General features: G+C 47.4%; 1 protein-coding gene across 2 annotated transcripts; it reads left to right on the top strand.

Moving 5' to 3' along the window:
* Positions 1-78,657: 78,657 nt before the first annotated feature.
* Positions 78,658-135,281, top strand: LOC144141208 (uncharacterized). 2 transcript variants are annotated; one of them, XM_077672770.1, is made up of 7 exons: positions 78,658-79,946; positions 84,144-84,260; positions 84,391-84,517; positions 86,344-86,581; positions 91,331-91,487; positions 129,188-129,341; positions 133,524-135,281. In XM_077672770.1, the coding sequence occupies exons 4-7, from the start codon at positions 86,549-86,551 to the stop codon at positions 133,927-133,929; spliced, it is 750 nt and encodes a 249-aa protein (XP_077528896.1). In that variant the 5' UTR covers positions 78,658-79,946; positions 84,144-84,260; positions 84,391-84,517; positions 86,344-86,548; the 3' UTR covers positions 133,930-135,281. The 2 variants fall into 2 exon arrangements, with proteins under 2 accessions (XP_077528896.1, XP_077528897.1); XM_077672771.1 differs by lacking the exons at positions 78,658-79,946; positions 84,144-84,260; positions 84,391-84,517 and having other exon boundaries at positions 86,298-86,581.
* The last annotated feature ends 8,898 nt before the right edge of the window (positions 135,282-144,179 follow it).

Genomic DNA, 144,179 nt, shown 5'->3' with positions numbered 1-144,179 from the left:
CGGAGCTCAACAGAGCTGCATCCCATGTGTAGCACAAACTGATTGGCGTTATTGTGTGCTGAGGGCAATAAGGGGTGTCAACCGCCCTTAGAGTGGTAAAGGATAGTTGACCTTCCAGATTTATTTCAGCTTTCTATGGTATTGTCGTGTATACATTGTGCCTAGCCGTGGCTTGCTATGAAATGTGTTTGTCAGAAAGTTCGAGATTCTATAGTCGTGAGGCTTTTGTCCGGGATGGGGTACTTGGTTCCGAGTCTTCAATCATCCTTCTCCGAAACCAGACGAATGGTTTCGAAAGGTGTCGGAATGCCCGGCTGCGCTGTTGGGCAGATCCGCCCGCTCATTACCCTCCAGTCCCTTATGTTCTGGAGGCCAGCTGATTCGGCAGGCTGGACTAGCGTCCATGGGCTCTGTTTGTTTATGACACTTTTGGATGGACCCTTTGATGATGTTTTCGATGGCTTTTCTAGAGCCGGTGATTATATCGACGCTTTGTGCACGGTATTCGCCTCACCTTATGGCTAGGAGCCCGCCGCCAGTCTGAGCCTCTTCTGGTCTGGTGTTCTTCAGTGCAAGACAATCTAAGATCTCCCGCCTGGTGGACGGCTGCTATCGTCGAAGCATTCGCCTACCCATGTCGTAGAAGGCGTCGTCCATGTAGACCATGTTAACAACCTCTTTTGCGAGTTTTTTTTTTTTTTTGAGCAAGACGACTCTGGCTTGTCGTCCCGCTTCGTGGAGGTTATGGGAGCAGCCGGCTGCGGTGATGAGGTGAGGGGCAACTCTCCTTGTCGCTCTTAAGTTGTACCCGTGTGCAGCTCGGTATTAAAATAAGACGAGTAGGGATCTACAAAAGAAACAGTGTAGTTGTAATTGCTATTTCAGCACGTGCTGTTGTGAACGTTCGGATATTGGGGCAGTGCCTGTTGAGTAAAATACATCGGCAGGATATTTTAGCGACTTCTCGGACATTTTTCTTTAAGCACTATGCTTAAAATTCAGAAACGAATGAACGCGGTGTCTCATTTGCAGAGAATAACTGACAGATGGCCTCTCAAACAGTTAAGAGATTTCAATTTTCAAATTTCTATTCGTGAAAGGTCTCAGCTGCACCTGAAGGTAATATACCTTAACAAAATATGGCGCCAGTAAAGCAAGTGGATGATGAAATTTTGTCCATTCAGATGTCTCACATTCGCCGATAACGAAGTACTGTATTGCGCTAGCACAGCAAGTACACCGACGTTAATTTAGCCGTTCCGGAATTAAATATGATCACAAGGTATGATATTTGTTCCCGGCCGAATGAGCACGGCGGGTGGCTTCCACAAATCCTGTCTCTAGGATGACCTTTGAGGAAGATGTCTATTGCACTGCAGCAACCTATGTTCCACACGTATCGTTTTTCTTTTTCCAAATGGCCAAGTAGCCACCACATTCGGCATTAGATATATTTACTCCTTAAAGCGGACGGCACCGAGTTCACTTTCGCCAGTATGTTACAAATTTGTAGATTAACGATCGCCCTCCGGAGTTTCCTGTGAAATCTTCCGGTCACTGGGAAATGTGGTTAGACGCATATTAAACACGTTCTGCAGTCAAACCCGTTTATAGCGAATTGCAATATGCACCGGGATTAGTTCGATATAGCCGAACCCGAATATAACGAACTGATTGTTGCACAAGTTCGCAATCCGCGGGAGCCCTCCCCAACTCCACCATCCCCGCATGCAGAAACAACCACATTAAAGTAACCAGTACCATACCCAAAATAATCCATTTATTGCAAGTAATAAAGCTACTTTCCGCCTGAACTGCCTACTATGCAAAGAAAAAAGGGGTGATTTTTGTTTTCACTTTCGTTTTGGCGCCTTCAACTAGCATAGCATTCTCTACACGAAACGTTGTTACCCAGTTCGAGTCCGCGTCCTCTAAAATCTAAGACGCATTGGCCGAGCACATCGACTCCCGAAAGCGCTTCATTATAAGCGTCGGGCGGCTTTCACTCGGGACATCATCGGCAACATGGGGGAGCTCTTCCCGCAGTTCACCGATGCTGCTTTCTTGGTCCGGACTCGCTGACTTCGAGGGTTCCGTCGTGAGTCCCGCGCGTCGGAAACAGTTACGGAAAGTGTCTGGCGTCATGTCGTCCGTGCGAGGCGTAATGCCTCAGTCGCAACTCCTGCTTTGCGGTCGCGGCCAATCCGCATCCCAATCGCCGCTCCGAGACCGTGAATTTCGGCGGCCGTGTTCGGCGCGCAGAGTTCGATATATCGGATGTGAACTTCGTTATAAGGAATATGTTTCCCATGTATTTTTGTAACTGAAATATTTTTGTTCGATATATAGCATAATTTGCTCTATCCGGGTTCGTTATAGCCGGGTTTGACTGTATTAGTCAGTTATCAGACTTGTGTCGTTGCACTCGGTGTCGACGGCGTTTAAGGAGAGGTGTGTCAGTTTCGTGTCAGCTCTCGGCGTCGCCATACGAAGGACGTTTCTCCGGTTGCTAAATCTTTCCAATGCTCAAGCTTCGACGATACAATGGGGCTCCTTCGCCACGCGCGCGGTTTCATTCCATTTACAACCTCTCTGTATCAACCATAAGGCAGGCGTCATCGGCGGCGCTAAGCGTGAGCATAATAGAGTTCCTCTATATAGCTTCCGCAGCTATATAGAGGAACTCTACAGTGAAAAATCCCGTAGCGCCACATGCGGCTCCTCCCGCCGAAGCTCTTGGGTTTCGGCGCTGTCTCAACAGGGGACGCGTGTCGGAAGCCAGCCTTGTCACACGGAGTGCACTCTAGCTCGCTTTTTTGTGTAATGCAGGAAACCGTAACTTGGTATAATTTGCGCATGCGTCGAAACAGTGCGGTACGTCGAACGTTACGGCGATGCGCGCGCTCGCTCCTGCTACGCGCGTGACGCATGCGCAGCCTGATATCTGTGCGGGCTGAATTAAAGGGTCTTACTCGTCTGCGAGTGCGGTGACGGTATCGCTTAAACGCAAATTTCAATTATAGATTGCCGAAAATTGCGGCACACCTCTTCACCAGAAACTCTATCTTTTGCCGCAGGCCACGTTGATGACGTCATCGCAGAACCTGAAAGCACTCCCACCATCCGAACTACCGGCCTTCCTGTGGTCTACGGCGCGCCGCCAGTCGAGCTTGCCACCGAGTCACCCTCCGAGCCCGCGGCCCCGCTCTGCGCCGAGCGGGAGAGCGGGTCCCCCGATGTCCGCCCTGGATGCGCCGCTCTGCCCTCTGTGGTCGGACGATCCCCCGCCCGCGTACCACGACGCTGTCCGCATGCCCAAGCCGGCACAGCCCGCGACAATTGTGCACCCCGCCACCGGAGTATTATTCGTCTACGAGGTTCTTCAATGGCTCAATTTTCATTTTATGTGGGGATCACGCGCAAAATGAGAGTTAATGACAGACGCTTCGATGAGGCCTTAACGCGAGGACACTCTCAGCCGCTAAATGCATGGAAAAAAAAGTATTTACTAGGCAAAATGATAAATAAGCGCGACCACTAGGTAATAAGCTACGAAAGTGTTGCTCTTGCATGCTTACCAATTTCCACAATGAAAAGAAGACATTCGCTTGGCAGTGGACATTCTAGGTAGTGGACTGTAAAGTCACTTGTCGTTTTCCCACGTAAGCGAGCTTTTCAGCAGCTGTCCTGGCAGAATGGCGTTTCAGGCGACCGTCGTTGCCTGGGACGCCTTTTTGTAGAGTCGTTTTTATCTCTGCTTAGCTGGGAGCAAAGAAACGGCCGCAGTGAAGTACAACTGAACGCCGTAAACCTCGCCTGCATCTAACCACAGGTTACTAAAGGCATCGTATAAGTTATCAAACGGTCATTCTCCCGAACCCCGATGCAATGAAAGACACATCTTTCTATCAATATGTAGCCGCGTTTCTCTTTTGTTTCAGTAGCTCAAGCAAATATTGACAAATTTTCGCCCTGTTCTCCTGAGTTCTCAATGGTAACCATGACAGCTCACTGAAATTTGGGCTTTGATATGATAACAAACGCCTTTCCGGGCTGCAAGCCGAATAAAGAAGTAACATTCAGCCTGCGTGGCGACGAAGGATGCCACACGAAGGAAATTGCTCCAAACCGTTCTGCACAAACGTGCGACTGACCAGCAGTAAAAATGGAAACAACAATTCCAATGCAATCGGTGGCTAACGGCGTTTCTTTTATGTTACAGCCACAGCCTATCACTCATGGAGTGCCTGTCATGCCCCAGCCGACGTGGACCACTCGTCAAGCAATGCCAGTTTCCGGACAGCCACTGATACCGCAACTCTGGTTCGAAGGAGCGCCGCCAGGCTGTCGCTGCTTTCAAGAACTAAGCGTATTCCACGCCCAGCACTAACGTGCTGTACAGAAAGAGCTTCAATAAAACACGCTGTTGGGTGAGTTGCTTCGTGACTAGGGAAGAATACATGCACGAAGAGAAAACGGGCGTCGGTCTCCGCTGCCCAGACATGCCAAGTAAGGTCTTGGCAGCGGCATCCAAAGTTGTAAGGAGCCGCAATGATGATTAACAGCGTATTTTCGTGTCTGCAGTTAGATACCACTTGAGCGCGGGCCTCGCTGCGGGCGCCCTGCAGTTAACAAAACTGAGAAAATGCCTAGCGCTCATGTGTGCGTGCTTTGGGATGACTACCCAGCATCCCCTGCGCACTTTTGTCAATCCAAGCATACACACGTAGGGAGACTGGCCAAGACTGGCCAAAAAATGGCTCCGGCTTAGTTCAGCTAACCTTGGATATGCACAGAAAAAGTTTGCTTAGTCTGGTTGAGTCTCGGTTTCGCTTGGTTAACCTTTGATGTAGCTGTATTGCTGACCATGGCTCGAAGCCGGTCGGTCCCGTGTAACGCTCACAGAAGGAAGCCCGGTCTCGCTTTCTTTCTCGGCGAACGCGGCGTACCTCTTTCAGGGCGAACGCGGCGCAACATGAGTCGCATAGGCCGAGACGACCCAGCGGCGCATGCGTCGTAGGATGCGGGTTTCGTCAGCTGCCGATCAGCTGAGCGGCCGGCCCGTCGCGGCCGCTGCCGCGATTCAGCGTTTAAAGGTCCAACGAAACGAAAAATTCAACGAGACGAAAGGTCCAACAGTGGATATTCCGTCTCGATGGACCTTTCATCTCGTTGGACATTCAGGCTCGATTGGACCTTCCGTCTCGGTGGATCTTTTGTCTCATTAGAAATTCAGGCTCTTACTATTAACGGAATGTCCGGAGCACTCTAAAGTTACCTTGAATGCCCTCTACCGCAATATTGTTATGTGGCGGCAGGACACAGATAAGACGAACGATGGGATGGGGTGAAACGATCTATTTACAGAATGGGCATAGCGGCCATGACACAGACCTCGCGCAAGATGCGCTCCGGGATCGTCGTCGTCGTCGTAATCGTTCTTCGGTCAAGGAGATGTGAGGCATTGCCCACCTTAGTCTCGTAACAATATAGTTGAGGGACTTTGTACATTTTCACATGCAATAAATTTTAATCCATAATTTGAGGTGAAATGTGCCCCTAGCGCCTCTGATTTCTGTCGTAAAATTTGAGTCTGCCTGCAACGCTATTGACGAAACCAAGTTTGGTCGCGAGTACGTTGCTGAAAGTGCCTATATAGGACTTTAGTTTTTTTTATTCGAACCTTATATGTCATTGGCGCAAACTGTAAGGGTTTTTCTGGATTTTTTTTGGTGTGCACTACTATTAGCGAAACAATATCGTTCCCAGCTTCATGCGCATAGCAGGCACGTGAGCGCTAAGCAAACAAGCTAACAAACACGTGCTATTCCACCCAAAAATGGAGGGCGCTAGGACGGTCGCCTTACACTCACCGCGTACGCCGCGCGTGAGTGCCCGTCAACTGCTCGCAGCCCGTAAGAAGCAGTCGATGTGGATGAGGGTTGTATATTCTCAGTTCGGTGTCATCAAGGCGTCAGTTTGATGTGTCATTTGTCATTCAGGATTTGACATATTAATCAGTTATTGGGATAAAACACCCAACTTGAATATCTTCCCTTCTGGTATTTCGTTTAAAGTTCGTTCCCACTTATACAAACGAGGTTGTTGGGCTTCAGGCTGTCACAACAGCAAGGCCAAATGCAAACTTCAAGCCTTGGAATGATCATAGTATTCAATTTTCAAATCTGGAAACTTTTCATAAACCGTCCTCTTTTTATCGATTCGCTTTGCCCGCAACACCAGAAATCTGGCGATGCCCTCAGCAGCATAGACTCAGCACCAGGACTTAGAGGATGTTATATCGATAAATGGAACACTTAAAATTTTCCTGGGCGTATCGCTGCTCCGTTCGCGCTCAAACTTCACACGGACATCGCATTTTGTGGTATATATTGTTTGGCACTGGGAACAACGACAGCAGATGCATGTTTATTCTGCAAATACATAACATCGATTTTCGACTATGGCAAAATGGCGGCCGTTATAGACGGGTAAGCTGATCTTGAATCGGTGGTGCCACCTGGGATATGCAAAACGAAACGAACGATGACGATTCACGGTAGGAAGGAGCCGAATGAGGTAGCAGATGATCAGAAAACTTCTGTCGTCGATAGCTTAGGATGGCCACAAATAATTACATACCAGCTCCAACAAATCATAATACTGTGTCCCTGCGGTTCATTGTTGTCGATATCAGTCATCTGGTTTCAGATCAGCTGTCGTCTGCTGTGCCAGGTTACCCCACTTTCCGAAATAACGCTTACGATTCTTTGTTCACGTTTGTTGCTTTGTTCTCGTTTTACTTCTATTATTCTGTGTGTGCGTGTCTGTGCTTGTGACATGGCGTCATAATATCCGCTGCCGGATATCGCTCTCAGATCGCTCTCGGAATGGAGTAACATACAACTATCCAGGGATGGACAACTATACTTGAAACGTAGGAGCGAACAAGAGAGAGCGCCAGCCACCGATGCTGCTCGAATGCAATTATTTATTCTCATAGCGGTTCAGATGATTTTGTGTGTACGTTGATTCTAATCAACCATTAAAGAGTGCCCCAGCTAACGCGAGAAGATAGCCCATACGTTGCTAAAAGAATCAATTGAGCAGAAGTTCGAAGCAGAAGCACAACTTCGACGCAGAAGTTCGAAGAAGAAGCAGAAATTTTTATTTCCGGGTCAGTCTTCACACGCTATTAATAATACGATGGCACTCTTTGCCGCAAACATAGAGTAGTCTTATAGATTTCTATACTCACAATCACACTTTCTTGTTTGCTTTGTGATACAACTATTTTGAGGAGGTTGACGAAAGCCATCCGGTAAGGCACGTTTATGTGCAACGCTTTATATTGATGCAAAAATGAGGCCCGTACACGACTACCTGCACTGTCACGAAGCTCATTTTATTGACGTAGTGTAACGTCTGGCACAACGCACTTGAATCTACTGCTATCGGCTTAATCAGAACAAATGCGTGTCTTGAATGAAACAGTGGTGCCTTAGCATTGTCGGACCCTTCGTCTCAGTGGACCTTTCATCTCGTTGGACATTTAGGCTCGATTTCACCTTCAGACTCGGCGGAGCTTTCGTCTCGTTGGATATTGAGGCTCGATTGGACCTTTCGTCTCGTTGGATCTTTCGTCTAGCTGAACATTCAGGCTCAATTTCACATTCAGACACGATGGATCTTTCGTCTCGTTGGACATTATGGCTCTGTTCGACCTTTCGTCTCGTTGGATATATTGTCTAGTTGGACATTCAGGCTCGATTGCACTTTCAGACTCGGCGAATCTTTCGTCTCGTTGGATATTCAGGCTTGATTGGACGTTTCGTCTCATTGGATCTTTCGTCTAGTTGGACATTCAGGCTCAATTGCACCTCCAGACTCGGTGGCTCTTTCGTCTCGTTGGACATTAAGGCTCGATTGGACTATCACGCAACCAACAAAAGTTGTTCATGATTTAGCGTTATCTATTAACAAATGCACGCAAACGGATATCATATTATTAGACTTTGCTAAAGCATTTGAATCCGTAAGTAACAACAAATTAATTGCAAAGCTTCGAAGTATTATTGGAGATGAAATATTAACAGATTGGGTTAAGGACTTCCTAACTAACCATTCGCAATATGTCCTGTATGACCAAGTACCATCAGAAACCTTGCTTGCTACGTGCGGAGTACCACAAGGCTCCGTTTTGGGGCTTTTGTTATTTCTTATTTTTATTACGATATCACAGACAGTATCGCTTGCAACATTGGGCTCTTCGCCGACGACTGCATTATTTACAAAGAAATTAACAGTCATTCAAATCACCTTGCACTAAGCAATTCTTTGCACCATCTTTCCATCTGGTGCGACATGTGGCAAATGTCGATTAACCCCAAAAAAACAGTGTGCATGACGATAACCCAAAAAAGAAGCTATCCAGTATAACTACGGCATTAGAGGCACCAGGCTTGAAAAAGTGAATGAACACAAATATTTAGCCATCACGCTTACTTCAAACCTCAGATGTGATGCGCACATCTCTAATATTACTTCGGTGTCTCTGCGCAAGCTCTTTTATTTTGGCAGATGCCTTCGGTTGGCCCCTCACTCAACCAAGCTTTTGGTCTATACTACTTACGTAAGACCGGTATTAGAATATGCTAACACAGTATGGTTTCCTTATACAGTGACTAACATTCAAAAGCTAGAAAATGTACAGAGGAAGGCATCAAGTTTCATCTGCAACAAATATAAACGCACTGATTCTCCCACAAATATGTTAGCAAGCTCTGACCTCCAAACACTTGCGATTAGAGCAAAACAAGCGCGCCTTAAATTTCTTTTTTAGCTACTTCACAACCATTATAAAATTGACCCATCATTGTACCTCCGTCCATCAGACTCCTGCGTTACCAGTCACAAACATTCCCACACACTGAAACAGTACACTGTAAACGCAAACTAGCCGGAAATTGAGTTTTAATCAAGTAATGTGCCCTGAAAAGTACCTACAGCAAAAAATGTACTCCCTAGGCATGATCTAAAGAAGTGGACGAACCTCCATGGTAGTACCGTTGCCCATCCGGGTAGCAAAAGGGAGGATTTAGAACGACTTAACACCATTTGTGAGATGGCGTTCCGTTCCTTGTATACTACCACGTCCACAATAAACGCCCTATCTGAGGTAATCATCTCAAGCGGCCGGTCGCCATGTTAGTCTTCTGTTGTCTCCGTGCACCGGCACTTCAACCGTGGCCTGATGCTAATTAGAACGAGTAAGCAGGACGCGACGGTTGCACGCAGCTACAAAACCAATACCGTACGTATACCCGTATAGATGCTTCAACCAGCGCGATCACAGGCAGAGAGCGCGGCCGTGTTGCCTCAATCTGTTTATTTTGGCGATAGGTGTTGTCAAACTCTGCTGCTAACGAAGGGGCAGTTCTCGCCGTTGCAAACAATTGCAATGTTCATCTGCTTCGCTTGCTTGCGCATACATAGACGATTTAAATTCTCGTGCCAGCGCGCCAACGCACCCGACTGCAGCGACTCAACTTGCCCTGGCGGCACGACTGGCTGCCCGGATGTAAACAACCTCTGTGCTATCAACGCAGCGCGGCCGGAGCTTCAAGCCTCGCCTTGGGCCGTCATTTTTTTCTTATTTGTGAAGGACTAGTAGTGCCATTTGGTGGAAAGATTTTCATGTGCCTCTGTCACACGAGGAACGGCCGCAAACAGCATTTGGATACGGCGACAGGTGTGGACAGCTCGCTGGTAAGTGGTCTTACATCAGTCGATGCGTTTGTCAAACGTTTGGATAGGGTTAACAGCGAAGTACCCGGGTACCCGTGCCGCTCACAGCTCGTACACGCACGGGCAAAGAAAAAAGCGCACACTCGTATTAATTTACTTGTTTGTGGGTTTTGGGGTATGCGTTCGCATTCTTTTGTAGGCCGGTTTGTAACAGGGCATTATAGATAAAATCGTTTGTCGCGCGCGGCGTCGTTTCAAAGCAACGTGACGGTTACTTCGTGCTGGCGAAAATCAGCGCAGTCAGACGGAAGCGGGAAGGAAGGTAGAGAGATCGGGAAAGAGGGCGTTAATATATAAAAGAAAGCGTAATGCAATACGAGAAATATAACGCAACCCGCCTGCATTTCTCCGAACTTCAGGACAGAGCCGCACACGGGTACGTTGTCACAAACTCGAGCGTACGACGTCTAAAAGTACCGTATATTTTTTTTTCATTTTTCAACGTGACCTGAGCCACTTATCTTCTCATTGCCGCGCATGCAGACCTGATTGTGTCCCTGTGTTTGAGCGCACAGCCATCCTTTTGCGACATAAGAACCAGCAAACGCGAGAAATTGTAGAAGCCAGCCACATCAGAAAAGCTGGTTCCGAATGTATCAGTCATCCCTCTATCGCCCTGCTTAATCGAGAAGTCGCATATTTAGACGCACATTGAGCGCTATTTCGGTGCTTCTTCTGGGAATGCGTGTTGGGGGTGGGAGGGGGGTCTTAATCCATGTATGATGCGGTTATCTTTGCTGATTTTTCGCCTTTCGTGCGCCTCAAAGTTCGTTTTGTGGTTTTGTTGTTACGGTTTTTTAGTATTTTCGGCTGAGTGCGCCGAGAACTGTGACGCATTGGGGGCGCGGCAATTGGGCGCTTGGACATATAAAGCTTTGAATTGTGCAATAATAAACTAGTTGCGAGTGTGCGCTTGTGCCGTCTTCATGTGTTCTTGTCCTCGCTAATTTGCGCGCAGTTTATTTTTCGCAATGCATAATTACCAACTCGCCCAACTCGCAACCCTTTTACAGATCCTTTACTCCGGAAAAATGAGTTTCCTGTCCTTTTAGGTACGGCAAAATCTCGCGCAGCGCATCATTCTGCCAGGGGGCCATATCCTAACGTCAATGCACACACTATGAAAGCAGCTTGCACTTAATGCGTCACATTGTCTGCTGATAAGCATTTTAGATTCGCCCCTCTCATCATCATTCACTTCGTGGAGATGGCGGGATTTTCTTTCATAGCTTGTTGTCACTGCAGTAATTAATAGCAGAATCAGTCCTACAAATCACAGAAACGGTTCGTTTCACGTTGAAAATACTCACAGTAACACACTTTGCACCACACGGAGGAACAATCGGTTGCAGTGATGAGGCATAAGGGTAACTTGTTGTTAAAGGGGCATTGAAGGCAACCAGCAAGTTGGTTTCAAACGGAAGTCGGACCTCCGCATAGCCATTTCAGCATTGATTTAGTGCCAAGATGCCTTAAGTGCTCAGAAATCGCTGTTCGAATGCTCATCAAACGTGACGCAAACACGACTGCAGTCGCTGTTTGCATCAGGATAAACAGGAAGCAAGTGAAGCAGCGGTGATTAATAGCAGTATACAAGCAACTGAATACAACATTACCACGTACCAAGCAGTTTGGTCAGTTCCGGTCAAATCGCTCATGCTTTCCCAAACTCCCCTGTCATTTGCCTCTCGAGACCACTAAGCAAAATGTTTCTCCATTGGACCTGTGATCAGTATTTACGCTTCACTGAAGAAAAACATTGGCCTTTTGAGGCCCCGCAAGTTTTGGCGTCGAACTATTTTCTCATGCGTAGCTCGCATGCTCCCTTGGAAAGCGGTACTGCCACCCCAAGTATGGACGAGTAGCACCATCCAGCGGCAGCCAAGAAAGAAGTTGTGCGCGTCAGGCCACTTAAGCCCTTCCGGTGAAAACGTGTTTTTGCTAGTTTCAACCTTATTTAAAAAAAAAATGCCAGGTGTAAGAGGGGTATAATAGTGTTCTCCGTGAGCTAATCTATCAAGCTAGAGAGACTTGCATTTTAACTTCACTGTCATTTAAAGTTGTGCTCGAGTATATTGTGCGGAAGTAATATCTTTTTTATTGCTGCAAAAGCCACGATGGTTAATGTACTGGCACTTGGTTTTATGAAGCCTTTGCATTCCTAATTTAAGTACTGAATCTTCGCAGGGAACCTGGCATAACAATTTTATTACTGTACCGAATTAATAAGTTCATTTACCCATAGTGTCTGTTTTGAATTTTACATGTGGGTCATTTTTTTTTTCTTTTTTGCTTTTTCAGGTAGATGTTCCTTTGACTCCCTGCCTGCATTCCGCGAACGGGGAAATTAGCCTCCGCATCGATGGCCAGAGTGTCTTGACTGCATCATCTTTACTGGTAGGACTGTGTAGTCTGTTTGCATCGTTCTGGGTTTTCAACATTCAATATCCCAAGAAGGCACACAGAGCTCTAACGTTTGTGGAACATGCCTTTTTAGACCTTGCCAGCACCAAACCACGTGTGAAGGATTTAGAACTAATTAACTTTTATCGCATCAATATTCCTCACCAATATTTTATTTGTTTCCAATCCTGTAATCATTGGATAGTAGTTATTTCGTATTATGTTTCTGACGTTTTCTTTTTTTTTACTGAACAGGGGATATTTGATGGGCCCTTCTGTATGCTGATAATACAGCTATCTTTTAGTGAAGCAATAATATTAACCAACTAATATAACTTGAAACAATTATCTAAATAATGTTGGCAACTGGTGCAAAATGAATCAACTTAAAATTATCGGAAAAACACGAATTACATGGCTTTTTCTTCTCACTCTGAAGAAGCTGTCGCGATACCACCCATTCTGTTCTATATCCTTGCAATTAACCCCTCAGACTGGGTCACTTTTCTTGGCGCATTTGTGTCTATCAAAACGCACTGGTATTTTCCGCAGCATATTTCTCGTTCATTATATTACTCATTTATCCATAGCCATCTCATTGCTGTCTGTCTCCTACATCATTTATCTCTTATGCCTTTACCATCTACAAAATGCTCGTTACCTTTCAATATCAAATCGTTACACAGCTCTCGCTCATTTCACCACCAATTGAAAAAAAATTTTGTTGTTGTAAACCACTGCAACCATTTTTTTCACTTTGTGTACTGAGTACTGATGCGTACTGATAAGTACTCACGCGTTCTCAATCCTCTAGTATTATATAATGATGTCACTTACCATGCCGTTGTGTTTGTGCCTATATGTTTTTCGCGTATTTCCAGTTCTTGTAGTAATATTGTTTCTACAGTTTGTTCAACTAGCACACAGATCGCTCATTTCACCACCAACTGAAATTTTTTTGTTGTTATAAACCACTGCAACCATTTTTTTCACTTTGTGTACTGAGTGCTGATGCGTTCTTATAAGTTCTGATAAGTACTGACGCGTTCTCGATCCGCTATTATTATATAATGATTTCACTAACCATGTGGTTGTGTTTGCGCCTATCTTTGTTTTTCGCGTATTTCCAGTTCTTGTGGTAATATTAATTCTACGGTTTGTTCAACTAGCATTCTATTGCTGTCTTCCATTCCTAACTGGCGTGTTTTTAGCAATTTACCATTTTTGCTTTCTTATAGGAGGTCGCCCTAAGTTTTTATTTCGGAGCCTCCTTGTGTACACCACGTACCATGTAAACTTGTATGCGGAAGTTCGTTTGAAATAAACCTGATACCGAGAAAAACCGTGTGAAATCAGTAGTCCCGCAGGGAACTAGAAACTCTCCCTTGTGGCCTTGAAAAAACTCCTTTCGGAAGGCCTACAAAACCGCCCCAACTTTGCAAAACTCCATTCAAAAGAAATATATGCTTCCCTTGAACCTCCTAAAAACTCCCCTCGCGAGGCCAACAAAACGTAAAACTCCATGCAAAAGAACTAAATGCTTCCCTTGAACCTCCTCAAAACGCCCCTAAAATAACATAAGTACTTCCCAAGGGAGCCATAATAGGCTCCTATTCAACCGCCTAAAAAGTCCATAAACATCACTTAAAAACGCCTTGAGGAAGTAAAGAATACTCCATTTTGATCTCCTTAAATTCTCCCTAACATTTCTTAACACTCCATAACAACCTCCTTTCTATCACCTAAAAACACCCTGTTTTGAGGAGGTAAACAAAACCTCCCTGTTCCATGTAGTAAAAAAACTCCTACAAGGAGGATCACTAGAGGACAGGCGAAAAAGAACCTCTAGGGAGTATATGGGTGGAAAAAAAGTTTAGAGTGTACTCCTACCGCAATAAAACGTTCAAGCACTCCTTTTTTCCACTTGCCATAAGGGAATGGGACTGTTTAGATTCCTCATTAACTAATGCGAAATCGTTATCTGAATTTGCACCAAAATTAGAAAATTAGTTCTGTTAATGCTGTTACACTCGTATCCCCAGAGGCATTGCGCCACCAGTGAAAGAGTATTGGGGGAGTATATAAGTGGTAACTGGAGTGTTTGCAAGTTTGCTCTTATTTGCCTCTGTACCACTACATTTCATGCACAATTTCTCTTCTTTTTGCTGTTGGTATGTTTATCCTGTCATAAGTTAAAAAGTGTGACTTGATTATGCTTTTTGTTATAAGTGTGTACATGTAAGTTTTTAAGTGAGTTGTTGAAAAATTTCAGCTCCGTATTCGTCGTATCTATATTTAAAAGTAAACTAATTTCTATATTTTTCGCTCTTATACTTTGTGATGCCTGTCATTTCGCTACATTCCTGTTTGTGTTTTCTGAGCTGATATTTATTTATGTACCACCTCCGTGTACAATCTGTTGCCCACCTGCTATGATCTCGGAATGAGACTGGCAGTATTGAAAATAAATAAATAAATAATAGGCAGGACTGAAGTTGACAAACCAAAGTGCGCAGTAATGTCTTATCCAGTATCCCCTTGAAGTGTGATCGGGTGCCTATTGGGCAAACAGGATGCTGCTTCAAAGAACGTGTGAGAGAGCACCGGTTAGCAGTGGGTAGTAACATGGGCGGGCACCCAGCAGATCACTGCAAGCGCTGTGGGTGTGACCTATTACTAGAAAAGACGACCTTTATAAAAGAGCAAGAAACGAAATGGAGAGGGAAGTAATCGAGGCGATCATTATGAAAAGAGCAGCAGACACGTGCATCAGCAGGCCGTCACTACCATTAAGTGGCTAAGAAATGTCCTTCATCAAATAAAGTGTACTTTGCAATGTGCAGTTGTCATTTCCCTGTTGCGGACCGTATTGCACCTGAAATATGAACGCGCACTTTCGTTTGCTCAGGCCTGCGCAATTATCTTGTTATGCTTTCACCAATGTTGCACTTGTGCATACCAGCGATTATCCCCCTTCAATCCCGGGTTACACTTCTTATTTGAGCTGTACCTTAATTTTGTTATTTGTTTTTTTCTTTACAAGTCGTGTATAAATAAGCACGGTTCTCTTCGAATAACCTACCAGATTTAGGGGAGATCCCCCATGTGGAGTAAGTTTCTATGAAGGAACGTTTGATATCCACCTCAATGCAGCCATACGGCTACAAAGGAAAGCTGTACAGGTTACGCAGAAACTTGTACAACTTACGCAGAAATTTCGTCATGGACCAGATCGAAACTTTCTTCAACTGCGAAGTTTCTGAGGAAGTTGTACAGCTTTTCTTTTTCTAGCCGTACCGCTGCATTCAGGTGGATGTCAAACTTTGCTTCATTCTCTTCGAATAGACAGTTGTAAGTTGGCGCATGTGTCTGTCGTATCTTATCCACGTCTGTTTAGCAGAAGATTTCCTTTTTATTTGTCATGCAACATTCTTGGTCTGTACTCGGGTACAGCTTAAGCACGACAACGGAAATTGTTGCTGTGCCTCGTCACCGCAGCCGGATGTTACTCTCTACGGCACAGGTAGTGCGTTACTGGGATTATTTTGAACACGGCACGAGCTTTCTCCATGAGTTTTTTTTACCTAATATGCTGATAAATTACTGCAGTGACGACAAAAGAAATACGTGTGGAAAGGCAGACGATATCATGCATTCATAGCAACCTCCTTTCAAAACGCGTGCGCCCGTTGATTTCCGGGTGCGTCACTTAGGCGGAGTGATAGCGCACATGAGCTATTGCCGTCGTTAAGTTGTTCCCGAGTATACGCCTCCATGTTCGCGATGGCTGCGCCGCCTGGCCCAGCTTCTCCTGGGCATCTACGGGAGGAGCGCTTCCCGGCTGATAGGGGCTCATGCGGTGTTTTGGCCCTCTCTCTCGCTTCTTTTTGCCTTTTCGCACCCTAACCAACTGGTTATCATCACGTCTGTAAGCAAATAGTACGTTTAGGGCACTTCAAAATATCTGCTGTGTCTTGGTATAGGGCTCGAACGCCAACAGAAGATATCCGGGAGTTCGATTGGGCACGCTTCGGGGCCGTTGTTACGGGCGTCAGCAACAGCAGCACCGTATCACCACTGTAACCAGGCCCGTAGCCAGAGGGGGGGGGAGGCTAGGCCCCCCCCCCCCCGAAAGTTTGGCGCGAAGGGGGGGTTCCAGCTCAATTCCCAAACTATTTTCCCGGCAGCGCGCGTAAGCGAGAGCTTCCCCTCTGTAACACTGTTCCCTTCTGCTTAAGCTTCCCCTCTCTGGTAAGGAACAAAAACACCGGATGCAGCTTTGGGGGCCGAGCCGTTCTCGAAGAAGGGTGCAATGCACAGTGTCGTTGACAGCGGCTCAGAATGCGCCAAATTTTTTTCTCTCGAATTCTCATCAACGTCGTGTACGGAAGGGCCACGTGTTTCCGTTTACGTATCCAGCGAGGCGATGGTTCGTCCTTAACCCTCGGGGCGAAGAACACTCCATGGAGCGGCGCAAGCGCCTGCACAGAATGGCGAAATGGCCCAACGGCGGCTACGCGCTCTTTCTTAAACTATATCCTTTTAGGAACCATACTCACGCATTGGGCCAGCGCGGTACCAGCTGCACCTTCTGCTTGTCTTGCATCGGCGGAAGCCCCGAGAAGGAAAAAAAAGGCGGTGGAAGAATTAGACAAACAATTTCCATGTGCCTCGATTTAAGTGGCCTTTCTTTTCCTTCCCACCCTTCTCTGTTTTTCAACCTGCTGAAAACCATCAGGTCCGCCCCCGCTTGTTAGCAGCCTCTCATACTGTACAAAAAGGCAAAGCGCTTTGCTACAGCAGTGCCTACGGGTCATAAAAAAGGACATATAGCAGAAAAGAGGCGTAACGCGTCGGCAAGATCCCAAATTCTGTCAGGATGTCCTGTTGTTCTCGCAGCACTGTCGCCCTCACCCATACGTGTGCTTCAAGCTGGTCACTTCTGTGCCGCCTTTAGTTGAAGCATTTTCGGAAAGGCCTCTGGTCCACTGGGTGCGCTACCATATGCAGAGAGCACCCTAGAATCACGTTGTGGAAATTCTAATCAAGCCTGTTTTGCGTGTTTCTTTCTGTAAAGTGCTCAAACTACTGAGTTCCGCGGAAAGGTTATAGTCAGCGGCGTTGTCAGACTTATTAGTGCACTAAAACGAAGTTCACTGGGACCGTCTCCAAGGCCTTCCATTACTTCAGCAGTAAGCAGAAGTGTGTTGATCGCGTGAGACACGACTGTTTTTTTTAGGGACTTTTAGGGACGAAGCACATAACCTCGCTTTGTCCGCGGCTTTTCCCTTGGCATCCGTGTACACAGTGTTGCGCATGCGCGAGGAGCATTGCATTGGATTAGATTGGATTGGATTGGGATTGGATTGAAAAAAATTGAATTGTATTGGATTGGATTGTAATTGTATACAGTCGAATCCACTTATAACGATACCGCTTATAACAATATATCGGATATAACGATGGACAACGATTGCACCGTCCAATTTTGTATGCTTTCTATGGTAAAATAACCCGCTTATTACGATGCTCCCGAGCCGCGATATCGGATATAGCGATTGAATCCGCTTACCGCGCGCGCCGAAAATGCGAAAATGCGTCACGAGGAGGAAGCAGGCGAGGTGAAGCGATCCCAGGGGAGGCCACGGAAGCACCCGACGATGAAGGGGTGCCACAGTTATGGTCGGCGCTTCACGAAGACGCGTCGGGTCTCGGCGATTTTCTCCATGCCGACGATGGTGTGGAAACGTCCGAGTACCTCAGTGACGAGGCGATCGTTGCGAGTGTGCGTGGTGCAGCGGACAGCGGTGAGAGCGACGACGACGACGACGCGGCTGAGCAGCCTACCCAGGTACCGTCATCTTACGAGGCCCAACGAATGATACAGTCCCTACGGGACTTCATTTTCGCGAAGGACCTCCCGCTCAGCTATGTGGAGCAATTAGATGCTCTCGAAAAAGATGTGCTTCAGCTTCGCGTGAAGCAGTCAAAGCTGACTGACTATGGCTTTTCTGCAAACGAGTAGTTGCACTACCTCACTTGCATGCTAATAAATTGTTTTGATCTCTCTTGTGGCTTTTTTTTTCTCGACCAGCTTATAACGATTATCGGTTATAACGATGGGATTTTCTTGGCACTTGGATATTGTTATAAGTGGACTAGACTGTATACTGTACGCACGCACTTTCCCTTATTTACATGCGCCGGTCGGCAATGCCACGGCTTATTAACGGTAAGAACGATCCCCACTGCTTCGCCCACTCGTCATGATTCACTTCGTGGAGATGCGTGAATTTTTTATCTCAAAGACTGGCGGGATCCGTGGAAATTGCTCGGACGTCGCTGAACTCCCGTTATAATTTTTAACACGGCGAAGCTGTTGGAATGAAGGCGCCTCAACTGTCTATCCTGCTTTTCCAGGCTTTCCTGTGTCATGCAACGAGCGTTGGACAAGCTTCACGCCCGTGTTTCGCCGTCCAGCGAGATGAAGATCGCTATTTGTGGCCGCCTACGTGGAGCGTTCCAATCTGCAGTGGTTCGGCGCATGCGCCCGGGACGAGCAACGCCCCACCAGCTACGGACCACATCGGCTATATAAGCCCAGTTGCCAGCGAGCCACTTCGTGGGCACGGCGAAGCTGTTGGAATGAAGGCGCCTCAACTGTCTATCCTGCTTTTCCAGGTTCGTAAAAACGAAAAGTGTTTCAGATGCGATGATAGGTTTGCCATTGTTCTGCCGTGCCCCGAAGTGTTCACTGTAAATGTCTTGCAGTGTGTTTCCATGTTGTTAATGCTCGCGGGAGATGTTGAGGCCAACCCGGGCCCTCAAATCAAGGAAATGCTTGAGGAACTCTTGAAGGGACAGCAGGCACTAAGGGAAGATATCCAGCAAATTAAAGATAGCCATGAATCGTTCTCTAAGCAGCTGGTCACTTTCCATCAGAAGATGGAGCAAATCGAAGAAACGTTAAAAAATGTACCACTGAACAAAGCGAAGATAGAGACTCTAGAAGTGGCCATTCAGAGTGTAGAAACTACTGTCCGTTCACAGACGCAAAAGCTAGTCGACCTGGAAGATAGGAGCCCTCGTAACAATTTGCTTGTCTTTGGTATACCGGAAGGCGAAAATGAAACAGATGAAGAACTTAGGCAGAAAGTTTTGCATGACGTATTTGACAAGCTTCTCGGTGTTAAAGTGAATACGGTCGAAAGAATTCACAGGTTGGGAAAAAAGCGCGACGATAACACCCACCCCGTGATCATGAGGTTGTTCGATTACAATGAAAAAACAGCAGTATTCAGCAACTGTAAGAAGCTGAAAGGCTCGGAAATTTCCGTGTCAAGTGACTACTCGCAGGAAACATTGCAAAAACGCCGAAACTTGTGGGAGAGTGCCAAAAAAGAAGAGTAGTGGTTCAAAGGTCAGACTTGCGCATGACAGAATTACCATTGATAACGAAGTGTTCTGCTGGGACGACGAAAATAACTGCAGAACTAAAATTGATAAGAGGAGGGTGAGCGCTGAGGGAAACCTGTGACAATGTGCACCCAAACCTGAGGATTTCACGTTGATAAACATGAACGCGAGAAGCCTAGTGAACAAAACCCTAGAACTTGAGCATTTGTTTATTGTGCACAACCCCGATATTGTCATAGTGAGTGAAACTTGGCTGCGTCCAGATATAAAAGATACCGAAATTATTCCGCCCGCTTACAAAATGATCCGCAACGACCGCGATGCTCGCGGTGGCGGGGTGGCAATTATCTATAAACAGGGAATGCAACCCGTACTCATGAAAGATTGTCCCGGCACAGAAAGTGTTTGGTGTAAAATAATGTCTGCTGGAATAACTTACGTTATTGGTGCTGTCTATAGACCCCTAAATGCTCCCGTTGCCTTTTTGGAAGCCATACAATAATACATTTTTAACAACGTCCCCTCAAACGCACGCGTAATCCTGGGAGGAGATTTTAACTTGCCGGGGATTTGTTGGGATACTCTCAAAACAAGTTCCGTAGATGTTAAGCACAGCGAGATGTTGTTGGATATTGCCTTTAATAATGACTTCATCAAGTTGTAAATGAAACTACCAGGATTGGTCCAACAAGAAACTCAATCTTAGATTTGGTATTTGTGCATAGGAAAATAGAGGAGTACACCGTAACGGTTCACGAAGGCCTCTCTGATCATAAAATGGTATTGCTTTGTATTAAGAAGTTCATTTTGCCCAGCCATGTTAAAAGAAAGGTAATCACGGTAAACGATTTTAGCCAAGCTGATGATGTTAGCATTTTGGACCATCTAGAAATATCTCTGGATTCGTTTCACGTGGGAATAAACGTCAATCAATTGTGGTCTACATTTAAAGGTATAGTTCATTACTGCTTGGATAAGTTTGTACCGCAAAGAAAGAAAACTGTGTGGAAACACAATCCTTGGATGACTCGGGAAATTATTCAGCTCAAACGCAAAATCAGGCGCAAGAAGCGGTATGCAGTAAAAAATCAAAGCGAGATATCGTCTCTTTCGTCAACATTAAAGCTCAAGCTGTCAGCTGCGAAGGAAAACTATTATTCAAACACGCTTTCCGAATTTATGAAAGTTTCACTCCTACGGTTTTGGCGTCACCTTGCCGAGACTAAAGAGAATGTGCAGTATCTTGATGCTGATGGAAACATTGTTACTGACAGTGCGCAGATTGCTAATATGTACAACGACTACTTTCATTCTGTGTTCTCGGCCCCAGAAGTTCCAAAAACGAATCTCGATACATGTAGCTTGTCTGCGTTATGCACCATGCCGGACGTTGTTATTTCAGAGGAAGGCATTCTCTCGATTCTTCTCGAGATGGATACAAAAAAATCTATTGGCCCCGATTGTATACCGAGTGAATTCCTGAAGCGTTACGCAGAGTGGGTTGCGAAGTACTTATCGGTTATTTTCAAAGCATCCCTAGAGCAAAATGCATTACCCAGTGACTGGTTAACTGCCAAGGTAGTTCCTGTTCAAAAGTCTGGAGCAAAATGCAGCGTCGACAATTACAGACCAATCTCAATTACATGCATATGCAGTAAAATACTGGAACATGTCGTTTCAAAATGCCTGTACAAGTACCTTGAGGATTCGAATATTCTGGTCCCTAGCCAACATGGTTTTCGGCGAAATTTAGCAACTATTACTCAGCTAGTAGAATCCACCCACGATTTTGCACAATCTCTAAATGAAAAGGATCAAATTGATGCAGTTTGCCTTGATATGTCAAAGGCTTTTGATCGGGTTCCCCACGCGCAGCTTATAGAGAAACTAGTACGCCTCGGTGTAAATAAGAAGTTGATAGAGTGGCTTAAATCGTACCTTTCTAACAGGACACAATTTGTTGAAATTAATGGTGTGAAATCCCGTATTTTAAGTGTGACTTCTGGTGTGCCCCAGGGCTCCGTGCTCGGCCCGGTGATCTTCTTGTGCTATATCAACGACATTGCAGAAACAGTTTCACCTAATATTAAGCTTCGCCTGTTCGCAGACGATTGCCTTATATATTCAAGAATAACTCATCGTAAAGATCAGCTCGCTTTAAACGCTGCACTGAGTAATCTGGGCGACTGGTGCAATAAATGGAAAATGAAAGTTAACTATTGCAAAACCTCGTACGTGACAGTCACAAAAAACGTAAAAAATGTGTTGGCGTTTTCCTACCGATTAGACGGGCATGAGCTAGAGCGAGTACGCATTTTAAATACTTGGGTGTCACCCTATCTCAAGACTTAAGTTGGAAAACTCACATTGATCATTTGTGCAGCGTTGCAGAAAAGAAGCTGTGGTTTTTAAGAAGATAATTAAAACTGGCATCAACCAAAGCAAAGCTTACGGCATATTTGACGCTTGTGCGGCCTACGCTAGAATATGCGAGTATTATATGGGATCCGTATAGGAAATACCAGATTGATAAGATAGAAAAAATACAAAGGCGAGCAGCTAGGTTTATTCTGTCGAGATTTAGAAGCACTGATTCGGTTAGTGACATGCTAAGCCATCTTAACCTACCTAGCCTTTCAGACCGACGGAGAATAGCTAGGTTGAAGTTTTTTTTTATGTTAAAAAACAATTCCCTAAACTTAGACACTAGTCCGTATTTAAAACCTAGGAACACTCGCACCGTCAGGGGTAGCCATGCGGGCCAGTTTCTCGCAATTAATGCTAGGGTTGACAGTTTTAAATATTCGTTCCTACCGAGAACAATAGAAGACTGGAATGCACTTCCACAGGCTGCAATTTCCGCAGTCACGGTTAATCAGTTTGAGTCGTACCTGCTTCGTCATTAGTCACTTATAACTGATTGACAGCTGCTGTAACGTTTTATTCGTGTGTTCTTGCATTTCCGTGTGCTTCTGTCTTGCGCACGCGCTGTACACATGTTTCTTGGTGTAGTTCCTGCGCATTCCATTGCAGAACACTTGCTGCGCCGCTTGTATGCGGGGATGTTGCTTGGCCGATGAGACCCCGTTGTTGAACACGTGTTGCTTGTTTTCATTGTCGCGATAGCTTGCCACTGCGTGCAAATGGTATCTGTGCTCAAATTTGGTCTTGGTTTTGTGTATAAAAATGCGTATTTGTATCGGGCTGAGAAGCTTTGTTAGTGTTGTTTGTTTTGTTGTCTACCACCCTGTAACGGCCCCACTGGGGCTAACAGTATCGTTAAATAAAATAAAAAAAACTTCCCAGCCACAACTGCACTGAACCTGCGGTTTAAACCCCATTTCATGGCAATATTTATCTGCGCCTTGGGTTTTCAGAGCACGTGACAAGGGCGGTATGAAAATATTTTGCGCTGTCCGCCCAAGACTGCGCTGACATAGGTGACTGTCAATGATTGGCTTCGTGATGGAAGACTTCTGAACTAACCAGAAGGTCAGAATACCTTTAAATATCATTGTTTTCGGAGTAATATCTTTAAGGTAAGCATTGCAGTTGGAGAGCTCTCTTAATTTAGGGCTTGTTCCAAGCAAACGTGCTAGAATCCAACTAGGGTCTCTCTAAAATCCCCATGCAACAAATAAAGCAGTTTTTTTGGCAGATGAAAAACTAGAACAGCTCTATGCTCGTAATTTTGTTTAAAGAACATCTAAAGTAGATAATATAGGTTCCTAGCCCGTTGCCGCAACCCGGCTCTATGAATTATTTAGCTTCGGAGCACAACACAAAACTTCAGACAATAAATGAGGAGCAAAATTCTCAGAACTGTGGATCATTCGCTTTAAATTGTGTGGCCTCGGTATTTCGGCTAAACTCGTGTGGCGCGATGAGAGTACAGATCCCACGCCAGGCACCAAGTTAAGCTCTTGGGTGTGCCGCAAGGAAACCAGTTTTTGCAATCTTCACCTTTTTATTTTTAACTCTTTTTACTTCATGGCTGTTTTTGACATCGCTCAAATATTCTGAGAACAACCACTCGTGCAAAATAGATCCTGTTATTGAAATAATATTGTACAAAACTGGCATAAAATAACTTCGCCCGAAGTGCCTACCGCGAATAGTTTGGCCTTCAACAAATGCCCCCCCCCCCTCCCCCTCCCCGAAAAAAATTTCCGGCTACGGGCCTGTCTGTCACGCCCGAATACGTCAGGCACAGGTGAATTCTATTGTCGCCTCATTCAGCCCTGATACTGGTACAGTAAGAGGTTGGTTTTGTCTTGCAGCGCGGGCAAGGATTCCGGCTTCGGTTCGAATATATAAGTTCGAGAAAAATATGTTTCGGGGATGTAATTACCCAACACCTGTCAAGCCCTTTTGTCTTTTATGGGAATATAAGCCACGCTCAATCGCTAAGTATAATGCAATGCTCTGCCTCCTAAAATAAGTGCACACTCACGCCTTATAGCAAGAAGCAAGAAAAATTAATGAAACCACGGAATAAAAAATGGTCTGGAAGCAGGGAGAAATGGTATAGCTCATGCGAGAACAAAAAACCCACTGTAGCGTCGGGAATGATAACGTTCATCTAAACGTAAGCCAGGTAGGACACACCAGATTCAACTAGATGCGAAACGCACTGCTTTTCCGCAGGAGATGGGAGGAGGGTTGAGAGGGGGACGTTGAACTATCGTTGCGTACGAATGTGGAATGAAAGTAACAAATGAACGTTTTAGTAATCATGCGCACAAATTACGCCTTCACTTCCCTTTTGTTTTTCGGCTTCACCAAACAGCTGATCACTTGGCGGGCGCATTTTTTTAAAGTACAGGGTAGGCAGATCACAAAGGATAAAAGGTGCCGGTGACAGCGTGCCGTGTATAAGGCCCTCTACTTTTAGTTTGCACTAGTTTTTGGCGGCTCCCTGCATCATATGACGATGGCTCGAAGAAGAGGTTAAACGCGGCTTACTTTTTAAACCCATCTTGGCGCTGCTCGCAGAGGATACATAGCCGATGATGAATCAATGCGGGCGCTCACCTCAGGACAAGGCTATCCAGCACTAATTTTTTTGGTCGCGTGCTTATTTCTAAGTATAATTTCGCGTTGTCAATCGTACTTCTGTCGTATAGTGTTTGCGAAATTTAAGCCACATTGGCTTGTCCAGGGTAGTGAACAATATCTGAGGTATGATGCTGGCAAGCGTAACAGGCGTTCTGTCAGAGTGCTGCACTGTATTATGTATTCACACACAAAAACTGATTTACATCGTAGTGAATAGCCGTACCAGGACAATTTGAGGGAATGGTCCTTACGGAGACACTGTTAGTAAATTTCAGGGCAGTGTAATTACAATCAGCTCCATACATATGCCGGTTTCACGACGCCGGCCTGTGACACAGACCTGGCGTTTAAACAGACCGAATATACCACACTAAGACCGCGCCAGAAACATTTTACTCTCGTAAAACACCACATTAGTAAACGAAGGGACTGCTTTACATAAATATGTATTTACAACACACAGAAATGGTGAATCTCAGTCATGAACGTGCCGCAAAAGAAGCGGCGACAGTCGGGAGCGGGCCGGAGCCTTCCGTAGCTGTTTTCAAAACGAGCCGCTAGGGGGATTTCAGTGGCGCCCCTACTAGGGAGCCTACATGCCGCCCGGCATGTAAGCTCCCTAGCCCCTACAGGCAGCGCTTGAGGTGTATAGCAACCTGGTCACTACACAGGATATTAGAACGCACTGCTCCTCTGTGGACTACTACACATGACTGGTCAGTGCAATGCTGTTGTCACCCAGCAGTGCTTCAGGGATGGGATGGTGTACCTGTGCATTACATATTCTTGGTTCCTTGAAATAGACTTTTTGGTCATGCCTAAACAGTTTTGAATGTTTCCTGTTGCATCACTTTAGCATGTTCATGTCAGGCGTGGAAAATACAGATGTCACATCTCCCTAAATGTAGCACCTTGTTCGTACTAGTTCTCTCTTTTTTACTGAGAACTGCACCTTTGCGCTTTTGTTTGAGCAGTCCAAGGCACAGTGGCAGCAAAGGTTCAGGTTAAACATACGTAAATACCTTCCAAACTGAGATAGCAATGAATTGCTCAAATGAAGCCGACTTGCATACACACAAAACCTTGTTATAACGAAGTTCAAGGGGAGCCGTAATATATCGTTAAATCAATTTTTCGCATTATACGGCAATGTATTCTCAGTTTGTGCACAACTATCAGCGTGCAAAGAAGGAAACCTCCTCGCAGCCCGCTGTAGCGCTAAGGGACCACACACGTGACGTAAACTGAATGTAACACAAATATATTGCTTGCTCAATGCGCACACTGCTTATGTTATTTTCCGCTAGACGTACCCAGAGAAACGACCGTGATGCTCCTTCGTTTGGGACATCACAAGTGGAAGAATTCTTTCATCGCTGTGGCCACCGCGTTGATGCCGTTTTCGCCGCCGCCATGGGCGCCGAGGAAGCAACATAGAAGGTCAACCGCATCAATTTTCCATGATGAGGTTGGAAAGTCTAACGCTTGGGCATGGTAGACCACGGCGTCTTCATCGTCGCTTGCGACGGTTTGTCGGGTGACATCTGTGAAAAAGCTGTGCTTCCCTATTTTAAAACTGCATCGTCGGTGAGCTCCTCCGTCGGAATCGGCGTTGAGAAAGCCAAATTCCTCGCTCCGCCAGGCTGGCTGAGCGAGGAGGCAAGCTCTCTCGGGTGTACATGGCGTGGCTGCGCATGGCCATGACCTCAACGCAGGAGTTTTAAAACAGCCCCGCCAAAAGAGTGTTGTGTAACTCCGCGGAATACTTCACGCAGTGAGGTAGTGTTTTTTGCCTTTTGGGAGACTAATATTTCTAATAATAATAATACTAAGACTGGTCAATATTACTTCATTGCAAAAAGGTTTCAAATGCATGGTTTTCAATGGAGATTCTAAGAATTTTATTCACTTCATTATACCCCGTTACGTTAAAACAAGGCTTGAGTGTATACATACAGTGCAATTGGAAGACCAAAACGCCTGTAAATACCCACTCCCAGTCAAATCACACAAGTTTTGATAACTGAATTTCACTGTGCACATCATAGCAAGACAATATACTTGCATAAAACTAGATGCTGACCCATTGTAACCAACCTGAAAAACATCTGGGGACATCTGATGAGAGGTCCACCTAGACCTTCAAAGTAGGACATGCCAGCTGATCTCCACTGCACGGTGAAGCATTCAGTAGCCTGCAAGACGGAAGGTATAAGCAAGCGACAAGCAAGTCGCATTAGCCTTAGCCCTTCTAAGTCCTAAAGCGATATTACGGTGTTCAACAAGGTGTTTTGCACACTCCAAGCTGGAATGTGAGAACCCCTAAAATACCACATCAACCTGGATGTAAGCATATCCTAAGTCACTATCACAGCATTGTGACAAGGCCACCAATAAAGTTTCTAACTGAACCATTCGCTTTTTGGAAGTACATGCCGTTCATTATGACCACTTTATGTATTCATAAAAAGCTGCCGAGATGAGCTCCCTCATATACTACTACAGCAACTTATCGCCTCGGCTTTTCTGTGACAAAGCAGACTTGAATGGCGGTAATGTTTCCTTAATGATAATGCTGAAGGAGGCTCGCAGGCTATGTGACCAACGTCTAAACAAAAATACAAGCGAAACAATGTTTGTTTCTGAAGTCTTCTTAGGTGATTGCAACTAAAGCAGGTTCAGTTCACCGTCGCGTTGAGTGCGTGAAGCCCACATGATGTGTCAGTGCACGTTTTCAAGTGGTACCAGCAATATTCCTTTAAAACATACATCTAATTAAGACTCAGTAATAGCTGTGATATGTGAGGGCAGCACTGGCGCCAAACGTAAGGTAGTACTCACATTCACATGTATCAAACCCCTTCAAATGATCTTCAAAAATTAGAGACACATTGTTAGTAGCCACAAAGGCTGAAACGTGGCAATAATTCAGGAGGATATAGCCAGTGCTTAAAAATTATTAAGAGAATGAGGCTCCCACGTTCTGAAAAAAAAACTTCCACTCGGTCATAACCATTGTCCATCTGGAAAAAGTTGTTCTCCCATCTATTTTCTAGCGGTTTATACTCTCGATTTGTTTACATCAAGTGGTGTGTCTTGACAAAGGGTGTTTTCTTTGTCGTACAATGCTGTCCGCAAGCTAGTAGAAAAGACACTTAGGTGGCTGCGCATCACGACAAGGAGAGAAGTTTAACTACTTGAACAGTGGCATTGTAACAAAAAGAGTAGCGGTGAGGAAGACGAAGACGAAGAGAGGGGACACACACGTGGCGCTATGCCAAAGGATGCGCGGGGCGCTAGTGCCCCGTGTGTCCCCCAGCAAGCCCCCTCTGTTCGTCCTTGTCTTCTTCAGCAGTGTTCTTCTGTACAATGTCGTATCAACAAGCCCAAAAAGCGACTCTTGTGGCGGTGCCATCCCCCTGCTGTGGTGCAGCCCGCAGCCATTTTTTTCCCTCGGGCACATGTTGGTCGGTCTAGGCTTGGCACCCCCTTCCAAGTGGCACCCCGAACATTTGTGCCCCTTGCTCCCCCTTAGTTACACCACTGACTTGTCTTGCGCAGTGTAACAAATAACAAAAAAGCTATAATAGTCATGATACCGAAGCCTGGGAAACTTGAAAACTTGAGGCCTATATTTTTAACTTCAGTTCAGTTCATTTCAGTTCGTTTATTCACCAAAATGGATCTAAATGAATATACATGGATTCCTGGGCTAAAAGTGTTGGGTAAGCTTCTCGAGCATGTGATGTTAAACAGAATAAATGTCTACATGGAGGAAAACGACCTGTACTCTCACACCATGATAGATTTCCGTGAAATTATCGACCCAGGACGTCATGTTACGCATCAAACATCAGATAATCGACGGCGAAGGCTGCTCCCCGCTCGACACCAGGGCCATTCTCGGTCTTGATCTCACCAAGGCAATCGACGACGTCCGTCACGTGGCGATTCTCGAGGGCCTCGAGAGACTGGTGACCAGAGAACGAGTTTACAATTACATTACAAATTTTCTTTCTGACAGAATGGCCTCCCTAGTGATTGGAAACATCGAATCGAGCCGATTTCAGATTAGAAGCCATGAGACGCCGCAAGGCTTGGTACTTTCACCTATTTAACGCCGCCGTGATGGGACTACCCGACAAACTAAATGAGATAGCCATTCTAAATCACAGCCTCTACGCCGACGACGTGACCCTCTGGGTCGGCGGCGGCAGCGACGGACATGTGCAAGGCATGTTACAGTGCGGACTAAACGCGGTAATCGATTATGTCCGCCCTCGAGGCCTCGCGTGCTCCCCCCAAAAATCCGAACTCTTAATATACAGACCCACTAGCAGAGGACGCAAACGGGACCCTGCTACACCTAACATCGAGCTCTCCGCGGGCAGCCAACTCATTCCTACAGTGGCCAGTATCCGAGTCCTTGGCCTTAAAATTCTAGATAATGGCGGAGAAAAACACGCAACTAACCATGCGATTGATTGCACGAGTAGGAAACAGGAAGAGAGCATGAAAGAAGAAAGTTAATGCGACTGATTCAGTCCTTCGTGCTAAGAAAAATTATGAGGCTCCATTTCTCAATTTCAAAGCGGACGAGAAACTAAAAATCAATGGTCTTATTAAAAGGGCGTTCAAACAAGCGATCGGCCATCCATTCAGAACTGCAAATGATCGTTTTGAAGTGTTGGGCGTTCACAACAGGCTCGACGAATTGGTAGAGGCACAGAGAACGGCCCATTACGAAAGACTATCCCCGAGCCGGACCGGAAGACACATTCTTCGTTCGCTAGGAATAGCATACGAAACACAGGCGGGCAAGAAAGAGGAGATTCCCTCTGAATGGCGAGCGCACCTCTACTTTCCCCCACTCACAAAAAACATGAATCATGCGCATAGTCGAGCGCAGACGGGAACGAGCATGCGCTGAATGATCTGCGAATGATCTGAAAGATCAGAGGACGTGGTCTACATTGATGCAGCCGGATATTGTGCCCGCGACGCCACGACGGTAGCGATAGTCAATCTTCAGGGACAATAGAGAGTTTTAGTATAGCGTTTTAGCTGTGGCGTTAACGTTTGCGCGCCGCAATCGCAAACGAATAGCACCTCGTTACGCGACAGTTAGCGTGCCCACTAACGCTATGGGCGCGCTAAAGTTGGGCTTTCCGCTATACTAAAACTATTTAATTACTCACTGCCGCTTCTCTCGCTATTGCGCGACCTATGGAGGGTGAGGAGACGGCCATTGCCGTGGTCATATCCAACGCCAGCGCAAAATAATTCTTAGCTATTCGAAATCGGCAGTTAGAAATTTTGCAAAAGGTAGGGTGTCGCCTCCAACCACGAGCATACTCGCGAAAGCAAAAAATATAAGAAAAATTCAAATAACGTGGACACCAGCGCACTTGAGTCTGGCAGGTAATGAGAGGGCCCAAGGCACCGCCCGAGGTTTAATCGACCAGGCAGACATCGACCCCACCTCGTCAGGTCGGAAAGAGATCGCATGGTGTCATACAGAGAAATCATAGATCATTACGGATTGTCAAGAAGAAAGTATCCTGACACGCACCGCAGCCTCACTAAATGGGACTCGGTATGGTGCGGTTACACGACGAACACGTTTCGAAACCCGGTTGCTCTCAGTCGCTGCTATCCTGAAATATACTCAGGAGATTGTAACATACGCGCGGGTCGGACAGACCTCTACCACATGTTGTGGTCGTGTCCCGCAAGGCAGAATCAAAATAGTGCAGCAAATTCTAGGTGCAACCTGTTCACGGTAGCGAACATGGAGCAATGGGAGACCGTTTTGCTCAGCCCCGATCCGGAAGTGCTGCTTCGGGGCGCGTCCGGAAGGCCGAGGCCGCCGCCAGAACCCAGGGGCTTCTGGCTGACGACTAAGGAAGAGGGGACGAAGACGAGTAGAAGACAAAAACACCACCTTCTCCTTCGTCCCTTTCATTTTTGACCACATCACGGGCACAATAAAAGTTTCTACTACTACTGTGTATCGCGCTCGCACAGTGTTTCAGTTGTTTTAAAGCAAAGCTTTTTACCACTACCCCCCAAGGGTTCTTTCGCGACCGTTGGTGTCACCAGAAAACTCCAGCGAACAAATAAAAGAATTTACTTGCACCGTCAGGAATCGAACCTGGAACTAATAGACTAACAAAGCGAGAGCCCGTTGTCTTACCGATTTAGCTACGAGCCCACGCGTAGACGGGAAGACAGGTGGTGTACTCACCAAGCAGATCTACGGGTTTACCCACTGCGTTCTCGCTGAATGCCACGTGAAAGCGTCACACGGCCACTCACGCCCGTCTAGCGGCCTTGTGCGGAACTTGCTCATGTGCTGAGTTACAAAAATTAAAGGAAGCTCACACCAATGCATGGTACCTCACTTCTAGTACGCCAATGTGCTAAAGCCTGTGGCCTCCAGTGTTCACGAAAACAATCACAGCTCCTTGTCGTCCGCCCTCACGCCAAACCATGGTATACATTCAAGTACTCGTTGATGGCCAGGCCATCAGACCAAGCCCCAGCATGAAGATCCTGGGCCTATATCTCCAAGAGTGACGTCTCCTTGCAGCCAAGAGTGACGTCTCCTTGCAGCGAGTAAAAAACAGCATTAATCAAATCACACACATGATCAGGCGTGTTGCCACCAAGAAGCGAGGCCTAAAGGAATCCGGTACCTTTCAATTGATTGAAGCTTTTGTCCTCTCGAGAGTCACTTACGTCAACCCCATGTCTTCTTCTCGACAGGGAAGACATACAGATGCTTCACATAATGATTAGAAGGTGGTCGAGCAGGCCATTGGTCTTCTCATGAGTGCGTCCACACAGAGGCTGCTTAGCACGGAGCTCCACAACAGGGTGCAAGAGCTGATAGAAGCCCGTCTTTCTATCCAGAAGGTCCGACTCAGAACTGCGGTGTGTAACCGCATGCTTCACGAGATTGGCTGGGCATCCTAGAATGCCACTCCGCTTGAAGGACTCCCTCACTCTTGGCGACTAAAACTAAAGATGCTCTCTTTGCTTAGAAATATGAACCCCTCACATGACGAGGGTCACCGAAAAGCACGGGCTCAAGCGCTAAACACCACCCTCGGTGGGGATCATGAAGTTATCTAAACAGACGCCTCCAAACTTCGTGGGCAGCAATACGCCATCATCGTGGCTACCTCCAGTACCAACCTCTTGCGTGTACCTCGGCTGGCACCCAAGAAATGATGGAAGCAGCAGAGGCAGCCATCACCTTGGCTCTCGCTCCATCAGGGGTTCGGAGGGTAGTCACCGATTCTCAGCAAGCCTACTGGAATTACCAGTCTGGTTAGGTGTCGTGACCTGCACCTCGCGTGCTAAAAAAGCACTCCCCAAACGGTTCCATTCAGCTCATCTGGACACCCCTCACGCTTCAATGGAGGGCAACAATTACGCCCACCCAACAAGCCTGCGCTTTTACCTCCCGTACTATGGGGCTGCACGAGGACAGTCACCCGCTTGTCACGTTCAGGGAGATAACCCAGCATTATCGCCTTCTGAGACAGACCGTACCTTCACCTAACCCTGACCTTTCCAGAGAACAACAAACTACCCTACGGCTCTTACAATCCGGGCTCCTTCCCACAGCCTACGCGTCTTCACTTAATGTATTCGAATCGCTACGACGCTGGATGTAAATTTTGCTCAGAAGAAGGAAAACTCCGCCCCGTAATCAGGGTGTGCGACTTTAGCAATGAGCACCCTCCTCTCTTTCCGTCAACTACCCAACTAAAGCAATGGAAGATGCTGCTGTCCAGGTTCTCTCTACCTACTCAGGTTCAGCGGGTGGACAGAACACAGGCCGCGCGGACTGCATATGAGCCCCACAGAAGAAGGAATCACTCCTCAGGGCTGCACTCTGGCCCCATTAGGAATATTAACAGAAGCAATTCTTCCAATTCCTCCTCCTTCTCTGCCGCAAATCTCGTCGCCTACGTCCGTGGCGCAGAGACGGAGAATTCAGATCGTCTAACACCAGGTTGGAGCTTACTTAAATATAAAAAAAAAAGTTTCCACTCTTGTGCTACACCAATACAACTCAACCAAAAACCGTTCATGCATCATGCATTGATTTAACCTTACAAAGAATATCTCTTTGAAGTAATAAATAGTGTGGTTAAGTGTATTTCACTTCTCTCTGGATTTGCTATTTGTAAAGCGAAGTTACCTCGCATGGGTAATCGTTATGGTTGCTGCTTAGAGCTTTGCTTTCCAACCACATTCACGGGGTGGATTGGCGCGATTTTTTTTCCCAAGGCAATGGGTTTGAATGTAGGAGCCCAGTTAGCTGGTTAGTCTTAGTGCGGGTTGCAAGCCATCGTGTATAGGCCGCAGGGAAACCTGCATTGAAGCGCCCGACGCGATCTCGCTTCGGGGACGCAATGGAAGATCAACCACCGGTCGCGCTCCGCCAAAGATCTCGTTGGTCACTTGCAGACGGCGCTAATGGTTCGAACGGAGATGTTCAACGAGAGATTCAATATCAAGAGCCGTTACTAGCTGGCAATCCCCAAGGTAGTCATCATCATGCAGAGGGGTACAATCCCCCGCGGGATCACGCTCACAGTGACAGTGTCCGTGCTTCCAGCCCTGTGGCGCGTCCGACGCACCCTTTTGAGGGATCGCCAGTCGAAAGAGAAGAAGATACCTCCCTCCTCTGCGACAAAGGGAAGCAGCTCCTAAATGTTCTCAGTGATGGAAGAAACAAAGTACTGCACCCAGTGCGCGAAAGGATTATGGACACCATCTTCGACTTGCAGACAATGTTCACGTCCCTACGTACGAAGTTATCCCGAGCCGAAGGCACGATCGACGAGCTACGATTGCAGTTAGCTAAGTGCCGCCATGAAGACGTCACCCTACATAATCCACCACCTGTGCCGCGGCAGTCCTTCGCGAATGCTCTACGTAACCCCAGGGACTCTGCGTGCAATGCACGCGTCCCCGAACCGTCACTCTATCCTCCTCTTCAGCCTGTGCAGAACCATCCAGATAAAGAAGTTAGGCCTCTTCCAACTGACCCAAACCACGTTCTGCACATTAGGCCTCTTCTTCCATCTGCTCATCCTGGCCCCGAAACGATTACCCTGCTCAAATCTACTTTTGGGAACGATCCATCAGGAATCGGAGTGAAACAAGTTAAACTCATTCCCAACCGCACCGGGCTGACGGTGGTGTCTGGGGACCGAGCTTTGATTGACAATCTCGAAAAATCCATCGAAGGAAACACTCAGCTTAGAACAGCCATCAAAGTCATCGTCCTCCACGCCGTTTGCCACAGTTTAAAATCGGTGTAGACCCCAGCATCGTTCCCGGTATGTTGCGCACGAACATCAATGCTCGCAATGGGTTGAATATCCGCGAAGAAGAGTTTAAACACAGGACCTACTTCAAAGACCGTACTGGTAACAACGTCCATATTGTGGAGGTTTCGCCGTCCATCTACCACATCCTGAAAGCGAAAGATCGCTTATTGATCGGCTGGATGTCCTGTTCCATTAAAGAAAATTTCTACGTGGCGGCGTGCAGTTGTTGTTGCACATACGGCCACGTCACTTTGCGATGCAACTCGAGGAGTGTCTGCTGCTTGTACTGTGCGGGTGATCACCTCGCCGAATACTGCACCCTTGCCGACAAAGAGAACGCTGCGTGCAGGTAGTGTCGCGCCGCAGGGCGCCGTTCCAACCACATCTTCAACGCACCGTGCTGTTTTACAATAGAGTAGAGGGTTGCCCGCATGCATCAAAAAACTATGACACCACTCCGACATCTACCTCGCCCTCTACCGTTTCCGCCTAGCACAACAGCTCCAAGCGACCGCTCAAAGTTCCACATGGATTCTTTAAAATGTCTTCAGACAAACCTAGACGACACTCACGCGGCCACTCCACATCTTGTTGATTTCGTCGAAGCAGAGCACATTGATGTGGCTGTTGTTTGTGACCCATATTCCAGCGGATCAACCGTGCTTGGAGTGCCACCCAATTGGCTTCGTTTTCTGCATCAAGACACTCCCCCATGCATGGTCTTCATACCCCGGCGTAAATTCGATGTCTTTCCCCTCACGGTGTCTCCTTATATTGTGGCTCTGCGACTTCAAAATCAGCAGTCCACCATGCTTCTCATCGCTACTTCTGTTGTGCCATCAGTACCGATGGACTTTATTTTGTCTCGAATTAATGGCGTCCTCGAACGATACTGTGCTATGAATGTGATATCGGCAGGAAATTTCAACGCCCGGAATCCTATTTGGGGAGGCGATGTTTTGAACTCCCGTGGCGTCCAGCTCGCCCACTTCATCCACACAACCCGACTCAAAATACTGAATGACCCAACTTCGGTAGCGACCTTTCAAAATGCCTACTCGGAGTCTTGGATCGACCTTACCCTTGTTTCCGGTCCCATTTGGGAAGGTGATTGTTTGTGGAATGTACATGACACACCAACTTTATCAGATCACAAGTACGTAGTATTCGGCCTGCAACTGTTTCCACTGCCCTTGAAAAGACGACTTACCAAGGCATCATTACAATATTTGGTTGAGAAATTGGCAGCAGATGATTGTATTCAAAATTTTAACTCGCAAGATGTCTCTACGAAGTCCGCCATCAACACAGTTCTTGACGTTTTCTATTCCAAATAAGCCAGTTTAAAAAATAAGTTTGAGTGACCGCTGAAGGAACACAGGGGAAACGCGTGGTGGAGCGACGCTCTGGCGAGGGAAAGATCGGCGGTGCGAGTATTGCGGAGGCGGTACTAGCATTGCCGGGATCCACTCTTGCGGGCAGATCATCGTATTGTTTACTACAGGAGTCTCGCCGCCTACAGAGAGCACATACAGATCGCCAAGAGCAAGGCCCTAAGACAGGCATGTGCAGATGCGTCCCGCAAGAGCTTGTTCGGGCAACCATTCAAAGCCGCGTTTCGGAAGCACCGAGTACCTTCTGTTTTATCCCCTCTGCACTTACCGGATGATACGTCGACAACAAGCACATTAGAGCCAGCTGGTCCCCTCCTGAAAACTCACTTCGCTTCTGATTGCCATAAAGACGACACTCTGGCCCACAAAGCAATGAGGGTCGTCACTGCCACAACTAGATACCACACGGAAGTTTACGACGAGCTCTTTACTCTTGATGAGTTGCGATTGGCCTCCACAAAACTGAATTCGGGTTCTGCTCCGGGACCTGATGGCATCACCACTCCCATGGTTCATCTTCTTGTTCACCACATTTCCTCATTCCTGCTTCACGTGTTCAACTCTTGCCTTCTTCTTGGCTATTTTCCTCCTCACTGGCAGCAAGCCCTCGTTAAATTTTTATTGAAACCTGGACGTCCGCCTACGGAGCCTTCGTCATACAGGACAATATGCATTACCTCGATGATTGGGAAGCTGCTAGAACGAATGGTAAATACACGATTTTACTATTTTCTACACCGTTCCGGACTCCTTCATCTACATCAATATGGCTTTACCTTGGGACACAACACAACAAACGCTTTGTTTGACTTGCGTAGCTGTCTGCAATACCATCGAGACCATGGTGTTCTGTCTCTTGTTATATCCCTTGATTTCGCTGGGGCATTTGACACTATTTGGCACCCCCGACTTTTGTACTTTTTTCGCTCACACAATTGCCCTCGAAACATCTATGAGCTGCTAAAATCGTTCCTTGAGGGGCGCACCGTTCGTTACGAGGCGTTCTCAGGAAATATTGATGATTGATTGTGGGATTTAACGCGCCGACGCAACGCAGGCGATGAGGCACGCCGTAGTGGAGGACTCCGGATTAATTTTGACCACCTGGGGATCTTTAACGTGCGCCGAAATCTCGAACACACGGGCGTTTTTGCTTTTCGCCTCCATCAGAAAAGCGGCCGCCGCGGCCGGAAATCGAACCCGCGACCTCGTGCTCTCAGGAAATATTACCCACGTCACAACAAAGGGGTCTCCTCAAGGTTCTCTCATTAACCCCCTTTTTTGGGATGCCTATATTTTTGACATGCTCTGCATTCCCATGCCGGAAGACACGTATTTACAGGCCTACGCAGATGACACGGTTATCGTCATTCACGCGCGCACGCGCCGACAACTAGAAGCCATTGCCCATGAAACGCTGGCCAAGATTACTACTTGGGCAGAGAAGGCGAAGCTAAGGCTAAACCCTTCCAAATGTTCTTGCCTCCTCGTTTCAAGAGGTGACCGGGGTGCGATACGGAAGCCTACCATCAGACTTCATGGTGTAACCCTCAAGCAAGTCACCGAAATGAAACAGCTAGGAGTTGTATTTGACAACCACTTGACCTTTGTGGCCCACACCAACCATTTAAAATCAATTGTTGAGAAAATGGCTGTTTCGCTCACTCATCAACCGTTCCCATCTGCGTCAATTGCATCATCTGGTCGTTCTTACTGCAATTTCCTACGCCGCTCCCGCTTGGTGGCACTTAAATCAACACCATAGTCTAAAAGCTCGAGTTCACTCATTGCTTAGGTCATCATTGTTCGCGATCACGGGAGCTTACACCACGACAAGGACAGCAGGCCTTGAGGTCATCGCCAATGCGCTCCCGTTACACATTCACCTTGACATCGCTGTGCGCATCTTTTTACTGTTTCATCATCGACAATCAATCACATTCCACTCGGTTTCCTTCAGACCTGCCGACGTAGACCTTCCCATCGGTCTCGCCACTCACCCTGCGCAACGTCTTCGTGTCCGAAGTGGCCGCCTGACGAGCGCGGAGGCGAACCAGCGACTTCATCTCTCCGCTCTCCACGCTTTCACAGACGGTCCCTCACACCCACTGCGGCTGGAGCAGCCTTTGTCATTCTGAATGGGCCCGACCGCGTGCACGCCGTAAGAAGGTTCTGTTTAGTTTCTCCCACTACATCCTTTGACGCTGAAGTGATAGCCCTGCAAAAACTGATCCAGTTCCTCCTGGACAATAGGCCTTCCTCTCCTGTCAATATATACTCTGACAGTCTTTCTGTACTTCTGGCACTCAACAATCCTTTCAATCAGTCCTCCACAATCCACCAATTGAAACATGACATTCTCTTTCTCTGGAGCTTGCTCTCTTTGGCCTTGTACCATGTGCCAGCGCACTCCAACGTGTGGGGGAACGAAATCGCCGACACAGTCGCGCGAAGTGCTGCTACGAGAGGACAGGATGTGTACGGGAAAATATCCAAACATATGGTCCACTTGTCGCTATTGAAAGCAGGTCCCCTATTGTGGCAGGAGGCGTGGTCATCAAACAACAGTGACACAGAATTGTTCCGCTGGACGCCGAGTGTTCTCAATCTGCCTGCTTCTTTTCAGCCACCTAAAAAACTTACCCACCTTATAAGTGGACATGGCCGATTCCCTCACTATTTCTTCCGTCTCGAACTTACGCCAGACTGCCTGTGTTTTTGCGGTGCGGCCGCCACTTCCGTCTCTCACTATCTGACGCAGTGTTCAAAAACGTCATCATACATTCAACGACTGCTTCGCATTGTGCGGCAACCGCTTGAACCACCAAACCTTCGACATCTATTGGATAATTCTGAAGCCATCCAGATCCTAATCGAGCTCGTAGACTTCATTTCCCGTTCCTTACCCGACGTGTAATACCGGCGTGTCTCCAATGGTCCTTCATCGGCATGGTACTATCTACAAGCCTGGGCATTCCTGCGGCCCAGCATGTCACTTGTGATCTTTGCGGCTCTCCAGTGCGCGTTTTTTTTCCTGTTTTTTTTTGTTTTGTTTTGTTTTTGTTTTATCAAGTCGTTTTGTGTGCACATGACAAGAAACACGTGTTCCCTCTGGAGTCCTGTTCCCTGGCACAATTCGTGCCTTTCTTCAGCGTGGTGTCGTTTTTTTTTATCGCGTGTACCATGTGACAGTGAGTGGCAGTGAGAGCTGCATTGTTTACGCTGGACCCAGTGACTTTCTATTTATTACCTTTAGAGTGCCTCGGCGGTGCTTCGTTTTGTATTTTGTGAATACTGTGCATAATGTGTGCGGTGTTTCAGCAGGGCCTCGCAGTTAGACATTCTCGTGAACGGAAATACCCAACTGGACTTTCATTTTAAAACAGCTACTTCTAGACGGACATTTGTGGCGAACTTTACAAGTGAAACACCATGTATATTTGTTGTTTTTTTCGTGTTTTTTTTCTCCCTCTGCTGCCTATCCGGGTTTTGTTTCACGCTGCTAACTGCATTTTTTCTACTGCACTTCGCAATTAGGACATTTTGCTACCTGTTTTCTCAGTTTACTTTCAATCACATCCTTGATTGCCGACTCTCTTCTCACGTTCTATGTACCTGCTGCCCGAGCATATGGAACGTGGAAAGTAGTTGTTTTTTTTTTATCTTGCGAATTGGCTTTTCTTCAATAAAAAAAATTGGCTTTTAGACCCGTTCGTTTATTTTATATTGGCTTTAAACCTGCCATCCTTGCTGGAGCGGGTATTGTTCCCCACTTTATTTTTTCTTTATTCTTGGGGGGAGAAGGGGAACACGGAATTTTAAAAGGAATTAAGAGGGTACGTAGTAATGAAGTACTAATAACTGCCACTCACAGGCTACTAACCAAAAAGCACACCAGACATACAGCCAACGTTATGGCGGATCGCCGAGTCACCCTTCCAGTAAGGTCCTGGGGGAGCGCGGATGGGCCGCGGTTGAATACTCCCTATAGATGGCTTATTAAAGTAGGGGGTAGCCTTGAAAGTTCTTTGTATGTTTTCCAGTCAGCTGCTTGAAATTTAAATGTGCAAAGGGGTTCTGTGTTTGAGAGTCATTGTTTGTAGCTATAGTTTTATGGTTAAAATGGTCGCTGCCATAGTGGTTGTAAATACTTTTAACTCAAGCATAGACAGTAATACTGTGGAGCCAGTTTCAAGGTATATTGCTGAATAAGTATGGTGTGGGGAGTTGTACTACGTGGGGTGTTTCCTATTACAGATGCAACAACCGGACGACGTGACAAACCTTTCAAAGAGCCGCCCTCGAGCATCGTCTTGCACAGATCCCCAGATGGGGTTGTGAGCATTCAAATCACCGGTTGTGATAAACGGTTCTGGTGGCTCATGGATGAGGTTTTCAAATTCGACGTTGGAGAATATAGTCAGGCGGAACGCAAAGCGAACACACTGCTAGCAGTCTGCCGAAAATTAGGGCTCTAACCGCTAAAGACTCGAGTAACGTCTGCAGCTGAACGTACTGACAAGCCACATATTTCTGTACTACACTGCCACGCCACCAGACAGGTGTATGCAGTTTTTCCTGTCTTTGTGTGTGATGGGTGTAGGTGTGTTTCTTGGATGCACAGGATTTTCGGTTTGTTATTGGAGGGGATATAATGAATATTGTCAAGATTGCGTAACAAAGCCCTGCAGTTCCACTGCATATTTTCAGCAGCCATGAAAACCCACAAAAGCGAAAAAAGGATCATGGAATGCTTACTATTTTTAAAGTGCTATCCCTTATTGTGCTGTGCTTTGGAAGTTCCTCTCAACAGGTTCGTTAGGTTGCAAAGTCAGTTCCGGGTAAGATGACCTTACTAGCCTTTGATCTGCTCGGTTTACCCCGACCAGTGCCACCGCGGCGCTCTTGTGATGTCTCAGGAGTAAACGTGCATTCATGGCCCCAAACACGGCTTCTGAAGGTGAGACAGTTTTGTGGGGACCAGAGTTTGGGCTAGAAGCCATCGCCTCAGCATTGGACACATCTGCAACAGCAGTCGCCACAGGGGTAGCCTTCTGCTGTTGCACAGGAGTTTGAGACAAAGCCAGGTCAACATCTCTGACCTGGACAGAAGTCATGCTGGCGGCCTTTGGCTCAGCACTAAGTCGAAGTGCAGCAGCCTTTGACTCAACACTATGTCGAAGTGCAGCAGCAGATGCCTCAGTAGCGACTCTCTGCTGCTGAGTAGGGGGCTGTGACGGTACCAGGTCAGCCTCGCTGCACTGGGTGCCCGCATCTACCAGACGACGCCCCACCGCCGGCGAGCTGCGCCTGCGTAATTTTTGCCTGACAGAAAAGCATGCTTCAGGCGTGCAAAGCATGCTTCAGGCGTGCTTGTGGGAACGTTAGGTTCTCTGTGACTTTCAGTTCAATGATTTATTTTTCTTACTTGAATGATGGGCATGCATGTGAGAAGGCAGGGTGTGGTCCACTGCGGTTTGGGCATTTCACTCGTTGCTTATTGCAATAGTCACAGGTATGTTTGCGCAGTGAGCACAGATTGGTTGGCCGACTGAGTACCAGGATCACACTTCTGGCACTTGAAGCACCTTCGTGGATTGGTTATATACGGACGCACTGGGCAGGCAATAAAGGCAGCATGGACAGATCAAGGAAGTGTTAGACGATTGAATGTCAAAACAGTGTGCTTTGTTCGGCTCCTCATTTGCGCGACGCATTGTTATCCTCCGCACATCTGCTACGCCTTGGTCTCTTAGTCCTTCAAGGAGGTCATCTTCACTTTCATGAAGTATTTCTCGTTCAGAGATAACGCCTTGGGTTGTATTTAGGCTGCTATGTGGTGTGACTGCCACTTTCAGTTCAGCCAGGGTGTCAGATGTTTCAGAAGGCTATCACTTTGGTTTTTTTCTTTGTAGTTTGGCCAGCACGTCACCTGAGGCAAGTTTGTTTGCATGGTAGTCTTTCCCAACAATGTTCTCGAGGCACTTTGTTATGAGGAACACAGACTTTTTCGTTAGATGTGCACTCTCTTCTTCCGAGTGTATTAACAGGTACTTGCTGAAGGTTTCAACTGGTAAAGCCTTGATATTAGTATTTACTTCGGGGCGGCCCCTTTTCAGGGACCGATCATTTTTCCTTGATGGGGTGAAAAAAGAAGCCACAAATGCATGGTGTACATTCAGTAGCAAGGCCTGCCGTTCACCACTGAACCCAACAAGGGAACGTGTACGTGACTTCACAAGCTAGCCGTAGCTTGCTACTATAATCTTATGCTCGGGATCGAGAGTGATATCTTTGCACAGGGTTAACCCTCACCGCCTGGAAAAGCATGCATAGAAAAAGGAAGAGGTTAGATGACCGGACAGGGTTAGGAAAGGAAACAAGAAAGCGAAAGAGTTGATTGGAGAACAGAGAAAGGAGACTGGCTGATTCCCCCCTGGGCGAGTCAAACCGGCGGCACCCTCTGCGGGAAGCGGGGGCTAAAGTGGGGCGTTGCCGCTGCCATGGAGGGCTGTGAAGGCTCAGAACAACCCTGGCTTTGGCTCAGCCACCTGGATGCCCTTTTCCCGGACACGGCTAAGCCACGTGCAGTAAGAACATGTGTGGGTCCGACCCAGATGGGCTCAGGTCCTTGGTGTTGCAAATACAAAGTGCCAAAGGGTGTAGGCACCCCTGCGGAGCTCGCGACCATGGTGACGCTACTCACCATACACCTTGATTACTCAAGGTGCCCCCTGCGGGGAATACAATGGGAATGACCAGAGTTAAGCCTCTGGACCATGTCATCTGAAAGCTACCTGCAAAATTTGGTGCACTAATTCTCAGTAATTGTTGTCCTCTGGAATCATTAATTGGTCTTTTTCATGCACCATTGCAATGCTTTTCAGGTATACAAAGAAACCCCAGGTATTAAAAACAAAATGAAGACATTGATCTCACAAAACCCAAGCAACCACCGGACGTCCGTCGGCTGGCCACCGTACTTCCATTCCGGCCCTAGCGGACGTCCGTATGACGTCAGTTTTAGTGCTGGTGGACGTGCCATGTACGTCTGTGGGACGTCCAGATTTACAACATCTGGTCGTCCAGTCGGACGTCTGAAATCGGACGTATTTTGGATGTTCAGTAGAAAGTTCTAGAATCGCATAACGACAAGTTCCTACAATGAATACTGCAGTGCACGAGACCAACAAACTACCGGGCAGACAGGCATACATGAACACAGTGAACTTGCTTCACATGATTCGTTAGTGGTTCTTCATTCTTATATATCCTTCTCCAAACAGATAACCGTTGAAGACGGTGAGCTGCTTCAAAAAAGTAAAAAAAAAATAGTCTTAATTTTAGAAATATACAGATGAAACTTGCAATATACAAGTTGGGGCCGGTCGACGTACAACATCTTTTTAATTGAAAAGCAAAGTAGCTTTTTAGTTTTTGCTTTTATATTCAATTTAAGCCGGTACTTGATGCTTCGTAGTAAATTCGTAAGTCCGTTGGTGGATGTCATTCAGACTTGTACATCCGTGCCTGGATGTCCGCTGCACGCCCGAAACTGTACATCCAAACATGGACGCACAGTGGCCGTCAAAGCTAGGCACTGGATGTTCGGCTGTATTTCGGACGTCCGACGGACGTCCGTGCCCTACTGAAAAGTTCCGTACATACGGAATTATGGGAATACGGAGTTCATACGGAGTGTTACGCCCCCAAGCGTAATGAATGTAGATATTAGTCCTACAAACACGGGAATTATATGAGTTCGCACAATGTGAACGTTTGGCACTGTTTTCGTGTTTTTATCTTTAATAATAAGTAAAATCACTCTCCGTATGATTTCCGTATACTCCGTATATACGGAATTCATACGGACCATGATTTCTCGGTTCTAATGATCATAGAGACTTAAAACCGGTGTCAAATGTTTCAATAGGCATGCACTGTTTCATTTTAATGTGCTTCTGAAAAATATTTCTCGATTTGTGGCAGCTTTGTGTCATACTAGGAATGTACTCCGCATTCCCATAATTCCGTATATACGGAACGTTTCAGGAGGGTGGTTGCTTGGGAACAGCTTAAAGAGCAATAGTGTGCCTTGCCACATAACTAGGGTTGCACGTTTTCGGGTTTTATATTTTTTATACTCGGGGGGGGGGGGAGTGGGGATAAAAATCGAGTGATACTTTTCCCACTGATAATCGGCGAGAAATCGGGATTTTTTGTAAAACCATTCCGAAATTCATGTACTTTCGGGTTAAATCTCCAGATATACTAAGAAACCATCTCAGTTTATTTTATCGTAATGTATTCTGAGCTTCTTTACTCCAACGCATTAAAATTATTGTTGGTTTCAAGTCGGTAATGAAGGGGATATCAGGGTTTTCTAGCAAATACACTCTAAAATTTTGCGTTTGGTTGGAAATGAAACATTTTATTCAAGAAAAACTCCCACCTCCCCTCGCGGGAACCCCTGTGTAGATGCGACGCATAGGCGGAGCGGCGAAGGGAACGCGTTTTATAGCGCTCATAACGTTGAGGGGACTGCGTAAGCTGGTCCCAGTCGATGACGACGTTGGCGTACTTGTAAAGCGGCGTGGACTCTAGGTGTTTGAGCCAAGCGTGGATGTTGCTTCGCCGGAGAACGGCACACCGGTTATATGCGCAGCGCGCCCGAAGGAGAGGAAACCGCAGAAGAGAGAGTACTGCACATGCCCCGGCCCCAGCGCGTCTGCCGCGGCTATGACGCAACGCAATCCAACACAATCCACTTTAATCCAATCCAATCCAAATCCAATCCAACCGAATCCAATCCAAGCCAAGCCAAGCCAAGCCAATCCAATCAAATCAAATCAAATCAAATCCAATCCAATGCCCCTCGCGAGAGAGTGTTCGTTATCGGAGAGGAGAGGGGGTGAGCGGCGGAGAGCGGCGGAGAGCGCAGCTCGCGCGGCGAGGAGAATGGCAGAGGGGTGGACAACGCCGACGACAAGAACGACGACGACGCCGGAGGGACAAGGCGAGTGAATCAGATGCTCTGCATCTAAAAGAAAGATGGTCATCGATGTTTTACACATCTTTGTTCACATTACATTATCATCTGCATGCGCAACATGTCGGTCTCCATTCCAGGCCTGTCCGATCGTTGAACGTGTCCCAGCTGGGAGAAAGTACTCTAGACTTTACGGCTTCCATTATCTAGGCTGAACAATTTCAGTGCTGCATTGCCAGCCCGAGGTAGCAAGCGGTAGTGCCATGGCAATGCTCAGTGAGTTCGAAAGCTGTGTTGTGGGGCTTTCTTTAGCAAGTACTAGTTGAAAACCGCGGACCATCAGCGCACGATTATGCAGTGGCTACTTTCAAAGGGTCCATTCGGGAAGATATCGGGTTGAACCTGATTCTCCTAATACATAGGCGGGGATGTAAAAATCGGGTAAAATGCGGTAAAATCAAGAACGAACAACCCTACATTATTGAACGTAATGGGCCCTAAAAGGCATATTTTTCATCCGTTTTTATTGTCTATATCAGCGACCTTCCCTTTAGTGTATCGCACACCCATGGAATGTAAAATCAATACATACCACTGCTTTTTTTCACCACAGTACCTTGCACGTGCCTGCTGTACTCACATGAATTATCAAGCGATCTATTTCTAGAAATGTGGATATTTCAATGGGCAACACTTAACCGATGTACACGATGGTTTTCCAAGAACTGCTCAACGGTCACATATGATAAAGCGCAGAGAAATTACAGGGGTAGAGCTGTTCCGGGTGGACAAATATCAGAATGCCTACAGGAATTACAAAAAAAAATAAACGGGGAAGTAAGTCAGCTTCAACAATGAACTTGCCGAAACACAATTCAAGCATTCAACCCAGAACAACTCGACGTGTGGCCCCGCGGATACAGCATGCTGGTTAACGTGTTTATCAAATTTATCGCTTAGACGGTGCCCCCAGTGTGACCCGACCGGGGGGGAATCAGCCAGTCGCCTTTTCCTGTCCTGTTCTCCTTTCCTATTTTCTTTCCTAACCCTGTCCTGTCATCTTCTCTCTTCATTTCTCCGTTTTTCTGCAGGTGGCGAGGGTTAACCTTGTGCGAAGGGTTCAACCTACATCCCCAGCATAGGGTTATAGCGGCCCCGTAGATTTAGCGTGCGCTGCAAAGCCACGTTCCCTTGTTGGGCTCGGTGGTGGGTGACGGGCCTTGCCGCCGAATATTTCCGATTTTTTTATGGCTTCGTTTTCCTCCCTCCCCCCCTCCCCCCAATGAACTGATCTGCCCTAAAAAAGGGGCCGCACCGAAGTACCGCAACAACCCAGATCAAACACTACTTTCTCAAAATTCCTTGTAGTGCACTTAACCGATGAGACTAAGCCCATGAACAAACAGTGTTTCTCGTTGCGAAAAGCATAGAGAACATTGTCGGCAAAGATTACAACGCCAAGAAGCTCGCATCCGTTGACCTCCTCGTTGAGGTTATGAGAAAGAATCAAAGCGAGAATCTGCTTAAGCAGGATAAAATCGCTGACCTGACAGTAACTGTAACACCACACCGCACGCCGAACACCTTTCAAGGTGTTCTATCCGAAAATGAGCTGTTGAATGAGACGGAAGCTGACCTTCTTAGGGGTCTGAAAGACCAAGGTGTAGTCGCGGTTCGAAGAATAACCATACGAAGAGACGGAAAAAAAATCCCAACCAAACACATCATCTTAACTTTTGCAAGTACCACCCTGCCTGAGACGGTGAAAGCCGCTTTCATCAGGTGCCAGGTGCGGCCGTACATCCCGAACCCGAGACGGTGCTTCAAGTGCCAAAAGTACGGCCATGGCACTCAAGCATGCCGGGGCAAGTTGACATGCGCCAAGTGTGCCGACACTGACCACTCTTCTGATAGTTGCCAGAGCCCCACAGCCAAGTGTCCGAACTGCAGCGGTGCACACGCTGCATACGTTATATCGTGTCCGACTTTTAAAAAAGAAAAGGAAATAATACAAATTAAGGTTACTGAGAACATCAGCTCCGTTGAAGCGCGCCGGAAACACAGGTTCTTTTCGTCAGCCTCCTATGCAGATGCCGCCCGCCGGGGGTTGGGGCGTCGTCTGGTTAGTACAGCGACGCAGTGTAGCCTTGCTACTGCGCCGCCGTCTTTTCCCCCTACTGAGCGGTTTCCGATCACTCCTGCAATGCCCGCAGAGGATCTGGCTGACGCTCCCCTTCCTGAGCTGCCTTTGGTAGCCCAAGCCGCCACAACGTCCGCGGCTCCCGCGGTTGTGGCAATCGCCAGCACAACCGAAAGCCATGCCGCGCCTCCAGTTCCATCACCCCCCTCTGATATTCCTGATTGTGAGGTGACCATGGATACTGGAGGGCCGGCTCTCTCGGCTACGTCTGACGTGCCGGAATCCACGCCCCCGGCGCGTGCGGCCGGTCGAGGCCCCAATCGTCTTGGTGCGCGCCCCAAATAGCCCGACCCATCAGGTACTCGAGGGGAAACGCTTGAAGCAATGTATGCTGTGCCGTCTCTTCTACCACCTGAGGTGCCCAGGGATAGGCGCCCATCCTTTGAGCGCCAGAAAAAAACCGCCTAGCATTACAGGCCCATCAACCAAGAAATAACTAAGCAAAGCACACATACACATGTACTCATTCCTCAAATGAACAGTATGACTCAGAGCATAATATGTACAATGGAATTGTAGGGGCCTGATAAAAAATCTTGATGACATTTATGAATGTCATCAAGTGTTTGTAGATTTCTCTAAGGCATTTGACTGTTTAAATCACCGCACACTTTTACTGAAGCTCAAACACTACGGAATACGTGGTCCGCCTCTTAATCTTCTGCAGTCGTATCTTACAGATCGAACTCAATCTGTAGAAATAAACGGTGAAGTTTCAGCTCCGCAACTTCTGACCGCAGGTGTCCCACAGGGCCCGTTACTGTTTAACATTTATATCAACGATATTGCCAACATTACAGATCAAGCTTCCTTCGTCATATACGCCGATGACACTAGCGTATTTGTTCAATCCGAAAGCCCTGATAAATTGTGCAACGTCGTAAATTTGACACTCCAAAAACTTAACGATTGGAGCTCCGCAAATTCATTAAGAATAAACAGCAAAAAGACTAAAGCAATTCTCTTCACCCCTTATCAGAAGCACTTAAATTTTGATTTAAACATTCACATCGGTGCGGAAATAGTTGAGGTGACCTCTGAAGCTAAAGTACTAGGAATAATATTCAACGAGCATTTACTGTGGAGCTCGCAAGTAGATTACGTTCTTACAAATATAGCGAAAGTGGCGGGAATTCTATGCCATTTCAGGTATATTTTACCCACTCGTGTTAAGTTACTCATCTACAACTCCCTTTTTTCAACCCAGATAAACTACTGCTCTCTGGTCTGGAGCACAACTTCTAAATCCAATATAAACAGAATTCTTGTGTATCAAAAAAAGGCGCTTCGCCATATCGCAAATGCTCAAAGGGATGCACCCACACACAACCTTTTCTTAAATTACAAGATACTGCCATTCCCGCAGTTATACAACTACAGGCTTACTGTGCTGTACAAAAACAGCGTTAAAAATAACAACCAGGCATTTCTGTCTCTGTGTAATCTGGAAGCAGCTTTGGCGGCGTCGTACAGTTTTCGCCATCAGGCAAAGTGGGTGCTACCTTTTGCTAGAACAAACCAAGGGTTAAACAGTGTTGAAAACCGGATGAGCAGGCTACTGAATGAATATACATCAAAAAATATAAATATCTTGACCATTAGCAATTCAGCCCTAAAATTAGAATTATAGATACGCCATCAATACGTTTGTGGCATTTGAAGTTATGAAGGCTATATGTAAGTATTAAAATACAGTATTCAAACCACGGGGACCCCTCATGATATGTGTGCATTCTTGATATTTATTAGTGTTCTTTCTTGTGAGTTGAATTGTTTGTGAAAGATTAAATTCTTGCTACTCTGTACTGCGGTGTGTGGCATCATTTAGACGTTTTTTTATGTTTTTGACTTCATCTGACACGCTATGAATTCCTTTAGTATTGACTGATGTACTTAGCAAAGTACATTTACATGTTTTATTTCGTTCTTTATTGCTGTCATAAATTTGTAATGATGACCAGATAAGCATCTCTATCGTTTTATACGCGTCGTTTTCATTCTGTAAATCACATGCATGGCTTTTTGTTACCTGGGAGATGAAACAGTTGTATGTTTTATGTTTTTTTTTCAGGTTTATTACTCAATCGGCTTTGTGTCTCAGGGAAAAAAAATTCTGTATGTTAGTTGAGTTGTTCTCCATGTGTACAGAAAATTTCTGCCATTGCTGTATGCCATGGGTACTGGGACCTCGTCAAGCTGTCGCATGACAAGCTTTTTGTTCCTGTTTCCCTGCATTTCTGTGTATTAGGAATGCTCAAATAAAAAAACTTCAAACTTCAAAGAAATTCTATCAGCATGCAATCCAGATATAATGTGTCTTCAAGAAACTCACCTAAACTCCAAACAAACAAACTTCCTTACGCAGCATACTGTTTTTCGTAAGGACAGAGATGGCTGCACCCACTCCTCTGGAGGTGTTGCTATAGTTGTGAAGAAGCAAATTGCATGCCATCAAGTAAGCGTACATACTAACCTTGAGGCCATTGCGGTGAGAGCAATTATTTTTGGTGGGTTGATGACACTCTGCTCTTTATATGTTCCTCCGGATTACCATCTCGGAGCTGCTGAGTTTGAAAGTTTAATAAATCACCTCCCCTCCCCTTTCATACTAGCAGGGTATTTTAATGCCCATCATGAGCTGTGGGGTTGTGCGCGTGCAGTTGCACGTGGAAGACTCTTAGAGAAATTCTTGCTGTCATCAGGCACCTGCCTTTTTAACAAAAAACACCCCACGTATTACAGCACAACACATACTCGGCTATCTATCTGGCAATGGGCTCGCCTACTCTCTTACCTTTGGTAAAATGGAGCGTAGATGCGAATCCCTATGGCAGCGACCATTTCCCTATAACGTTATCTGCAACAGAAAGCCCTTCAATTCCACAACACACAGAACGTTTCCGTGAAGATGGTGCGGATTGGAAAAAATTTAAAGAAATATTCCAGCTGTCGCATGCATCTGTAGAACATTTTGGTATCGACCAAGCAGGTGATATAATTACTGCACACATAATTGATGCTGTACAATCCTCCATTTCCCAAACGTCCTGCACAAACAAGACAAAATGAAGGCCTTGGTGGAAGGAGGAGTGCAAGATAGCCCGGAAAGAGCAAAACAAAGCGTGGGCGGCCCTTAGAAAGCACCCAACAACTGAAAATCTGGTTGCTTTTAAACGTGCAAAATCGAAGGGGAGGCAGAATATACGTGCGTCCAAAACTGACAGTTGGAAGGGATTTCTTACATCAATAAACTTGTACACTGACACACACAAAGTCTGGAAGAGGATTAGCGCAATATAGGGACGTAACACAAACACCCTTCCACTTGTGAGTACTGCTGGAGACACGCTTGCGGATCAAGCCGATGCTCTTGGTGAGCACTTTTAAGGCGTCTCCAGTTCCGCACACTACACCACACAATTTTTACAACACAAAAACATCATTGAACGGCAGCCACTACGAAAGAGGAAAGAAGAACGGAAGGGCTACAACTTACAACACAAAAACATCATTGAACGGCAGCCACTACGAAAGAGGGAAGAAGAACGGAAGGGCTACAACAGCCCATTCACTAAGCACGAGTTAGCTGTTGCGCTTGCTACCAGTGGTAAAAGTTTCCCAGGAGCTGACAAAATTGCATACGAAATGGTGGAACATGTTCATGAAGATACACAAGAAACAATACTCTTCTTATTCAATAAAATATGGCAAGCTGGACGACTTCCTAAATCCTGAAAAGAGGCCATTGTTGTCGCGATATTAAAAGAAGGAAAGGACTCTTATTTAGCGGGCAGCTATAGACCAATTTCATTAACGAGCGGTTTGTGTAAGCTTTTAGAAAAAATATAAACAGGTGCTTAATTTATTTTTTAAAATATAATGTAATTTTAGATAGTTGTCAGTCTGGCTTCCTTCCGGTCAGGTAGGTTCACAACCGACAGTGTTGTAGCGTTGGAAGCTTATATAAGATATGAGAGACGCATTTGTACATAAACAGCACTGTGTCTCTATCTTTTTTTTTTTGATCTAGAGAAACCCTATGGTACTGCGTGGCGTTATGACATTTTACTTGACCTTGCCGCGTTTGGTATCTGCGGCAACATGCTCAATATCCTCAATATACCTTACTCATAGAACATTTCGAGTGCGGCTTGGCACAGTATTATCAAGAGTGTTCACCCAAGAAAATGGTGTGCCGCAGGGAGGAGTAATGCGTTGCACACTTTTTATTGCTAAAATTAATAGTTTAAAGAACGTTGCCCCGCTCACTTTTTTATTCTGTCCGCCACCAGGGGGCTGACGCAGTCGCCCGCGCCTCGCTTCAGCTCCCGATTTATGCTGCCAAAACGCGGATCGACAACAGTATACGGCCTAAGCACTGTCACCAGCGTTTGTACAACGATGCACAGAACCACTCGACACCTGGGTGAGCCTCATTAGACCCCTGCTGCTCAAATTATCACCGACCGAGATTCGCAACCTCGCCGACTCCGCTAGGCCTACATTGTAGGCCTAGCTACATCGTTTCGAACCAGCGCCGGCGCCTCGGGCCCGAGATGAACGACGCGCTTCCTCCACACCCATCGCCAAACACCGACATGGATACTGACCCTGACAGCGGGCGAACCCTCCCGCCAGACAACCCATGGAGAACTGTTCTGAAGAAACGCGCCAAGAAGACCACTGCTACCGCCGCGACGGCAAGCCAAGCCACCGGCCAACCCCAGGTACATAAAGCGCCGACTCCCAATCCCTCACCCCGGAAGCCTCCACCACGTCTACCGCCTACTAACTACACGGTCATCTTCCGCCCACGAGCCGGCCTTAACGTTGTTACCCTGACTACCGCTGCACTGACCGAAGCTCTGTCAACCGAATGTGAGCTGCCGCTTCCGACTGTCTACCGAGCCGTCACTCTCTTGGTACAACCTACTCCCAATGTACTCGTCGCAAGCACCGCGGATCCCGAGCTGGCCGTAAGTCTGAGCGAGATACAGCAACTGCGAATTTCAACTTCGACCTACGAGTTTTCTACGTATATGAAGCTACCACCGGGAACTTGTCGTGGGGTCATTCATGGCCTTGACTGTTCGATAAATTGATTGATTGCAGGGTTTAACATGCCGACGCAACGCAGGCGATGAGGCGCGCCGTAGTGGAGGGCTCCGGATTAATTTTGACCACCTGGGGATCTTTATCGTGCGCCGAAATCTCGTGCACACGGGCGTTTTTGCTTTTCGCCTCCATCAGAAAAGCGGCCACCGCGACCGGGAATCGAACCCGCGACCTCGTGCTCAGCAGCGCAACGCCTTAGCCACTGAGCCACCGCGGCGGGTGACTGTTCGATAAACAAGGACAACCTAGGCGCGTATACCTTCAAGGCAACTACCCCACCCTCCTCCTCGCACGCATCATGGGCAACACCCGCTCCGCGCTTCTCACATTCCAAGGGACTCGCGTGCCGTTCTACGTGAAGGGGGCAGTATATGCTTCCCCGCTGCCGGCCTTTTCGCCGCTCCGTGCAAGTGTGCCGCGTCTGCAGTGAATTGGGGCACCGCATGGACATGTGCCCTAACCCTGACAGACCAAAATGCCTCCACTGCGGACAACTGACTCCGTCAGCAGACCATGTGTGTATCGTAAATGCCGATTGTGCTCCCAACCCCATACCACGGCGGGTAAAGACTGTCCAAGCCGCTTCATCCCCAACTCGCCGACCATTAAGACGTCCACGCAAGCCGCTGGCAAGGTAAGCTGGTCTGCTCTTGCCTCTCGCGCTCCCACTGCTGGATTCCCTCCCCAACAAGACACACAAAACTATCCCCCGCTATCCCCGCTCACGCCACTTCCCACCACCATTCCCCCGGCACTCCTCGACCTGATCAAAAACCTCCAACAACAAAATGCCGACCTCCTACGCCGGGTAGAAGCCCTTGAAGCAGAGCGACAACCCCAGTCCCAACCACCCGCGTCCGTCCCCGTGGTTACCCCTCACCTCACACGAGCCGACGTAGAGGAAATCATCGACGCACAATTTACGGCCCGCAGCATCCCAAAAGTTCAACAGCAGGTACAGCAGTCTACAAAATACCTAAGCAAAATGATAACCGACTCTGCCAAAAGTATCTTCGATCTGCTTTCAGAAAGCATTTCTTTGCTTGAAGGCGCCCTACTCCCGGACAACCCACCTCAAGCCACAAAGTCTGAACCTGATGAACAATACACCCGCAACGCAAGTGCCCCTTACAATCTACCAATGGAATTGCCGATCGTTTAAAAGCAAAAAAGCCGCCCTCGAACTATACGTTTCCCCAAACCCGCCGGATGTCATTGTATTGCAAGAAACTGACATCCCATGCCCCAGCCTTCGCGGTTATGATACTTACACCAATCCCCCTCACCAGCGCACGGCCATCGTTATCGCCCGGTCACTGACAGCCCAGGTAATACCGATCACGTCACCCATCGATCACGTCCTCGTTGAAATCCTTCCTCATAAGCCACAAGCACCAAGCCTCTACATACTGAACGTCTACAGCCCGCCCACACAACTCCTATCCGCAATCGAAGCCCTCCTCAGCGCGGCGGTGCGGCACACTCGCAACAACCCATGCTTACTCCTGGGCGATTTTAACGCACCTCACGTTACATGGGGCTATCCCCACGCCTCCAAAAAAGGTACGGCTCTGCTACAACCAACACAGCACCACCACTTCAACCTGCAGAACGATTTTACTCTGCCAACACGTCTAGGCACAAGCGTGACCCGAGACACCGTACCGGATTTGACATTAAGGTGCACCACCACCGACCTTGTATGGGATCTGCTGCCAGACACTTTAGGCAGTGACCACTATATCATTGCTCTCACTGTCCCACTCACGAGTATCCGTCGCAAGATGGGCACGCCGCAGCTCACTGACTGGCAAGCCTTCCGCGAAGCTCCACTTCCAAGCATACAGCCGACCGATAACCTAGAACAATGGACGCAACAACTCATTGATCTACAAAACTCTCACACCAAGAAAATCACGGTCACGCAGGATCTACCGGCAGTAGACAACCATCTCGACCATCTATGGACGGCACGACGTAGCCTACTCAACCGATGGCACCGAAATAAACACAATCGCAAGCTTAAACGTCGTTTTGCCCAGATTACAGAAGAGGCTCTTAAATGCGCCAAACAACTGCAAGGCCAAAACTGGCGCGGCTTCTGTGGCGAAATGGATGGCACTCTACAACCAAGAAAGCTTGGCACATCCTACGCCAACTCCTGGGAAACGCCCCTACCAAAACTGCCACTTCGCAAAACATAGCCCGACTTATACACAACCACTGTCAACCACCTGATCAACTCCTCTCTCAAATTCGCCACAAGTTTTTCGGACCTGCATCATCTAAGACAACTCCCTCGCACCCAGACTACCCAAGCACTCACCCGGCTGACCCGCACAACAACACCCGGACATGATTTAATAACGTAGAAGCTACTTCGTAACCTTAACGACGACCACTTAGAATCCCTCCTTGCCTGTTACAACCACCACTGGACTAACGGCACAGTACCGCCCCAGTGGCACCACGCAAATCTTTACTTCCCAAGCCTCATAAACCCATCACTTTTGACAACTTACGACCGATCTCCCTCACATCCTGTATGGGCAAACTTTTTGAACATCTGGTGACTCGCCGTCTAACGGACTTCCTTGAAGACACCAACCGGTTACCTTACACCATGTTCGGGTTCCCTACTCACCTCTCGGTGCAAGACGTCCACCTCCAACTCAAAGAATGGGTTCTCGACTGCCTCAGCAAAGTACATCCCATTTCCATCCCCGCTCTCGATATACAAGGCGCCTTCGATAACGTCACTCACACAGCCATTCTCCGCCAACTTCAAACCACGGGCTGCGGATCTGCCACATATAACTACGTGAGAGCCTTTTTGACAGATCTAAGTGCCACTCTCCACATTGGCCCTCACCAGACAGAGACCTTTCGCACACCGGCAAAGGGCACTCCCCAAGGCTCGGTTGTCTCACCCCTACTTTTCAAAATAGCGCTTATGGGACTCCCGACAGTACTTGAACAAGTCCCCCACGTGTCGCACGCCTTATATGCAGACGACCTCACCTTATGGTTCAACACAAGCTCTCCCGGACAACAGCAAGGCAGTCTTCAACAGGCAGTCGATACTACGCTCCAATATCTCCAAACATGTGGTCTATGCTGCGCCCCATCAAAATCTGCCTTACTCGTCCTCCGAGCACGAACCCGGGGCCGCCCACCAAACCTTATACCCCCGACCCCTCACTCCCTCTCAACGGGCAAGCAACCCCCACCGTCAAGACCCTCCGCATACTAGGAGTCCACTACCACCACGACGGCTCCGGGGCCGCGTACCTCCCCAAACTTATACAGGCAGTCTCCCAACTTACACACCTAATTCAACGAATATGCTCTCGCCGACACGGACTCAAGGAAACAGATAACTCCTGCAGCATTCAAGCAATGCTGATCAGCCGCATCACCTACCGGGCACCCTATCTTACCTTAAAACCACAAGAACATGCCAAGATTGATGTCTTAATACGCAAATCTTATAAGACAGCCCTCAGCCTGCCTACCTTTACTTCTACCGACCGCTAATTGAAATTTGGTATACATAACACCCTCTCGGAAATTATTGAGGCCCATCTCCAAAACCAACTACAGCGCCTACAACTCACACCCGCCGGTCGTGATCTGCTCAAAACGCTAGGCCGGAAGGTGGTACAAACTCCGTACTCGCCACAACGCATACCTCCATCAATGCGACGCAACATCCATGTCCTCTCCCTGTACCCCTCCCCCCTCTGCCCCCGCTGCGGTGAAAGGGTCACGGTCCAGCACCAAATGTGGGCTTGTGCAGAGGACCCATTCCCTTCCATTAATTCGCCTGACCAGTGGATGGAGGCGTTGGGCCGCTCGGACCCCCAGCTCCAGGAGGAGCTCGTGACTCGAGCTCCTTCGTCGTCGCAACCCTCAGGGTTGCGCCGACCACGCCCTTATCCACTATGTAAATAAAAGTTATTTCTCTCTCTCTCTCTCTCTCTCTCTCTCTGTATCTATCTATCTCTTTCTCTCTCTCTCTCTCCCCATTCCGCGTCATATGCACCGTACATACAACGCCGGCCGTCGTCAGCATCGTACACGCCTCCTCATCAGAAAATACGGCAGCGGCCCAGTGTTGCCATTTTAGTGATTTTGTCACTAAATTTAGCGAATTTTCCTCTATTTAGCGACACATTTTTCAAATTTAGCGGACAGCGACGTTTTTAGCGGAATCGCCAAAGGGTTCAGTGAAATTTTAGCGACTTCGCTATTCAACCGTAATCTTAGCATTTTGAATGGCTTTAGTGCCATCGTGAACAGACATATTAAGCTGATAAGAACAGATACTACACTTTGATCGTGTTTTTCGGCTGGTTTTTCACCTCCAGTGATCTATAGCGACGCTGGGACATCTCTGGCCCCTCCATGGTCCGACGGCAAGCAAAAGGATGACCCCTCGGGGTTTTCCTCTGCATCGGATCCCGCCCACCGGCCGCTAGGCCTAACCACTCTGTCCCTCAATCACGGGTGGGTTCTACGCCGCGCACCTATGTCACGCATGTCGGAAAAGCTCTGCGTAGCGCAATCCACTCAACCTGGGACGACGCTCGCCGCTTCTGACGTCGCTTCAAACCCGGCACTGGACGACCCACTGCCAATGGAGGTAACGCTACCGTTCCCGCTACCCCCAGCTGACCCCTCTACTTTATCGAAGCGGCCATCGGACCAAGGTGCGGCCCAAGTTACGACTGAGGTTTCACCCTCGCCTGCGGCCAAACGGGCGTGTACATCTGTCGCAAACACATCCCTGCAAGGGACCGATGAACGGAAGACAACAACGACAGCTACTTCATCCTGTACAGCCGCCGCCACTTCCCAGGGCCCTGCAACCAATGGGCAGAGTCCCTCGGTGTACAAAGTTGCCATCAAACCTCGAGAGCGATTCAACATCCTCTCTCTTCCGACAAAGACACTGAAGCAGGCGCTCGACGGATGCCTAGGAACATCCGGATTTGCTGGCTACGCATACCATAACCGAACCAACACAGTGTCTGTCTGGGTGTCGTCTCTTGAGGCTGTCCAGCGACTGTGCGCACTGGACCATATTCTTCTGTCGGCTGAAAAACAACTACATATACAAGCGTACCTGCTGTCCGGTACTGACATCCGACGCTCTGTTGTTTCGGGAGTAGACCCCGGAGAGAATCCTGTAGACCTGCAAGCCAGTATCCGGTGCTCCACGCACCAGGTTCTTCTTGTCCGCTACATGGGAGCTGGCCGCACGTGTCTCGTAACTCTTCGCGGCCCGTTAGAGCCACCGGATCGTCTTTTCTGCAATGGCTGCATTCTTCGCCCACGTCCATACAAGGCCGGAGTGGTTCATTGCTATCAATGCTTCCGTCAGGGACACATGAGCAAGTCGTGCCCATTCTCTGTCACAGAACCACCACTGACAACGGCCTCGAAACCACCGGCTTCTTCGGCATCAGAAGTACTGGTTGCGTCGTCGTCCGTCTCACCGCAAGTCAAGTTTCGATGCGGTCTGTGTCGCACGGATGACCATGACATCACGGACAAAAAGTGCCCTACTAAGTGCAAAGCTACTCGCGCTAAGCAACGCGCGTTCCGACGCCAGTCTAAGCCCAACGATATTCTTCTGTCCAACCGCTTCGGCTGTTTGGCGGAGGAAAGCGAGTAAGTAGTAGTAGAAGACGCTCTGGAGCCTTTGGATTACTACCAGCCGTCGTACCGGGATGTGCTCCGTGGCTCCCGCCACCGGAAGAAACAGCACAGTCAAACTGTGCAATTGTCTTCGGATACAGAAGAGCTCGAAGAGATAGACCAGCAGTTGGCGTTGCTGCAAACTGAGGTGACTAAGCTCACACAGCGCCGTGCCCGCTTAATTCATTGACCGTCCCGTCAGCCTCCACCGAAACAAAACCGGTCGAGTCAGCCCCGTTTCGCCCCATCAAGCATGACCCCACCAAAGCCTGTCCCTTCTGCTTTCACACACCATGAGCTTCTACAGTTCGTGGTGCAGCAGCTGCAGAACTTGGTGTCAGTGTTAGCAGCCCAACTAAGTTAAATCTCATTTCACTATGCCTGTGCCACAATATATAGTCCAATGGAACTGTCGCGGACTCACAGCAAAGATTGGGGAGCTTCGGGAACGTGTTCGCCTAGGCAAACTGCGAGCGTGGGCCTTCCTACTACAAGAGACAAACTCTCTACCTCGCCTCCCAAATTTTACGGCTTACGCTACGCCATCCATACATGATCGGCGTTGTGGCTCTAATGGATCTCCACCAGGCAAAACCGCCACCTATGTGCTCACGGCTTACCCGCAGACTCAGATCCCCCTAGACGAGTGGTGTACAGAATGGCAAGAAGTGGTTGCGGTGAAAGTACAACTGCCCAAGTCCGCAATAACCTTGGTGTCATGCTATGTACGTCCACATAGCGGGCGGGCGCCTCGTCTAAGATTGGGCTGGTTGACATCTCTACGGCATTCCCACGCTGCCTGTCCCATACTTGTGGCCCGGGACTTGAATGCCCCTCATTGCGACAGGGGTTATGCTACCACAAGCGCACGCGGACGGGTGCTACTTGACTACTTCAGCGATGCGCACTTCCCCCTCCTCAACGATATCTCGTGTCCTACGCGCCGATGTACTCACCCCCGGATGCCACCCTACTCGCCCGACTTAACCTGGTGGCTTGGTAACGACACGGTCTCCTGGCACCGAGAGGCCGACTGCTGAGGCAGTGATCACCATCCCATCAGGCTTGGCATTGTCCCAACGTCGACGCATCGCTTACGACGGCGCTGCACGGTAACAAACTGGGATATGTTCCGGGATAACATCAACACAATGCTCACGGAGCCAAGTCCCGACCCCATCACTGTCGTTAAGGAAGCCCTGCGAAGCGCCTGTGAGGACACATGGGTAGAGGAATCCCGGCCGAAGCCTGACCTTCGACTCTTACAGCTATGGGCCCAGCGCAAACAAGCTGAAGTGGCTGCCTCCCGAGATCCCTCGTCTGTGAAGGCCCGAACACGCTTGCAACGTCTGACTGCGGCTGCCAGACGTCATGAGAAGCGTCTTTCAAGGCAGCGATGGCTGAGCTGGTGTGAATCGCTCGGCCCATCGGCGACTACGTCATCCATCTGGCGCACCTTTCGTGCGATGGAAAGTGGAGGCCGCACTCCGGATGCGGCGGCCAGTGCATGTCTGGCATCGGACAAGGATCCTGCTCAATTTGCCGCCGACGCTGCCCGCGCCCTGTTCCCGGCCTTTGACATTCTTCCGGCCAGCAGCCCGTGTCCGTTCCCGCTGCCGAGTCACGTCGGTTCCTCCCCTCCTGATGACGCCGTGCGTGGAATCCAATCGCCGTTCACGATGGCCGAGTTCCTTGCAGCGATTGATCACGCGAAACATCGGACCGCTCCAGGGCCAGATGGCCTTACGTACGAGGTTTATAAGAATCTCGACGATCCACCCCTCAGCAATCTCCTTGACTCCATTAACGAGGTGTGGCTCTCTGGTCACATACCAGAATCTTGGCTCCTCGCCGAAATAGTCCCGATACCGAAGCCTGGCAAGCCACCCGATCAGCTCCCTAATTTGCGTCCAATTACCTTGACGTGCACCCTGTGCAAACTGTTGGAGCGCATGCTGGCAACCCGGCTTCAATGGTGGATCGACACTTTCCGGTGGTATCACCCGGCGCAGATCGGGTTTAGGCCCCGTCTGGGTACCGAGGATGGGCTTGACCACTTCTCGTCAATGGTGTTACTAGGCGGCCGGTCACACAAAGTGCTCACAGTGCTTGCCATGGACATACAAAAGGCATACGACAACGTTAGCCACGGAGCCATTTTGGAAATTCTCCAAGGCCTTCTGCTCCCGGACAAGGTTTCCTCTTTCCTCCGGAACTTTCTCACAAAAAGATCCTTTTCTGTTCGCATTGGTGGGACAAGTTACGGTCGCTTTACGCCTGTCCGCGGAGTGCCCCAGGGATCGGTAATCTCGCCCTTCCTTTTTAATATTATTATGTTGCCGCTTGCCTGGCATCTCGGCTCTATACCTGACATGCACTTTCTAATGTACGCGGACGACATCACAGTGTGGATTGCACACTCAGACCTGACTCGGCAAACCGCGCGCCTTCAACAAGCCTTGTGTGACACGCAGAAATGGTGTGAATATGCTGGCTTAACACTTTCCACCGAGAAGACAGCTATTCTGCCTGTGGCCAGTGCTTGGGGCCGTCGCCGACTGGAGGTGTCTCCAATATCATTAAAACTCTGCGGCCAACCTGTACGCACTGCCACTTCACTTCGCGTGCTGGGGTTAGAAAGTTATGCGTCTGGGTCAGCGTCTATGTGGTTACGTTCCGCTCGCCAAAAAGCGGGACAGATGCTTCACCTCATCCGACGCATTTCACAGAAGTCTGGAGGCTCCTGTTCCAAAATGGCCCGTCTATTGGTGCGGTCTGTACTCCAGCCTCGGCTTGTTTACCAGGCCCAATTCCAACACCTGAACCAGGCGGAATGGGCTCGACTTGAGACAATTAACCGAGCCGCAATGCGTGCAATTACCTGCCTCCGTAGGATAACACCGATCCCTGCTCTTCAGGCTGAAGCTCAAGTTAACACCTTGGATGAGCTTGTCCATCAGCGTTGGTCCGCCCGCATGCATCAACTCAATTTTGTTGCTGAGGAAGCGGCGTTAGGAAACTACATGGGTCGTTCGCTACCCACATCTTTAACCTGCGCCGTTACCAGGCCACCTTGGCTATACCACCAGGTGACCGACAACAGGCCACTAACGCGACTGCACAATCGGTCCAACGGACATTCTGACACGCTGTTCCCCGTCGCACAAGAACTGGCGGCTGATTCTCAACCCCAGGTGGTGCAGGCATTTGTGGACGCTGGGGCCAAGGGCGACGTGGTGACCACAACACTCCAATGTCCTTCCCAACCACAGTCCTGTCAAACGTGCTTCTACGAAACACGCCGCACCCTGCCGTCTATGCTGGCCGAGCTTACGGCCATCCGGGACAGCTTGCAAGCACTAACTGCTGCACTTCATCAAGCCCCTGGAGGTACCACTTTACAAATTTACACAGACTCCACGGCGGCCATACGTGATTTACGTCGAGTAAATAACAACTCAGCTGTTTCGAGGGACATTCACGACATACTGGACACGTACCCCTGCCCTTTGCGGCTCTCGTGGGTCCGGCGAAATACTCTCCCCGCTCACATTGCGGCGGATGGTGCCTGCCACGCTGCATTTATTCCACGACCATTGCCTTTACTGCCACTAGACACCCCAGAACAGTTTCTCCAAAGGAAAGATCTTCGTCGCGCCACACGAGCTCTTATTCCACCGTGTGGAACGGACCTCCCTAGCAGACTCGCTCGCTGGGAGGAGGTCTTGCTGCGAAGACTTCGTGTTGGTGTAGCCCGCTCTCCCGCCGTTACCCGGGAGTGGCCACCACGTTACCACGCCCCCTTCGCACAGAACTGCCCCTTTTGCACGGCTCCTGCCGAAGAGGCGGACACTGAACATTTGCTGTGGACTTGCCCTTCATTGGAAGCAGCGAGAACAAGACACCTCCGAGGCACAGGCCTCCACCCTGGCAGACCACCTGACCTTCATCGGTGGATTTGGGGACCCCATCATCGCTCCCTGCTTGAGTTTCTTCGCGAAACGGGGGTTAATCTATACCTGTGGCGCAGTATTTTATGCCAACGGGCATACTATCGCAATAAAAAAAAGTGAACAGACATATTAGATTGTGGTCGTGACTCGGTGACAACCAACCCAGGAGGACATTTTACACACAACTTTTAGTACTCACGAAAGTGTGGTGCACATTGGAGTAGTATAGCCGGGTCTATGACCCCGTATTGGTGAAATGAAGTAGCAGGGATGAGATCCGCTTCCAACCTCTCCACTCAATAAACCAGTTAAACCACTACCACCATTGTTTTAAACTTCTATAAGGCCCTCACGGTTGTGACGATCGCTTCACATTGGCGGGAAACACAAAGTGATGAATTTCATTTTAATTTTGAATGAGCATACTCTTGTTTATCCTGGATACCATTGGGTCACCCCCTTAGTAAAAAAGATTTGCCACAAACTTTACGCTTGCCAAGTTTGGACATACATGTAGTACAGGGTCACCTAAGGCGAGCTGTCTCAGGAGTCTCGACTTTCTCTGGAAACGTTGTATTAGCATCATCGTCTACAGCTGAACTTTGCATACACAAATAGTTACCTATTTCGCCTTGGAGCGACGCCAAATCTTCGAAGCAGCGCCAAGCTCTAGGGAGTCTGTTCTAAGATTTGGATGACATTGGCCTTATTTCTAAATTGCAAATTACGTGGCCCAAGATCAGACCAAAAATCAAAATTGTGAAAGTGCGTTATCGCGCTAAGTCCACGGCAGTTTCTTTTGCTTTCCTTCCCAGCTCTTTCTTGGGCATTTTCTTCCCCCATCCCCATACCTCAGCAGAGAAGCGTGTAGCGTCCGATTGGCACTGCCGACGCCTACAAAGCTGCCAACGAACCGCCAACGTTAGCAGATTCGGACTCGACCGCCCTTAACACCATTGAGGAAGCGCTTTTCTACTAGACTCTGCATCCGTAAGTGTGCAGCGTGTGTGTGCGGTTCCAGCGCACTGGTTCAAGCTTAAAGGCAAATAAGTCATTTGTTTTTTTTCATTGTAAAAGTATACCAGAGGCACCCGTTCTTTTTGTTTTGTTGTTGTTGTTGTTCTTACCTTTGCAGCTCAAAGACGCAAATAAATTTGTTTTCACTGTAAATTCAACTTCTGAACTATTTCAGTTAAGTTTAACTGGAAATACCTACTTTAAATTGGTTTATTAGGCTTTCGTAATTTAGCGATTAGTTCACCGACTTTTCTGTAAAATTTAATGACTATTTAGCGACTTATTTACCTGAACTTAGCGGCACGCTTCAAAAAAAGATGGCAACACTGCAGCGGCCCGACCACCTTCTATACGGACGCCTCTCCCTATCCTCAACGACCAGCTCACGTCGCTACTGTTGCCCGCTTCGACAATGCCTTCCTCACATTGGCAACTGTGTGCACAGCGTCTACTACCACGACCGAAGAAGCAGCCATTGCCCTCGCAACTACCAAAGCCATGAGTCCCAGCATAACAATACTGTATGACTCGCTGCCTTACCCTGGCCATCCTTTCTCAATGCCTCACCCTCCCTCATGCCCGCATAGTGTGGACACCCAGTCACACTTCCCTCCCTGGGAACGACGTGGCACACGCCACCGCCCGAGCTCCCCTTCACCGGGCATTCCCAGAAGAACTCAGCAATGCAGCCAGTATTACACTCCCTTACGCCCCTCTCCCAAACCTACACTGACATTCTCTACCACTACAGAGCAACCCGACGCACCTATACCCCTCCACACCCTTCCATTTCTATCGCTGACGCCCGCATTTGGCACCGACTTCAAACCGACACTTATTACAATCACCTCGCGGGTTCGATTCCCGGCCGCGGCGGCCTCTTTTCTGATGGAGGCGAAAAGCAAAAACGCCCGTGTGTACGAGATTTCGGCGCACGTTGAAGATCCCCAGGTGGTCAAAATTAATCCGGAGCCCGCCACTACGGCGCACCTCGCACCTCATCGCCTGCGTTGCGTCTGGGCGTTAAACCCTACAATCAATCAATATTACAATCACCTCCATCTTCACCACATATCCCCTACTAACTACCCATTTAACTGCCCCCAATGCGATGAGCCTAACACTACAGCTCATCTCGTCTGGACGTGCCCCACCAACCCTCCACCACCCAGATCCCCTAGCCTTGAGCTGTGGGAGTGCGCGTTGCAGAGCTGCCAGCTCCAAGACCAGGAGGCCCTGATCTCTCGGGCGAGGATGGCAGCCGCGGCACGCGGCCTACAGGAATAGGATGGCCGCCCACAGCTCCTAACTCTTTTTCTCCCCTACCCCGTCCCTGCTGTTTCAATAAACGTTTTCTCACTCACTCTACGTGGACGTCGTTCAGATAAGTTTCAAGTCTTCCAATATGGCCATTTGCGAGAGACAGATCCAACTGGGAATGAATAGTCTCTCGAGGTGGGCGGATCAAAACGGTTTTAATTTAAATGGAGACAAAACGTCCTGCGTCCTCTTCTTTAAACTACGAGGCATGCGACCGGATCCATTTGTCACCCTAGACAGAAAACAAATTCCAGTGAAAAAGGAGCAGAAGTTCTTGGGCATTCTGCTGGATGAGAAGTTAAGATTCATTCCCCACATCAAAAGACTAAGAATAAAATGCATTAAAGCACTTAACATTCTAAAGGTTTTCTCACGCCAGTCATACCTAACTGACAAGGCTTGCGTATACCTTGTCAGATCGAGGCTTGACTATGGTAGTGTTATTTATCAATCAGCCTCAAAGTCCGCTCTCAAACTCCTTGACCCGGTGTACCACCTGGGGTTTCGATTGGCGACTGGAGCTTTCCGAACAAGCCCGATAGAAAGCCTCCCAGTAAACGCAAAACGTCCTGAGGACGTCCTCAAATGGTCTAAACGTCCTGGATCCTTACTGGGCGTCCAGGGGACATCCACAGGGTTAGATATTGTAAATGATGCCTCAATGGTCCATCCTAGAGCTTATTTTGGACCACAATGGATTGCGAATGATCCCTAAAAGATCAGTTGTATTACTTCTTTTGGATCACAATCCGTATGGACGTCTGACACTGCCGTTACCATGGAGGAAAGGCTATTACACTCGTATCACTAGCAAAAATTCTCATAGAAACTTTTATTAGCCTTATACATTTTTGTATTGGGTGTATAAGACGTGTATTAGTCTTATACAAACTTGTATCAGTTTTCTAAGTTTCGCGTATAAGATGTATTAGTCAAATGAACCTATAAGGTTTACAAATACAAATAGATCTGATAGACCGCTATGAGTGTAATACGTAGAGACGTATTGGTTTAAATAAAAACTAATACAAATGGACCCACAAAGTGCGATTTCCTGAATTTTATTTTTTCCCGAAAATAACGCGACAAAAGGTTGAAATGAAGGCCCTTAAGCAATAAAACTTATTTGGTATGACATTATGAAGCGTATTGTTCAGTTTTAAATCTCCGTAAATCTCTAACCAAATTATTATGCAAAATAGGTCAACATTTTTTTTCGCTTTCGCTCCTAAAAAATGCGCTGCTATCAGACATGAAGAGTTTTGTCCCTTTTGCGTCCCTTTCAAAACTGTCCCTTTTGGCAAGCCCTGATTGGCTAAAAGAAAACAACCGGAAGTGACGTAACGCAAGCGCGGCAAGCCTACTGTTAACGCTCATTGCTTAACCGAAAGTACGTCATGAGGAAGGGGCGCAAAGGGGACGTTTTCAAAAGGGACAGTTACGAGAATACCGCCCCTGATGGGAGCTAAGAGCGCTAAAAGGCTGCGCCTGTGAGGCCTGTGAGGCGTGAGGCCGCAAGAAGAGCAAGAAATCTAACCCGGAAAGACTGCAACGAAGTCAAGCCATCCATGCCATGGTCTTCGTTGGGTAGCCAATATGGCGACAAACATCAAACTGCGGTTGGCGTGTGTAAACGTTCAGGAAGAAGACGGCTAGAAGCAAACAGCTTGTAGCATTATTTCACATCAGACGCGTGTGCATCGCGCCATCGAGAAGTGTTGGATATGTGTCTAACGCTGGCATAACTTTGGCAAGTATGAACCAGGCCGCCGCGCAACCCATCTCGGACGCGTCACTTCGCCGCTTCGAACATCTTTGCTCCTTCTGCTATGCTGTGTAACGAACGCCTGACATGGAAGAAAGCGTGCGCATCACGTCATCGAGAAGTGTTGGAGATGTGCCCGCCTAACATTTACAAGTACAATCCTGTCCGCCGCCCGACCAATCTTTCACCCATCACCTCGCCGCTGCGGACATTTTTGTTGATTCTCAAGGGAATGCCTCACGACGAAGAGATTCCATTCTAATCGCGTGTTGCGGAAGGGTGAATGCCGTTTTGAAGTTGCATCACAATGGGAATGGTGTTCAATCAGCCATTAATGCGCTCGATGTGTGCCTATGACTGGACCGTGCAGGTTTGACTTGAGCTTTTTTGATTACATGCTGGAGCTATTTTGTGGATTCGCATTGCAATTTATTCGTTCGTTCTTAATCAGGTTACGAAAGTATGCATCGTTAAATTATTCAGCCAGATTTCTGTCAGCCAGAGGAATTTGCCTGTGTACAGGGGGGATTAAAAGAAATGCGAACGGAGCACACAGCCTCCAACGCATGCCACACTGTCTGGCTGCGCTGGCAGTAAACGGCGCGCATGCGTAATTCTTTCGGAGTGTTCGAGAGTGTAGCCTGCTGTTAGTGGGAATGCTTGATAAAGAAGGGACGCCGGCCATTTATTTTGGGGCGTCTTCTTATGCTCTGTCGCCACTGAGCATATTGTTATCTACTACATTCGGGAGCCAAGCTCGCAGCAGGCTGATTGCAGCTAGCATGATGCCCTTGAACGATCACCCTACTCAGTGGCGACGCAGCGTGAAAAGACGCCTTTCAATAAACGATTGGGTTCGCGTCTTGGGGCCCTATTCTCGACTGCACAAATTGCCGGCAATTCAGGCAATTTTCCGGAAGTCTTTTCTGATTGGCTTTCAATTTTGGTCACGTGCTTCCGGTTGACAAAGCGGTTGTGTGTGCTGTCGTCATTTTGACGTTTCATGTCGTCTACGGACACCAGTTCTAAAGTTTGCCTTATTTCTCGTTACTAAAGGCGAATAATTCTTGGCCGGCAATGAAAAACCAGACAAAATGCGGCGGACATGACAACGTAAGCCTGTCTTTGCTATTCAACAACAATACTGCTTGTAATACACACCCCCTCTGTGATTGGCTGAGAAGGCGTGACGTAATTTAAATAGTTGGCGGGAACGATTACGTCATGCATTGGCAACTTCAGCCTGCGTAAAAGTGACGTAATGCTACGTAACAGCTTGAAAATGGCGGCTGTTTTTGTCGCAAAATACAAGCAAAATAGGGCACAATATTGCCCCGGCTTACGGCGCCGCGAAATGTGCGGCAATTTGCAGCAGGCGCAGTTTCGCATGCGCGCTGTTTAAAGCATGTTTCCTACCGAAACAAATTATAGTTTCAACTGCTTCCAAGTCAGCGATCATGGGACATACAAATAACATGCAGTATTTTGCTTTTATGTTTGGCAATGAAATAAAAATTATTTGTTTGGCGTAACCGCAACATAAGAGGACAGTACAAGCCTCTCCATGCCAAAGAGAACCCAATGCATGGCATTTGTCCATACTTGTCCTAGTAAGCTGTTGGGTCACATGATCGAACTCAAGAGAAAAATAACAATGAAAAGTGACTATTTAGTTCATTACAGCGCTGATTGCAGTCGAGCTTGACGAATGAGTGAATCGGCGACATCGGTGCGCTCCGCGGTTATCAGGCGTAGCGCTTCGCTGCTCTTATGTGTCATAGAAGCGATGGTCGCGGCCGTCTTTTTCTGTGATCACGCCATAAACTTGTAACATAGCAGCAGACGATAACGTGGCGGCGGTGGCGGCAGGGAAGGTGATAACGCAACAAAGCTTGCATTGAAGCAGAGAGGCCAGCTATGTTAAAAAAAACGATTGAAATAAATAAATAGATACGGTAAAAAAATTGTGTTATGTTCTTTAGCTCGACATCCGCCTTTCGCTCGCTTTTGGATCAACGTTACTCGATCGCCTTGTGGTGTTGGCGCCACGTTTGACCTCCAGAAATGTGTTTTTCTTGTCAGCCTCAGCTACCGTATTAATTTTTATACTACATGCCAAGTGTTTTTATATCTTTCTTGCACAATATTTGATACCTTGGTAGCGATCTTTATGAGTGACCCGTCAAATTACACTGCATGTCGTCATAGCTATAGGTGCAGCACGTCACTGATTGCTTACGTCGTGCTTACGCAAAAAAAAACATGGGCGAAATGCCGGCAATTTGTGCAGTCGAGAATATGGCCCTTGATCAAGCATTTCCCACTCTCAAACGCTCTCACAGAAATGCGCATGCGCGCAGTTTACTGACTTTGAAGCCAGACTGTGCAGCATGCATCGGAAGCTGTGTGCTCCGCTATTCGTATTTATTTTAAGGCAGCGTCTTCTGCCACGCGCGTGGCACTAGCCACGCCCCCCTGGCAACGGCTGCGGCCACGCGTGACGTCATAATGACGTCATAACCATATAAACGTTGGTCATAACATTAATAATTGTCATTATTTTGTGTAGTGTAGTCCGAAATACACATTTTTTTTTATTTGCAGTACAAAATAACGCACCATTGAACTGCTAAAACTTTTCTAAATAAACAATTTTTGTTCTTGCGGGAGCAGCCGGCGATGCTGCTGCTGCCGTATCGCGTACATGGAGTCGCGTATCCGAAAGCGTGACGAAGCTCCGATTTTCTCGGGCCGACAACGTAGATAAACCGGAGTTAATATTGTTAGAAGCACTATCTGAAAACGTGAGAAAGTTGCTTGTGATTATGTATTGCGTGGGGACCCAGCCAGCCTTTCCAGACCGCAGCAAAATAGCCGCTCTCGAGTAATGTTGACCTGTGACCGCTTGGTTATGCTTGGTGTACGCCGATGGTACCTGCGTACAGTTTCAGCGTACGTGAGACGACATCGCACAGCCGACTGGCCCCGTTTGAACAAGCTACGTTCCACGCAAGAAAAGACACCGTCCGAGCGTAATTCTGTGAACCTTCCGACGCATGTCGGCGCGGCATCTGCTATCAACAGTTTGCACCACGGCAAGTTCAGAATGCTTAAATGGGCGACCTGAAATCGCGGTGTGTGTTCTCGAAATGAAGGCAACTTAGCAGCGCCAAAAGTTAATCGGAATGTACAGTGCCGAGGACGAAGGGTAGTGGCGCCAACTGTTTTTTACTAGGCACATGTGCGCATTACAATTACAGACAATTGCGTCAAGAATAGGAAAGGTAATCTTTAGTGTCCCCACACATGTACTACGTACGTACCACTACAGTAGATCTCCTCTTCTGAAATATTAGCAAGGAAAACATCCGAAAATCGGGAAGTTCTTATTTTCTAGTGGGCGAAACTGTAGCTTAAAATTTGTTTTACACCCACGATATGTTTTATGAGCAGAAAAGTCTTGTGAGCATGCGCCACAAGGATCATAATTGCGTGATATTCAGCGCTTAAAAAGATTTCCTAGTAGAAACCAAAGATTTCGTAGTAGAATACATGATTCTACGACAGTTTTGGACCTGCGACCTTCAAAAGGTAGACTAGCTAGACGCTTCATCTCATAGCCACTGCACTGGTATAACTTTCACGTCTCACTGTACCGAGGTGTACGCTATGTTGGCCAGACTTGACTGAGTCCCTCATGCAAAGGAAGTTAATTCAGGACACACACCCAGACGATAGGGTCAGAGAAGAGGCTGTACAGACGGTAATAGGAAGGGTGTACGCTTGGCCGGGCATCATGTCTAATACACCTACATGCACTCCAGCATATGAAAACCTATGGGTTTTGCACAGGCTCAATAAGCAACGTCAAAAAGAATCTTAAGATGTGCCTGGAACGTGAAAGCATCTACGGATTGTTTGTGTAAACAGGTATAAGCAGCGAGCATGCTGCAAATGTAATTGATAGGCAAACGTCAAGGCTGTCATGGGGCGAATTTAACAAAAAGAAATGGTGAAAAAGATCCCAATTTCAAACTACATTGATGTTATATGTGCATGCACTATAAACACAGTCATTAGTATGTTAACTGTACGTAAACACTCAGGTGATATGATCAAACGGAACTAGAGTCCCCACTACAATCGCCCATTTATGTTTCTTTGCAGTGGAATAGGTCGGTATCTGTTAGTCACACAAACAAGATTCTCTGATGGCATGGAGAAATAGCTGGAAAGTGGCTATGGAGCTCCAGCTGCTTTACACATTTTCTGTAATACCAGTTATTTGTTTGAAGTTTGCAATAAAATTGATGTCATTTGTTAGTCTTTTTAATTAATGAACGAAACTTTTCGTGGCCACAAAACAGTGGTCGATAAACAAATGCTCACTTTCTTTGGTGGCTTGTAACGATTCACTAGAAATTCACATGAAAATAAATTCCTGTTCCCTTGTGTAATGAAAGCAAAATAAATGAAAATGGGAACAAAAACCTGCACCAGCAAAGCTATCACAGGTTAAAGCCAATTAGAGAAATAAATGAACTGGGAGGTATGCTCCAATGTGAATTTCAAGTAAAGCCAATTTGGTAGAAAAGCAAAGAAAAGCGAGGCTCTTGCAACTCGCGACAGAAGACAACACAACCCAGTCCCATCAGAAAGTGATTTCGAAATGCAGGGGTGGCGCCTCCTGAACTAATTCAGCTCCCACATAAATGTACCCTTTCCCCAATGAATCTCCCCTCCACTAACTCCCTGATCCATCATCGCTAACCACAGCCTCGGGAGGTACCCGGCAAACAGCGGCATTTATTGAAAGCCAATGTAAAAGGGGTGCACTAGCCCATCCGTGGGGGGTGAAAAACCTTGCCTCCTTCTCCTGGCTGGACTAAAAACACCCCCCATCGTGATGGGACTGGTCTCGTCCTCTCCTGACCAAGCAGTAAGGGGACCGCGAAAGGGATAAACTAGCCCATCCCTGGAGGGTGAAAAACACAACCCAGTCCCATCAGAAAGTGATTTCGAAATGCAGGGGTGGCGCCTCCTGAACTAATTCAGCTCAGTTCACGGGCGAAGTGCGGGCGATGACTTTGTAAGGGCCATGATATTCCGAGACGCCCTGGTGTTCTGTTCCGGGCTCCAGCGCGGGACCCGGGAGTTTGAGTTGGCTGCTCGGGCTCCTGCTTTTGGTTCCTGCGTGGACCCGGTCTGCCTGCGGCTCGTCATCACCGTCCCCTTAAATTTTGGTCGGATTGGTTGAGACCAGTCCCATCACCATGGAGGGTGTTTTTTAGTCCAGCCAGGAGAAGGAGGCATGGTTTTTCACCCTCCAGGGATGGGCTAGTTTATCCCTTTCGCGGTCCCCTTACTGTTTGGTCAGGAGAGGACGAGACCAGTCCCATCACGATGGGGGGTGTTTTTAGTCCAGCCAGGAGAAGGAGGCAAGGTTTTTCACCCCCCACGGATGGGCTAGTGCACCCCTTTTACATTGGCTTTCAATAAATGCCGCTGTTTGCCGGGTACCTCCCGAGGCTGTGGTTAGCGATGATGGATCAGGGAGTTAGTGGAGGGGAGATTCATTGGGGAAAGGGTACATTTATGTGGCCAACCCAAGGAATCCATGGCTCGTATACTGCAGGGTAGTGCTAGTCTCCAAAAACATTTGACAGGACGACTGGAAACTAGCGCGGCCCACAGGCTCCATAGGTGGAAACCAGTAGCCCACCCACACAGTGCCATAAAACAGCTAATGAATGGAGTGAGTCTCTGCTAAATATTAAGCAGGTTCAAAGGGTAGGTTCGCATTGATAGATTTTATGCCATCGCTCACTGTGCGTAGATTAACTATTTAATGGGCACAATAGTCATTTTTGTTATTTCGGACAGTTCTTGAAGGGTTGCCTAAATGTTCTTTAACAAAACAGAAAGTGAAAGCTCTCAGTTAGGGATTTTAAAAACATTGTTTTGCCTCTCCAGCAATTGTCCCAGCCTGAAGGAACTCGGCTGATAGTTGGTGCCGACCGTCGTCCTCGCTTGCTAGCTCCCTGACCAAGCACACGAATGCAGTGACTAAGAAAGATGGTGACCAAAGTGAGAAGAGAAGGTGGATCCCGTAAAACAGCCCTTGATCATCTAAACACCAGAAAAAAGCGCCGATGACTCACAGGTCACGACTAGGGCGTTAAAATACCTTTTGACATACATTTACAGGGCATTTACAACCTATGTTCGAAGTAAACTGTTATACCGTAAAATGTGATGTGCCGAGTGCATGCAGGTGTAACATTCTTCAATGGGACATGCAGAACATGAAGCTCAGTGCTGATAAACTTAAATCAGGGAAAATAAAGCTTCCCATGTTGCTTCTTTATTTTTGTAACTATTCTCTCTACCAAATACCTTGGCGGTATTTGGTAGAGAGAACTAAGCTCACCTTTACCCTAGGCCTTTAATTATTTTGCTCTGCAATTATACATTCTCAGCTGGAGCATGCCTGCTGAATACAGGCCCCAACCACGCTTTGCTATTTCACATTTGCAGCTGTATGAAATGTTGCTCTTTAGGTTTTGCCAAGAGAGAGAGACAACCTTTAATAGAAAAGGATGACCACTGGTCACGATTTCCAACAGGCCACTTAACTAGTGTCAAAACCATTTTATACCTTTAATTGCTATTTATAGCAAACAGTATTATATCATTTTTCATAACACATTTTGTTTTAACCTCATTCAATGATTTTGTTACCCCACCAGCCTGGTTCATAAATCTTTGCGTGAACATGCCCGTCTTGCAGCTAATCTGCAGTAACAGACACCACACATTTTGGCTTTCCAGCGTAGCTTTGGTGTCCGCAAAAAGGAATCTTTTTCTTGGCTCGTCTGCAACGCTTTGTAGAAAAAGATCACTTGCTGGTTTGGCTTTCCCGCAGGACTTTAGTGTAGTGCACGAGAGTATCACCTGCTTATTCCTTTTTGGTTGAGGTTTTATTGCTGTGCATCTTTCAGAAGAACCCTGGCATTTTGTTTAGAAGTGGAGCTTCACACCACAAACAGTGCACAGAAAGTAGAGATACTCACTTTTTGCATAGACACGGAAGTTTGGCAGATCACTTGTCATTGACAAGCAAGTGTTTGATTTCTGGCTTAAGGTGCAACGCTGGGATAGTTTACTAGTTGGGGGGAAAAACGCAGCGCTGATAAACGGTACTGAAGTACTAGGAAAGGTGCCGTGATCAACATGGTTTCCATGTGTTGGCAGCTTTTTGGTCCAGTGTTTTTCATGAATATTTGCCAGGGGGCCTTAACATGACCTGCTTTTGTGTAACAAAAATGTCAACAGTGAAGCACTTATCAATGCTCACATGCTGCTCATTGATACCAGAGCAAAAGTACGTTCAGCAGTCATTTTATTGTTAAAGCCACCCATGATCCATACACCTTCCAGCTGTACTGCAACTTTCACAACCACCGACAGGCATTCACATCCACGCACGTGGCCTTGGCTCCAGTTCTTGCACAAGGTATTAAGAAGTACTCTCGGTAGTGGGCAATGTCACGCTCGACACCAACCATTACCCAGTTGTACTTGATGAACTATTTTTTAAGCCTGTTGGCTTAAAGGATTGTTTAAGTGCCTGTTTTGTGGAAGAAAAAGAAACAGCTAATGGGCCCACAACACACAATCCGTGAATGTGCTTTCTAGCAGCTGGCTTCTGACGAGACTTGCATCATTGTGAACGAAATGTGGGACATTTTATAATGCCCCTTACCACTAAGTAAATTCACTTGAGCAATTTTCCAAAACAGTTTACACAGTGCGGAGTTAAAAAGCAATAGAACGTGAAACGTCCCCTCACAATTGGAAACTCTTCCTGTTCACTACCCCAAAGGCTTTGAAAGTAGACGCTTAAGCACGCTTCACCAGTTGTGAATACAAGGATTAGTGTCAAGTTGAACTCCGCAGAGTGCTTGGGATGGGCATATAGATGTCACAGCCACTTGGAATTTGTGCATAGACTGCAAGCCTCCGAGATAAGCTCTCATCATCATTAGCCCATCCTGCTGAGAGTGAATGAAAGTATTGTGGCTGGTTATGTTCAATTCCAACCAAGCCAAACAAAAGAGTAAAGAAGGAACGAGCCTATCAAAATACATACTCAAAGCAGATGCAGGAGGAAGTTCTGTTGCCTAACCAGGTTAGAGGAGGCGAAAGGTACTGGAGCTAAGGAAAGGGAAATAAAAGCCAAGCAGTAATTTTAAGCCTTGCCTATCATTTCATTAAGACTTCCTAAGTTGAAAGCACAATGGTACTCTAAGCATAGATGAACAATAACTGAATTGTCACTTGTTAACCTTATGCACACCAGACTTTTAAAGGACTATTAGCAGAAGTTCCAAACTTGGCTCACACGGCGATCTTATCGGCTGCACTTCTCCCATGCTTGCACAGTTGGAGCTTGAGCCTCCTTGCACAAGAAGCCAGCCAGTCAGCGAATGGTTTCAGTGGTATCTTGAATAGATATATCTTTGGACGGGCAGTTGGGCCCCACCCACGGAAGTGAAACTGCGCTCCCTGCACGGATTCTGCAGCGCCACGTGCACAGATCGTTTCTGCGGAATAGTCAGGATACATTTCTCGGCGACAGTACTACTGCCCCGGGGGAAAAATTGCAGAAGCTACATGCGAGATCGGATTGCGTTCGATGATGCCGTGCTCTACCTGACGACACTCGATTCGTGCACACGCTGACACTACGTCGCTCGCCACGGCGCGACGCGATGGAAAATACTGATCCCTACGTTTTATAATTGAGCCACCACTCTAGAATCAGAACACAAGGCTTGACATGGAAGAAGCGAGGCACAAGTAGACAACAAATGCAGGCGCGTAAAGCCGATAGCACGCGAACTGCAAAACAACGTGAAGCTTACAAAATATTAAACGACAACAGTACAGTTCTAGGAGCATGTAAAAAGCGGGGCGAAGCACCGTGCAGAAAACAATGCGTTAGGCTTACCAAGACGTGCAACAGCAAGTTCACAAAAAATACCCAATCTAAATAATTACAAGCACACCTCCCAACAAGAAAAAAGCGCCGCGAGGCAGCCGCTGTACAGGGAGATAAGGACATAACGATGCGTCAGGCCTGCCATTCGAACCACGGGCGGAGAACATCGGGACACAAGACGCGAACACCCGGCTGCCGTCGTCGTTTACACAAAAAAAGTTGCATGATCAAATGACGTAAATATGACGTTTGTTTTGTGACGTCACAGGAAGTCACGTGATTACTTTAGCTTAACGTCACTTCTGCGTGGCAGCAGCTGTTGCCAGGGGGGCGCAGCTCGTGCCACGCGCGTGGCAGGAGACTTAACCTTATTTTAATCCCCCCTGTACCCTGATAATAAAACGTGTTGCCATGTTTCATTGCTTTGTTTGAACTTGCATGGTTCTGATGAACTAGTACACTCTGGTAGACCTACCAGACTAATACACACTGATAGATCTAATAGACGAATACAGACTGATGGACCTAATAGACTAATACAGACTGATAGGTCTATTAGCTGCAATAAGTATGTACGTGTATTAGAATTTGTATCAGAATTTCGTCAATAAAAGAAAAACAGGTAAAAAGTTTACCAGAAGTTTTTTTTTTTTCAAAATTAGCCAAGTCCACTTTGTGTGGAATCGAGAAAAACGTCGTTTTTTGCTCCCAAAATAACGGTGGCAACTGCTGAAATAATTTTTTGCTATGGTGTAGAAGCAAGGAAAGGATGAAGTTGAACAGCGCAGGGACGGGACTAAAGGCAGAGGTGACAAACACGGGCGCCTCTGCTTAGTCCCGTCCCTGCGCTGTTCAACTTCATGCAATGAACCAAATAGCCCAGTTACAAACCCTCCTAAAGGAAAGTATCTTATTTGAGCACTGAAATAGAAATGTAGCTGCATTACTTCCCTCAATAGTAAGTACTTGTAAAGTTCGGATCTGGCAAACATTGATGTGACATGCAGGATTTGACCCATTTTGGATGTAAAGTTGTTAATTGCGCAGGTCTTTGCGAGTGAATAACGGCTGGAAACATATCACTTAAGGGCTTTTTAAAGTAACCTGCACAAAAGTAGTAATATGACTGTCATTTTTCAGCGGCAATGCCTTGCTGCTCTGGAACTGAGGTCACTGGGTGTCGAGAGCACGATTGATGCGGACAGAAGAAGTGTCTTCTTGGCAACATCCGCACTCTTCCTGTTCAACAGCTGCCTTTCCTTTATCTTGAAATATCTTTAAAAAGTCGGAAAAGTACTTCAACTCTTCATGCAGCTGCCATGATTCTCCAAAGCTAGAGAAGTCCCGTGATGCCTTTCACCTTCAGGGGGCTTACGTAGTGCTCGTACAAGTCACACCTATCTGGGGCACCTGAAAGATTCTTCCCTTTGCGTGAAGCTGAAACAAAATTTGACACCGGGAACTGGTACTGTGGTTCTGCTCGAACTTCCAGGCTTTGTCTGTTGGGGTTCATTCAGCTAGCATATTTAGTTTTCTTGAGTTATCCGTGCCGTCTTTTCGGATGCAGTGTTTTTGCCTCCCTGACAGGCACGGCTTCCCCTACTGTAATCATTTAAGACGTGCCCGATTTCTTTAGTGAGGCCTGTTGCATTAGCTTGTGAAAAAAAGACCGAGAAAAAAGAACGTTCGTTTGTATCCTGGAAGTGTACGAAAATTGTCCAGCGGCGTCATTTTGACGACGTTCTGAGGGTGTACGCTGGACGGACAAACGGACCCCGATTGGACTGGCTGAGGATAAGATATGGACAACCTGAGGATGCTGAAATGTCCAGAGCCGGACATCCTGAGGATTTACCCAGGTTTGTTTTGCGTTATCTGGGCTGTATGTAAAATCGGATATGTGGTCACTAGAAAGTCAGCGTGCCTACACAGCCTTACTATACGCAGTCAAAACAACTTCATTCCAAAAACACCCCTCAAACATCTTGATAAAAGATACATCCACTGAAGGTCTGTTCCTAAAGCGACCCTCTCTTGCGCAACCGTATGTAATGTCCGTAAACACTTTGGCATCCGACATGGAAATTTCATTTAAAGACACAAAACCACCTTTACTGATGTCCTTGCACCATGTAAACAGTTGCCGGTTGCATGTGACATGTCATTTGGTAACAGACAAGAACAAACCTCTCTGTGCCTTAATACAGCAACACTTTTTAAGCCGTCAACACAAATACCAATGCAGGGAATTTTACACAGACGCATCTAAAACCCACCCTGTCGTATCTTGTGCTGTTTGCGGACCCCATTACTCTGCCTCTAGGCTCTAAGACACTCAATCCTAACACCAGCTCATTCACAGGTGGAGCCCATGGTATTTTAATGGCTGTTGAACGCATAGTACAACACCAAATACATCGCTCAGTCATATATACACATTCGTTGAGTGTAGTGACAGCCCTGCACACTGGAAGCCTCACAAAAGTGCCGTGCTTAACTCTCTTTTTAACATCATAATGTCAACCTACGCTATGGGCATGGAAATCCCAATTTGCTGGGTACCTGGACATTGCGGAATAGCTGGAAATGAGGCTGCCGACAGGGAAGCAGCTGCCGTAGTTCTCCGGGATGATGTGGACATTACATCTGTACCGTACTTGGACCTCAAACCACTCATCAAAAGAAAACTCCGTAAAATCTGGCAAAATTGTTGGGATAAGCAAACAGAAAACAAGCTCCATTCAATCAAACCAACAATAGGCATTCTCCAGGTAAGCTACACAGACCCGTTGAGGTCGCACTTTGTCAACTTAGGATGGGGCACACGTATATGGCACACACGGACATCTTTTAACTGTTACAACACGTCCAAATTGTGATAGATGCGGAGAGGCTATTTCTGTACACCATGTACTAATTGAATGTAGAGAACTTGAACCAGAAAGACGCAGCCACTTCGCAGATTTATACACAAAACACATACCACAACACCTAGCACACTTTCTATCAGACGAAGCTATTGTCCAGCTCAAAAATGTGTTAGGTTACCTTGCGGATGTTGATTTTTTTAAAGAAGTCTCCTACTGTGTGTACCCTCAGCCTGCCCTCAATGAGGAGGACAGTGCTGAAGGCTTTTACTATGATGCTCAGGGGCCTCGAGCCTCGCCTTTTTTGCCTTGGCAAAATATCTCCCCGAGGCACCCTGTTTTTGAAGGCCTTACGTACTCGTGCTTCCTGAACTGTTTTATATTTACTTTTCATCACTAACCATTGGCCCTATACACCAATTTTAGACAAGCACCTCTAGCTGAAACACCAGCACTCCTCTTGGCGCTCTTTGGCCTAGTAGCCCTTGCGCCATTAAACCACACCATCATCATCATGATAAAATTTATCACTGCAACTAACAAATCACTGAGCTACTTACTACCAGAAATTAGCCAACAGCTATGCGGACAGCTTGACAAAGCTTGGGGTATGCCAGCAGAGAGCAGAGTGATTCGAAAGCGAAAGCGCAAGCCGCGCTGGTCGCTAAGCAGACGAAGCGAGCGAAGGCCCGAAGGCGTGCGAACAATTTTTAGTTTTCGTTGGCACACGTCGTGCGAACTAAAAACAAAAATGGTTTCTACGTGACGTGCGAATAGGGACATCCTTTCGATGCTTGTTTTCGATGTAGCACGGCGTCGACACCACCGCGCCCTGCCATTTGAATTTGGGGCCACGGTGTCTTGAAGCAGACGACGCGGGGAGAGATCAACTTCAAAAAGACATCTATAAACGTTGCCCAAGACGGCACTGCAAGCGGGCTCAAGGAGTGCGAACAATTTCGTGCTAAATGTGCGGATAGGGACCGCCGATTCTGGGGCCCATAGAGTGGGCCTATCCAATGTACACAACAGCAAACCTTGGTTTCCCCATCAAAGTTTGTTCATTTCTGTCAACTGCACTGAAGCTTGTAACATACGTTTCCTGTAATGCCATCTCCAGCTGCTGTCTTTAAAAACTAGAATTTCATATTATAGTATGAAACTTTGTTTACAGCAGTAGTATTAACTCTATGTTTACATTCATTCGTCTACCAACATTGATTGCAAATCGTTCAATGCTTATTCGTACTCGGTGTTCATGTACACTTCGTACGAATTTAAATCGCGAAAACTTGGAGGCCCGTTTACAATGGGGCAGTCGAATTCCTCCCATTCACTACGGCTGAGTTGTGCTATAGAACCTACGAGGCCTGTTACGCCAGTTACGCGTTCAAGTCATTTATCCATCATCGCAGTCAGCTGACATTCCATTTTACCGACGAAATGCATTTGTGTGGTGAGAACGGCATTCGGTTCGGCTGGGACCGATGGAGCGCCGACGGCAGCTTGACCAACTTCGGTTTTATTTCGTGCCAAGTTGCTGCTGTTGGCAGCGAACCCTGCGCGAGAGCGACGCTGTGACTTGGACGGCCTCATCCTACGATGCAATGCAGCTGCTGTGCTCCGTGGCCTGATGTTTTTTTCGGCTAAAGGCGGGCTTACGGAACATTGTGTTGCTGCGCGGCCTTTGTGCTTGGTTGAGCGGAGCAGTCTCGATCGAACTCGGCGAACTCGCATCGCCCGTGTCAGAGCGCTCACTGCCCGTACGATCTCGACAGCGCGGAGCATTGTCCGTCGGGGAGCTGCTGTTCTGTGTTGTTATGCAGCTTCGAGGGTAGTGTGGCAAATGGATTGAGGTATTGGCCGCTCTGCACTGCAGTCTGGCCTTTGTGCGAATGGCGTGTGAAGCCGTGGTTGATGCCGTAGTGAGCAAGTGATTCGTCGGTTATCTGCAGTTGCGATTTGGGAAAAGAACATTGCGTGCTGTCGTCAGATGCGCGGATGGGGCACATGCGAATGGCACAACGAAGGACCCATAAGCTGGGAGTTTGGCTGCGGACGTGTTTGCGTTCGCTCTCTCGCGGCCGCAGAGGCTAGCGATCTTCGGCGGCCCCACGTCGCTACAGTTGCTACAGTGGGGATATGTTTCTGGCGATGGGCGCTCTGCTGTGTAGGGCCGTCGAGCGCGAACTCGCGCCCGCCCGTGCCCACTCGGAACCGCCGTGGACATCACAGCCTCGCCTCTACACTCCACCGTTCCCGTCGACTTTCGTCTTCCGGATGCAGCATGACGCCAGGATTGTGTTTGCGTTGCGTTTAGTGCGCGGTCGTCCCGGTCATAGTGGCAACCCCTCACTTCTTTTCTACTCTTTCTTTACCTGTCTCTACTTTTCTCTGCCCTATCCTATTCTCCCCCACTATATTCCCACCTCTGGACTGGGTTGAATGCAAGTGAACGCCCAGATTGGTTCAGTGATATCCCTGGACCATTTCATTTCATCCTGCCTTTAAAACCAAACCACTAACCCCCCCTCCCATAAGCCGTGACGACCTGAGGAAAGGCAGCTTGTTCACGTGGAAAGGTAAGCTCTAGCTCTCGGCTGGGTGCAACACCTTCATTTGGCATTGTTGTGACGGGGTTCCGCGATTCAATCAGGCAGGAGAAGAAGCTGCAAAATGATTGCCATTAAAGTGAATTCAAAATGAAACTTCGGCCCTTGAGCACTGCTGCTGTCAGCCGTAAGAAAGGGTTTGTCGACCACAGGAACGCCTGCCAAAAGCCGTTGCTGTGGCACCGACTCTCCTGCCTATGAGCGCACTATAAGCGCAGAAAGTGAGGTGTTCGGGAAAGGAACAGGCCAAAATTGCTGGCCTGCTCTTGACAAATTTGCATTGGGAGAGATGAATGCCACCCAAACATCACTCGGTGTCGTCACCTCTTTTCTGCAAAAGCTCAGCTCACATAACTTGCTGCAAAGCTGCTTGCCAGTACTCAAAGGGGTCCTGAAGGGAGTTTCGAGGACACTAAATGAACTAGCGCAATTGTTAAGTTGCATGGTCAATGTCATCTGTGCCAAGTATAACATTTTTACGTTCATCGGAAAGCTCACACCTTCATTGAAAATTTTGATGCCGCGTTCCCACCCTTTCCTGCGTGTTTTTGGCCTCCGCCATCTTCCCGCAAGTATGTCATCGAATCTTCCACGTGTGTCACGAAGCGGAAATCCTGCAATTGGATGGCTTTTCTCGCACTTCGGGCAAAGAGAAGCGTTTTCTGTTGAGCGTCGATGGGTCGCAATGGCGCCTTTGGTTAATTGGCATTTCTTGCAGCACGCTTAATGCTATCGTGTTCACCTGTATTTATCTTGTTTACTCTCTTACCATGCTTTTTGTTAAGGTCCGTTGGCTAGGCGGACACGACGCCAACTTCCGAGTTCGCAGACCCCCTGTCACACAGCACCAACACGAACACATTGGCCGATCGAAAGTCCGCTTGGTGTGCCTGGGCTGATCGGCCAAACAGTCGTAGGGTATCGATCGAGACGCGAAAACTCCACCCCGACAACATCTGTGCTGTAATGAATGCGGCTTTGTTCTGTTAATTCCTAGAGTGTAATATAGTAAGGTCCATGAAGTCCGTATAGCCCAACACATGGAATCCTTATTTCGGCTCACGACGATTTGGCCATTCGCTTTGGTGAAAGTTCGTTTCCCAAGAGTTACAAACTGCATATTGGTGTGCGACCAGCAACGCTTGTAAAAAATGTAAGCTGACTTAAGAGCAGAGGAGTAGTTACGGGAGGTTCATTGGGTAATAAGGAATCAATATTGACCAAAGTTTCTAGCGTAAAGTGTAAAACAACAGCAAGGAGAGTACTATTCCCACTGGGCAAAATTGCAGTCGCCTCCAAAACAGTGCTGTTGCTTCAGGTCAGATATGGTGGGGGCTTTATGGAACTCTACTGCACAACTGTTATTCAAGAAATGTTCATTTAACCAGCCAGGGATCCTTGAAATCAGGTAACAAGCATTGATGGGACACGAAGGGTGGTTTTCAGGTTCTTCACATGCAAACTCCAGATATTTTGTGGCGCAGTGTACTAGAGCCTCACACCTACTCAATCAAAGTCACGGGCTGGAATTCTGGCGGGGTGATGCTTTTTAAATGCACAGCATTTATTAGCCTCGCCTGTTCCTGCGTCGGACGGTGTCAACAGTTTCGCGTCCGCAGCAGGTGCGCCTCTCCTTCCCTCCTCTCTCTCAACAGCAGCTGGCGCGCGCATGCGTCGTAGTCAGCCTGTTCGCTCCGTCGCGGTCTCGGCCTAACAGGTGCGTTATAGCAGCGCGGTGGGGCGTGGAAGGCCGCCCGCTGCTTGCGCATGTGCGCTCTCCCCCCCCCGTATTGCTCTCCCTCTACTGCGCGCGCTGCAAATATAGCGGCTAGCGGTCGCTCGTGTTTCAGTCACTGCGTTGCTCCTTCCTTCCTTGGTTGACACTCGTGCCCACGTTTACTCGTGTCTGCTACTCCAGCATCACGGAAGAAGCGATGGAAGCAACACTGCCTTCAATCAGTACTGAGGCCCCAATGCTCTGCATTTACTCGTGTTCCCCTCGCGGGAAGGCGCGAGAATTTTTTTTCCCTGCATTCTAAGTGGCGGGGTTTGTAAATGCATAGGCGTGATCGCTCAGTTTTAAACTCGTGCCTTGGGTATATAAAAAGGCAATTGTACTTCCGCGGACGAAATACTAATGTGTCTATTTTGCAAAATTGGTATGCCTTTGTATAGAGCAAACATAGTTGCCTCCCATCCAATTAAACAAGACAGAAGGAGGTGGGGGGCATATAGGGCCGTGGCCGGCAACCAAAACTTCCACATATCACAACTGGCAGCACTGCACCTAAAAAATTAAAGAACAGTCTTTATAGAGGGAAAATGGGCTCCAGGCTGTCAGGAGAAAAAGGAAAGGTGGAACAACGTTTTGCATTGTTTTGTGCAGTCATATGCACAGTCGAACAAAGAGGCAGGTGTGCACAGACCCAAAACTCTCACTACTCTTCCAAAACTGCTCGTAGTATCTGTGACGTTGTCTTGTAGTTGATGAACGCAGAGTTGCATAGGAGTCACATGGAAAGTAAGGACGGAAGGAGAAAGAAATCGTATGCACGACGCACTCTAAAAAAGGTCGCTGTGCCATACTGCGCAACCCTTCAGCTGCCCTTTTAAGGTTATTTTTACCTCTACCCCCCGAGGGTTCTTTTGCGGCCGTTGGTGTCAACACAAAACTTGCACGAACAAATGCAAGAAGTTACTGGTGCCGCCAGGAGTTTGACCTGTAATGGATAGAGAAAGGTAGTCAGAGCCCGTTGTCTACCAATTGAGCCACGAGCCCACGCGGAGACGAGAAAGACAGACGGTGCACGCACCCAGCACATCTGCGGGCTTACCCCCTGCGGTAGCGTCACGCGACCTCTCGCGCTGCTGTGCACTAGCGACCGTGTGTGCACCCTGCACATGCGCTAGGAGCTACAAAAAATAAAGGCAGCTAGCACCAGTGCATCACTCCTCACTTCTCTGTCCCTGCCGCCGATCTCGTTGCCCATGTTGGCGGCGGCAGAGACCGAGGGGAAGTGAAAACGTCCTGACACCAGGTTTGAGCTTCGTTTAATTTTTTAAAAAAAGTTTCCACTCGTGTTTCACGAATACGACTCAACCTACCACCATTCATGAATCATGCTTTGAATTCACCTTAGGCTATTTGAAGTAATAAAGGGTGTGGTTAAGTGCATTTCACTTGTCTATGGTTTAACTCTTTGTAGAGCCATGTGTGTGAATTCAAGTGACGTCGCATGGGCAATCATTGTGGGTGTTGTTTGCAGCTTCGGTTTCCAACCACCTTCACAGGGTGGATTGGCGCATATTTGTTGTACTGTTTATAAATGTTTAGCACCGATTGGAATAACAAAATGGAATACTACAACTGCCTGTGTACGCGTGCACAGGGCGTAACCAGAACATGACCACACTTGACATTGGCGCGAACGAGCAGCCAATAAGCAACATATAAACCAACGTCGGTTCGCAATGCACTCTAACAAAGTTTGAGGGAATTCTTTCGTCATTTGCTCAAATATTTTAGACTCCCTTATGTACCAAGGCATGTCGTCACTGCGAACGCACGGGGACAAGGCTGTTCTTCTTTCGCATGATCTTTTGGCGTGTGCCCCTTCCGTCAGCTTCTCCAGCCGATAGTGGAGTGCAGGATTCATAAGCAAAATGATAGAGAAAATGACGCCAAGTGGAATGCAGAAAGTCAGATGACCTCGTCCCAAAGCAATGTTGTGGCGCAGAATATCGCTGTAGCAGATGACGCCCGCAACCAAGTGTTTCTTGCAGATATCACCGGAAGCGAGGCATCATGGGCAGTCGCGCTCGGGTGGTGCGAGGAGGTTGGCGAAACGAGGATGCTTTGATTTGCAATAACTCCACCAATATTCGTCACTTTAACAAAATTCTTGAAGGAAGTGATTACTAGGACATTGATTTACGTTAAAATACAAACATCCATGTATCGGTAAAACCTGTTTCGAACCCCTTTAAATGGTCATACCCATCTCTCAATTGTAGTTCTTTATAGCTGAGTGGCCTCAGGTGGTGCAAGCCGAGAACATTTTTACGAAAGTTGTCTTTAAATAGAGCAGCAAAAAAAAAAGCCCGTGATGGTGCTGCACTATAATGAAGCTATTGCAGTTTCGTCCACTTTTACCTTGCCTGCTGCAGTGTGGCTGAGGAGGGACTCAGAGGAGCAGGAGCCCAGCAGTTTCTTCATAATGGCGTCAACAAAGCAGTCTTGCAGCACAGTGGGCAAGTTATGCTGTGTTCTGGGAAAGCTGATCTGTGAGTAGTAGTCATTTTTTGTAAGGGGTGATGTTCCCGGCTGCTGACCTCATAGATTGCAGTCTTCTCATGTGCAAAAAAGTTTTTTCCTCATGCCTGCTGTGTTAGAAGGATACGGTTGTGCTTTCAGGTTAGTCTCGACGACGGCTGACAGGTGGTGCAGGAGGGAGTTGCGGCTGCTGCTTCTGTGGGCTTGAAAGTTTTGCTCATGCCTGGACGTTCGTGCCTTGCGGCACACCTGCAACTCCTTTGCTTGGGTGTGTATTTGCCCTCAACAGGTTTTCTTTTTTTGACCGTTTAAAGGGACAGTGAAGTAATTTGTAATCATTGTGTGATCACTTGTGCAGATTAATTGAAGTCTGGAGTCCCAGGGCAGGTTTCAACCACTTTGGTTCCTTTAGGACCCCAATTTACGCGGAATCGATTCAAAAGTGCTTTTTCCCTTAACCTCCGTGCAAATTTGGGGACGTCTCCAGTGAAACGCAAAGTTTTTTTAGAGTGGCTTGACTCTGCAGCTCACCGATCAAAATGAACGGCAAACCTATCAAGAAAAAAGTGAGCCGAGGCAAGGTTTTTTTCACGATGAATGTGGCTTGGTTTTATTAAAGAAGCCATGAAGAGAAAACACAAGTTTGGTTCATTCAAAAGATTGCCTCGTTAGATTAATACTGCCACCACTTTTAACGTAAACTTTGCTCAAATAAGCTGTATATAATTAAGAAAAAATAGAATGGCCATGCGACCCACTAGCTCATTTCCCACAACAGAACCTATGATGTCATACCAAGCAGCTCTGCGATTGGCGGAGGCCGGCAAATGCAGACGCAAATTAGGGAGAGCTTATAAGGTTGCTGAACGAGGTATTCGCGCCTAAATTTAGGGCACATGCTTTTTAAAGCTCTAAGAATGGTGGCACAAACAGTGGAAGTTAAGAAAGCACACGTAAACATAGAAGTACCGATGCGTATACTGCTGTTGGTACTGCGCGCACTATACTTGGTTGAGCTGCACAGGACTGCGGGGCTTTGGGGTTGTTTCAGATGACACTGACCGATTGACGCAAACGACAATGTCTTACGTGACCGTGTTTGTTGAGCGAGCACCATGTTTCACGAAACGATTGTGTCTATGAACAAAACAGGCCAGGTACAAATACGTTCACAAACAAACCAAAAGCAGAAAACTGCTTGCCGCGGTGTGGTGCCGCCATCTGGGTTCGCTAACTGTAAACAAGGCCCTGTGATGTCATTGGAGACCACAAAAATGCACGATTTAGCGGGGAAATCAAAATTGTAACCAAAATAATTAATTTCTCAGTGAATAAAGCATCGTTTGCGTTCGGACAAGCCCTGGGGACACTATAAAACATAAAATCTTTCGAATAACACAACTTGTGTTTTGTCTTCATGGCTCCTTTAAAGCAATGCTTTCTAAGTTCTAGTAAAAACTCCAATGACTTGGTACACAAGAAAAAAAGAGGGCACAAACACAGCGGGGTCGTTTGAGCTGCTACTAGGCATAATGTACCAACTTGCCCTGCCGTCCAGTTTAGTTTCTGTGTCTCGCTGATGGCGTCTGTGTGCACCACAAAATGCACTTCAGGAAAGCCAACCATCTCTGACGATGATGATAATCACGGGTAACGTAAAGAAAAAAATACGCTGCCCTTGGTTGGAATTAGGCCTGTGTACTTTGCGTTATGAAGCCGACGTCTCTCTGATTGCACTATTTTGACATGCTTGAAGCAGTTTGGATTTAAAGAGAGGTACATCGACGTGAAAAATTAGAAAAATTATGCACCCCTCTGTCTAATGATGATGGTGGTAGAACGGGAAGCTTTCTTTCCGCAAACTGAACCTGCGAAGGGTGAAAGTCAAAGCCACTATGATCAAAAGTCCAAACTGCAAGCTTGCCAAAGTCAAAGCTCAACAAGTAAACTGCAAGTCAAACTCGAAACTCGGATGACAACCAAGGGACCGCTCATGAGAAAGCTTTGCATTCAGTCGTCACCATCATTAGAGGGGAGCATTAAATCTTCGGAGCACGGCTGTGCTTTGGATCCTTTACCGCTTCCTTCGTCCAGCGTTGTCGACTGCAGAGCATCAACGGAGGCTTATCAAGTGGCCTGCGACCGGTGTGAAGCGGAGGAATTCATCGTGCCGGTTGCGGTATCTTCTGCGCCGGCGCCTGCCTCAGGAACGGACTACCACGTGGTCCTACCAGCCCGTATAAATTGCCTCACGACAGCCATCCCCTCCAGTGGGCTCGGCAGCAGCACGACGGGCAAGATGCTCAACAATCCTTTTCTTTGTATGCTTCAGGTTAGTCCCTATTCTTATGGCAAATGTTACCGTAGCGATGACCGCTTTTTGTTTCTGCTGCCGTGCCCACTGTGTGTTCTCAATTTACAATTCGATGTGTGCACTTTTGCTAAGAACTTGTTGATTTGCGGAGACGTTGAATCAAACCCTGGCCCCGACGAGAAGGAAATGTTGGCTAAACTTCTTTCTGGTCAAACTGCTATGACAGCATCTATCAATGAAATTCTGAGTAAGCAAACGAAACTTGAGGCAGATATCACGTCAGTTACAGAGCGCTTAAATGGCCTTGAAGTTCAGCTGTCTGCAATAAGTGCTTTGAAAACAGAAATGTGTGCGCTAAAGGATACTGTAGTGAGACTAGAAAAAAAACGTGTCGTATCTTTTGGGAAAGGTTGACGATTTAGAAAATAGGAGTAGAAAAAATAACTTGATTCTGTACGGTATCGATGAAGACCCGTCTGAAACACCCGAAGAACTTGTCGAGAAGATAAAAACGAATGTTTTCGAAGAGAAGCTTAAAGTCTCGGTAAGCAGTATCGAAAGGTGCCACAGACTTGGCAAAAAGAACGAGAAAGCTCGCCCGGTTATAATTAAGCTCCTAGATTACCGTGACAAGGTAGAGATTTTGAAGTCGTGTCCAAAATTAAAAGGAACCCCGTTTTCGGTGTCGGAAGATTTTTCTAAGAAAGTGCGGGAAATTCGGAAAAAGCTCTGGCAGAGTTCTGCAGAAGAAAGAGAAGCTGGTAGTAAGGTCAAAATGATTTTTGATAAGCTAAGCATTGACAAGAAAATATACAGATGGGACGAAAAAAAAGGCAAGCGTTACAAGGTTTCCGGAAATTCCGAATGACTTCATAACAAAACGAAATCGCCTTTCATTATCTTAAACGTAAATTGCCGCAGCATTGTCAACAAATCAGTCCAGCTTGAGGGTCTCATACTGTCGCACGATGCTGATGTAGCCGTACTTACTGAAACGTGGTTAAGCAGTGAAATTTTTGATAGCGAATTTGTCCCAAAAGGCTATAACGTGTTCCGCAAGGACCGCGACCGAAGAGGAGGAGGAGTTGCGATACTTTTCAAGAACTCATTACATCCGCAACAATTGCCTGATATATTAGAAGTTGAAGGCATATTTTGCAAAGTCTATATAGGTAAAGTTCGTTATGTTATAGGTGCGGTTTATCGTCCCCCGAACTCTTCTGACAGTGTTCTGCATAAGCTTAGAACCTACTTGCGGCAAAATATAAAGCCACATGACAAACTCATCTTGTCAGGAGATTTTAACTTGCCTAATATTGACTGGGATAATTTTTCTTCTCATTCTACTAGCAATGCTAATCACGAAATGCTAGATATTGTTTTTTCGTTCGATTTACTGCAGGTTGTTAAAGAATACACTAGAGAACTAAATGGTTCAAAATCTATCTTGGACTTATTCTTTTTGAGTGGCTCAATCCAAAACACGGCAATATGTGAAGTTACCAGCGGTATTTCGGATCACAGGGCAGTTTTGCTAACTTTTTTAGATATGTGTGTTGATCGCTGCAGTACAAAAACTTCCTTTCCGAATTTTTCCCGAGCTGACGATGAATCCATTCTGGATATCCTTGACTTTCATTACGATGATTTTAAACACTCGGGTAGCAGTGTGAATGACCTGTGGCTTACTTTTAAAGATATTGTCTTTGAATGCGTGGAGCGTTTCATACCGAAAATCGTTAAAAAAACTGAATGCCGGAACCCCTGGATTACAAGAGAAATGCTACATTTACAGCGAAAACTTAAGCGAATAAAAAGCAAAAGAGCGAAATCTCATGATAAAGCTGCTTATACACCGCTGATAGCTAACCTGTCGGGCGAACTAAAACTGCAAATTGCGCGCGACAAGGAAAGATACCACGAAACATCGCTTCCAACTTTTATCAAAACATCACCCGAGAAATTTTGGAGGCTGATCACGCCAGCATCTCGCTCGATTGACGCATTCACGATAAGCGGCCAAAGAACATGTAATGAAGAAACAGTTTGTTCCGCCTTCAACAACCACTTCAAGTCTGTTTTTACTTGTGATAACGGCATCCTTCCAGATTTTTCAATATCGCTCCCACCTATTCCGGACTTAGTCATTTCCGAGAATGGCATTTTAAACTTACTGCTGAATCTGGATGTTAAAAAATCAACCGGGCCAGATGGCATTCCAAATGCCTTCTTGAAGCGCTACGCAGAATGGTGTTCTCGCTATTTGTTTATTTTGTATACCCGTTCGTTGAATGAGGGCCAACTGCCAGATGACTGGAGGATCGCCAAAATTAAGCCTTTACACAAAGCGGGAGACAAGTCATCTATTCCGAATTACCGACCGATTTCCCTTATATCAACATCATGTAAAATTCTAGAACACATTATTCATAAACATATAATTAGCTTCCTTAATTCTCATAAAGTATTAACAAATGTTCAACATGGGTTCAGGCGGGGCTTTTCAACGAATACTCAATTAGTGGAAATTACGCATGACTTTGCTCAAGCAATTAACGAAGGGAAGCAGACGGATGCCATATTTATGGATTTTCAAAAAGCCTTCGATAAAGTTTCGCATGCTAAATTACTTCACAAATTAACTTGTATTCTACAAAATAAAAAGATCCTCGACTGGATAACAGCATACCTAACAAATAGGCGTCAATTCGTTACGGTAAACAATACATCTTCTAAACACGCTCCTGTAAACTCAGGCGTTCCTCAGGGATCCGTCCTTGGGCCTCTTTTTTTTCTGTTATATATAAATGATATCGTCACTGACCTTTCTGTTCACATTAGGTTGTATGCCGATGACTGTGTCTTATATGAAAAGATCACCTCAGTTGACGATCAAATTAAACTAAATCGGAACTTTCTAAAAGTAATTTCGTGGTGTGACAAATGGCAGATGCCTGTTAATTTTGCTAAAACAGTCTTTATGAGAATTACCCTTAAAAAAGACCCTCTTTTGTTCCAGTACTCCACCAACAATACAATTCTGTCAGAAGTAACTCAATACAAGTACCTTGGTCTCTGGATTACAAAAAATCTATCCTGGTCAAAACACATAGATTTTGTAGTAGCTAAATCTCTCCGTAAACTTTTTTTCCTAAGGCGTTCTTTAAGATCAACCACACCAACTATTCGTCTCCTCGCTTACAATGCCATTATCCGTCCTATACTGGAGTATGCTGTGGTCATATGGGACCCGTTCACTCAGACTGATATCCAAAAACTTGAAAGGGTGCAAAAAAAGGTTGTTAGGTTCATTTATAACTCGTACGGTCCTACTTCGATTACAAACCTTCTCTTGAAAAGCAAATTGCCAAACATTCCGGACCAAAATCGAATATTGCGCTTAAAATTTCTCTTCCAGTTGATAAAAGGTCACTATGCAGTTGACACATCACATATCGTTCACTTTTCATCGGGTTACGCGACAAGACAGAGACACAATCTTACTATCTCTCCATTGATGCAACGAACCAGTTGTTTCAAATATTCTTTTTTTTCCTAGGACAATCGTGGATTGGAATAATCTACATAACGATGTTGTTACCCTAAGTACATTGTCTGCTTTTGAAGATTCACTGCAGAAATGATTGTTATCTATGTTTGTACCTTGCTTTTTGTTGATTCTCTTGTCTCGAAGAATCACTGCAGCTATCAGTTACATAAGTTTGTACTTCATTTGTTTTTGATTGTTTGTTTGCCTGTTACCACTGATGTTCATGTTTTGTACCACCCCTGCTATGATCTTGTAAAAGATCGCAGTATCAATAAATAAAATAAATAAATAATAAAAAAATAAAGTTTGACATCCACCTAAATCCTTTCCTTTCCTTTGTAGCCATATGGCTGTATTTAGGTGCATGTCAAACTTTCATTCGCAGAAACTTACTCCACCTTGGGGATTTCCCCTAAAAATCTGGTCGGTCTAGAAGACAAATAGCGTGCTAAGCGAACGAACACAAGGGAAGACACGAAAGAAACAGGCGCTCTGTCGTGTCCTCCTTGGTCATCGTCTGTCTGGTGCCCTGTTCGTCTATCTGCTACAACCATGAAGTCAACTGGTCAACAAACATGAACCAACTGGGTCAATAACCCAAGAGTAGCAAATATGTGACCCGTATTTTAACTTACAATGCTTTGCTGACTGCTTCAGTAGAACTTCAGTAGCTGCATATGCATGTGCAACTGACATGTACAACATTTGAGCTTAGTTTGAAGCAAGAAATGAATTACCAAACATATTTTGCGTAATATAGAATGAAAAAACGAAAGCATTTCTTGTAAAGCACAAAACAAAGGCACAAGCAGCCCCCTTGGCCATGGATGAACTTGCAGTCTGTGTGACGAGCACACATTTGTGATTGCGTTCCCTGCCCTGAGTAGCACAGTTGCTGGTAGTCAGATATTTGTGGAGGCTAGAGGGGTAAGTTTGCTGCACGAGTGTTCAAGAAGTGCTTAGCTTAGCAAGTGAGAATGGTGCAATCCACCAAACAAAAGTAATGTATGACAAGGCAGGGTAAACCTCCATAGTATACTTGCCATTTCTCCCTGCACCTGCGTGTTTCGTAGCTTAGTTGTATGAAGCAGTGGGTGCTATGCGGGCAGCATCCCACTATCCAGATGTGAATTTTGTGGAAAAGTTCTTTTTTGTTTCTGTATTGCACTTGCGAAATAATTTTTCGTTTCTTGATTTTGTGCTGTAACCTCTGCTAGCGAGTCAGCCGACCATGTGCGGACACGGACAGCAGGTGGTTGGTGTGGTGCCATATGGGTGCTGACAGCTCACTGACATGGGGCCGGATTGACCAACTGACGGGCTGGTGTCACCAGGCCTCGGATGACAACCAGTTGGCTACTAGAGACGAGCCAGGTGAGCTCCAAAGTTGCGTGCGAAACACTGCGCAGTTTAGCGTCTCTTGCCTGGTAGCCCGTTTGTATGTCCACCTTAAGCCCCACCTGTCCTAGAGTGCGCATACTTGACATGCTACATGGGAAGTGCCAAAACTTCATCAGATGGCTGGAACTGAAAGGTGAAGCAGGTATGGCTTGACCTGAAAATGCATGACCTTGTGTGTGCCTATTAATAAAAAAAATTTGCACACGACACGTTTGGTAACTTAATGTTTTATCACAGCACTTTCTTCCCACTTGTGTGTCCTTGAGCGTGCAGTCATTGACAATTGAAATACGAACCACGGAACGCACAGCCATCGATACCAGTGCCCACAGCTGGCAGCGGCCGAGGAAAAGACACGGGCATGTGCAGTTGAGATGTCGGGAGCGACGGTGCGTGTCCCATTGTGATATGTTGCCCTCTCCTTGCTTGCATGCCTGCCCTGTTGCCAACTCGCAAGAGCGCTGTAAGCACTGCGAGTGCTGCAGCCGCCACAGCTGTAGGTCGTGCTGAGAGGAGTGCGGCACGTAATTGCTTGCAGCTGCAGCCAGTGCTTGCGTGGGAAACGCGTGCATGCTCTCGGAAGGCATACTGCAGAGTTAATCATGCTTTCTTGAAGAAAAGCAGCCCACAGAAATAGGGGAAAAGAAGCATGCGACCAAACTTTTGATGGCACTGTATTGTTTTGCGTTCGTGGTGCATGGGCTCGAGAATTAACCCTTTGAGGGTCGAATTTTTTCATCAAATGTGACCCACCAGGTCGATTTTTGTTATTGCTGATTTAAATTGTTCGGATGAATCTATTTGAGAAAAAATTATCGCAATTTTTTGGGGGTGACCATAAAGTGACAGAAAAATCGTTTGTGTTGTTACATACATGTGGCTTATTCATGAGTAACACAAGAGAAATTCTAAATAAAAATGAGAAAGTACCAAGCCGGCACCTTTTGAGCGAATCGAAATCAGATGGACAGCAGTTTCGCGGGCGGCGGGAAGCGCCCGGAGGACAATACAAAACCAGCCACTGCGCGTGCGCACGCGCGGCCGGACGCGCGAGCGATAGACGGCGCACCGCTCCTATAAAATACAAAAAAAAAAGGAGGAAAGGGCCTCATCAGTTTCGCAGGCGCCCTTGGTCTGTGGCAGGCGCAAGAAGCGAGAGGCGCCCGGGCGCCTGGTGGCCCCTCATTACCGGATGCGCAAGTAATAGCCGGCGTGCCGCTGAAGTAAATCATAAAAAAATAAAAAGAAGAGCCATTGGCACAAGAAAATAATTTGACGTATTTCCGCAGTGTGGCAGCACATGCCAAACAAGAGAAGTTGGCGAAAAAGGCGCGCTTTTTAAAAGGGCCCTAAACAGGGTTCTAAAGCTTGCGATTTTACGTGCGCAATCATTGGAGTACTATTCAAAGAACATCCTGCCGCAAAAATGGTTTAAAAGTGTTCAGTATTAGCCGAGTTATCGGCCCGCAAGAAGGCCTGGCAGATTTCCTCTTTCACTGCGTCTCCAGAGCACTGTGTAAGCGGTGACGTCACCGACCAGGCGCAAGACCACCTAGAGAAACGGGGTTGGTTCGAGATGCGCGCAGCCATTGGCTCTGCTCGGCGGTACGTCACGCTTCTTTTTTTTAGCAGACGACGGCCAAGCTCCGCCTACTACATCTGCTACCGCTCAACGGGGCCGGTCGGTGGCCGGCCCGCATCGAACGGCTCCTCGCGGTGGCTGGCCAGAGCGTTTGAAAGCCAGATAGGGGGCTTCCAAACACAACATGCTCACTAACGACAATAATTGAAGATTGCCACTGACGACTATAGCTGCTCGCTAGTGTTTCGGCATGCGGCGCTGTCACGGTGAACTGGCCCCACCAAGGTCTGGGAAAAGGCTTAGCATAGCCGCAGTATCCAGACACTGGTTTGCGAGGCCACGACGACGACGATCCCCTACGCAATCTTTCACTGCACTATTACCCCCTTTCACGTATTTGCAAACTGATTTTCAGCAATAGTCCTGCTCTGGCGGGCAGTGACAAGTTTTAGCTGCTGCGGTGTGTGCTGTATCGTTAACAGTCGCATCGTTAACAGTTGTTTTCAGCGCTCTTGTGGTACGGCGACAAGGCAAGCATGTGAGCAAGGAGAGGCGACATATTGCAGTGGGACACCCACCCTCGCCCCCGGCATCTTAACTGTGCATTCCTGTGTATTTTCCACTGCTGCTGCCAGGTGATGGCACCCGTACCTTCGACCGTGCGTTACGTGGTTCATATATCAATTGTCCATTACTGTACATTTAATCCAACAGGAGTGAGGCAGCAGGTGAAACTAGTTGAAGCTATAGCTTGTATTCACTGGCAAGGCATGCATGCAGGCAATCATGTGAGTGCGCCGTCACTGGTTACGTCAGGTTCCGTGGGATGGCAGAACTTGTCCGTGCTAAGCACGTGATTTATGTCGGACGTTCCAAACTCTACCCCGCCCAACGCGAAATAATGCCTCAAGTCCAATGTGAGTGCAATTAATAACATCTCTGTTGACACCACCGCTGAGAATCTTGTTGAAATGGAGGAGGCGATGCATGCTGGTGTTTTTTTTTCTTCGGCGTGCGGGCGCACAAGCTGTGCCATGCCCGTGGCCGTTTCCAGTGTTGCCAAGCAAAGAAATAGACAGCTAAACTTTTCAATGACTACCACCTATGTGTATGCCTGCCAGGTTGGCCAGGATGGCATTGGGGAATCTGACCGGGGGGGGGTAAGGATTACAAAAATTTGTAGCAACAGAGTGGAACAATTTACATGCATATTTAGTTAAGTTGCAACAGAACAGAAACCGAACTGTTTCGTCCAAGCTATTAACAACCTATAGCACTAATCAGTTGCTAAATCTTTGACTTGGTGTATACCGCCCTTTTCGGGAAGTCCTTGGAATACTGCCAAGCGTAACAATGTTCACTGGTGCAACAGTTCGCTACAAGACCGTGACTAAGGGCTGTGTCAGACATGAAGGCTCAGAACTGGGTGCAATTTTTTTATTATTATGCTGCACTGCCTCTGGCATTCAGTGTTCCTGTGGTGCTGACCAGTTCAACTTGCGCACATGGCCGGCTGTTTTTAAGTTCTTCACTGATTATGATGTGAATTGCTGTTGGATTGAATTGTCAGGTAGCTACAGTAGAATGTGGCCAGATTGGGATAAAGGTTTGGCCTTACAAGGGTGCATATTTGGGAGATTTTTGTTTGTCATTCACTCGTACAAAACCATCAGTACGGGAGTCTCCCAGACAGTTCAAGGAACCTGCGAGGTATGTATATGGAATGCAGCCAAGCAGTGATGAACTTGGGGCCTTTAGCTTGAGCTACCTCAGTTGTCTGCATCTGAAATGTGAACATACTGAACTTTTGAGATGTGAGGCACCAAAAAGAATAAGCACTGCAGCGAAAACACGGGGAACATTAATGTGGGGACATGTCTGGCTCCACATCTCTCCCAAGTGTCCATCAACACCGGGGAACAGCACATTAATTTTTATCCTCTTGGCATTTCGTTTCCACGAAACTGTAATAGAAGACAGTGACAACCCAGGTGTCAAAGGGGAAGTGGACAAGTTGGAAAAAATGGGGAGAGTATTAAGTGGGCGATAGAAGCAGCTCTGCATGGCTCAGGAGCATCCAGTACCAGAACGATTAAAAATGACTCGTGACGAGGCTCAGATGATCCTGCTGTTGTTAGGCATAACTGGTAGAGCTTACGCAGCCGTTCCTGCAGACTTACCGCTGCCAGGGTCAGACCTGCTGAAGCCTGAGCAGGGGCGCAGCTATCGGACTCTTGGCTGCAACGCAACACTCGGCTGACCCAAGCTTCTTGCCACCAAATGAGTGGGGAGTATTCTCGCTACTTGAGGCTACTCCAGGCCTCGAAGACGGGATTATCTGCCACATCGGAGCTTCGTTGGTGCGATGCCACGTCATCTGACTTGTGAGCTTCAACTGGTGCACTATTTATGCATGCGTCCACTTGAACTCTAGTGACAAGTTTTTGGGTAGCTATGTTGCATGTGTGTTTAGTAATTAGTGTTTTCTGTATTTTTGGGAACTGTTTTCAGACACCATGTCACCCTTGTTTCAGCAGTCTCCTCCGGTGGTCACAGACCAACCTTGTTCAAGCACTGTTTAGAGCCCATTTTTCAGATGCTCACAGATCTATTTGCTCTAAAGCCTAAGCATGCTGATGCGGCTAAATAAAAAACTCCTTTTTCAGGGGTTGTCATTAACCAGCAATATTTTAAGCAGGTTCAACTTAATCAGTGTTTTAATACGCTCATTCATAACATTAGTGTGAGATGTACTTTGACCAGCCTCATTACACCAAATAGTAAAAATATCAGTTTATCAAGCACTACCTGGATGCTTGGCAAACATTTATTTATTTATTTATTTTCATACCCTAAGGACCCGAGAGGGCGTTACAGAGGAGGGGATTAGGAGGATATTCCACCAGTGTACAGTACATAAATTTTTCGGACATCATTATATGAAGTTTAAAATGTAAAAGCGCTCGAAAACTACAGACAACAGAAGCAAGAAGGAAAAAGGTATGCATATAAAATGTAAACAAGAGCAGGTACACTAAACAACAATACAACATGCCCCAGGTAACCAAGTGTTGGCCCCCGCACAGGGCACCTTGAGCAATCTTGGTGATGGTATTGGCAACACCGCGGACCCCGAGCCCCCAAACATAAGCTGGATCCAACCGTGGCGATGTGTTTATAGGTGGAGGGTTAGAAACCATGAACGGTGGCCGTCGGAGCCCAGGTCAAGCTCCGGCGGATGGGCTCCCTGTCTGTTTACCAGGCAGGGAGCTCCTGGACCTCTCTCGGCATCAGGGTAATCCGAGCGAAGAAAGTACCCCCGTCCCCTGCGTTTTTCTATGCTATATGGATAGTTCAAACCCCCCCCCCAAAACGTGATCGGCCCCCGAAAAGGGGCCGCACCGAAGTCTCCTTTCCTTCCTTGCCAGGGTTGACATTTCCAAAACCTGACAATTTCTCCCGCTTTCTAATAATGGAATCTCTTGACAAGTCAAAGCCCGTCACTGCACAGTCTGTTTATCTCATCTCCAAGTTCCTTGAGGGCATTGTAGGGAAATCCTACAAAGCCAAGAAACTCAGAACAAGGGAAATCCTGATTGAAATTAACAACAGGCAGCAGTCTATCAACCTCCTCAAACAAACCCGCATGGTAGATACAGACATAAAGATCACACCCCACCGCACGCTGAACAGTTCCCAGGGCGTCATCTCCGATCCTGACCTGATGAACGAAACAGAGACAGATCTGCTCGATGGCCTTCGAGATCAGGGTGTGACGACAGTGCGAAGGATAATCATGCGTCGAAATGACACTGAAATTCGTACAAAACAGTTGATCTTGACATTTGACTGCTCAACGCTCCCCGAGTTGGTCAATGCAGGCTTCATACAATGTCCAGTCCGACCGTACATACCAAATCCGCGCCGCTGCTTCAAATGCCAGCGGTTCGGGCACAGTACCAACTCTTGCCGTGGCAAAACGACCTGTGCCAAATGCGCTGCACGGGACCACCCGACAGATAACTGCAACTCCACCACCTTCACTTGTGTTAACTGCGGGGGATCGCACGCGGCGTACTCCCGCAAATGTGAGAAATTCCAACAAGAGAAGAAAATAATCAATGTCAAAGTAACAGAGAACATCACCTTCCCAGAGGCGTGGAAGAGGTTCGCCTCTTTCCCCCTGGGGAGGTACCCAGACGCAGCTCGCCGGGGGGCGGAGCGGCGTCTGGTCTCGGCGGGGACCCAGTACCGCGAGTCAGACTTCGTCCCGTCCCCCCCCCCCCTTGGGTTGCCTCTGGCAGCCCAACCCGCCTCCGCACCGCTCGCTGAGCCAGCAGCGGTTGTGGTGGCAGCCTTTTCCGTCGGGACCGGTGCCGCTCCCATCCCTGCACCCCCATCCTCCAGTGCGTTGGAGGGTGCCATGGACACCACGGGCCCCGCACCGTTCCCACCGCCACCGCACCGCCCGTGCCACTTCTGGTGCCTCCGATACCTGCGGCGGTGGCGGGTCAAACGAAGGGCCCCCGAACGGGGGCCACGTCCGGGGGGCCCGGTTCGACGGACACACCCAGGACATTGGACAACGAGATGGACGTCGTGCCATTTTTGCCTGCAACGCAGCGCAAGGATCGGCCTCCGACGTCCAAGCCTACAGAAAGGCCCAAAAAGCCCAATCCAAGAGTCACAGCCCTGAAAGACGACACATAAACATATACACTCCAGTAGCTCTCACACTAAATAATGGGAAGAGAAAATATTGTTCAATGGAACTGCAGAGGCCTTCTGAGTAATCTTGACGACCTGTATGAGGTTCTGCATACCAATCAGCCAAGTGTAATGTGTGTTCAGGAAACACATTTGAAGTCTAAACACACAAATTTCTTGAATAGTTACCTGGTATACAGGAAAGACAGGGATGGCTGCACACACTCTTCTGGCGGTGTGGCCATAATCGTCCGGAAATCCTTAGCATGCCACCCTGTCACTTTAAACACTATCCTTAAGGCTGTAGCAATACGCTTAATAATATTTAATAGGTTGATAACGGTATGCTCCATATACATTCCTTCTGATGTTACACTTTTGAGCTCTGACTTTGAGGCGCTGGTTGACCAGCTGGCCGAACCATACATTCTAATAGGCGACCTTAATGCTCACAATTCTCTTTGGGGCTCTTCTCGTACGGATGCCCGGGGTCGCCTGATAGAGAGGTTTCTGACATCCTTTGGACCATGCCTTTTCAACAATAAACAGCCTACATATCATAACATAGGACACAACACATACTCATGTCTTGACTTGGCTATTGGCTCCGCAGTTCTCTTTCCTCTTCTCGAGTGGAGTGTGGGAACTGACCCATATGGCAGTGACCACTTCCCCACCTCACTTACATATATAGGTAAAGGCCCAAGCAGTTCATCTTCCCATAATAGGTTCAATGAAGCACGAGCTAACTGGAACACATTTACAGAGATATCGAAACTACACTACACAACTATAAGACAACTACACATAGATGAAGCCGCACAACTCCTCACGGCGCACATCCTCGACGCCGCCGAAAAGTCCATTCCCCACGCCTCTGGTGTCCCGCGCAACCAGCGGAGGCTGTGGTGGAATGAGGACTGTAGGCGGGCGCGAGAGGCCCAGAACAAGGCGTGGGGTATCCTCCCTCGGTACCCCACGTCGGGAAACCTCCTCTTGTTCAAACGGGCCAAGGCATTTGGAAAACGTGTGCGCTGTGAGGCAAAAAGAAATAGTTGGCGCTCGTTCATAACATCTATAAACTCATACACAGACACAAGCAAGGTATGGACACGTATACACAAACTCAAAGGACAACAGATACACAGCCTGCCCCTGGTCAGTACAACAGGGGACACACTGGAAGACCAGGCTGACACACTCGCACAACACTTCCAACACGTGTCCAGTTCAGCACACTACACGAACACTTTCCTGAAACATAAAGCCTCTTGTGAAAAGAAGTCCCTACACGACAACAACAAATCACAGACTTCTTACAACTCCCTGTTTGCACTACATGAGCTGAGGGCTGCTCTGAGCACGTGTAAACCCTCAGCTCCAGGCCCAGACAACATTACATATACAATGATACAACACCTACACGCAGACACACTTGAAGCGCTTCTACATCTATATAATAAAATATGGCTTTCGGGGCACATTCCACACTCTTGGAGGGAGGCCATTGTAGTGGCTTTCTTGAAGGAGGGAAAGGACCCATCGTCCCCCTCAAGTTACCGTCCAATAGCCCTGACGAGCTGCCTGTGCAAGCTCTTCGAGAAGATGATCAATCGCAGGCTCGTGTACTTCCTCGAGTACAATGGTCTTCTCGAGAGCTGCCAGGCAGTCTTTAGGTTGGGGCGATCGACAAACGATCAACTGGTTGCACTTGACTCATACATCAAGGATGCCTTCGTGCATAAGCAGTACTGTTTAACTGTCTTTTTCGACCTCGAGAAGGCCTACGACACCGCTTGGCGTTATGGGATCCTTAGTGACCTCAGGTCATTCGGTGTTTCAGGTAATATGTTGAACACCCTTGTTAGGTTTTTGTCAGAGAGAACGTTCAGAGTAAGAGTTGGTTGTGCACTATCAAAGGTTCACGTCGAAGAAAATGGCATGCCGCAAGGTGGCATGTTGAGTTGCGCTCTCTTCATAGTAACCTGCAAAAAGCTCCTGCGTTGTGTTCTCCAGGAAGTGCGGGGTCCATCCGGACCCAGACATTACTCTTAATGACGTGTCGCTTCCTGTCAACAAGCAGCACAAGTATTTAGGTGTTGTCTTTGACGAAAAACTCACATTCATTCCACACATCAAGGAACTTGAACATACATGTCTGAAAACAATGAATATAGTTAAGGTTCTCTCCCACCAATCGTATGGTTCCGACAAAGAACTCCTACTATGGCTCTGTACTGCTTTGGTTGGGTCTCGTTTAGACTATGGCAGTGTGGTATATGGGTCGCCGACTAAAACAGCGTTTCGAATGCTTGACCCAGTGCTACACTTGGGGCTACGGCTTGCGTCGGGTGCTTTTCGCACTAGCCCTGTCGAGAGTCTGTATGCCGAGTGTAATAAGTGGAGCCTTGAGAACCAACGGACGTACATGGACTTACTTTATGCTTTTAAAATTTCATCGCTGAATAACCATCCTTTTTATCCTGTCTTTAACGACACATCCACATCTGTGCTTTTTGTAAATCCCCCATCCGTTCCGCTGTCCTTTTCATTTAGAGTGAGAGAGCGAGCCTCGGATCTGAGCGCTTCATTTTTAGATGTGTACAGATCATCCTTTTCAGACATTTTACCTCCTTGGAAAGTTCGTCCTGTGTCCTCCGACCTTTCTTTTATGAAACTTGACAAAAATCGGGTACCACGAGCTGCAGTACTGCAGCACTTTCTGTTTCTGCAGTTCAAATACCTACTTGCAGAATTTTACAGTGACGCGTCTAAAACCTCCACTGTGGTCTCCTGCGCTGCTCATGGTCCGAATTTCAGTGCAGCCAGAACCGTGAGCGTCCACACAACAATTTTTTCAGCAGAAGCATATGGAATTTTACTGATTGTACGACACATACTGGAAAATCAAATTCCGAAGTCTATCATCTACACAGATTCCTTGAGTGTTGTTCGCGCACTGTCATCGCATACACCCCCCAAAAACCACATAGTTAATCTTGTATTTAAAGGGACACTGAAGTGAATTTGTCAAGCTCCCGTTTTTGCTTGGACTGCGTAGACTGGCTCAAATTAGCACACTTTTCATCGTTTATCCGGTTGACAAATCGGTAATTATTTTACAAAGCGCGAAAGAAGAAAAACTACCATGCACGGTTTGCGGCGGCCGCACCAACTAAAGCTGTGACGTTAGGAGGAGCGGGCACCGTGATTGGACGATGCCCAAGGTGAGCAACCAAACAAGTTTCGGTTTCGGTTCTGTAAAACACAACTGGTGGCGTTGCTGGATGGGCATTCTCAATAACTCAGTAATCATCGTACCGCTCTTCTGCCATGTTGTCAGCTGTGAAAATGCATAAAGATAAGCCTCCTAGGACGGCTTGGAATCGTAGCATTCACTAGCCGAAGCCTACGCAGTACATGGACGCCCTCCGCGTACCCGCAGACGCCCAAGTGTCATGCGCTTTTCCCCCATATTTGGAGCTTGCCTCACTCATGCCTGTACCGTAAAAAGCATGTGCGCACCAGGCCAAGGGTCTGTTCATTCTGGCCTGTGCCCACTGCCTGCAAGCAGTCGGTGCTTATGGCAACAGCACGCCAACGAGAACTCGCTAGCGTGCCAGTGCCAGCCTGCGCGCGTTCTGTGAACTATAGTTCGTGGAGCCATGAACGTTGCGGCCCAAAAAAAAGGTGAACTCAATGTAGAAAACATCGGCAGAAAACAAAAAAGTTAACTTACAAAAAAAAAAAAAGCACGTACCTGCGGGGACTCGAACTCGTGACTTGCAAAACACTTGCAAAAACACACCCAGCGCCCTAGACCACTAGGCCACGAGACCGGCTCAGCCGACCTTGGTAATATAAGGTATATATTGTACAACATGTTTACACTTTTATTTAGTTTTGGCATTTCAAGCAGCTTAGGTGACTATTTGTTGTATTGCGCTCGTGCAGTAAGCCACGAGTTTCCACAATAGCTCACGTCTAGCAATTGCATTTCGTTGACGGAAAAGCGTTCGCAGATGCGTAGTCGTGCTGCTGACCGCTGTGCTTGTTCGCCCAGCGCAGAAAAGTGCTTCCCGCACCCTAGTTTTACGCTGTACGGTGAAAATATCAGTTGATTTTATTTCCTTAGTACCTATATTGACTTCGCTGACTCTTCTCCTGCCTTCAATAGGCTTTATATTTTCCTACTGGCATACCAGTCAGCGAAGCGTCGCATGTGCGCTTGTGCAGCGCTTGTGTGAAGCGACCTTGACTTGGAGCTAGATACTGTGTACAAACTAACCAAGTAAAGAAAGGCACACTCTTCTATTCACAAACGTGTCCTGGCTTCGTTTCAACTGAGCGAACGAATTGCGACGACCCGTCGGCGGCCGGCGGACGAAACGCTGGGCCGACTGACTCTGTCTGAAGGCCGGGGAGCCGTGCAGTAGTGCAGCCAATTGCGAGCTCGGCACCTCCTGACGTCACACGAAAACGCCACAGAAAATGGTCGAGCGTAAAGAGAGGAGGACAGCATTTTCGAATTAATTTTTCTACTAAATAAAATCGCGTAAACGCGCCCAGAGTGGTCGAAACATGGCCTGGGGACTCTGGGCTACAATTTGCGCCAGTAATCCCGCAATGTTTACATATCACTTCAGTGCAGTCTTGGGCAGTAACTAGTTACTAGTAACGCGTTACTGGTAACTAGTTACTTTTTTCAGTAACTTGTAACTGTAACTAGTTACTTTTAAGTTAGAGGAACTTGTAACTGTAACACTGTTACTTTTTTGTGGAGTAACTGTAACGAGAAATATCGTTACAGTTACTTTATTTCTATAAAAGAATTATCCTACAGCAACACTCATTAACGGCCGACGTACAGTTTGCGCATTTCACTTTTTCCGCCTTTCTTCCGCAGAACCTTCGTCTAGTTCATTTATGCCAGCTCACTCCCTTCTTTTGGGTGAAAAACATCCGGACTAGAAATGTTTAGGCGTGTACGTGTGCGTGGTGTATCACGCGGTCTACTAAGGGCTCGAAATTTTTAAGTCTAAGCTGCAGTATTTTCCTCAGCAGCGCGACATCGCTCTCACCCAGGCAATAAATAACGCTGCGACACGCGTCCAGCAATTTTTTTTAACCTCCTTGCACGCGTCTAAGCGCACGTGGATGCATTTTCGCCACATCTGGGGCGCAGTAAAAGTGTTTGACACAAAGGCGAACAGAAAAATAAACACCCACAAACGCCGCACAACGCACTGAAACCTTCGCACTTTCGCGGAAGCCTGGGAAACTCCGGTCAGGGCGTCGCTTTCTCATTAGCGACGTGCAGCCCCGTTTGTGGGGTCATAAAACGCCCGGGGGAGTCTCTCGGCGGCCTCGCGCTCGTCCAGCCCTGTGCGCACTGTAGAGTGTTCGATTCACAAGTCGCCGTTGCTTGCGACCATTGTGCTCTTTAGAGACGCCTGGCCGTATTTGGGACCACGCGTTTGGGACCCCTGGTCTAGAGGCTTCATCGAGCTGTCAACAGTACTCGAACGAGGTCAAAGAAGTAATAAATTTCACGCCCCTCCACACATACGACGACCCCAACGATGGTGGCCCCCAAGTGCCCTCGCATCAGCCAGCATCTTGGCCGGCAGACGTCTGACCACACTGCCACTGCACGAAGAAATGTTCTTGGAAAGCCTCGCGACTTCGTTTCGAGGGATGTGGCCGAAACGAAAACAGTAGCTACATCTTATTCTGAATGTTGGGTGGAAGGAATACTTGGGTGAGCTTCGTTCGGCCTACACCTCAAAGCAAACGGAGGGAGGGGTTCCTGGGATCGGCGACGTGATTGCTGTGGAAGGCTGGGATTGTGATAGCAGTGTTTCTTAGTCGAGACGGCGAAATCCGCCTTTGTGAGGACAGGGGGGGGGGGGAGGAACAGTAAAGTGTTCATTTCAGTTTCTATTCCATTTGGAAATATCTTGTCTCATTCTGGGGATGGTGGTGGCTGGGGTTGGGGCGGGAGAACAACTCCGAGGGCCCACAGACAAACGTCGCTTCGGCAATGGCTCAAATTGGTCTCCGTCTCCGACCACAAGCACGAAATAAAAAGTTAACGAAGCACATTTTTTGAGTATCTTTAAAAAACACCTCCACAACCGATGTACTCCCACGTCCGTTTCCGCATTCCTCCAAGGGCCTTCCATCGATCCGCCACCTTCGCCCCCTTTTTCCCATACTCTCTCACTACGCGGGGTGGTCAAGCGACGGCATTGTAGGACTAAAATAAATTAAGTTGACATTGAAAGATTGTTTCGGCTGTGTTGTCATCCAGCTCGGTATAGTATAAGTTCGGCCTCTCTGATTCCAATTTTGAAAAAACAACTAATTCTGTGCTGCAATGATGTTTGCAAATAAATTTCTTACAGCGAGAGTGCAGCAACAAAAAAATAAAGTTCCTTTTGATGGATAGCAAAACTTCTGTAATAAAACAAATGAGGCGTACACAACGATTGTTGGTTTGGGCATGAGAAAGCATCATTTTAGGTTCCCCTCGTGTAGGCTTTACTGCGTGTAATTTTTACTACCTTCATGCCTTCAGTTTCTATTAAATAAGCCAAATCTTTTAAGTAACGGAAAAGTAACAACGTTACTTTTTTGCAGTAACTGTAACTGTAACTAGTTACTTTTGGAAAATTCGTAACTGTAACTGTAACAGAGTTACTTTTTTGGGTTAGGTAACTGTAACTGTAACACTGTTACTTTTTTTCGGTAACGTGCCCATGACTGCTTCAGTGTCCCTTTAACACTATCATGTCTGTGTATGCGCAGAAGCATCAACTGCTCCTCTGCTGGGTCCCAGGACACGCTGGGATCGCTGGGAACGAGTTGGCAGACGAGAGGGCCGCTGCTGCTGCACTCAGGAACACTGTAGACATAACAACCGTACCATATACCATACCGTACCAACCGTACAGCTTTGGATCGATTCAACCAGGTTAGTTAAATTTTCAGTGTGATGATGTCGTATGATTGAAGCATATTCGAGAAATAGTCTTATAATAATTATATAATAATTATTCTATACATTATAATACATCCTCACAACAACTGTTTTTAAATCGTCCATCCATCTCTCTGCCTTTCCCATTTAGGGTAAGAGAGGAAGCCTCTCAGCATGAGATACCCTTTTTACACATTCACAAGACACCCATCACTGATTTTATACCACCATGGAATCTGCGCCCTGTGCTCTGTGACCTGTCTCTTATGTAGCTTGATAAGAACAGGGCCCCAAGAATTGCGATTCAGCAGCATTTCATGTATCTGCAGGATAAATACAGGGCTGCAGAGTTTTTCAGCGATGCATCTAAAACGTTCACTGCGGTGTCTTGTGCTGCGCATGAACCCAATTTTGAAGCATATAGAACCATGAATGTTAATACAAGCATTTTTACGGCAGAAGCATATGGCATTTTTCTGGTTGTAAGTCAGATAGTTGAACATCATATTCCTAAATCCGTCATCTATACAGATTCGCTAAGCGTCTAACGTGCATTGTCATCCCGAAAGTCATCGAAAAACCATGTAGTTAACCTTGTCTTGAAATCACTTATGCTGGCGTATTCTTCAAACCTTGAGGTGACTGTGTGTTGGGTGCCAGGCCACTCTGGCATCGGCGGAAATGAACTGGCGGACAAAATGGCCGCCAATGCTGCACTCCGAAACACAGTAAACATAACAACACTACCTTACACAGACCTCAAGCCACACATAAGACAGCAACTCCGTAAAACTTGGCAAGCAGACTGGAGCGAACAGACAGACAATAAACTACACATCATAAAACCACACTTGGGACAATACACTACTGACTCACACAACAGGCACATTGAAGTTACCTTAGCTAGACTACGGATAGGCCATACACATGTAATGCACTCGCACCTGCTCACGGGATCTCCAAGACCCCTGTGTAGCAGGTGTGGGGAGGGCCTATCCGTAGTCCACATACTCATACACTGCAAGGCACTTGACACAACACGACACAAACACTTCAGAGAACTCTACAGACAACATATTCCCCTGCACCCATCGTTGTTTCTGGGTGATGATGCCATGGTTTCTGTGAAACACGTGTTTAAGTATTTGTCAGACGTTAAGTTTTTAAACCCCATTTCCTATCATGCATAATCAAATCTGGCCCTACACACCAGCCATCACCATTATCTTTATTGATCTTACTATATCCGGTTTACACGTTTTATACCTACCTTTTGTGGTAATCACTTCTTTTCATTAAATAACTTCTCTGACGCTCTTTGCCCTCGTTGGCCTTGCGCCATTAAATACCAACGATCATCATCATGGTCTTGTCATGGAAGTGTATGAATGGAATCTGGTTTCTTTGTTAGCAAGATAAAGTCGCCTTTTGAGGATGGCAAGTTTTTTTATTGCTTTCGTAGTTGTATGTTCAGTGCGAGTGGACCATTTTTGATTGGCTGTGGGAAACACCCCAAGATATTTAAAGGATAGCACTGATTCAATTGGGGTATGATTTAAGGTGTATGGGTTATGGGGCAGGGGGGGGGCTTGAAGCAGAACTAAATTGTAAGTGTTTAGTTTTTCCCACATTTATTTCTATTTGCTACGTGTCGCACCACTAAGTCAACTTATCCAGGTCAGATTGTAAAACGGTAATGTCGACAGGGCTAGTTATTTCCTTGTAAATTACGCAGTCATTGGCAAACAGGTGAATTTGCGAACTTTTGTTGGATGCTATGTCATGAATGTATATTAAAAACAAAAGAGAACCTAGAACCGAGCCTTGTGGAACACCGGATTAAACGCTAGTATGGTTAATGACATAGCTCTTTAGTTTTACAGATTGGAAGCAGTTAGTAAGAAATTCCAGGATCCATTGTGTTGTCTTAATGTCAAGCTTGAGATTGTGAATTTTGAGTTCTGAACGTTTGAAGTGACCCTATCAAATTCCTTAGAGAAATCAATAAAGATGGCATCGACACGAAGAGTAGAGTTAAGTGCAGAATGAAAGTCAGTAACTAGTTCGAAGGGTTGTGTTGCGATTGTCATGAGAAGTTTTGATGAAAACCATGTTGGTTGTTTATGAGCAAGTTGCTTAGATTGAGATGAGCCATTATATTTTTGAAGAGGATATAATAATTCCTGGATATGCAAATAGCAATAGCACTAAACGATATAACAAGCATCACATGCAGCTTAACAAGCTGTAGAGCAGTACTTGCAGCGGAGCAAAAGGTTGCAATTTACTTAAAATAGAGATTGGCTTTATTGTCAAATCAGCCAACAGAGGCCTATGGCATAGGTTGGGCCATTGAGTGCGTAACAAGTCCAATGAAGAACAGAATGAACTGGTTAAGTGACCACCAGCTTTGTTCAGGGCATTATGATGATTTAAGGCAGAATTAAGGCGCAGGATTCAAGCCAGAAATCAAGAGCGGCTTTTCTTGTTGAATGTAGTGCAATGTGCAACTGCAATGCCATAAGCTTTGTCATGAGCCTTGGAGCTGCACCCTCCTTCACCCCACCGCTGGCTTCTGTCGGAAAGGTTGTGACCACTTCAGGTAGCGCTCAAGGTCGGCATCACAGAGACCCCACTTTGTCTACTTTTGAAGTCTCAATGAGGCTTCAGATTTTTAGTAGGGGTGTGCGAATATTCGAAACTTCGAATATTCGATTCGAATTTTTTGGTATTCGATTCGATTCGAACGACACTTTTATTGTTCGAAATATTCGAACCACCCAAAACTAAAAAAAAAAAAAAAAAAATCAGAGCGTGTCTGTATCGGTGTTTATTTACAGTGGACTCTCGATGATACGATTCTGGGGGTGCGAATTTCGGGACGATACGAATTTCCGAAAAGTCCCGGCGAAATTGCGTCGTTTGCAATGGGAAAAATTTTACGAACGGACCTGCGCGGCCCGGCGGGAGATACGAACGAGCCGGCGAGGCACCCGACTGCCGAACGAGCAAGTGACGGCTCTCGCTCCCCTGTTTGTCACTCTTTCTCCATAAATGGCCGGGCTGTTGTTTTCTGCTCGCGAAAACGCTCTGCGCACGCCCAACGCGCTGACACCGCCGCGAAACCACCCCCACGCTGCGCGCGGCGCGGCGTCAACATGGCGTCGGCTCCAGCCGCGAAGTGGCGCGGGCGCTCGAGCGACCTCTTCTAACCGCTCTTTAAAATGCGGCTCAATGGGGACACGAAGTTGCTTGTGCGGTAAAGGAGCTGATAATGCATGCGAAAACGGTACTATAAAACATCATCCGCGCCGCTAGTGAAAGCGCCCATAAAATATTTGCCGGGGTGCTAAGCCTAACCATCTCCGGCGGAGCCAAGCCGGCTGTCTCGATCTTATCGCAAGTAGTCAGGCTCCTCCATTCTGCCGCGCGCGTCGTGCGTCATTTTCTGACGCGCGAAATCGTCGATGTGGGCGTGAAAATACAGCGCTCGCAGAGCCGAGGCGAGCGAATCGCGTGCAAAAACTCACCATGCGGTTCACGCTTGGCTGTTGCGGCGTGTAGCGAGCTTGGGCACAGCGAGTGAGGAGACGAGCGCGAAGCTTTACGTGCTCCAGAAAGGACTGCTTTGTGACACGGGGGTTAAAAAAAGCAGAAAAAATCACGAATTTCTTCACGCGAAAGTAGGAAAAGAAATAAACGAAAACTTTTTTCAGCGCTAAATTTTTTGGTCTGTGTTGGTTCATACGAATTTCGGATGATACGAATATTTTTCGCAGTCCTGCGAGATTAGTATCATCAAGATTTTACTGTATCAGCGCGCGGCAATGTGCACAGGCTCGGGCATGCCAGCCACTAGTGTCTCAAGTGAGCGGCTGTTTTCGATATCTGGTAAAGTGGTGACGAGCAGGAGGTTGTCACTGCTCCCCGAACATGTCGAGCAGTTAACCTTTCTCCATGTTAACATTTAAGTGAGTGCAGACCTTAATCTGTTGAGTGCAATGGTATTGTGTAATTCCTAACTTTACCTTGTGTGATTTGTTGCGCAATAAAGTTGCAGTTTTTGTGTCTCTAGATGGTGAAAACATTAATTTTACAAAAAACAATAAGTATTCGTATTCGAAAAATATTCGAAAAATATTCGATTCGATTCGAACTTTGTTTTTATTATTCGAATTCGCTTCGAAATTAAAAAATTGATATTCGCACACCCCTAATTTTTAGCGAGTAATCTTGCCCTGGGAATCAAACACTTGTCAATTAAGAAGGGTTAATCTCACGACATTGCTTGGTAGCAGAGCCAAAGCAATGCAGAGAAGGCAGGGTCATGGACCTAATGAAATTGCCGAAGTCGGAATTGCTCTTGTTATGCGAGGAACTGTCAGTAGAAGTGCAAAGCAAAATAACGAAAAAAGAGCTGTGCAAGATCATTCCTAAAAGCGTCGAGAATAACGATGAGCTTGTACATGCATGGAACTTGGTTCGAGAAGCTAAAGAGAAAGCGGAACAGGAACAGAAACGACTGCAGAAGGAATCTGAACAAGAGTGGGAGAAAGAGAAGGAATGGCAAAAGTTGGAAGCTGAAAAAGTGGAAAGAGAGCTGAAGCCACTGGAGCTTGAAAAGGAAAGACGAAAAGATGGCGGTAGCGTGAGAGCCGAGACTCCTGAAAGAACATGCGAGGCAGTATCGTATCGGATGGATAAGTACATGCATCCATATGAAACTGGACGGGACATAGGACTGTACCTAGGAAATTTTGAGAGAACTTGTGAACGGGAGAACTTTGCTCGCGGTACTTGGACACAACGGCTTCTGACACTGTTGCCATGTGAAGTAGCTGAAGTGATAGCGAGACTTAGTACGGAGGATGCGGCGGATTACGAGAAAGACAAAGCCAGCCTGCTGAAGAGATACAGGCTTTCAGCTAAAGCTTCCCGCCAATGTTTTAGAAGCTTAAGCACAGGCGACAGCGAGGGCTATCCTGATTTCGCATATGGCCTTAAGACTAACTTTTTGGAGTGGCTTAAAGGGACACTGAAGTGAATTTGTCAAGCTCCCGTTATTGCTTGCACTGCGTAGACTGGCTCAAATTAGCACACTCTTCATAGTTTATCCAGTTGACAAATCGGTAATTATTTTACAAAGCGCGAAAGAAGAAAAACTACCATGCGCGGTTTACGGCGGCCGCACTAACTAAGGCTGTGAAGTTGGGAGGAGGGGCACCGTGACTGGACGATACCCAAGGTTAGCAATCAAACAAGTTTCGGTTTCGGTTCTGTAAAACAAAACCGATGGCGTTGTTGGATGGGCATTCTCAATATCTCAGTAATCATTGTACCGCACTTCTGCCATGTTGTTGGCTGTAAAATGCATAAGATTAGCCTCCTAGGATGGCTTGGAATCGTAGCATTCACTAGCCGAGGCCTACGCAGTGCATGAACGCCCTCCGCGTCTCCGCAGACGCTCAAATGCCATGCGCTTTTCCCCCATATTTGGAGCTTGCCTCACTCATGCCTGTATCGTAAAAAGCGTGTTTGCACCAGGCCAAGGGTCTGTTGATTCTGGCCTGTGCCCACTGCCCGCAAGCAGTCGGTGCTTATGGCAACAGCACGCCAACGAGAACTCGCTAGTGCGCCAGTGCCAGCCTGCGCACGTTCTGTGAACTAGTTCGTGGAGCAATGAACCTTGCGGCCCAAAAAAAGGTGAACTCAGTATAGAAAACATAGGCGGAAAACAAAAAAGTTAACTTATAAAAAAAAAAAAAAGCACGTACCCGCGGGGATTCGAACTTGTGACCAAAAGAACTTGCGATGACATACCTAGAGCATTTAGTTTTAGCATTCCAAGTAGATTAGGTGACTATTTGTTGTTTTGCGCTCGTGCAGTAAGCATCCCCCAAGTTTCCACAATATCTCACGTTTAGCAATTGCATTTCTTAGGCTGAAAAGCGTTCGCAGATGCGTAGTCGTGCTGCTGGCCGCTGTGCTTGTTCGCCCAGCGCAAAAAAGTGCTTCCCGCACCCTAGTTTTACGCTGTACGGTAAAAATATCAGTTGATTTTATTTCCTTAGTACCTATATTGACTTCGCTCACTCTTCTCCCGCCTTCAAGAGGCCTTATATTTTCCTACTGGCGTACCAGTCAGCGAAGCGTCGCATGTGCGCTTGTGCAGCGCTTGTGTGAAGCGACCTTGACTTGGAGCTACATACAGTGTACAAACTAACCAAGTAAAGAAAGGCACATTCTTCCATTCACAAGCGTGTCCTGGCTTCGTTTCAACTGAGCGAATGAATTGCGACGACCTGTCGGCGGCCGGCAGATGAAACGCTGGGCCGACTGACTCTGTCTCAAGGCCGGGGAGCCGTGCAGTCGCGCAGCCAATTGCGAGCTCGGCTCCTCCCGACGTCACACGAAAACGCCACAGAAAATGGCTGAGCGTAAAGAGAGGAGGACGGCATTTTAGAATTAATTTTTCGACTAAATAAAATCGCGTAAACGTGCCCAGAGTGGTCGAAACATGGCCTGGGGACTTCGGACTACAATTTGCGCTAGTAATCCCGCAATGTTTACATATCACTTCAGTGTCCCTTTAAGGGAGCAGGGGCCTATGAAAGCCGTGATGGAGTTGTCGAATGCATTCGCCTTGAGCAATTTTATCGACCCCGTACAGGGCACCTTGAGTATTCATGGTGACGGTGAGCAGCGACACCGCGGACCCCGAGCTCTCATACATAAGCCGTGTCCAACCGTGGCGAGGTGTTTAAAGGTGTAAGGTGGAAGCCGTAAACGGTGGCCGTCGGAGACCTGGTTAAGCTCCGGCGGATGGGCTCCCTGCCTGTCTACCACGCAGGGAGCTCCGGGACCTCTTTGACTACCAGGGTAAGGTCAAAGGAGAAAGTACCTCCGTCTCCCTGCTTTTATGCTATGCCGTATGATATTTTCAAAACCCCCCCCCCCCCAACCGTGATCGGCCCCCTAAGAGGGGCCGCACAGAAGTTTCGTTTCCCCCATTGCCATATTTGACATTTCCTGAACCAGATCATTACTCTCGATTTCTTGTCATGGAGTCCCTCCATCCAACCCACCCTCTTGCATCTCAGTCAGTCTTCTTGATCGCCAAGTATCTTGAAGCCATAATAGGAAAATCGTATAAGTGCAAAAAACAAAGGTCTGGTGAACTCCTAATCGAAATAAATGACAAGCAGCAGTCTGCAAAGCTTTTAGCTCAGACTAGACTGGCTGATCTCGACATCAGGGTCACACCCCATCGGAGCCTCAACAGCTCGCTGGGTGTGATATCCGAGACAGATCTCCTGAACGAAACGGATGCGGATCTCCTTGCCGACTTGAAGGATCAGGGCGTCACTGCCGTGAGACGCATCACTATACGCAGAGACGACAAGGAGATTCCCACCAAGCACATTATCTTGACTTTTGACCGTGCAGTTCTTCCACAACACATAAATGCAGGTTTCATCCGTTGCTCCATCCGTCCATACATCTTTGTCCATTCGTCCGTACATCCCAAACCCGTGGCGCTGTTTTAAGGGCCAGCGGTTCGGGCATGGTACAAACTCTTGCCGTGGCCGAACGACGTGTGCGAAATGCACGGCGCATGATCATCCGAGCGACAATTGTCCATCCGATACCCCGTCTTGTGTGAACTGCGGCAGGCCGCATGCAGCGTACTCCCGCAAGTGTGAAAAATTCCAACTGGAAAAAAAGATAATCATCATCAAGGTAACTGAGAACATCACCTTCCCGGAGGCGCGAATAAGGTTCGCCTCTTTCCCCCTGGGGAGGTACGCTGACGTGGCTCGCCGGCGGGCGGAGCGGCGTCTGGTGTCCACAGGGACGCAGTTCAGCGAGTCTGACCTGGTCCCGCCCCCGCCCCCCGCTGGGTTGCCTCACGCAGCCCAACCCGGCACCACGCTGCTTGCTGAGGCAGCAGCGGTTGTGGTGCAAACCACTTCTGTTGAGACCGGTGCCGCTCCCGGCTCTACCTCCCCGTCCTCCAGTGCGTTCGAGGGTGCCGAGGGGATGGACACCACGGGCCCCGCATTGGCTCCCACCGCCACCGCACCGCCCATGCCACCTCTGACGCCCCCGACGGTGGCGGCTCAAACAAAGGGCTCCCGAAAGGGGGCCAAGTCCGTGGGGCCCGGTTCGACGGGCACCCCCCGGACATCTGAGGACGAGATGGACGTCACGCCGTTTTTGCCTGCAACGCACCGCAAGGAGCGGCCTCCGACGGCCAAGCCAGTAGGAGGAGGAGGAGGAAAACGTTTATTCAGAAAAAGGGAGAGGGGAGGGGGAGAGAAAGAGTTAGGAGCGGTGGGTGGCCATCCTATTCCGGTAGGCCGCGCAGGGTCGCCGCCGCCTTCGCCCGAGAGATCAGGGCTTCCTGGTCCTCGAGCTGGCAACTGCAACGCGCTCTCCCATCGCTCTACAGAAGGGGGATCGGCTGGTTGGGGGTTCAGTGGGCACATCCAGACAAGGTGCAGGGTCGTGTTGGGAGTGTCGCAGCGTGAGCAGTTGGGTGCATAGCAGGCGGGGGAGGAGGGCGACGTGGTTGGGGTATGTGTTAGTTTGAAGTCTTCGCCAGATGCGGGCGTCGGGAACGGAGAGCGAAGGGTGAGAAGGGGGATAAGAGCGTCGTGAGGCCCTGTAGTGGTACAGTATGTCGGTGTAGGTTTGTTGGAGAGGGGTCAGAGCAGGGGGACCATGGTCTAGGTTGGGGCGGCAGGCCTCATCTGGGAGGGCCCGGGTAAGAAGATCGCGGGCCGTGGCGTGAGCCACTTCATTCCCAGGGAGGGATGTGTGGCTCGGTGTCCACACGATGCGGGTTAATGGTAGAGTGCAGGGTTGGGACAGGATGTGGAGTGCCAGGGTGGAAACTCTGCCTTGAGCGTAGCGGCGGCAGGCAGCTTGAGAGTCCGTGAGCACCGTGACAGTTGGAGTCGTAGCGTGAGCGATGGCGAGGGCTATAGCGGCTTCTTCTGCCGTGCTCGTTGATGCTGTCTGCAGGCTGGAAGCAACGAGGGTGGTGGCGTCGGAGCGCACTACGGCAGCTACGTGTGCTCGTTGTCGGGGGTAGGGAGTGGCGTCGGTGTAAAGGGCAGTTGAATCACTGCCGTACTTTCGAAGAAGGAGGCGGGTCCGATGCTGTCGTCGTCCGATGTTGTACGTGGGGTGCATATGGCGTGGGATGGGAAGCACCCGTATGTTCGCGCGTTGAGCAGTGGGTATTCGCTGGGGGGTATCGGGAGTCTGCTCTACATGTTAACTGAGCTTATGCAGCAGGTGTCGGCCCGTTGGGGTGAGCTGCAGTCGTTGCAACTGGTTGTTTATGTGGGCCTCCATCAATTCGGTGAGAGTATTGTGGAGACCGAGTTGCAGTAGCCGTTCGGTCGATGTGTACATGGGCAAGCCAAGCGCCGTCTTGTAGGATTTCTGAATTAGAATGTCAATTTTGGCCTGTTCTCGCGGTTTGAGGAGAAGGTATGGAGCTCCGTATGTGATCCGACTGGTTAGCATTGCTTGGAGAATGCGGCAGGTGTCGGCTTCTCTGAGACCATGTCTTCTCGAACAGGTTCATCGAATCAAGTGCGTTAGTTGTGACACAGTAGTTTGTAGTCTGGGGAGATATGCAGCTCTGGAGCCGTCGTGATGGTAGTGAATCCCCAGAATGCGTAGGGTCTTGACAGTGGGGACCAGTTGGCTGCCGATGTATATTGTGGGGTCGGGTGTCGGGTTCGGTGGTCGTCCTCGGGTCCTGTTTCGGAGAACGAGGAGGGCAGATTTAGATGGGGCACATGAGAGACCGCACGTACGGAGGTAATTCGAGATGACGTCGACTGCTTGCTGTAAATTGTCTTGCTGGTAACCTGCAGAGCCTGTGTTGGTCCAGAGCGTGAGATCATCAGCATATAGAGCGTGATGTAGGTCAGGTATCTGTGCAAGATGTTCCGGAAGGCCTAATAGGGAGATGTTGAATAGCAAAGGGGAGATTACTGATCCTTGGCGCGTTCCCCGGGCGGGGATGTGGAATTTCTCTGTCTTGTATGGTCCGAGGTGTAAGGTAGCCGTCCGGTTTGTGAGGAAGGCACGGACAAAGTTGTAAGTTAGTTTGGAGTGGTTTGGAGTTGTTGTAGGATGGCGGTGTGGGTTACGTTGTCGAAAGGCTCTTGTATGTCCAGCAAAACGAACCCAAGCTGCCAAGCCAGTAGAAAGGCCTAAAAAGCCCAATCCAAGAGTAACAGCCCCGAACGACGACACATGATTACACACAAACACACACACTCCAGTCATTCTTAAATTTAAATAATGGAAACAGAAAACATCATCCAATGGAACTGCAGAGGCCTCCTTAAAAATCTTGACGATGTGTATGAGATTCTGCATGCCAGTCAGCCAAATATCATGTGTCTCCAGGAAACCCACCTCAATTCTAAATAAACAAATTTCTTAAATAGGTACATGGTATTCAGAAAGGACAGGGTTGGCTGCACCCACTCTTCAGGAGGTGTGGCCATTATTGCCCGGAAATCATTAGCATGCCACACTCTCTCTTTATAAACACTGTCCTCGAGGCTGTAGTGATCCGTACAATAATATTTAATGGGTTGATAACGGTATGCGCCATTTACATCTCTCCTGATTTTGCACTTCTGAGCTCTGATTTCGAGGCACTGGTTGACCAGCTGCCCAAACCATATATACTAACAGGCGACCTTAATGCGCACAACTCTCTTTGGGGCTCCTCCAGAACGGATGCCCGAGGTCGCCTGATAGAGAAGTTTCTTACATCCTCCGGAGCATGCCTTTTCAACAAAAAACAGCCTACATACCATAACTTAGGACACAATACATACTCGCATCTCGAGTGGGCTATTGGTTCTGCAGTTCTCTTTCCATGTCTGGAGTGGGGTGTGGGCACGGACCCATATGGTAGTGACCATTTCCCCACTTCATTAACGTATATAGGTGCAGGCCCGAGCAGTCCTTCTTCGCATAAAAGGTTTAATGAATCAAAAGCAAACTGGAGCACATTCACACAAACATCTCAACTACACCACACATCCATAAAACACCTACACGTGGAGGAAGCCGCCCAACTCATCACCGCGCACATCCTCGATGCCGCTGAGAAGTCCGAGAATGATACATCCACATCACAGCTCTTTTTAAATCGCTTATCCATTCCTGTTCCCTTCTCGCAGAGAGTGAGGGACGAGGTCACTATTCACGAGGTCTCCTTTTTAGACACATTCAAGTCATCTCACACTGATCTTGTAGCACCATGGCATCTTCGTCCTGTTGCATGTGACTTGTCTTTCTTAAAATTCAATAAGAACAGGACACCAAGAAGTGGGATTTTGCAGCATTTCATGTATGTGCAGGACAAATACAGGGCTGCAGAGTTCTTCAGCGATGCATCTATAACGTTCACTGCAGTCTCTTGTGCTGCGTATGGACCCAATTTTGAAGCATCTAGAACCGTGAATGTAAAGACAAGTATATTTACGGCAGAGGCATATGGCATTTTTCTGGTTATAAGTCACATAGTTGAACATCATATTTCTAAATCCATTGTCTACATTCGAATCCCGCTACAACGAAATTGACGAGACATGCAAAAAATTTCGTTGAAGCGAAAATTCGTTGAGGCGAAATCTGCCCCAACACAGCACTGAAGGGCAAGAAAAATAGCACGGCATATTTCCGCATCATTGGCAGCATAATACAATGTTTAGAAAAAAGAGTGATGCGCAGTAACGTCGTGTTTAGTCAGATAACAAACATACCAATGGTTATTTGTTCTTTTACTGGCATGCAAAGAGCGCAATACTGAGGAGAAGGGGAGAGGTGAAGAAATGAAGAAATGCAGGCGCAAAGCGTATTGCTGTACAACAAGGCATTTCCACCGAGCTGATTACTTGCAGATAGCTGCTACGTGGTTGGAAGCCCCCCTCTCGCTTGTGGCAGGAACGGTGCCGTTATCTTAATTATCCTCCGACTAGGCATGGCAGCAACTGACCTTGGCAGGTAAACCGCGCGCGCTTGCATTTATCGTGACCGCCTGTTTGTGACTAAGATAGGATGACGCGGGTTCAAGACTAAACACGAAAATATTATTTTTGCTCTTGGCTTTGAAGAATTGTAGCAGGAAAACTGCAAGGGCAGCTGCTTACAACACATACATGATGGCGCTGCGCCAGCAGCCATGCCAGCAGCAGAGCACATTTGAGCGATTTCAACTGGATACGGATTGGCTATAGCTCCGGCTGTGCGAACCTGGCTTATGCCTCGTGTAAAGACGGCCCACCGCATCGTTATCACCATCACACAGTGGCGTCCACCTATGTGTTTTATTTTTTTTTTGTTTTGTTTTTGGTGGCAGTGTCGGCGCACCGCACATGTTTTCAGTGAAACTAAGCGTCCTGAATGTATCAAAAGTTACTGTTAGCTGGCGCTATGCTTATTTTATTGTAAAATAATTGTTCAAACCCAGCCCAAATCATAAAAAATTTCGTTGAAGCGTAAGAAAGCCAGACAAATGGTTCGTTGTGGCGAGGACTTTGTTGCATTGACTTCTATGGCTAGCTGACGGGGACTTGGAAATATTTCGTTGAAGCAGACTTCGTTGTAGTAGGATTAGACTGTATACAGATTCGCTGAGCGTCGTCTGTGCATTATCATCGGGAAAGTCATCGAAAAACCATGTCGTTAATCTTGTCCTCAAATCATTTATGCTAGCTTATTCATAAAACCTTGGGGTGACTGTGTGTTGGGTGCCAGGCCACTGCGGCATTGCCGGAAACGAACTGGCCGATGAAATGGCCGCCAGTGCTGCGCTCCGGAACACAGTGGACTTAACAACAGTACCTTACACAGACCTCAAGCCACACATAAGACAGCAACTCCGTAAAACTTGGCAAGCAGACTGGAGCGAACAGTCAGACAACAAACTACACGTAATAAAACCACATTTGGGACAATACACTACTGACTCACACAACAGGCACATTGAAGTTACCTTGGCTAGGTTACGGATAGGCCATACGCATGTAACACACTCGCACCTGCTCACGGGATCTCGAAGACCCTTGTGTAGCAGGTGTGGGGAGGGCCTATCTGTGATACACATCCTCATTCAATGCAAGGCACTCGAAATTACACGACGCAAAACTTCAGAGAACTTTACAGACAACATATTCCATTACATCCCCCATACTTTTTAGGAGACGATGCCATGTTTTCTGTCTAGCGCTCCTTCAAGTTTCTTTCAGAAGTTCAATTCTTACAGCTCATCTTACCCCTGGTCCTATACACCAGCCACCTTTTTTTTAACCACTCTTGGTCTTCATCCTGGCCCTTTACACCAGCCGTGCTCCTAGTCTTTAATTGATTTTTTCGTGTTCCCACTAACCTTTCAGTTGTCACCAATTCATCAAACCACTTTCTTGGCGCTCTTTGCCCTAGCTGGCCTTGCGCCATTAATCTTCAAACATCATCATCATGAAAGAGCCGCAGAGCTAGCGGAAGAGTACGCTACTCGCAGAAGGTTAAGCACAGATGAGAGCGCATCACACGCTAGAAACGCGACGCGGAGTCATGTTCCGAGCAAAAAGAACCTTTCTTCGAAAAGTTCCGCGCAGGCGGAGGTGCCAGAAAGAGTGCCGGAAAAGTGGGAAGATCAGTCGAAGAGAGAGGGTGCAGACAAAGCAGGAAAAAAAGAGTTTGAGGCTAGTAGGCCACTTCGCTGCTACAACTGCAATGGTGTCGTGCACTTTGCAGCCAAATGTACAAAACCTAGGGTAGTGTTCAAGTGTGTCGATGATAGCGCCGAAAATCTAGAGCTCCTTAGGCCATACTTGCACAAACTGCAAGTCAATGGAAAACCTTGCAACGTGCTTCGGGATAGCGCCGCAATGATGGACGTTGTCCATCCGTTCTACGTTGCAGCAGACGATTTCACGGGGGAAGTCGCATGGATAAAACAGGCGGTGGAGGAACACATTGTATGCCTGCCAATGGCTCAAGTGAGGATTTGCGGGCCGTTTGGGGCGCTGATCACTGAAGCCGCAGTCTCGAAGGCCCTGTCACTTCAATACCCTTACCTCTTCTCAAATCGATCGGATCGATTGCTTAACGAGAGAGGCCAGAAACTCGGAGAGGGAGTGGTGCAAGCTTTGACAAGGTCTAAGACTCGCCAGCTCACCTCTCAGTTAAGTCAAATTCCCGAACCTAAGGTAGCCAGAGAGGCACACGCCAACCTACCATTGGAAACACTTGAGGAGGAAGAAGAAGTGACGGGTTGTCAAAGGCAGACATATGCAAAATGCTATGACCGAACATGCACTTTGATCACTGAGCCAGCAAATGAAGCAGAGAGCTCTGAAGAGTCAGTGTTATCTCCAGCTTCATGCAACTTTGATCGCCTTCTTAAGGTTAACCGGGAGTCACTAATAAAAGAACAGAGAGAGGACCCCGCTTTGGAGAGATTGCACGTTACGGCCAAAGGAGGCAGTGCTCGACGCATTATAACTGTGCATGAGAAAGGAGGCTTACTGTATCACCACTACCAGGACAAAAAAGGCAAAACACTCGATCAGTTGGTCGTGCCTGAAAGATACAGAGCGGACATTTTGAGTCTGTGCCACGGGAATGGCTGGTCAGGACATCTTGGGATCAACAAAACAAAAAAAGGGCTACTAATGGAATATTATTGGCCAGGATGTTTCAGAGACGCGGAGCGCTATGTGAAATCATGCGATGCGTGCCAGCGTGTGAGCAAATCGGGGGAGACATGGAAGGCTCCACTGAAAATTGTACCACTAATCTCGGAATCTTTCCGTCGGCTTGTAATAGACACAGTAGGCCCTTTGCCCAAGACTAAGTCAGGCTACAAGTACCTGCTTACTATGCTGTGTCCAGCCACAAAATTTCCTGAAGCCATTTCGTTGAAAGAACTGAGCTCCTCAGAGGTAGTTGATGCTCTTCTATCGGTGTTTGCGTGTATACGATTTCCGGCTGAAATCCAGGCGGATCAGGCAACAGTTTTTGTGAGCGCTTTGACTACCACGTTCCTAGAGAGGTGCGGAGTAAAGCTGCTACACAGCTCAGTGTATCATCCGCAGTCTAACAGTGTGGAAAAATGGCATTCGGTTCTAAAGCGGGTGCTACGTGCTCTGTGCTATGAGCACAAAGAGGACTGGGAGGACTGTCTGCCAGCCACATTATTCCTCACGAAGCTACGGGTTTCACCCCAGCGGAACTTGTGTACGGAAGAGCCCTGCGCTCCCCCCTCCGAATGCGGAGAGGAATGTGGGAGGGCATGGAGAGAACCAGACAGTGGTAGAGTACGTGCTTCAACTACTGGACCGCCTTAACAGTACGAGGGAGATAGTAAACCGCAACGTGAAAGCTTCCCAGGAGGCTTCCAAAGTCTACTATGACAAAAACGCCCGCCTTCGAACCTGCCACGTGGGATCGCGTTATGATTCTTCGGCCATCGAGGAAAAATAAGCTGGAAGTTCACTGGGACGGTCCTGTAGAAGTTATGCAGAAACTTTCTGAGACGAATTACGCACTAAAGATTCCAGGAAGAGGGAAGCAGGTGAGAATTTATCACTGCAATGTCATGAAGCCGTACATGGAACGCAGAGGGATCGTAAATCTAATGCTAAACGAACTCGAGGAGCTTGATAGCGAGATTTGGGATTGGAAGTAGAACGCAGGAGATAGCGTCAGCATGGAGAAAATCTTGGCTCTTTCTGTAAATACAGAATCTCTGAGTTCGGGCCAGATTAACACTCTAAAGCGGCTGTTAAGCAAATTCGCTGACCGATTCAGCAGCCGTCCAGGAAAGACACACTTCCTGACGCATGAAATGGAGCTCACGTCTGACGAGCCGATACGGTCAAAACCATACAGGGTATCACCTCGGCAGAAGGAGATAATGGAAGCTGAAATACAGCGCATGCCTAACTTGGGGGTAATCGAGCCAGCTGAGAGTGACTACACCTCACCGCTGATTTTAGTTGAGGCACCAGGCAAAGAGCCTCGTCCCTGTGTAGACTACCGAAAGCCGAATGCTATTACAGTTAAACCTCGATATAATGAAGTCGTACTTGGGGCCGCAAATTTCGTTAAATCGAGAATTTCGTAAAATCGAGGTTTCGATTTTACAGTTCATTTAACCAGTTATTGGGGTTTTAACACTTTGGCCCTCGCCAGGCAACAACTGCTATGTAGTTACCTCCCCAATTAAAGCGAAATTTGTACTAAAACTGGCCACGAAAATTGTGTGAATTAAGAGTTTCAACACTTGGGCAATGGAATTCGGATAGCCGACGGTAGTTCATGTGTCATCGTAAAACCGGTGCTTTTTCCGCAACGCCTCATTAAATATGATAGCAGACTAGGTTTCCACTTTTTGTTTTTTCATTTCGGTCACTACTAAATGCCGCTGTTATAGTCAATTGAACCCGCGCCCGCGTCCATGTCCCGTGAACTTCACCCCGCCGAGGTGCTCGTTCGAAGTTACGCCTCTTTTCGTCTATTCAGTGGTAGGCTTAGGGGCCTAGGCGCGGCGGGCCAACAGCGGAAGGCTGCTATGAAACTTTCGAAAGACTTTTTTCGTGTACAAAGGCTCTGCAGTATAGGCGCGTGATGCAACCACAACACTCGAGATAAAGCCATGATTGCGAGTTCAGCGGAGTACACGCGGACCGCTTCACTGTGTGGAGCAGCGCTTACGTGCTCCGGAAAGCGGAAAGCTTACATTAAATAAAATTCTTCCGGACAAATTCGATTAAGCAATTACTTTTATGCCCACTGAGCCCTTACGAAACTGATTTCTCCGCACCGCAGCTGTCTAATGAACGCTGGTGAAACGAAGATGACCACGTTCAAAGAGAGCAATTTATTGCCCCCAGCACTCGATGTTCAAGCCGTAGTGAAGAAGTCCGTAAGCAGTGCTTGGCGTTTCTTGACCAGGGCGGGCTTTACGTGACGGTCGTATGCTGACAGCGCTAACAAGGTCTTAACATTCGTGTGCACCTGCGTGCCTCCGCAGAACATCGATGGCATCCATCACACTTCGGTGGCTGTCAGTTTCACCGAACTTCCTCAGGCTCTTGTTCGGAACACTTTTCTTTCTCTTGGAGTGCTCATGCTGCTTACAAAACTCACCTAACGATGCACGAACAAAATATTAATTTGGTTATCAGCGAGCACAACCTAGAGCAGCAGCACCGTGAGCAATGACGCGTTGAAAAAAAAAGCTTGAAATAGGCTTCGGTAGCCTAAGCATAGAGGGTGCTGGCGTAGGCAACGATGGAGACTTCAAAATAGTGGCCGCACTATTAAACCGTCTATGACCGCTAGCGGTTTGTGCAGCTTCGTTCTTCGCTTTTAATTGTTGTTAACCGGAGATTTCACCGCTTTTCTTTCATTTGAGCCTTCAAGAGTCAATTTGAGCACTGAATTTTTTCAATGTAGGGCCTGAGAGGCAAAATAAAACGTGCCTCGACCGGAATTTCGTTCTTCCTTTCTTGCCGTGACTTCGTTAAATCGAAAGCGCCGCACAAAATTACTTCGTAAAATCGAGACAAAAATACATGCATTTAGCAAAATTTTGTTAGAAAACTTGAAAAAATTCGTTATATCGCGAATTTCGTTAAATCGAGGTTCGTTATATCGAGGTTCAACTGTACCAGGGACCCACTGTACCCGATTCCCAACATAGAAGAAAGACTAGAAAGAGTGAGCGGCGCAAAATTCATTTCCACCCTCGATCTCGTGCGCGGATATTGGCAAGTACCACTCTCAGAAAGTGCGAGCAGGTATGCCGCTTTTATCTCGCCAGTTGGCACCTTTCGACCCCTAATGCTTAGTTTTGGGCTGAAGAATGCCCCCTTCAGTTTCTCGAGACTCATGGACATCGTACTCAGGGATATGCAGGGCTGTGCTGTCCCTTATTTGGACGTCGCCATATTTTCAGAAAAGTGGGAAGTGCATCTAGAACACCTTAAGAGCGTTTTTTCTAGGTTGCGAGAGGCTGAACTAACTATGAAGGCAGAAAAGTGTAGGTTTGGTTGCGGTCACGTGACTTACTTGGGCCATGTTGTCGGCGAGGGAACTAGGAGTCCATCAGAGCTAAAAATTGCTCCGATCGTAGCATTTCCCCAGCCTCAAACTAAGACGGACATTCAATTCTTTTTGGGACTGGTCGGATATTACCAGCGGCATATCCCGAACTATTCACAGCTGGCAAGCCCCTTAACTGACGTGTTACGAAAGGAAGCACCCACTGAAGTACCCTGGGATGCCGAAAAAGAAAACGCCTTCAAGAATCTGAAGGCAGTGCTTATGTCCCGACCTCTGCTCCGAACCCCTGACTATTCTAAAGAGTTTATAGTCCAGTGTGACGCCAGTGATAGAGGAATGGGTGTTGTCTTAAGCCAAGTGGGCGACGACCGCGAAGAACACCCGATTCTGTACGTCAGCCGTAAGCTGACCTGTAGAGAGTTTTCGTACAGCGCTTCGGAAAAAGAGTGCGCCTGTTTAGTATGGGCGGCGCAGAAGTTGTTGTGTTTCTTGTACGGAGCAAAGTTCATCTTTGAGACCGACCATTGCCCTCTCACATGGTTGAGGCAAATGTCCCCCAAAAATGGTCGCCTGCTCAGATGGAGTCTAGCTCTCCAGGAGTATAGTTTCTCTGTACGCTACAAGAAGGGAAAAATGCATGGGAATGCTGATGGCTTAAGCCGACTGTTATGAGGTAACTCAGTTGGATCGCCTCAGGGGTTTCTTTTTATTTTAACCTTGTTTAGGGCAGTCGGCCAATGGCGTTTTCTACAGGACCTATACCCTTGCTTTGGCGGCACTAAAATTCAGCCAAAATCAAATAGCTTCTGTAGTAAACTGTTTTGTTGTCGGTGCAGGAAGCCTGGTGGGTCTTTGGCGAATTCTGAACGCTTGCGTGTGGGGCCGTGCAGTGTTGCATGGGATAGCCCACTGGTGCTTTCCTGTGTTAATTGTTCAAGTTCGTATGTTCCTTCGTAAAAGACGGTCCCTACACCCAGTTCCAGGCTCATCTCTTCCTGCCCAGTGGTCGTCAACGCTGGCCATTCGAGATTTTTCGGGCCGTGGAGGAGCTGTTAGGATCGGCCAACACAGGTCTGGGAAAAATTCCTCGCAAGCTCTAGAGCAAGGTGTGCGTGGATGAATCACCCAGAGGCACGAGGAGGCAAGAAACGCTGGCGCCAACGGCGGCGGTTGCAAGTGGCGGCTTCTATATCCTCGGTTCGTCGGACGCTGTGCGCCACTTCTTTCCTTCATACACGTATGAAAGAAGGGTCCACCGAAAGGAAGCTGCAGTTTCAAGTGCCCAAGCTCTTCGGTTTACAACCGTCAGCGAGAGCAGGAGGTCACTCATCTTCACGTGCTGGGAGCCGAGTTGAAATTCCGTTCTCATGGGGCCTCCAAAATGAAGACTTGCGCGAAGGGGTGCAACTCCGGCACAAGACAAGATCGATGACGTGGATATTCACCCTTTCCATCGACCGAGTGGTTCGTGTGCATCAGCCACGCCTCATGTCGTGGGTGGTACATCAAGTGTCGTCCACTGCCCACCTGATTGGACAACCTGTGTGAAGTTAAATTCCCTAGCCAGGGATCTGGGGAATACGAACTCTATTTAAACGACTGTATTCGTGTTATTCTTGTTCTCCTGTCTCGACTGTCATCATGTAGAATAAACCTCCTGTACAGTTTCCTCCTAAGCAGTCATCTCGATTCTCTAGTCCAACACCATGCCGAGCCGGGACCTGCGGGCCTGAATGAGTCAGACAACCCAAGGTCCCCTCTTCTCTAACAATAGTCACCGGCACAGAGGCGGGATGATGGCGCGAACCCAGTCCAGCGTCTCTCTCCTCTCATTTTCCGTCGGTCCTTGAACACCAGCACGTACCCAGATGAAGAGAGATTGGGCATAGCTGGATGTGCGCATGTGATTAGCGTCAGCTCGTGGCGATGCTGGCCAAGGTCTGCAACAGTATTTTTGTGTTCTCATTTCATTTGCCCATGACTGTACGTGGAGTGCAACGACGTTTTTTGGCGCTGCAAGGGTGGTTGGCATTACTTGGGGCTGCATCTGCATTAGAAGTGAGCTGGGAGCTCCTGTTCATGTTGGTAGGACTTTCACATCAAATGAATACCAGAATTTTTCGATAAGTTCACTGTGCCGGTTGCACCTGTATTGCCAGTCAGCATTTCGCATCCCAGCACTCCACAGTGGAAACACCTGCGTGCTATATCGGCCAAGCTGTCTCCCTACATGTGCAGGGAATGTGGTCATTTCCCCTGGGTTGTTCACCATGGCCTTCTGTTCACCCCCGGCACGTGCTTACTTCTCGGAATCTGCTCCAACGCTGCTACCTCGCTTTCCCTATTGTTGCCTCACAGTGTGTTGCATGAACCACAGAGATCTAAGGCCTTCACCTCAAAATGTTCTGTAAAACTGCGAAACTATTTCAGAAGGGAATGCTTAGAAAAATGAGGAAACATTTTTTCAAACTATGCCTTAGCAATGGTAGTATATTTTTTTATTAGTACACTTTCTCGGCATTCTTGTTTTGGCTTGCTGCAATGCCGCTAATTTCAGCCAATTGTTCAAGTTTGGTTGCTCATGGCTGCTTACTTCGTGAAAACCGAAATTACTTTAATGTAGTTGATTTTCTTTCATTATTGCAGATGTCGGTGGCCCTGCTGCACAGCAATTTTATTGTGGTGCACAACGAGGATATGGCTCGGACTGGAGCAGCAAGAGAACGCCAGCTCTCACCTGTTTTTGCCCAATCGAGGAAGCAAATTTGAGGACAGACCTGCAACTATTGGTCTCACCATACGATTTTAAACTAAATGATGTGCAGGTTAGGATTGGTGTATGGACTTCACTGCGTATCAACGTCATGGTATCGGCATAACCAGAATTTTTTTCGTGTTATCGGATGGTGCAATGAAGGCAGAATGGTTGTCTCCTTCACTAAAAAGAGCAAGTTTTCCACTGCGATCAAACAGCTGACATATCAGAAGATTGTTTTCCTTGAACCTACAAAAACTGGCTGCTTAACGCTTTTAGGTGCGGAGTACCTTAGGACCGCACTATGTCCGTCCGCGTCGGTGTGCATAGCATTTACAATCGCCAAAAATCACACAGGCACCGGTTCCCATCGCGGCCGGCGTGCAAAACGCGCCTCGCTCACGCGACGGGAACCATACGGGAGGGCGCCAGCGACCGGACGGTTTGTTGTCGCCCTGGTGGAACCGGCACTGCAGGATTCGAGCCTGTGTCTGGTAGACCAGACAGAGTTAGTGTCAGTCGTCTTACCAATTAGGCTACGACCGTGAGTGTACCCGAGAGTCAAACGGCTTACTCCCTCACCTGTAGCGGTGCGGAGTACCTTAGGACCTCCCAATGTCCGTCCGCATCCATCTGTGCGCACACCACCAACAAGCGAAAATCAAGCGAAATTCGATTTGAGCCGTGAGTTGAAGTTTCATTTAAAGAATAATCAAGGTGCAACCCGTGGCTGCAAATCGGATGTCACTCGGAGCACAACTTGGATGTCATTTCGAGTCCCCGTACTCTACACCCTCGCCATAATCCACGGAGTGGAGATGCTGCCATTTTTTTAGGCTACTCTGAAGCCTGCCAACTTAATACAAGTGTTTTGTGGCCCATGATGGTTCATTGAACTGCATATTGTGTGTCGTCAGTTGCCGGCAAGGTTGTTTTTTGTCCAAACTTTGTGTGGCATTTTGATGATTTATTTGTGCAGATTTGCACCCTGATTACATTTGCCATAAAAGCATTTCAATAGTTCTTGCTTTTTTTTTCCTAATTTATAATATTCTACCTGCCATACTTAATGCTTTTGCTAAACTGTCTTTTTTAGATTCTTTTGTCCTTTTGTTTATATATGCTTATAATTTGTTTACAATATTTTTTTATAATTGGGTGCTTGCCAATTGCTTTTGCATACAATATTCCTGTGATGCAGTGTGCTGTTATGTTTAGTGGCACTTCTTGTATAATTATAGTATCCATGGGCAGCAAGGCAGCAATAAAAAGGCAACCTTGTAATGAACAACAGCACTTTTATTAGGTTCCAGCACACATTTCTAGCGATGGATTTACAAATGTGTCGCCATTTTGAGGTAACAGCAATTATAATCTGATTTTAAATTTCAGTTTTAGACTTCGAATTTTTCTGTATAAAGGAAAATTGCGTACTAATTTAGTAAAATTACAATAGGGTTGCTATTTACTGTGGTGACCTAGCTATTCCTTAACTGCAAATCAGGTGTTCATCGCAGAGTGCCGCAACTACGGAACTGAGGGACTTATGTGTGGAAGTGATTGTGCTAAAGAAAAGCAACGTCAAATTATTTTTTGGTGGCTCTTCCACGCGCGGATGTTCCCACATCGTTAGTGCTTGAGCTTCAGAAATTACTGCTGCCTTTTCTTTATTTCAACTGACTTTGATAACGATGTCAGATATCGTCATTGTGCCATATTGAATGGCAAGCAGCGAAGCTGTCATGGCATGCTTTTGTGTGCCCTCTAAAATGACTGGTTGCCCCTTTGTTGATTTTATACCAAAATATCTGCTTTCTTACCAAAGAGGCTGATCTTTGATTGAACCACACAGACTGTTCTTTCGGCAAACTTGTGTGCAGCAGTTGAATAAGAGCAACACTGGTGTTGGAGAATTTTTCCATCAAGTAAATTTTAAATTGTCTGAAATTGTTTAGGTGATTTGAAGTCGTCGATGACAAATTTTTTGTGCGTTCTTTCAAGCCTCTGTGCAGTCTTGTTTAGGTATGTTTTATAGGCTGACCACTCGGAGTATTCAAAATACTAGGTAATGTAAAAACGATTTATCCGAATTACGAGCAAAAATTAATTGATTGCGAGTCAGGTTGATTATAGTTTAATGTGTTTTTGAAAGGCCCCAGTGAATGCCAGTTTGTGTGCTAGTGCTGCTCTAGTACTCTAGGGTGTTTCTGACTGAGCCATGTGTGTTACATAAACAATAACTGGGCCATACCATGAAGCATTGTATTAATGCGTACAAAAGGGATATCTGGTGCTGCAGTCGCATGGTGTTGTGGCACTCCGGGAAGTGTGCTGTTGTTACTTGATCGTGCCTGTGATTTGCAATGCCCACTCACTGCTTTTATTTCCCATTGGTTCGCTCGTCTACCTGGCTAGCATTATTTTATTATAAGTGCTTTTCTTAAACACGCAAGAATAATTTACTTGCTGCACAATGTTGGAAGGCTGCTTCAAGAGTAATGTACCCGGCGTGCAATCTTTCAGAAGCCAGTTTCTGAGTTCACCCCTAATTTTTGAAGAGCGATAAGCAAATTGAATGGTGCAGAGTTATATAGGGCTCTTACAATCTCGTATGAGCTCCCACTATTTCAAGCCCAATTGTGAAACATAAGGTGAAATTAACGAAACAACGCGGGCAACAATTTTATGGTTGTGCATCTGGAGTATTTGTAGGGTGCGAGTATTATAAAAGTGCTTTTATTTCGAATTGATGAGACAACTTTAAGGGGACAGAAAACTGCTCTTTGTGGAGGGTGTAATGAAAGAGCATCACTTAAACACCTTGAACCGATAGGGTTACCCTTACAGGGCCCCAGAACATTTGAAATGGGAATTTAGAGACCTTAAGTGTGTGGCCAAAAAGACGGCTGGCACTATGACAGAGAGCCGTGCAGCAACATACTTTTAACGGTATGTGAGATGACGAGAGGTATTTCATAACTTGTCCCCAGCTCAAACAGTAACCAAATGAAGGCTCTCCTATTCCTTTATGCGGTCTTTGAATCTCACATTGAAACCAACAGAGCTGTTTGTGTCACATGATAGTGTCGCACCCAGACAGCACATGGCACCACCTATCAGGACGCAAAAGTTCAGTGCCAAATTAAAATTATTTTCACCCATTTATTTAGGAATTTCTTGTGTTTGAACCACTGTATAAAACTCTGGCTTTCACATGAGCGAGAGGTCATGCACTCCACACAAATAAGTTGTATGTCTCTATAAATAATTTTTCACAAGAAAACTACAATTTTTGCAACTTTTGACCTTATTCGTGAATCATGCTAAACAAGGAGAGATTACTTTTTCGTGTTCCCATGCAGACACCTCCACTGAAATATAGTTGTTTTCACTAAAGCCAGGCCCTCCTGTAGTATGTGAGTGTAAAATTCGATGCACCATACGTCACGACCTTACGGCTGACGCTGCAGCCTTTGGTTGGTCTCGCTACTGCATCGCCCGGCCTTGCCTCCCCTTCCCTTTGAATGCAGGGGCTGCTTCCGTGCCTGCTGTCCTGGCCTGCAACATGTGCAGCAGCTGCTTCTCTGCACAAGAGCACCTGGACAGGCACGTGCGACACAGTCATGTGGACCGGCCTTTCAGGAAGTTCAGCTGCTCCTACTGCCCGTACACGAGCAACACCAGGTGAGCTACTGCATCTTGTCACTGGGTTGGTGGATGGAGCTACTGCAGAAGCTGTAGTTTCCGTCGGTACAGCACTTTTTGATTTGCGCACTGCTGCAAATAGGTTTTCGGGCTCTTCGTTGGTGCGATTTTCTGTAAAACATCTCAGATTATGTCTGCAGGTGAACGAAACCTTGCCACTAGCGAGATTTGTTTTGTCACGACAGGTAATAAATTCCTGCAGTTTGAGAATCCTGGAAAGAAAGAATTTGTCAGTGAGTTTCGTCATTGTACATATACAGCAGGTCTGTGAGTTTCAAAAACTTTGAATATAAAGCAAAAAAACTTAGCAACCAACTCCACTTGAAAATACAAAACTTCGACAATTCTAGAGCACTTCGAGGGTCAGGAATGTGAGTGGGTAGTTTCAGTAAGCTCTGGTACAGAAGCTGCTTTATGAGAAGTGAGAAATGCGCCACTGAAAATTCAGAGCTGTTGTGTCCTTTTGCAGAAAATAAAGCTAAGCACTGAATGTATCGCACATTTGGGGTGTAGATTCGTGTGCACAAAAATAAATTTTCCTTGAGTAGTGGCAGCAGGCTTACCTGCATTACAGTGTAGATCATTTATAAGCGGGACCTGGGCTCCGACGGCCACCGTTTGAGGCTTCTACCCTTCACCTTTAAACACATCACCACGGTAGGTTACAGTTTATGTTGGGGGCTTGGGGTCCGCGGTGTCGCCAACACCGTCACCATGAATACTCTGGACAATACATCTATTCAAGCTCTACAAAGAACTGAATATTTTCTGTGTTCGGCAGTAAAAGAGGCACAGCAATTAAAGGAACGACAACTTGTGAGCACTGTTTATAAATGAATTTTGCTGTCAACTGAGACTTGTAATTAAGCAAGGCTGCGCTGAAAGCTTGACGGCTGGTGGTTGCGTGCAAGCTCACTTTGATGTGGCTGCATTGGACCCAAAATGCTGGGTTTGTGCTGCTTCTGCACTGCGCGAATGAGTCATCTGCTTGCGCGACATGCAGTGACGGTCGCCTCAGTACAATTAACGTACTGTGGCTGAACTGCAATGCCCGTAGCTCGGCCGTATTTCCGGTAGCTTTAGTCCGGCTGGAGTCCGATGACCGCATCTCGGCTGTCCTCCGGCGGCCGTACTTCGGCCGTACACGGATGGCTTTGTCAGTCCCTCTTATAATCAGTCCCACTTGTAATGCAGGAGCAGATATACCGCAGGTTTTCACATTTTTGTCTGATTTTCTTGTTGTGAAATCTTATATTGTAATTATTGCTTGTCTCTGAAAGCTTATTTCTTGTTTGTATAATTGCATGCATTCTTCTGCTATTTTGTATGGTCTTTAGGACATGCCATATCCCGCAGAGTCATGCCAGAACATGGGGGGCAGAGGGATGTGGCTTTCTTTTTCTTTGGACAGTTCCTCTCAACAACTGTACTAGCTCATTTATCACCATTCCTGTATATGCTGCCGAAAATAAAATAAAACGAATTATGGAGGGCTAAAAAAGCTCAACCACGTCAGTTCGCAGCATCGGTACAAAAATGTAGGAGATACTTCAGTACTGCTTGGGGCCAACACCAGTACAATTGGTACACCAGCCTCAGTACAACGAATCTGGTGCACAGAAAGTTACCTGAAAGGGTCAAGAAATACCCCAGGGGAAGGGATCGTAACTTCTAATGGGTACAGGCATCCTTGGTTGTGTGCGGACCCTTAAAAGGGCATTAATGTCTGGACGGGGAAGGGGGGGGGGGGGGGTTCTCGGCCCCTTGTCACCTGATGGAGCCCCCCGGCCATCTGCAACATTGCATGGCCTGGGGATGGGTCTGGCAGCTGTGTCCTGCCACAGGTGGTAACTAAGTTGAGCATGCAACATGGCTGTGGAAGTCACCATGTGCATTCATGTGCAACCACGCTTCTGCCGGTAAAATAGTACAAGCAACTCCCTGGCCTGGTGCTCGGCCCATGTGCAAGACTGTGCTTGGGAAGTTGAGCTAGCTTGTCTTGGAAATCACCCCTATGAAACGGGGCAGCTGGAAAATGCAATTTCTTCAGGTAACTGATATCACACCTATTTGATAACATTGTGGAGTGAATCCACATGTAAATGATTGTACGGTGGGACTGTGGGGGTTTAACGCTCCGATGCAACGCAGGCGAGGAGGCGCGCCGTAGTGGAGGGCTCCGGATTAATTTTGACCACCTGGGGATCTTTAACGTGAGCCGAAATCTTGTACACGTGGGCGTTTTTGCTTTTCGCCTTCATCAGAAAAGCGACCGCCGCGGCCGGGAATCGAACCCGCGACCTCGTGCTCAGCAGCGCAAGACCTTAACCACTGAGCCACCGCGGCGGATAATGCAAGCCTGCAACATTTCTTGGATGATGCTAATTTATTATGCTTTGCATTGCTCCACACATGAATAGAACTGACATGAACACTCTTGGAATTATCACTTCCATTCTTTTTCATTTGCTTCAGAGATCTGTGTTATGCATGGCTTGTCACAGCATGTTTTATAGCCTGATTACACTTGCACTAAAGTACTTGTAGTTTTATAGTCACCACATGGAATTGGAAAGGCCTCTATATGGAACCTAACAAAGTCAAGAGCAGCAGAGCAGCTTCTTCAAGTGGGCAGTGGCGTGACAACATTGTTCTATGCAACAACCAAAGTGATGCACTTCAGAAAAAAAAATTAGGCGAGCAGCTCCAAGTCACTTCGAAACCGATTACTGCCACGACCAACTATACTTCCGACCTGCCCAGCTAGCTGCACTCTATGGGAGCGCTTTCGCCGAGTCGCTCACGGCCGGCCGCTAGGGGCGCTTTTACGCCCTGTTGCGGGGACCGGCGGCTTCGCTAGGGAGTGCGTGCTCGAGCGCTAGTAGAAGCCTCCTGGCACAGGAATTCGTGTTTAATGACACTTCAGCTAATTCATTTCGGTAACTCCAAATGAATAAGTAGCAGTTTTACGGTGACAACCCCTGAACGAGTGTTTTTTCGTGACGAAGCGTGTTAAGGCGGCTCGGCTTTTCCGTTGTGAGATGGGCTGCAGTGAACGCAACGTATTTAGCTTCGCGGTCTCATATGAAGTGATGACAAAAAGGAATAACATCAACTCAAGGGCTGACAACACAACTGGCTAGCTAACCAAACTGTGCCAGTTCATACTTGAAAGGGGAGGTTATTCCCGAATGTGAAGTAGTAGTTTGGGAAGTTCATAGCATAAACCAAACTTTGTAAGTCATAAAAGCTTCCCAGGAACTCACTCTTTTTGTCATAGTAAATAAAAAAATGGAGCTTTCTGTTGAAATTCCTATGAATTTCGTATGCTCGGCAAATTCAAGCACCGATGATGCCAGTTATGGTCATACACGCACTAATAAACGAAAATGATTTGGCCCTGACTTTGCAAATCAATTGGAAATTCTTTATTGCCCGTGCATGTGAAGTGGTACAATGACCTGCTACACTACTAACTCAAAAACGGTGCCATTCTGATTTCATTTACATGCCAATTTTTTACACACACAATACCACATACACTATACTCCACTTGTGCTTTCCTTGGAAACCAAAGTGTACGCCTTACATTGTTTTTATTTCTAAAAATGTACTCAACAAGGGTGAGCAGACAGCACTATGCAGAGCACCAATAAATGGTGTAGGCCACCTTGGTGCATTCATGGGCATTGATATCAGGATTCATCACTCTTTCCACTGCGTCTGTAAAAGCAGTGACACATTAGTGAGCCATTGTGGCTAATGTGCTGCAGGAGATAAAAACAAAGGCGAGCGGGTGTCATTTGTGCCCATAATACAGATCCCTAGGTGGCCTAAAAATTGCCATAGATTTTTGCTATTGTGTAAATGACGGCCTGGTGTATGGCCTGGTGTGGTATCTTTACTTGAATATCAATCTTCAGAGCACCTACGCTGATGTTGAGATAATCAAAACTTAAGTGGTGTTTATTGCAGGAGTGAGGCTTCTTGAGGGCTTTAGAGTAGCAAAACCCACTTACCGCTTCCCACTGTGGGCAAGGTGTTTTGAATGAGAGCGGAGTGTTTTTGGGGTTATCTAGTAACCTCCGGGGAAAATAGTGGGAGCTGGCTATTTCTAGAAGCTAATTCGGCTGCGTTTTCTTTCCTTCGGTGCTACCTTAGGAAGACAGTCCTGGCGCATGAAAGAGTTCACACCGGAGAGAAGCCGTTTGTCTGCCCCGTCTGCAAGAAAGGGTTCAGGTGGAAAGGGACCCTCAAGCAGCACCAGTCTGTCCACTTGGGCGAAAAGCCCTTTAAATGCGCCCAGTGCGGCCAGCGTTTCACTCATATGAGGAACCTGCTAAGGCACAATAGCTTGGTGCATCTGAAGAATGGGAAGCCTTACGCGTGCCGCCACTGTGGACATTGCTACAGAGACATGCAGCACCTCAAGCACCACCTCAAGGTTCACACAGCGGAGAGACCAAACTCCTGCCGTGTGTGCGGCCGAAACTTTAAACATCCTGAAAGCATCAAGGCACACGAGAGGCAGTGCACGCTACACAGCACTAGTGGCCACAGCATCTGAGCAAACAGCTGTGGCAAGTAACGAGAGAGAATGGTCTTTAATGAGACTTCCGAGGTTACCCTGTTAAAGGTGCCTAGTCTGCTACACCAGAAGTATGAGAAAAAAAGAATTTGATGAGTGATGATGATGACGATAATGCACATGCTTGCAGAAACTTGTTTAACGCCACTGATCAAGTTCTGTACAATACGGCTCGTAGCATCAGCATTGCATGCGTCAATTTCCACCACATTAATTCCAGTGTTTGGCCATACTTGTAGTAGGACATCAGGGGCCATTTAATACCTCATTCACAAGAAGCGGGTTCAATGGCATGATGAGTTTTGACCAAACAACCTGTACAACTGCTATGAAACCATGCCTGAGAGTGTGGCTCGGCACAGTATTAATGTCCAGCAGCCGGTAGCATCACCTAGTCTTGGCAGTGCTTCATGGGTTGTACCTACAGGGAGGTGTCAGATTGCTCAGTAGAGGCTATGACTGTTGTTGCGGGAGAGTTGCAGGTTTCTAACATATCTCCCATATATTTGGCAGGTTAAGGTCTGAGGGTTCCACACGAGGAGTTGTGTTTTGACGGAAGCAATGTTCTGGTAGGTGCTTGGTGCTGTGGGGACGATGTAGCTGGCAGTGGTCCCGAGGAAAGGGAGGGTACGCAGAGGACCTAGTGAAGCTTCCCTGCTCTCTGCCCACACCTTGATGTGCATCTGTAAAAACAACATTATCTGCCTATTGAAACCAGTGCCTTGTTGCATGTAGGTGTATTTTGATCATTTATATGCCTGAGTTTTTTGTGCGGCTCAAACAAATTATTGTCATAAAATATTTTCGATCTTGGGAACATTCCAGTGTGTACACATCAACATGACCATTGCTTACGAGATTGTTTTGTGCCGAGCATCGTCAGTGGTTGTGTTCTTTTTATGTCCCTTTTGTGTGCGCTCATTCCCCTTTGCACTGTTTTCGGTCAGTAGCTACACACAAATTACACCCTCTATTCTTGAGCTACGTGTTTGAGATATATGCTTCTAAATGTCTTTTCTGCTATTTTTCTGATTCTTGTGTTCCTTTTTTGTTTTTTTATTGACATTGTTGACTGATTTTACTTTTTCTATTTATGCTATATTTGTGTATTGCTTCGTCCAATAATGTGTAACAGACTGTCGGGCACTGCCAAAGAAGCCTCTTGTGGCTTTGTCTGGTCCACACTTGTAACCAGGTTTTTCAAGAAAATAAACACTTGCCCAGTGGCTTACCAAATACGTGTAGGCAACACAGAAACGGCTGCAGCCATAGCAGAAGCCATGTCTTCAGCTCACTGACCCAGGAGACAGATTCAGGCATGCTGTGGGCCTGCTAAAGTAAGAATATCAGAGTTAAGACAGGCCAGTAATCTATTATTTGTCGATCCTATAGGGAGTATTCACATGACGTCACTGCAGCGCAAAAGTATGCTGGTAACCTGGGCCGTGCTGGCGGCGGCCATGACGTTGGCGGCGGTCAACTTGCTTGGGGGAACTAGAAGATAGTGTCGTAAGAAGAATGCTGTTATCGTGCACGGCGTTTACAGTGATCAGACCAGTGGTCGTTGTTATTGATTGTGTTTGAACACTTATGCTTAAAAGTGGTATAAAAAAAAAGCCGCAGTAATGGTGGCGTCGATCCGTCGCTGCTCGAGAACCGACGCTATGCTTCTGCTTACAGCGGAAGGTGCGGACATTGAATATTACCTTGTTCACACGATTAGTTCCGCGACGCATTAACCCTTTAAATCCATTAAGTCACTAGGTGACCACAACTGTTTCACTAGTGGCTGATCATTCAGCGGCCACTGCAGAAGCAAGCTGGCAACGATGTCATTGTGCGCAGAAAGGTAAGCACTTTTCGCTACATTTTAAATAGACCTTGCCCATATCACTTTGGATTAGCTGCAGTGATCGTGTCTAATTTCGTACGATAGAAACACCGGTGCTGGAAGCTAGCGATCGCACTTGCAGCAGCCCTAAAACTTGCGAGACTGCGCAAGGACAAGGGAAACAAGGAAGCGAGAAACAACGGCGCGCTTGTCTTGTCTCGTTTGTTTCGCTGTGTTTTGGCTCTGTTTCATTGTTGTGTACCGATAAGCTCAAACTCGTGCGCTGTCCAGCTAGCGGCTGAAAATGCTTGTATGAGCGCTATCGCAAAACTGTTGTTCGTACGTTTCATTTCGTGCTTGGCAGATCTCTGGAACACTGGAGCACAGCTATGAGATAGTAATGCTCACTACTCAGTTCCCGGCAGGCGAATGCTTTTCATGGACAATTGCAACCACATTGCGAAAAAACTGCACAGAGAGGGCAGCCAGGTAAATCAGTTGTTTGCTTTCACATAGTTTTTGTTGAGCACCTCATAAGCACTATTTTGCTCCATAGTTAACTTTTCCTCATTCACTCACGGATGCTTATGCCCCTCTGTTTCAGTTCAACAGTCCATGTCATAATGATTGGCTGCAGTAACCCCTTCATAAGCTTTGTTATTGGTGGTTAGAAGTAGTGTTGACATTTGTTTGCACTGTGCCCAATGCATACTTCATCACCCTCTAACCATGCTGTTTACATTCGCACGTGAACAACTCCCAGGCCCTGTTGATGGAGCCATGGCTGCTGCTGAACGGATGTAGAGGCTCAATGTGTCCAACTCACCTTATCACTTTACATCACTGTCAGGCTGAAGGCCTGTCTCAGGCCAAAACGGCAATAAAGTTTGTTTGTTACCCGTTCATCTGTTCGGTATATATATATATATATATATATATATATATATATATATATATATATATATATATATATATATATATATATATATATATATATATATATATATATATATATATATATATATATATATATATATATATATATATATATATATATATATATATATATATATATATATATATACATACATATATATATATATTGATTTATTGTAAGGTTTAACGCGCCGACGCTACGCAGGCGATGAGGCGCGCCGTAGTGGAGGGCTCCGGATTAATTTTGACCACCTGGGGATCTTTAACGTGCGCCGAAATCTCGTACACACGGGCGTTTTTGCTTTTCGCCTCCATCAGTATATATATATATATATATATATATATATAAATAAATATACTGATGGAGGCGAAAAGCAAAAACGCCCGTGTGTACGAGATTTCATATATATAATGTATATAGCAGAACAGAAAGATATGGGATGAGGGACTCTGTAAAGATATATATCAAGGCTGCAGTCTTCATTGCCAGTGCTATTCGGCTTTTTTCCGAAATATTTAATAGGGCCGAATGACGTGTGTTTGTCACATTTCTTTGATACATTTATAAATAGGCGAAAATATAAGTCGAGAAAAAATCCGCCGTTTTTTCCGGGAGCGGGACTCGAACCCACATGTCCGCATAACCGGTGTGGTGTGTTCGCCATTACGCTATCTCGTAGCGGCTTCTCTCTCGACTTTACCGCGGTGGTTTATATTTACAAGTGCTCTGAGGCCGGTCAACTAGCGCCGCCCCTCGACCACCGCGGTAATATTTCTTGACTTATATTTTCGCTTATTTATCAATGTATCGGAGAAACGTGAGAAACACGTCATTCAGCCCTATTAAATATTTCGGAAAAAAGCCGAATAGCACTGGCAATGACGACTGCAACCTTGATATGTACCTTTACCGAGTCCCTCGTCCCGTATCTTTCTGTTCTGCTACATGCATTATGAGGCACTGGCTCCAGCAGTTCGGATATGCCAATTGCTAACCCTGACCTCCAACCACGGTCTACGTGGCGGCCGCTGGGAAAGAAGACGTTCTACGTCTCCCGCGGTGGTCGAGGGGCGGCGCTAGTTGACCGGCCTCAGAGCACTTAATATAAACCCCCGCGGTAAAGTCGAGAGAGAAGCGCTACGGGATAGCGTAATGGCGAACGCACCGCACCGGTTATACGGAGATGTGGGTTCGAGTCCCGCTGCCGGAAAAAACGGCGGATTTTTTCTCCACTTATATTTTCGCACATTTATCAATGTATCAAAGAAACGTGACAAACACACGTCATTCGGCCCTATTAAATATTTCGGAAAAAAGCCGAATAGCACTGGCAATGACGACTGCAACCTTGATTATATATATATATATATATATATATATATATATATATAATGTGTGTGTATACACATATAACAGGTGGCGCCACATGTTGGCATATACAGATAATATGGCGGGCACCTCGTGCTTCTGCGGGCTAGTACATCTTTGCCTCCCTGAGAACAAATAATTATTAGGCTGTCCTGTCTGCACAAAACAATCCCCAGTATGGTCTGTATGAGCCCTGACAACTGTCGAATCACTGTACGTAATCTTGAAGCACACTGGAGGTCTGCGATTTCTCGTGGGTCGGTCAGGTGGTGGCTCGGCATCGCGTCCATTTCCCTCTACCAGTACACTGCACTCTTCTGTGCCGGAGCCTGGATCCAGACTGTGTGGCTGTGAAACTTGCAGCTGTGGTGGGCTCGGTGGCACTTGTGATACAGCGCGTGAAGACGCAAATTGATCTGCGGATGAACTCGCAGACTGTTTGTGGTGTACCCCCAGGTGCAGTGATCCAAGTCATCGATGGTGCAGCTGTACTTTGGTAGTCCATCAACAGGGAAAAGTCGTGCGTGCAAGAGTTGTCCTGGTTAGTTTCTTGCCCTGGTGATGCCTCTTTTGGTACCGCTGATAGCTGTGAAGCGTTCCAAGTTCGACCGTCTTCCAGATCAAAGGACCAGCGGCCAATTTGTTTGCGGATTTTTATTTCTGGTCCATAACTTAAAGTGCCCTACGGTCAATGAACTGGTTTCTTCACTCGTAAGTAGGTGCCAACTTGGAACGTAGGGACCCTTGCAGCTTGCTGTTGCTCAGGGTGTCTTACTTTTTCGTTGACACTCTGCGACTCTTTCCGAGCAGGCTCATCTCCCGGGAAGGATTTGGGCCGAAGTGGGCTGTCGGCTGACCAATGACGTCAAAAGAAGTTCTCATGTGTCTGCCATGTAGAAGAACGGCCAGGGAGAGACTGGTTGTACTGTGAGGGGTGGCTCTGTAACTCCCAAGTACTCAGTCACAGTTTCCTTCACTGGACACTATCCCGCACGGGGCACCTTGAGTAATCTCGGTGACGGTGTTGGCGACACCGCGGACCCCGAGCCCCCATACTCTTGCTGTAATCTACCGTGGATACGAGTTTTAAGGTGAAGGGCAGAAACCACAAACGGTGGCCGTCGGAGCCCTGGTCAAGCTCCGGCGGATGGGCTCCCTGTCTGTTTACCAGGCAGGAAGTACCGGGAGCTCTCTCGGTATCAGGGTAACCTGAGCGAAGGAAGTACCCCCGTCCCCTGCTTCTATACTATGCTATATGGTATTGTCTAAAGCCCCCCTCCAAATGATCGGGCCCTGAAGAGGGCCCGCACCGATGTAGCTCTCAAACCACAACCGACCATAGACCTTCGAAGCAAGGACAGCTATCCTCGCTTCCTTGTGATGCAATCTGTAAATAAAGAAACCCCCGTAAATGAAAAATCAGTCTTCCTTGTAGCAAAGTTCATCGAGAGTGTTGCAGAAAGAACTACAAGGCAAAAAAAACTTTCTTCCGGAGATGTGCTCGTTGAAGTCAGCCACAAAGAGCAGGCGAATAAGCTTCTGCAACAAACCAGAATCCATGATCTTGAAAGAACAGTCACTCCCCAGAACCCTAAACTCTTCCCAAGGCGTCATCTCTAAACTCGACCTCATCAATGAAACAAACCGACCTCCTAGAAGGACTGCGTGACCAAGGGGTCACAGCAGTCCGGCGCATCACAATAAGGCGAGACAACAAAGAAGTCAAAACAAAGCACATTATTCTGACTTTTGATAGAACCCCACTACCGGAAGCAGTGACGGCAGGTTTCCTCCGATATCCCACGCGCCCGTATGTGCCAAATCCACACCGCTGCGTCAAGTGCCAGCGTTATGGGCACGGTACGAACTCCTGCCGCGGTAAACTCACATGTGCGAAGTGTGGGCAAGCTTACCATTCTGCAGACAACTGTGATGCTAGCAACTTCACTTGTCCCAATCGCCATGGACCTCGAAAAAACGCGGTATGATCATGCCGCGCGTTTTCACGATCTTGCGAAAAGTTCAAACAGGAAAAACAAATAATCACTTTGAAGGTCAATGAGAACATCAGCTTTCCGCAGGCCCGCAAGAGGTTTTCACTCTTCGGCTCCGGATGGTATGCCGACGCTGCTCGCCGGGGGGGGGGGGGGGGGGGGGGCGGAGCGGCGCCTGGTTTCGGTGGCAACGCAATACAGCGCAACTGATTTGCTCCCGCCCCCCACGAGGCTGCCAGTGGCAGCCGCCCCGGTCACCACGCCACTTGCCCAGCCAGCAGCGGCTGTGGTGGCTACCATGTCTGTTGGGGATGCCGCTGCATCCACTGCTTCTTCTCCACCGGCCCAAAGCAGGCAGTAGCAGCGACCCCCTCCTCCGCCTCACTGCCTGGGCCATCTCGGGCGCTCCCCACGCCTTCTGCACTGGCAGTGCAGGCAAAGAACGCCCGAAAGGGTACCAAGTCAAGGGGGCCTAGTCCGCTGGGCACCCCCTTGCCTTCAGATGACGACATTGACGCCGAGCCCTTCCGACTTTCATCGCAGCGAAAGGAACGGGCTCCGGCGTCCAGGTCAGTAGACAAGTCGAAAAAACCCCTCCCAAGAGTCCAAGCCCCTAAAGTCGACACATAAACACACACATATTCCTGTTGCTCTAAACTTAAATAATGGGAAGAGAAAACATCATCCAGTGGAACTGCAGAGGCCTCATTAAAAATCTTGATATCTATCCAAGAGAAAATATTCTGCTGGTTTCTGCTGGTCCCCGTTGAGGTGGTTTATGGCCAAATTTCCAGCTGGGACCAGCAGGCTGCTGGTCCCAGTTGGGACCAGCAAGCAGCTGGGATTAGCAGGCTGTTGGTTCCCATTGGGACCAGCAAGCTGTTGGTCCCAGCAGGCTGTTGGTCCCCGTTAGGGCCAGCAAGCTGTTGGTCCCAGCAGGCTGTTGGTCCCTGTTGGGACCCACAGGCTTGCTGCTGCCAGTTAGAATTAGTCACTTGGTGGGTGAAAGATATATTGCCAGTGGCATGTGCCTCCAGCTAGAACAGCATGATGTACACATTACACATGATGCCTTCAGATGCATTTTATTTACCAGCAAATGTTGCAACTGCCATGCACACTTCCCTTGTCGTTTTTACAGCGAATTACTTTCCTGGCGTCTTGAACTCCTCTGGGAAACTTATACAATGGATATTGAACAGCATTCCTACTATGAATTTTTATCAGAACGGCATTCACCGTTCCACAGCAAGCAATGCAGCTTGCGTCTTTTCGTCGTCATCAGGCATAATTAGTACACAGGTTCACACGACCTTAAAGACACACGAAGCGGCGAGTCCTACGTACCACACCATGACGCCGCGACATGCGGCCGTGTTCACGCTCACAAAAGTTCGGTGGGCAAAAAAAAACGTATTCGGCAACACTCGATGACATGACGCCCACTGTTCTGATGTCGCATTTCGCTACAAGATGTTCAGTTGGCTACGTATTCGTCCCGCGCAAACACACGATCACACCATCGCACACCGCACATCGTAATTGTCGCCATGTTGGCTAGGAAACAACTAGCTTGGCATGGCTTCAGTTGGCTTCGCGGTGGGCTTGTTAAAAAAACGTTGCCGGTACGTTAACGAACAATCAGCGGCAAAAACACATTTATACCTTGAAGCTGCAAATTCAGGTTCCTTGTACGATTGTCAGCTTTTAGGTCCGCTCTGACTTGGCTGATTTATGAAGAGCATAAGTGTGGGTTAGGGCATGTCCGATTTTTGCATTGTTGGTGGCCGAGGGTCCGTTTTTCTTTCTTTCTCTTTGCTTAGAAAATAGAATATTCGGCGAGTATATTATGCCTTGAAATAGCTATAAAACCAGGACTCAAGGAGCTAAGTGGGCACATACACTGCAGCTCTCCAATTGTTTCGGGACCAGGCTTATATTTATTCGTTTTACGGGCACAAAGTTGAGCTGTAGACGTCCTAGACGACCTTCGGCTAATGATTTGCTGGTTCCAGTAGGTCATTTAGCAGAGACCATCTGGGTACCAAGAAGTCCTGGGAGCAATGGTTGGTCCCAAATGCAGCCATTATGGGCCCAACTGCAGCCCTGATGGTCCTAGCGTCACTAAATAAAGGCTTTTAGAGTATCGGCACTCTTTTCTCTCATTGTTATGTGCCGCCGGCATTTCCATTGGTCGGTCGGCACCACGTGATGTTTGTTTACATATGGGCGCAGCCATTTTGTTTTTGGGTGCCTCTCCTCTCTCTCTCTCTCGGCTGCGAGGGCGCTAAAGCGGCCGGTCGCACTCTGCCCGTCACAACCGGCGGCGGTTTCGTTCGGAGAGATGGCAACACTGCAACCCAGAAACAAAATGGCCCCCAGGCGCCTCCGGACGCACGAAGTGGCGGTATTCTTAAGCGTAGCTTATTTAGTGACGCTAGGTGGTCCCAACAGCAGCCCAGCTGGTCCCAACTGAAGCCTTGCTGGTCCCAACTGAAGCCCTGTTGGGACCAACAGTTGCCTAGCTGGGACCAGCAGCACCCTAACTGGGACCAGCAGCATCCGAACTGGGACCAGCAGAAACCAGCAGCGGCCCAGCTGGGACCAGCAGAGACCAGCGAAAACCAGTTCAAATATTTTATTGCAAACAGCCAAGTGTGAGGTGCCTCCAAGAAACGCATTTAAACTCGAAACACAAATTTCTAAACAATTACATTATATTTAGGAAGGACAGAGGTGGTAGTGGTACGTCCTCAGGTGGTGTGGCCACCATTGCCCGAAAATCCTTGGCGTGCCACACTGCCTAACTACAGACCATTCTTGAAGCGGTTACCATCCGAACGATAATCTTCAATAGGCTCATAACACCAGACCTGCCAAGTTTGACGATTTTATCGTAAAGTGCCCGATTTTCAGCACATTTTTAAGAGTATCGTAATGACAACTATATTTTTACGATTTTTTAAGTTTTGCGCCAATAACTTGGCAAAGTTGGTCCGTACAATCCAATCTACTGGCTGCATCTCGCCATTTCACGAATTCATGCTGGCAACACTGTATCGGCTTGTATCGAAAGCCAAAGCCGAGGACTATTCGAAATTTGCTTGCTTTTCTTTGTTTCCCCATGTGCTTCGTGTGGTGCGTTGTGTGCGTTTTTTTTTTTTTTTGCTGTGCTGACCAACGTTGAGTACAAGTCTTCAACCACCCAAAGAGATGATGAAGACCTAGTAATTGGCAGCCAGACCACGCAGAGCTTGTAAAGCCTGAAGAAAGAAGCGGGAGAGGAGTTTTTACATGAATCAGAAGATTCTTCGTGCCAGCAACAAAGTCGGTACATGATCTTGAAATTTCCACTGAAGTGTGACCTGTTGAAGAGTGCAGAAGTGGCAAGACTTGCTTCCATTCAACATGCCTGGTTTGCTGATATCAAGTATCTAGTCAACCACTTCCCAGTGCTTGTACCAGTTCAAGAGGGGCAAGGTATCAATCCTGCTCTGGACTACAACCGGGCAGAGTTTGCACGTCTTCAGTTGGAAGAACTAGCCGCTGAAGTAACAAAGCAGGAGCGGATCAACAAGCAGTGGCGTGCGGTGTCCGATCTGCGAGGAGTGGATGGCACTTTGAAGTATGCTAAACTTGCGAAAGTTATGTTGGGGGTCTTGACACTCCCGCATAGCAATGCAGAGTGAGCTTTCAGCAAAGTCAGAAAGGCGCACACAGTTCCGTGCCTGCATGTCCGAAAAGACAGTTGAGCATTTGATTGTTGCAAGATGTGCCAAGGCACCAGCAACGGCCTCTGTGCTAGCCCAGCCCTCGACTTCCAAGAATTAATTCTTAGAACATTTTGTCCGTCTTTTGTGATATGTTTGCTGTGTATTTTATCAAGCGCGTTTTTGAGGAATAAAATGACATTTTGGTATTTCTGTATGCAATTTTAGCATTTCTTGGCATCTTCTGTAGTACTTGAAGCAGTGTGGGGTTGGCAGGTCTGTAACACTATGTTCTGTGTACATCCCTCCTGACTTCCAGCTCTCCAGCTCAGATTTTGAGGGTCTGATTTTGGGAGTTAGGTACAGACTGGATTTCATAGAAGCTACAC

This window comes from Haemaphysalis longicornis, unplaced genomic scaffold (assembly GCF_048455015.1).
Source record: "Haemaphysalis longicornis isolate Haplotype H1 unplaced genomic scaffold, Haemaphysalis longicornis Haplotype H1 scaffold_6, whole genome shotgun sequence".
Classification (NCBI taxonomy): Eukaryota; Metazoa; Arthropoda; class Arachnida; order Ixodida; family Ixodidae; genus Haemaphysalis; species Haemaphysalis longicornis.
This window is presented reverse-complemented; position numbering and strand designations above follow the sequence as displayed.

Excerpts from the sequence above, each read along its gene's own strand:
- LOC144141208 (XM_077672770.1), top strand. The coding sequence starts at position 86,549 with ATGCTCAACAATCCTTTTCTTTGTATGCTTCAG. Across the intron at positions 86,582-91,330 it reads CTTTTCTTTGTATGCTTCAG|CGAGTCAGCCGACCATGTGC; the intron begins GTTAGTCCCTAT and ends AACCTCTGCTAG. Across the intron at positions 91,488-129,187 it reads GGCTACTAGAGACGAGCCAG|GGGCTGCTTCCGTGCCTGCT; the intron begins GTGAGCTCCAAA and ends CTTTGAATGCAG.